We start from the raw sequence: 122,539 nt of genomic DNA on the forward strand, positions 1-122,539 counted from the left end.
CCGGTCTAAATTTGCTTGGGAGGCAGTAGGTTGCTACAGCATGAAGCAAGTTCAAGATGTCCTTCAGACAAGTTCCATTACTGGTTAGTTTTTAAAGGGGACTCCCCTGGATTTGGGATGTGCGTGTCTCTGCTAACCTGGGGAAGAGGGTTTCCCAAAGTGGTCTCTTTCTGTCTGGCTTTCTTGTTTTGAGTGGTGGCAGCAAAAGCGGCAGCTTTTCCCAGACTAGTAACCATTCACCCAGTAAGAAGAATGATACAGAGAGCAAAGAGAGCTGGGAGCTGTTGCTCTGTGCAATTCTCCGTTTGCCCTCCAGCTTCCCTTACAGAAATGCTTTGAACGCTTGGAATGTGTTTTATATAAACATTATTACTATTAGAATTGAGTCCATTCACACAACCGGGTTACCACAGCGACAAAAATGTTTCTTGGGCCAGTACAAAGGTGGTACTACCCTTTACTGGAAACACATAACAGTCCCTGACAGCAAGAGCCCTATGTCATCTCCTCATCTCCTTGGCAACATGTAGTAAAACAGAGTGTGGCATGTGATGTCATTGTGCTCTGACAGGGATGGGAAACTTTGAGCACTGTGATGTCATGGTACACGTTTTGTTTTACTAGATGTTAAAAGATGAGAAGAAACATGGGGCTTTTCCTTAGGGTTGGGCATCACACAACACATGCAGTTCTGGTTTCACCCTAAGGAACTGGGCAAAGAGGCACTTTTTCAAGTGGTGCTTCTCTTATATTCAGCAAGACAGTAACTGTCCCTCTTCACCCCAGCACAGTGTCTTTCCTAGTGGCTGCTTGCTGGTGTTCTGCATCTTTTTAGGTTGTGAACCCTTTTGGGACAGGGAGCCATTTAGAGCCCAATCCTATGCATATCTTCTCAGAAGTCCTATTAATAGTCAATGGGGCTTACTCCCAGAAAAATAATAATAATAATACAACTATTTCTATACTGCCTTTCTTGATCCTCGGATTTCTCCTTAGACTTTATTCAAGGCGGTTTACATAGGCAGGCAATTTAAATCCCTTTTAATTTAATTTAAATCCAATTTAAATTTAATTTGGATTAATTTAATTTGGATTTAATTTAAATCCAATTTAAATTTAAATTGTAAAATTAGGGATTTTTACAATTTGAAAGAAGGTTTCTATCTTTCAAGAAACCACAGCATTCAGATGTTTCTTTCTTGATCTGGTCGCACATTCTGGCCTCCATCTTCCCACGCTCAGAGCAGATGGAATAGCTCGGCTCAGCTTGTCAGCTGCTTCAAAGTCGCAAAGTCGCAAGGTGCCGGTGGCCTCAAACTGGTGACCATCGGATGTTATCTTCAGGCAAATGGAGGCTCAACCCTCTAGACCAGACCTCTATCCAAATGTAGATAGATTTGCAGCCCTAGTTATTTGATTTAGTCTAGAAACCTCTTTGCTGAAAAATGGTATTATATTTATCTAATAATAATAATAGGGAAGACTATTTTAGATTTTAGATCTAGATTTTATCCTATTTTATCTAGATTTTATCCTATTTTTTTTTTTAGATCTCTGTTTTAGATCTCTATTTTGTCCTTGCTTGGTCCTGCTCTAAACATGTGTAGAGTACATTTATTTCCTTAAAGAAAAAAAATCACTTACAGCTACAGTGACTTGTTTTTGTACCTGGCTGCTGCAGGTATAACCTGTCTGTTGTCCTTCTCCTCCCCGACCCCTGCTCTTGGTAGTGTGGCAAACCCAATAAGGACTGGTGGGATGGTTCTGATGAGTGCTTGTCTGGTTCAGTCAAGACACAAACAGGATGGATACAAGGCAGAACACAAGACCAGTGAGTGCACCACAAAAGAGTGACGATGTGCACACGAATGTGTGATGATGTGCACACGCATGAACACACCTTCATTTGAACAAGCAGCCATTTTTGGTAGGCCTTACAAAGCTACTGCCCGTTCAAACTGGACGGCATGCCCAATCCATGCCACCTTTGCAGCCGGGCAGTGTGAGATAAAGCCTTGCTCTTTCGCCATTGGAAGTGTCACGGTAATTCTGCAGGGGCCAAGTGGCCAAGGTTGTCACCCTTTTTTCCTGCCGGGGCTCCTGTGCCTTTAGCAGTGGCATGGCAGGCAGGCCAGATTCACCAAGCGAAGCTTCCATGCCCTCCATCTCACACTGTGGGTCGCACAGCAGCCCTACAAGAAAGGGGACACCCCCACTGATGGGACAGAAGCCACCCCTTCCCCGAGCCTTCAGAGCCCAGAGGGAGCCCGCCTGGTGGCCCATTTGGGTGCCAGGAGGAGGCTTGGCCCCCGGCCAGGGGGAAGGGGAGGGAGTGCTGCCGCTGCTGGCGGTGGGAACAAACGCCGGCATTGTTCCCGGGCGCGGGCACACGGGGGCTGGCCGCCCGGGGAAGGAAGGAGCTGCCTTGAAGCGCACCTTGACCTTGCTGGCGGGGGACGGATCCCTCCACTTGTCCAACACGTCTCCTGCCAGGGAGAGGCATTGAAAGCGCCAAGAGCCCGAGCGCGCCGAGGAAGGGGCCTGAAAAGGCAGCTTAGGGCCTCCTGCTGCGGCGAGCGAGGGATTAGGAGGGGCGGAGGGAGGAAAGAGTCCCGCCAAGGCCGGCAGGCAGCTTAGTGGCGGCGGAGGCGCTTCCAGGCTCTGCGCCGCGCCGCGCTGCGCCCGCCCCGTCTGCCAGGCGCTCCCGGCAGCCGCGGGGAAGCCCAGGCTCCCTTCCCCCCTCCCAGCCCCGCTTGGCTGCGTCCACCGCACGACGGAAGCACACACACCGTGTCCGGGCCAGAGATGGGGAGGTGGAGCGCAAGTGGCTCGCTTGTGGCAGCGCCGTAGCTAGAGGGGGGCAAAGCACTCCGCTCACTGCAGCATGCAAGGGACCCCTCCCCGCCTCTGGAGAGCCACTGCCTGGAATGGCTCCGAAGGGGAAGCGCCCCTTGCACGCTGCAGGGAGGCTCCCTGCAAAACCTCGTGCTTTGCACCCCTCGAGCTCCGCCACTGGTGCATGGCTGCCCACCTCGCCCCCTCATTGCCCAGTGTGAGAAGCACCTTGACTTGCTCACAGATCCTCCGGTGCCACCGCGTGTCCAGAGTCTGAGGCTGTGCACCAAAGAGAACAGCAATTAAAACGAGATAAATCGGCAAGCAAGCAACACAAGGAAGGCCCCAGCCAGTGAACTTGGCACTGAGCCTACCAAATGCAAAGCCAGCCAAGAGAGAGGTGTGTGCCTTGCAGCCCTAACCTATTCCCCTGGAGTCTCCCCTGAAGGAGAGTAATCAAAATCTAATCTTATCCATCCATCCATCCATCCATCCATCCATCCATCCATCCTTGATATAGCAGTTTAATTCTAGAGCAGTGTCTTTTTAAAACAAAAATAGTTCACAAAATGCTTTACATAGCAAAATAAATCAGAAATGGTTCCCTGTCCCCCAAAAGTTTACAATCTAAAAAAGATGCAGAAGAGACACCAGCAACAGTCATGTAGGAGGATAGGGGGTGTACCACTGATCAACACACCATAAACACTGACCAGTAGTACTAGGGCTACAAGTCACTGGTAGGACACATGCTTTGCTTATAGAAGGTCCCGGGTTCAACTCCTGACAGCCTCTCCATGTATGGCAGAGAAACATCCTGGCCTGAAAGAGCCACTGCCAGTCCGTGTTGACAGTACTGACTTAGGTGGACCAAGGGCCCGATTCCATATAAGGCTATTTCATATGTACCTATGTCACCCCACCCTGTGCACCCATCTTCCATAAGATTAAGATCATGAGATTTCATGTAATTTCATAAGAAATTACAACACCACCTGAGGGTGGTGAGGGGAGAATCAGATTTTCCCAGCAGTATGAAACAAATGCTATGGCGACAGAGGACATCTGTATCCTACCAGCAGAATAACTGAGCAAGGGGGAAGAATCCTGTTTCAAGTCAGTAAATTGATTTATGGAATCTCTTAATACAAGCAATTTTCGTTATCAGCTACAGTTAGGTCCCTCAAAAATCTAGCGGATACCAAATTAGCAGATATTAAATCATTGTCTATGGGGAAAATGGATTTAGGTTCTAGAGGATTCTCTTCACCATATATGAACCTGAACCTTGAAGTCTATGGGGAACCTTGAAATCTATGGAGTGAGGGCTTATCAACATCTCCAACATCTGATGCTTTCTCCCTGCTGGTTATCCTTTGACTCCTTGAAGGTTGCTGGCCCAATTATGAGACCTCAGAGTTCATCAGTAGGGAGGGGGTTATGAAGATTTAGAGATTACTCCAATCCTGTTCCCCATTGGCCATATACTGTATATAGGCATCTCTTCCTCTCCCCCCTGCACGGTGCCAGTGCTGCCTTCTGTTCATGACAAGGTCACTGGCTCTTCTCCTCCTGCAACCTCTCTCATCTCCTGCGTGCTTGTAGGAGCGCTGAGCCCCCACACACCAAGTGGACCAGTGCTGTATTTGCAGATAACGAGGGCAGAGTCACGGATAAGGAGAGAGAGGTGGCAATTCTGCTCCTTGCAGATAAACAAGGAGAGAACTCACTATAAATATGTAAACATCTATCAGAGATGTTTTAAATTATTCCAAAGTACAGGAGATGCCATGACAAGTTAAGACTAGGCAACAAGTTAACACTAGGCACTTAATGTACAAGTTAAGACTCGGCCAGTGGTTCTCACACACTTAGTACCGGGACCCACTTTTTAGAATGAGAATTTGTCCGGACCCACTGAAAGTGATGTCATGACCAGAAGTGACATCATCAAGCTGGAAAATTTTTAACAATCTTAGGCTGCAATCCTACCCACACTTACCCAGGAGTCAGTTCCATTGACTATCATTGTTAAAAGAATACATAGTAGCTTGTTGGGTTGGGGTAGCGCGCACCGTATCCTAACCTCCCAGGCCTCAGAGCCTTCATGGGCTGCTCAGATTTGCACCAGCTAAATAGCTGGCACAGATCCATGTAGCCCCATAGGGCAGGCTAGGATGCTATATGGAGGAAAATATCACCCTGAGGTGATCTCCAGCAGCCTCCTAACCTGCATAGGCTACTATGCAGGCCACTGTGGCCTAGTTGTACCAGCACAGGTTACGATCACACTCTAAGTGAATAACAGAAACATATTTTTATAATAAATAGAAATACTTTGTATCTAAAAAGAATGAAAGCTTTTTCAGGTATCATATGACATAGTGCCTGTGGAATTTTGGCATTAGCCTACCCAATATGGTAGAATACATAAAATGAACATAATAAATAAGTGTGGTGCCCAGGGCAGATAATCCCTGAAGCTGCAATCCTAACCACACTTTCCTGAGAGTAAGCCCCATTAAACAAAATAGGACTTACTTCTAAGTAGACCTGGTTAGGATTGTGCCCCCAAACTCAGAAGTACTTTCCATGAATTAATGCAGAGCACAATCCACTGGAAGATTCCACCGTGCTGATATGTAGCTCCTATTTGTTTCAATGGGCTTGCACAGGTAAACTTTCCACTAAATTGTGCTTCATGGGTCAGATCTGTCCATCTCCTTCTCTGCTACTCTAACTAGAGCTCAGGATTCACAGAATGGCAGCACCTTACCAAAAGGCAAGGACTTTTTGAGATGGTTGAATACAGCCCTCTGGTGGTGAATATTAGAAAGGATAAAGATAATGACAACTCTTGAAGTAGAGACTGAACACACTCAGGCCCAATCCTATCCGGCTCATTGATGGTGCTCCAACCCATTGCCAGCGGTGGGTGTTGTAAAAATGTCATAAAGCACTTTACTGCTGGTGGGAGACACCCAGCACTGGCAGAGAGGCCAGTGCTAGTTGGTGATGGGCTTCAGTGCCAGAAGGCACTTCTGAGGAGAACCAGGCAGTGAGTATCTCTGGGATGGTGTGGAGGTTTTGGGGGCAGGGGAGAGTAGGGGGAAGGTGGGGAGGGGGTAAATCTGGGTGCAGGGATGGAGGGCTGGTGGACAAACTGGGCCTAGGAGGGGGTGGGATCAGTGGCAGAGGCCACTGTTGAATCCAGTGCCCCCTCCTGAGCTGCGCTGCCCAACACGTGCCTCCTTTTTCTGTGCCTGCTAAATAGCGGGTGCAGCTCCAAGGACACCTATTGGTGAAAGCAGAGTTCTACTCAGGGTAAGAGAACCGATGTTCCCTTACCCCAAGGAAACTCTGGTAGCTGCTCTGCCCACAGGATACAGCAACAGCCATTTCAGCACTGCTGTACCTTGCTGCGGTGCCAGAGTATAGGATATGGCTGTCCCCTAAGTGGTTCTCAAATGTTTTAGCACCAGGACCCACTTTTTAAGATGACACTGTATCAGGATCTACCGAGCTTTATGAGACTTTAAAAAAAAAGACCCATACAGAGTGTTTTTCCATCAGTGAAGAACCAGATCAGCTTGAGAGCTGGTTTTCCAGATCAACACTTCTGCAGGTTAGAACCCAGCACTTCTCATTTCAGAACTGAGGCACTGTCAGAACAGTAAAACTGCAACTGGATCGGACTTGACATAGACCCAAACCGTTTTAGTACACATTGATGCACCTATGAGGGATGAGCAGTAGTTTGTGAGCTTCAAGTTTTGATGGGCGATTGTGGAATCTTGCCATGTGTGAATGAAGTACATTACTGCATATGACCAGAAGATGGCAGTACTAGCATACATGTGAGTGTGCCGTGAGTGTCAGTGTCAGCACAGATAGTTTCAGTATAATTGATATCCTCTGCTCTTGTAGTATGAGACCACTGGGTACTTGGAACACTGAGCTCTATGGCCCTTTTTGAAACTAAATAGTACAACTTAATACTATTGTACTAAATAGTACACAAATTTAAGTGTAAATTGGGTTATGCAACATTTCGCTCTTTCCCTTCCTTAGGTTCCATGATGTTCTCATCTTTTTTCCCTCTGAGTTTATCAACTTGCTTTGCTTTCTGTTTTGTGATATAAATCTAATTTATCCTAAAACATATTTAACCTAACTTCCCTCACCTATAAAATGACCTAAGGCTTTACAATAAAGAAAAAGACAGTAATCAAAATAAAATAAGCAATCAAAGGCAACAAATTCAACATCACTAAATGAAAGGGATTCCTGCAGCCCTTTTCCTCCAGCCCCTCAGCTGCAATTGCAGTTGTGCTGGAGGAAGAGGTGGGTTGCTGTAGGTTGCTGTAGTCAAATCCCATTCTTGCCATTTCTTGTGGAGAATTGGGGCAGTGGCAGGGCAAAGTGACTGAGTGGGCACCAGTTCACTTCCTTGTCCAGCCTAGTGTTTCACCTGGCTGGCCATGCCACTAAGCTGAAACTGATAAAAGGCTTTTATCACTGAGGCCACCTGGATCTCCAGGAGTGGCTCTGGATCAAGGAGCATCCTAGACTGTGAAATAAACACACACACTGCAAGTAGTGATTTATGAAAGAATGTAGGGCTGGGACATTCAGTTAATTCAGTAATTAATGAGTTGGTGTTCGGTAATGGCTAAGAGACTGACAGCCTAATCCTATCCACACTTTCCTGAGAGTAAGCCCCATTGAGATTTCCTTCTGAGTAGACATGCAAAGGATCAGTGGCGTCACTAGGATTTGCGTCACCCCATGCAGTGGGCAGGGCAACGTCCCAGGTGATGGGCATGGTGATGTACCATCACCCTGCCCCCACTGGTTTTTTGGCTGTACCTTTTGATAGAACACAGATATTTCAATGTAGGTTGTTTCATTGCATTCTGCATGAAATTATGTATTGATTGATATATAACATGATGGTGTTATTCCTCCAAACTCTGATTTTAGTGATTTTGTAAACTTGTGGAGTCTCACACACACATACCCTGTGTCAACTTTCTAACACCTTATTGCAGCAGTTCTCAAACTTTTAGCACTGGGATCCACTTTTTAGAATGACAAACTGTCCAGGACCCATTGGAAGTGATGTCATGGCCAGAAGTGACATCATCAAGCAAATTAAAATCAATAATTATAAATAATTAAATTAAAATAAAAGAGATAATTAAATAAGGGGGAGCCAGTCCTGTTCCACCAAGTGAATCTACTCTGAAGTAAGTCCTATTGTGGTCAATGGGGCTTACTCTCAGGAAAGTGTGGGTAGGATTGCAGCCTGTGAGCCCAATCCTATGCATGTCTACTCTGAAGTAAGTCCCATAGTGGTCAATGGGGTTTATTCTCAGGAAAGTGTGGGTAGGATTGCAGCCTGTGAGCCCAATCCTATGCATGTCTACTCTGAGGTAAGTCCCATAGTGGTCAATGGAGCTTACTCTGTAGCTTGCCTGCCTGCAACACTCCCCCCCAAAGAATCAGTGAGATCTTCAGCCCTCCCCAGTGCCCAGTTTAAAGTTCTTCTGTTTCAAGCTTATCAATACAAAGACCCACCTGGCTTTGCAAGTGCAAAATAGAAAACTTTCCCCTTACCAGATGAAGCCTCTTTTCTTTGTCCTTCTTGGGGGGGGGGGGCTGCCTTCTGGAGCATTTGTGGTGCTCCAGTTCCATTGGATCGGAACCCTTCTGGTGTCCTCACATTCCCCTTTGCCTGACCTGACCACCAGCCAAGGCACGCCTGCCTACTCGCGAGTAAATGTGACAATGTGGCTGAGTTTGCTTTCCATAGAGCTCAACAGATTGCAAGAGGGAGGGAGGGACTTCCTTCTCAGGTTTTTTGGGGGCTGCATTCATTGGATCAGGACCATTCTGACGTCCTTGGAGTCCCCTTTCCGATGGACTATGGCAAATACGCCTACTCGCGAGTAAATGCGCGATACAGCTCACTTTCACTTTCCATAGGGCTCCATGCATTTTTTCTTTCTGGTGTTTGGCCCTAACTTTTGAAGGAAAGGAGCCATTTCAATTCTGGTTTTTGCGTTGCGTTCCGCTGGACATTCCACATCCAAAGGTGTGTGGCATGACGGGGTAGCTCCTGAAGCCGCGATGTTAGCGCATCCTCCCCCAGGGTGCGACACACACCCCCATAGCGACGCCAGTGCTTAGGATTGGGCTGTGAGTTGAGAATTGAGACTTCTTTCATTTGAATCTTGCCTATGTCATGAATTCACTAGGTGGCCTTGGGCAAGTCACTCTCCCTCAGCTCCTCAGTGGAAATAATACTTACCTGACAGGGTTGTTGTAAGGACATTGTCAATCTCATGCAGCAATTTGCGCACTCACAAACTGCTGCATAACTTGAAGTTAATTAATAAGAACTGTTGACTGATTAATTGGGAAGTACCTTTTTAACCAGGCAGCACATTAAAACATTTGTGTGTTTTGGTAAGTTCTTGTATTTAAATACAAATGGGAGATGCTATTTTAGAACAAGCATTCCCTCTTCTCTCACACAGAGGAGTGCCTTTTAAGCCTATGCCATGCATCAAATTTATTTATTTATATTCTGCCTTTCCCATGCTAAAGCAAATGCCCACGGAAGCTTATAAAGTTCCATAGTAGAGTACAAATGAATTTATAACAACAATTGTTCTACAGGCAGCTTATAGAACTCTTTTCTTCCAGACAGAACCCTTCACAGCTGGTATCTGGGTGTGCCTTCCAAGTTTCCAGCAGGAGAGTTTCAGGTCAGCCAAGCTGTAAACAGTGACTCCTCCTGGCTCTCTTGTCTCATGACAGCTATAAGTCTTCCATCCAAAAATCAAGCAGGACCATTTCTGCTCAGCATTCTTCCAACAGCCTTCCACTCAGCTACCAGACCACACCTACTGATCAATGCTCACAGCTATGTCTTGTTTTTCAGTTATACTGCTTTATTTATATGTAAACTGATGTAAATGTCACTATTTAATTAAACTTAGGGCGCAATCCTAACAAACTTTCCAGCACTGACTTAAGGGCAAGGCATTCTCCCTTCCATGATCACAATTTTCTACCACTTGGCTCTTTTATTCCCTTTCTCTTCTCCTTTCCAACATCCTCCATAATTTCATCCTCCTCTCTTCAAATTTTGATGAACTTAATTTGGTCATGCTGAGATATCTCATCTCAGCATATTAGCATCTCTTTCTTATATTGTATTGGCAACCTTCAGTCTCGAAAGACTATGGTATCGCGCTCTGAAAGGTGGTTCTGGCACAGCGTCTAGTGTGGCTGAAAAGGCCAATCCGGGAGTGACAATCCCTTCCACACCGGGAGCAAGTGCAGTCTGTCCCTGGTCTGTCTCCCTGGCTATGGGCCTTCCTTCTTTGCCTCTTAGCCTCAGACTGTTGGCAAAGTGTCTCTTCAAACTGGGAAACGCCATGCTGCACAGCCTGCCTCCAAGCGGGCCGCTCAGAGGCCAGGGTTTCCCACTTGTTGAGGTCCATCCCTAAGGCCTTCAGATCCCTCTTGCAGATGTCCTTGTATCGCAGCTGTGGTCTACCTGTAGGGCGCTTTCCTTGCACGAGTTCTCCATAGAGGAGATCCTTTGGGATCCGGCCATCATCCATTCTCACGACATGACCAAGCCAACGCAGGCGTCTCTGTTTCAGCAGTGAATACATGCTAGGGATTCCAGCACGTTCCAGGACTGTGTTGTTTGGAACTTTGTCCTGCCAGGTGATGCCGAGGATGCGTCGGAGGCAGCGCATGTGGAAAGCGCTCAGTTTCCTCTCCTGTTGTGAGCGAAGAGTCCATGACTCGCTGCAGTACAGAAGTGTACTCAGGACACAAGCTCTGTAGACCTGGATCTTGGTATGTTCTGTCAGCTTCTTGTTGGACCAGACTCTCTTTGTGAGTCTGGAAAACGTGGTAGCTGCTTTACCGATGCGCTTGTTTAGCTCGGTATCGAGAGAATGAGTGTCGGAGATCGTTGAGCCAAGATACACAAAGTCATGGACAACCTCCAGTTCATGCTCAGAGATTGTAATGCAGGGAGGTGAGTCCACATCCTGAACCATGACCTGTGTTTTCTTCAGGCTGATTGTCAGTCCAAAACCTTGGCAGGCCTTGCTAAAACGATCCATGAGCTGCTGGAGATCTTTGGCAGAGTGGGTAGTGACAGCTGCATCGTCGGCAAAGAGGAAGTCACGCAGACATTTCAGCTGGACTTTGGATTTTGCTCTCAGTCTGGAGAGGTTGAGGAGCTTTCCGTCTGATCTGGTCCGGAGATAGATGCCTTCTGTTGCAGTTCCAAAGGCCTGCTTCAGCAGGACAGCGAAGAAAATCCCAAACAAGGTTTGGTGCAAGAACACAGCCCTGCTTCACTCCGCTTCGGATGTCAAAAGGGTCTGATGTGGAGCCATCAAAGACAACAGTGCCCTTCATGTCCTTGTGGAAAGATCTGATGATGCTGAGGAGCCTGGGTGGACATCCAATCTTGGGGAGAATCTTGAAGAGGCCGTCTCTGCTGACCAGGTCGAAAGCCTTTGTGAGATCTATGAAGGCTATAAAGAGTGGCTGTCGTTGTTCCCTGCATTTCTCCTGCAGTTGTCTAAGGGAGAATACCATATCAGTGGTGGACCTGTTGGCTCGGAATCCACACTGCGATTCTGGATAGACGCTCTCTGCAAGTACCTGGAGCCTCTTTAGTACAACTTGGGCAAACAGCTTTCCTACAACGCTAAGGAGAGAGATGCCGCGGTAGTTGTTGCAGTCACCCCTGTCACCTTTGTTCTTGTACAGCGTGATGATGTTTGCATCCCTCATGTCTTGAGGTACTCCACCTTCTCTCCAGCAGAGACAGAGGATTTCATGCAGCTCAGTGACGATGATCTCTTTGCAGCATTTTAGGACTTCAGCAGGGATGATGTCTTTTCCAGGTGCCTTGCCAAAGGCAAGGGAGTCCAGGGCCACGTGAAGTTCTACGTGAAGTTCTACGTGAAGTTCCACGTGACGTTCAGCCTAGGAAGGCAGCTCATCTAAGAGAAGGAAACTCTGACCTCAAACCTCCACTGCCTTGTGGCTACATCCAGTTCTGGAAAAGGCTTCAGGAGTCAACCTCGAGGCAAAATCAGGAGCCGGAGTCCCTTAGGCAGTTCATGGCTGAACACAGTCACGTTCTGGCAACTCCTGCGACGCCGCTGGAACCAACCGTATTGGCTTCTGCCTTTCCATTGGACCATTCCAGCGACGTGGAGAGGGGGGATTTGCTGCATGGGTAACAGCCTATCCTCCATACCTTCTTTACCCAGGCTTCGCGCACTGGAGAGGACACTCCAACTTCGCCATACGGCGTCGGCACAACACGGGAAGCAGCAGTTTACCGGTTATAAGTCTTCGCTCGATTGGCGTAGAGCGTGACGCCAGGGGCTGCTTCTGACGGTGGGAGAGATCATTGCATCTCATTGGGCAGCTACCGCCCGCCTTAAGCTGGGCAGTCCCCAGCCAGTAAGGTGTTGCCTCGCCACGGTCCGTTAACCTCATGGGGTGCGTGGGGTTTAGGGTGAAAACCGACAAGCGGATCGACAACTCTGCACCATGCAACAGAAAACAGAAAACTACTGCCCTAAAGCTGGGCACCTGGAACGTTAGGACAATGACACCTGGCTTCTCTGATGACCTGCAAGAAATAGACGACGCACGCAAAACAGCTGTCATCGACATGGAGCTGAGCAGACTGCAGATGGACATCGTCGCCCTTCAAGAGACTAGGCTGCCAGATTTCGGATCTGTCAAGGAGAGAAATTTCTCATTTTTCTGGCAGGGAAAACCACCAAACGAAACCAGGGAACATGGCGTTGGCTTTCTTATATTAGCAGGCTCAATATGCCACTACATATAGGGTCCGTTCCAAAACTCACCGCAGATATGTGAATCCGGGGCTATGAACCCCACCCTCGGGAGGCAAGGTGACCTCTGCTTCCCTTGCCTCCAGAGGGTCTTCTGAGGCAGAGGTCACACTCATCCACCCGCTGTCTGCCAGATTCAGAGTGACTGTTGGTAGTAAAAAAAACACTACTGGTTTTTTATGAAAACGAAAAGTGACAGTTTAATGCCTTAAAAGGCATAGGGAGACCCGGGGAAGCCCTATCTGTGGTTAACTGAAACAGCAGATATGGGATCCGCAGATACAGCCCCCTTGTATCTTTGTCTTATTCTTTTTTTTCTATACCACAGAGCTTTCCCCATCTTCCGCCCCTCTACGTTATCAGCCTCAAGCAGTCCATATAGCTCTCTCTTATTATTTTCTTCTTTCTTACAGTATGAGGCTCAATCTGGTGCCACATGGCTCTTCCATCTTTTCTGTCTTTTATTATCAGGCTTAATTTGGTCACTATGTACCTGTGTCTTATTTCATTTTTTCTCAAGTTATTAGGGTCAAACTGGCCACACTGAGCTTTCTTTTCTTCTTTTACATTATCAATCTCTATTTGGCAGCTAATGATCTCTCCTTTATTTTTTTTCTTTCCCACCAGTTAGTTCCCTTTAATTCCTTGTTTTCTTCCATTCATTATCAAGCTCTATTGGGCCATTTCTTGTGTCTCATTCCCCCTTTCCCCTTCCCACTGAGCTTTCCTTATTGCTGTGGTTGGTTTCCAGCAATCAGCATACAATTAGTCTGTGGAACTCCTTGCCATAGGATGTGGTGATGGCATCTGTCCTGGATGCATTTGAAAGGGGATTGGTAGATGTCTGGATGAAAAATGCATCACAGGTTACAAGCCATGATGGGTATGTGCAACCTCCTGGCTTTAGAAGTAGCTTATCTCAGAATGCCAGGTGCAAGGGTCTGTCCTGTGTGCTGCCTGAGGTATCTGGTGGGCCACTGTGAGATACAGGAGGCTGGACTAGAGAGGCCTTTGGCCTAACCCAGCAGGCCTCCTCTTAAGTCCTTATAGTGCGTTTTGTTGTAGAGGAGGCGGGAAAATAAGCCACGGACCAATCATGATTCTCCTTGACTCTTTCGGGGCAACGCCCACTTCCGCTCTGAGAGGGACGTGGAAGGTTGCTGCAACAGGAAGTCGTGATTTTGCCGCTCTAGCCCTTTTCCCAGCCTTACGGCTACCGGACGCAAGCTGTCATCTCAGTGGTTTTCACGCTGAGGGAACGCGGAGCGACTCCGCTGACTCTTGGGCGACCCTTAGCGGTCGGGGACGCTGAGCGCGGAGGCGGAGGGGCTAGGAGGCTTGCGCATGCGTGTTCCTGCCCTGAGTGTGGCCGGGTTAGCGAGTGCGCGCGCCTGTGTGGTGCTGGGGAGCAGCGTCATGTCGGGTGCGCGCACGTCGGATACGCACGGCCCGTTCTCACCGCTGTCTCCTGACTGACTGACTGAGGTAGAGGCGAAGCGAAGCAAAATGGCGGACAGGTTCTCCCGCTTCAACGAGGACAGGGACTTCCAGGTAACCGCCGCCCACCGCGGGGAGGCCCGTGCCGCCTGTGAGGCGCTGGAGCCCGCTGTCCCTCGTCCCCGAGGTGGGGGGCGGCCTCCTCGCCCCGCCCCGGCCTCCTCGCCCAGCCTCTCCCTCGGCGCCCCCTCCCGCACCGGGCGAGGCTGGTGGCGACCCAGCTGGGCTGAAGGTGCTGTTGGGGGGGGCGCCGCGCGCCGCTGCTGAACCCCGCGCGGGGAGACGGGTGAGGACAGCGAGGGCGATGCTGCCCCCGCCTCTCCCGCAGCCCCTTTGCTCGGGCTGCCGGGCCTCTGCCCCCCCCCTGGGCTGGAAGGGGGGGTGCTGGTTCTCAGCCCTGCGCCTGCGGCTCCAGGCTGCAGTCCTGTGCACGCTTTCCTGGGAGGAAGCCCCACTGACTCTGATGGGACTTGCTTGTGAGTAGACCTGCGTAGGACGCCTCTTTGGCTGCAATCCTCTCCACACTTTCCTGGGAGTAAGTCCCATTGACTGTAATGGGACTTGCTTCTGAGTAGACCTACGTAGGACTGGGCTCTGAGGCTGCAGTCCTGTCCACACCTTCTTGGGAGGAAGCCCCATTGACTATAGTAGGACTTACTTCTGTGTAGACCTGCATAGGATGCCTCTTTGGCTGCAATCCTCTCCACACTTTCCTGGGAGTAAGTCCCATTGACTGTAATGGGACTTGCTTCTGAGTAGACAGACATAGGATTGGGCTGCAAGGCTGCAGTCCTATTCACGCTTTCCTGGGAGTAAGCCCCATTGACTCTAATGGGATTCACTTCTGAGTAGACGTGCATAGGTTTGGGCTTTCGGTCCCCTTCAAGTCAAGGTTTGGGTAGGATGAAGGGGATGCTCTTTTTTTTCTTTCTTGCACTTGCCATTCTGCAGTTCAGAGCATTTGGAGTTTAGAGCCTGCACAGGGCATATGCTCTTCTTTAGAAAAAAAAAAATCTTCTCCTTTAGTTATTTCACAGATGAACTGAAAGCTGGAGAAGGGGGAGGTCACTGCTTTTAAATTCCGCACTTGGAATGGGTTAAAGGAAGGAAATGGCTGTGAAGCCAGCAGTGGTTTTCAACCTCTTTTGTGCCCTGACCCTATGATTGGATCCAAGCCCTCTCTTACACAGGCTTTGAAAGTTTTCTGTGACCCCCCAAAATGAGGTTTTGCGAGCCTATTGGGATCCTGACCTGCAGGTTGAGGAACACTGGGCTAGTCTATGTGTCACACCTGTCCCCTTACCTTTGGCCAAGTTTTTGCATATTGGGGGTGATATTTTATCTAGGAGTAGTGTCAGGGGTTGGTCATTTCAGGAACTGACTAGAATTGTGTATCTGTTGGGGGAGACACTCAAATGGGTCGAATGCTGTACTAGTTCTAATAATAGTGAGAGTTGCTGAGAAACTTGTGCTGCTGCTGCTTCATCCAGGTCTGCACCCCCTATACAAATGGGAGCATTGTCCAAAGGCCCCTGCATCATTATCAGGCCCTCTAAGATGTGCTTAAATTGGGTGGTGGGGAAAGCAGGAGGAACAGCTACAATTGCACCTTTCGGGTCAAGAGGTGGATAGAGTAGCACCTCTTCCAGCCCTCCCCATTGACCAGTAGTCAGTGTCTTAATGCTCCTGCTGTGATGTAGGGGTATTTGGGAGAAAGCCCAGCAGTCAATGATGGTAGGAAAAAGCAGCTGCTGTTGCTGTCAGAAGTCAGCAGCACCTTCCCACCTTGTGCCCCCATTACTGAATGGGGACAGGACACAGTGGTGGCAGGAGATCTTTCTGCAAAACCTAGAGGCTGCTACTGAAAATCCCCCCCCCATTTGTCAGTGGGGAAGTTTTTAATTGTCTGTGTGGAGAGCCCCAGTGAATCATGGAGGCCAGTAATAGGCTTTGTCCCATGGCCCCCTACAATCTGACTTCAGCAGCCCTAAATATGAAATCTAAGTATGGGAATGGGGCTTCTTCATATTTCCTCCTCACAGCTTAGTATAATGATAACCACTTAGTCTTGAATTTTTTTAGTGAAGGGATTGATTGTGATTTATTATGTAGAGCAGGAGCCTCCAAACCATGGCATAACAATCTCAGGTTGTAAGGCAGTGGCAAAGCCTTACTGTTCCATGCTGCAGCCTCCTATGTTTGCACCAGATATTTGCAGAAACTTGTACCAGTCAGCCACTTCTGCTGCCTAGCACCCCAAAAGGCTCTGCATCCCAATTTCCTGGGGGAAGCGGCTGCCCAGAGCAGCTTTCTGCAAAGATCAGGTGTGAAAATAGGAAGGCTTTGGTATGGAACGATAAGGTTTTGCCACTTCTTCGCCATGCCTGAAATGCAGGTTCACCAGATCCAGCCTGCCAGCCAGAGTTTGGAGACCCCTGATCTAGGAATTCCCTCTTGTATTTTGGGGAGGTGAGGTGATATAAAGGAAATCCACTTATAGTAGAAGTTATTGTGTTGGGCTGGGGAAAAAGAGGTAGTTACAAAATAATTCCTAGTGCTTGTCTCCAATACTTAAATTTTAAGATAAAGGAGAATACTTTGAAAAATACAGATGTCATTCCTTCTCCCACCAAGCCTTCAATATATGGAGAGCATGCAAAAAAATAAGGCACAATGATTCGATCACATTGGTTGACTAACAAGAGGAGGGGGCATTATCTCTCTTCACATTTAAGCATATGTGATATTCCAAAGAACACAACTCTAATTTCTTGATGCTCTGAGTCAGAAAGGACAAGGGAAGCAAACAACTTCCTTCCATACTTGGGGGTGCAGTTTGCCCTCCCCCAGGTTACCTCTACCTCTTACATGCTTGTGAATCTTCCTTGTGACTTTGTTTGTTCCTATTACTGGTCTAGAATGCATATTTGCAAAAAAAACAACCCGTGAAATTAGAAGGTGTTTACCACCTAATGAGCTTACTGCTTTTCATATGCTGTAGGGGCAGTGGTTGACTTTTCTAGTATGTGTTTGAGATGGTTAAGATCACTGGAATCACACAGTGATGGTCTGATTTGATAGGAAAATTATAGTAAAAAATGAATGTTATATAATATAGGGCAGGTGCCAATCATTCCGGTCTTGACTGAGGGTCTGGCAAATTGCCTCTTGATTGACCTTTCTTGTAGCCATAGTAAACAAACACAGGTTTGTCTGAAATATATGCCCATATGCAAAATTGTTATGTTGGCCATATGTTCTTTTCAGTGTCCTGTTGTTGAAAAATTTCAGAATTTGCTAGTTTCTAGTATCTTCGCTATAGTGTTGTAGCACTGTGGAAACATTAAATAACAATTAAAGAAATGTTAGTTTATTTTTCCTGTTTTCTGAACAAAAACAAACCCTTTTGTAGCCTGAAAAGAAAGTATTGTATTACTACTGTGAATCCCAGTATTGTAAATTTGGTTCAAGGGATGAATACCGAGTGGTGCTCAAGATCATCTTTTAAAAATATTTTCAGACTGAAGCTCCTCTTTTAGAGATGTATGAAAATAGCAGTCAATCAAGCAACTGGATTAAGAGAGATTTAGGGATCTTCTAGGTAACTGGGACAGTGCATGGAAAATGCTGTTTATTATAGTTGTAACGTAAGTTGGATGGGGGATCAGATGCAAGATATATGTATTCAAAAGTTATCTTGAAGTGCTTTCTGCAGGAAAAAGCGCGCCAGGGCTTTATTTCTGTAATTGTCTTGGATCTGAAGAAGCCATGTCTGTTTGACATAACCCTTATCCCCTTTCTTTGGGGAATTGCCTCTCTTTTTTTGCACTTCTCCCGCAGATGGAGCGAGAGTAAGCTTTTCAAAATATGGTTTCCATAAACAGTCAATTTTGAAAAATAGTAGACTGACTGGGCTTTGCTAGCAAATGAATGGTTGAAGTTTAAAGTGTACATATCATTTCCATGTTTTCTGTGACCTAGTAGACCTAGGTTAAATTTCCAATCAGCAATTAATTATGTGGTCCTCCCCAAGTCCTTGCAACTGCTGTTACTCAGACTTGAGGAGGACCACGTAATTAACTGAGTGGAAATTTAACCTAGGTCTACTAGGTCCAGCAGTCTGTTGGATGCTTGCTGTCTTTGAAAACATCAATGCTGTTTTAACTTCTGTGGCATGATGATGGTAGTGGTTAGATTTTCTTGAAATACCTTGTCTTCTGTCCTGACTCTTTCTGATTTTGGATACTGCAGTGTCTCAGTAATTCTTGTTGTGGCCTGTTCATTTGAGGTTATTTCTGCTTGTGCCTTCTTTCTAACTGATCCCCAAGATTTATGACTCTGCTTGGAGAAAGCCAAGATGAGACATTTATATAGCTATCATTGGATGTGCTGTGGGGGTAGGGGGAAATGGGAGAATATTTAACATGTGTGTGTCTATAAAACCTATGTTGTGTTTACCGCAAATTATCTGGTGTGATTTAAATATCTGTGGTTGGTTTTGGGAGTGATATGTTGCTGAATAAGAAGCGTTTTGTACCCAGTCTTAATCTTTATTTATTAAAACAAAATATCAAGAAATGTGCAACTTGTTCCAACAGAAGATGTCATGTAGATTAGCTCTGAGTCTTCTTATCTTGGAGGTTAATTTGTGGCCTGTACAGTTATGAAGTCCAGTGTACTTGCTGGGAGCCACTGCTCATTTTTATGTTCATGTATGCAATTTAAAAAAAATGATAGTGCAGGGACAGGATGGCCGAACCAAGCCTAACAAAATAATTGTTGTTCTGCAGGTCTTCAGACACATGACTGTATAAGCATTAGGTCTTGGAATTTAGCATGTACATACAGAGTATGCACCAATTCATGTTTCTATAAAGACTAAAGAACTAGCTGTGGCTTGCTGTTTAGTTTTATGTGTTAAATAATTAAAACATGGTTATTGCATAGCAGTCTCTCTCAATTTCCTGTCGACTGTTACTTCAGATTTTTTATGAAAATAAGAGTATAAAATATCAGAAAGCACAGTTGCAAATACTTAACCTTAATATAGTACTAAACAACCCTCCATTATTGCATAGCAGTCTCTCTCAATTTCCTGTCGACTGTTACTTTAGATTTTTTATGAAAATAAGAGTATAAAATATCAGAAAGCACAGTTGCAAATACTTAACCCTAATATAGTACTAAACAACCCTCCATTAGCTCCATCCCTGCTTCCACAATCTTCCTTTCTGCCCCTCCACTCCTGCGTCATCCCCCAGGGGCCGGGTATAAGAACAGGCCCTCAGTTTGGCTGTACGTGCCGTAAGAGGTGACTAAACAGCCACCGGGTAGATGGGACTGGTCAGCCTGGGAAGGCAGCTCATCTGAGAGAAGGAAAACTCTGATCCCAAACCTCCACTGCCTTGTGGCTACATCCAGTTATGGAAAAGGCTTCAGGAGTCAACCTCGAGGCAAAATCCGGAGCCGGAGTCCCTGAGGCAGTTCATGGCTGAACACAGTCACGTTCTGGCAACTCCTGCGCCGCTGCTGGAACCAACCGTATTGGCTTCTGCCTTTCCATTGGACCATTCCAGCGACGTGGAGAGGGGGGATTTGCTGCATGGGTAACAGCATATCCTCCATACCTTCTTTATCCAGGCTTCGCGCACTGGAGAGGACACTCCAACTTCGCCATACGGCGTCGGCACAACACGGGAAGCAGCAGTTTACCGGTTATAAGTCTTCGCTCGATTGGCGTAGAGCGTGACGCCAGGGGCTGCTTCCGACGGTGGGAGAGATCATTGCATCTCATTGGGCAGCTACCGCCCGCCTTAAGCTGGGCAGTCCCCAGCCAGTAAGGTGTTGCCTTGCCACGGTCCGTTAACCTCATGGGGTGCATGGGGCTTAGGGTGAAAACCGACAAGCGGATCGACAACTCTGCACCATGCAACAGAAAACAGAAAACTCCTGCCCTAAAACTGGGCACCTGGAACGTAAGGACAATGACACCCGGCTTCTCTGATGACCTGCAAGAAATAGATGACGCACGCAAAACTGCTGTCATCGATATGGAGCTGAGCAGACTGCAGATGGACATCGTCGCCCTTCAAGAGACAAGGCTGCCAGATTCCGGATCTGTCAAGGAGAGAAATTTCTCATTTTTCTGGCAGGGAAAACCACCAAACGAAACCAGGGAACATGGCGTTGGCTTTGCAGTCAGAAATACCCTGCTGGAATCCATCATCCCACCTACTGTGGGAAGTGAAAGAATTTTGTCCCTGCAGCTCCAGTCATCAGCAGGACCTGTCACACTCATCAGTGCTTATACACCGACTCTGTTGTCTCCAGCAGAAGCCAAAGACAAATTCTACGATGACCTGGCCACCACTACCAAGAAGATCCCTGTAAAAGAGCTATTGTTCATCCTCAGCTATTTCAATGCTAGAGTTGGTGCTGATCACAGTTCGTGGCCCACTTGCTTAGGTCAGTTCGGCACTGGGAAGATGAATGAAAATGGCCAATGCCTGCTAGAGTTTTGCTGTCATCACGGTCTCTGTGTCAGCAACACGTTCTTCAACACGAAGCCCCAACATAGAGTCTCTTGGAGGCACCCAAGATCAAAGCACTGGCACCAGCTCGACCTGATTCTCTCCAGACGCTCCAGTCTTCCCAGCATCAAGATCACATGCAGTTATCATGGTGCTGCCTGCGAGACTGACCACTCCCTGGTGTGCAACAGAGTGAAACTGCAAGCAAAGCGACTGTATCATACGAAAAAGGAAGGAAGACCTCGCATTGATACCAGCAAGATCCGGGATCAGAGGAAAGTGGAGGAATTTGCACGAGCACTTGAGGAATCTCTTCCAGGCCCGGCCGATGCAAACGCATCCAACAGATGGGAACATTTCAAGAATACCATTTACAACACCGCCTTGTCCATATTTGGCAAGAAGACCAACAAGACGGCAGACTGGTTTGAAGCCCACTCTGAGGAGTTGACACCAGTCATTGAGGAAAAGAGGAGAGCTCAAGCAGCATTCAAGGCCTGTCCCAGTGAGCGCAACCTGTAGGTCCTCCGAGCTGCTTGCAGCAAAGTCCAGCAGGCTGCCAGGAGATGTGCTAACGACTGCTGGCTCCAGCTCTGTTCCGAGATACAGATAGCAGCTGACACGGGCAACATCAAGGGGATGTATGATGGTATCAAGCAGGCCCTAGGTCCAACACAGAAGAGAATTGCCCCTCTGAAGTCTGCAGCAGGCGAGGTCATCCAGGATCGGGCGCAGCAGATGGAACGCTGGGGGCAGCACTACTCTGAGCTATATTCCAGAGAAAATGTAGTCACCGAAGAAGCGCTGAACAACATTGAGTGCCTGCCTGTGTTGGAGGAGCTTGACAGTGAACCAATCCTACGAGGGTCGCCCAGAAAGTAATGCACCACATTTTTTTTCTCAGCCTACAGTAATGGTACAAATGCGAAACTTTAGATATACATTATCTGAATTTTCAGGAGTGCGCACACAAATTTTTGGTTTCTTCAGACAGCAAGAAGCAGTAGTGAAGTTGCAGCAGTGTTTCGAAATGGCGTCTGTAAGTGATATACGTTACAAGCAGCGTGTTGTCATTGAATTTCTCACTGCGGAGAAATAAACTGTTGGGAACATTCACAAACGTTTATGTACAGTTTATGGAGAATCTGCGGTCGACAGAAGTACAGTTAGTCGCTGGGCACAGAGGGTGAGGCCATTAGAAGGCGGTTCGGCAGAGCTCCAAGATTTGCAGCGTTCGGAGCGGCCATCCATGGCTGTCACACCTGACAAGACGCAGCTTGCTGATGTGCTCATTCGCGAGGACCGACGCATAACAACTAGGCAGTTGGCGCTGAAGCTGTCAATCAGCAAAGGAAGTGTGGATGCAATCATCTGTGCTCTTAATTACTCAAAAGTGTGTGCACGATCGGTTCCACGCAGTCTTACGGTGGACCACAAATCTCTCAGAAAAAACATTTCTTCTGAGTTGCTGAAACGTTTTGAAGATGAGGGGGAAGCATTCTTGTCCAGGATTGTGACAGGTGATGAAACCTGGGTTCACCATTTTGAACCCGAAACAAAACGACAGTCGATGGAATGGCGTCATCCTCAATCTCCACAGAAGAAAAAATTCAAAGCAACTGCTTCCGCCAGTAAGGTCATGATCACTGTGTTTTGGGACTGTGAGGGCGTCATACTCATTGATGTGATGCCAAGAGGCAGCACCATTAATTCTGAAGCTTATGTGAAGACATTAACCAAACTCAAGAAGCGCTTCCAGCGACTTCGGCGCCATAACAACCCAGGTGAATGTTTGATTCAACATGATAACGATCATCACTAAACAGGGTTGGACTGTGTTACCCCATCCACCCTACAGCCCTGACCTAGCTCCCTCAGACTTCCACTTGTTTGGGCCATTAAAGGATGCCATTCACGGAAGACATTTTGAGGATGACAAAGGGTTGATTCGCACAGTGCAGAAATGGCTTTGTGACCAGAACAAGGAGTGGTACCGACAGGGCATACATGCCCTTGTGTCTCGCTGGAGGAAGGCCATAGAACTGGATGGAGATTACGTGGAAAAATAGGGAGTGTAGAAGAAACATCATTCTTTCTTGTGTGTAAGTTTCATTGTGTTCAATAAATAATTGTTGAAGAAAAAAAATGTGGTGCATTACTTTCTGGGCGACCCTCGTAGAAGAACTTCACGTGGCCCTGGACTCCCTTGCCTTTGGCAAGGCACCAGGAAAAGACAGCATCCCTGCTGAAGTCCTAAAATGCTGCAAAGAGATCATTGTCACTGAGCTGCATGAAATCCTCTGTCTTTGCTGGAGAGAAGGTGGAGTACCTCAAGACATGAGGGATGCAAACATCATCACGCTGTACAAGAACAAAGGCGACAGGGGTGACTGCAACAACTACCGCGGCATCTCTCTTCTTAGCGTTGTAGGAAAGCTGTTTGCCCGAGTTGCACAAAAGAGGCTTCAGGTACTTACAGAGAGCGTCTATCCAGAATCGCAGTGCGGATTCCGAGCCAACAGGTCCATCACTGATATGGTATTCTCCCTTAGACAACTGTAGGAGAAATGCAGGGAACAACGACAGCCACTCTTTATAGCCTTCATAGATCTCACGAAGGATTTCGACCTGGTCAGCAGGGACGGCCTCTTCAAGATTCTCCCCAAGATTGGATGTCCACCCAGGCTCCTCAGCATCATCATATCTTTCCACAAGGACATGAAAGGCACTGTTGTCTTCGATGGCTCCACATCAGACCCCTTTGACATCTGAAGCGGAGTGAAGCAGGGCTGTGTTCTTGCGCCAACCTTGTTTGGGATTTTCTTTGCTGTCCTGCTGAAGCATGCCTTTGGAACTGCAACAGAAGGTATCTATCTCCGGACCAGATCAGACGGAAAGCTCTTCAACCTCTCCAGACTGAGAGCAAAGTCCAAAGTTCAGCTGAAATGTCTGCGTGACTTCCTCTTTGCCGACGATGCAGCTGTCACTACCCACTCTGCCAAAGATCTCCAGCAGCTCATGGATCGTTTTAGCAAGGCCTGCCAAGATTTTGGACTGATGATCAGCCTTAAGAAAACACAGGTCATGATTCAGGATGTGGACTCACCTCCCTGCATTACAATCTCTGAGCATGAACTGGAGGTTGTCCATGACTTTGTGTACCTTGGCTCAACGATCTCCGACACTCTTTCTCTCGATACTGAGCTAAACAAACGCATCGGTAAAGCAGCTACCACGTTTTCCAGACTCACAAAGAGAATCTGGTCCAACAAGAAGCTGACGGAACATACCAAGATCCAAGTCTACAGAGCTTGTGTCCTGAGTACACTTCTGTACTGCAGCGAGTCATGAACTCTTCGCTCACAACAGGAGAGGAAACTGAACGCATTCCACATGCGCTGCCTCCGACGCATTCTCGGCATCACCTGGCAGGACAAAGTTCCAAACAACACAGTCCTGGAACGAGTTGGAATCCCTAGCATGTATGCACTGCTGAAACAGAGACGCCTGCGTTGGCTTGGTCATGTTGTGAGAATGGATGATGGCCGGATCCCAAAGGATCTCCTCTATGGAGAACTCGTGCAAGGAAAACGCCCTACAGGTAGACCACAGCTGCGATACAAGGACATCTGCAAGAGGGATCTGAAGGCCTTAGGAGTGGACCTCAACAAGTGGGAAACCCTGGCCTCTGAGCGGCCCGCTTGGAGGCAGGCTGTGCAGCATGGCCTTTCCCAGTTTGAAGAGACACTTGGCCAACAGTCTGAGGCAAAGAGGCAAAGAAGGAAGGCCCATAGCCAGGGAGACAGACCAGGGACACACTACACTTGCTCCCAGTGTGGAAGGGATTGTCACTCCCGAATTGGCCTTTTCAGCCACACTAGACGCTGTGCCAGAACCACCATCCAGAGCGTGATACCATAGTCTTTCGAGACTGAAGGTTGCCAACAACCAAGTACTAAACATTTCACGTGTATTATCTTGTTAAGCTTACAACCACCTTGTAAAGTCAGTAGGTTAGGATTGCACCCTAAATGACTCCAAAAAGGGTTCACAACCTATAAAGATGCAGAAGAATACCAGCAAACAGCCACTAGAAAAGACACTGTGCTGGTGCGAAGAGGGACAGTCACTCTTCCCCTGCTAAATATAAGAGGAACAACACTCGAAAATGTGTCTCTGGCCCAGTTAGCAGGGGATATTCAGGGGTATACCGCCTCTGAACATGGAGGCATTGCCATATACCATCATGGCTAACAGCCTGTGATCGGCTCCTCCTGTGTGGTTTTGTTTAATCCCCTTTTAATGCCATTTAAATTAGTGACCATTGCTATATAGCATGGCAGTGAATTCTGTAAATGGTGTGGTATGAAAAGTACTTTCTTTTGTTTGTCTACCTTTTGTTTTGCAAATCAATTCTAGTGGATAATTCAGCATTCTGGTATTGTGAGAGACGAGAAAAATCACTTTTCCTACACTATGAATTATGTTATAAACCTCTATCATAAATGTCCTCCCCATTTTTTTTCCTTTTTAAACCAAAAAGCCCCAAATATTTCCTTTCTCATAGGGAAGGTGCTCCAGGCCCATGACAATTTTAGTTGCCCTTTTCTGTACTGTTATTTTGCAGTGTCTCTTATGATGTGGGTGACCAGCAGGTACACAGTGTTCCAAGTGAGGATGTACTAGTAGATTTGTAGAAGGCTTGACAGTATAGGCTATTTTATTTTCAGTCCCTTTCCTAATAATGCCTTTCAACAGTTTTCTTAACATGGAATTCACCTTTTGCACAGCCGCTGCATGCTGAGTTTAGTTCCTTAAGCTATTTGCCATGACCCTGATCTGTTTTCTGGTTGGTCACTACCCTTTTAGATGTAAATTGTCCATGTATTTTTTCTCTGCTAATCATTTTTAATTATATATTAAACCATAAGACGACCCGTCCTTTTATTCTATGACTGTTACACTTACTCAGTCTGTTAAGGATGATTTCCTTGGAATATTTTTGAAAGCCCAAGTAGACAATGTCAACCGGATAACTCCTCTTCACATACATATTGACATTATCAAGAATGTCTAAAACGTTAGGGAAGCCTTGCTGATACTTTTTTAGTAAGATGTTTTATGTGCTTTATAATTTAATCTTTAATAAGGCTTTTTACTAACTTACTCAGAACGCACGTTAAGCTGTTTTGTAATTTCCTGGATTCCCCTGTCCCTTTTTAGTAATATTATGTTGCTTTCTTTGCAGTTTTGTGGTACAGAAGTTGTTTTACATAAAATACCAGCAATTTCTTATCTACGTTCTTTTAAGATGCCATCTGGATCCAGTGGATTTTTAATTTTTTTTTAATAAACCCTAGAATATCCTCTTGTTACCTTTATGACTCTGTTCTTTTGATTCCTGCCCTGAAAATCATAACTGAGGCATATCTGTCTGTCCTCCATTTTCCGTAATGAAGACAGATGCAAAGATTCTGCTTCTTTAATCTTACTATCTTTGTCCTAGCATACTTTTTCTTTCTTTGTCTAATTGTCCTTTGTTCATCTGCTGTTTGTTCCTTCTGATATTAAAATAAATTTTCATTGTTAATCTTAACTTTTTTAGGCTAGGGTGTTGTGCGCACTCTTAAACATCTTTACCTTGTTCTCCCTTAAGCCTGAAACCTCCTCTCAGAATACTTAAGTCAGCTATGTTCAATTTTTTTAATCTCATGGCACACTGACAAGGCACTAAAATTGTCAAGGCACTCCATCTGTTTTTCAACAAGTCACATTGCACTGCAGTTAGGGGGGCTCACATCCCCAAATGGCCTTATTAATAAATGACCCGCCCTCAGATTTCCGTGGCACACCTGCAGATCATTCATGGCACATTGGCTGAGAATTGCTGACTAAAGTGATGCTATCTCTTGTCCCGTTTTTCAGAGCCTTTAAAAAATTTAACTTTTGCGTTATGACCATGGGTAGCATCTGAAGTTACTCCTCCACCAGAGCAAAGAACTCTGAATGTTGCCCTACGCACATACGCGTAACTGTGTCTGTTCATATTCATGCCTTGTTACCCTTGCCTATCCTGTTCATCCTCTCCTTCTGTTATCTCCCCCATTGTTGATGTTCGGTGCAGACTCCTTGGTACACGAATCTTTTCCTTTGTTCAGGTTTTTTTTTTCCTTGGTAAAGATTGTTTTGCACTGATGGCATTAAATAATGATGGGAATGATGGGTACTTATGGAATATAACAAGCTTGTGTTACTGCTGCAAGCCTGTACCTCTATTGTAAATTGTCTGCTACTGTACAGGCAGAATGGAGACAATATGAATAATGTGTCAATATTTCTGTTGCGGATGCCCATTCTTTCTGCATAATTCATCAGAAGTGGCCAGCTTTCTGGTTGTTCATTTGATCTCTTGCAAAATTTGTTGCCTAGTTTGAAAATGTTTGTTTTTTTCTTAAAGGTTAGCCTCTCCCTTCTTTTTAAAAAACGCATGGTTTGATGTGCCTTTTGAACTTAAATCACAAAATTTACTTACCTGTTTTCATCTTTTTCCTATCAAAGTTGGTCTTTAGTAATTGGACAGAGAAGAAACAACTTCCTATGCAAGTAAAGCTTCTGGCTGGAACTTTTAGTCTTTACAGGTGACCAGTCAAGTGGATGCTGTCTGATTCATCCTTCATTAACCTACTTTACCTTGTGGCTGTGCTGAAGGTTAAATTGTTATTACTCGGACTGTGAAGTGTCCAGTCTATTTTCTGACCTGATAACCCATGGCGATCAATGTATCCTTTGTATGTACTATCTGCACATGCTTTCAATATCCTAGTCCCACTCATTCTTGTTTTCTTCTGTGAGGAAGAGTCCAAGGATTGATGGATGTGAATATGCCCCACAGGCTGTTGGGGGAACAGGGGCTTGGATGCTAGCATCAAAAAATTGTACCCATCCCCCTTATTTATCAGAAGCATGCTGTGCTGAGACTTCAGAAAAACCATTTTTCCTCCTGTATTGGAAGATGGAGGTTGTGGGAATTTGCAACCCCATTTGCTCATGTGTTTATACTTAATCCATTGACTGAATCAATTATTGTTATCCTGAGAACAACCTGTAAAGGGAGGATGAATTCCAGTATGTTTCAGACATTCTCTCTGTCTGTGTTTCATAATTCATAGGCTGCTCTCTTTCTCTGAGAGACCTTGAACCCACCCACAAGAGATAACTTCCTTCTCATGTTCCTCATTAGCAAGGAGAATCAAGGCAGATTCTTTCAGAGTTCATCTCCTTATTTTGAACTTGTTGCAGCCTTGGGAACCATCCCTGGATTGTCCAAACAGATGTGAGGCCAAAGGTTCTTTTGAAACTGTTATCTCAAGATAAGCTGTCATGTGGACAAGACTTCAGCATCCCATCTACCTTTCTGCTGCCAGAATGCCAAACGAGTGCTAGAGCAGCTAATAACTGAATTAATTGATCAGTAGCAAATGTTAACCCCTCCCCAATTTAATTACCGTGCCTTTTTTGCCCATATTAGGTTCCTTTGGTGACTCCTCCCCAACCTTTTTTTGTTTTTGGCTGGACTGTAGAAACCTTAGCTTTAGGAAGATGTTGTATACCCTCAGAACTTTATTGAGCTTTATATTAAGTCGGTATGTTGCAGGCTGCATCCCCAAATGGTGCTCTTGTGTTATACAGTTTTCTCTGTGCTTGCAAGTTTTATGCACAAATGGCTTGCAAGGGACACATCTTTATTTGAAGTGCTGCAGTGTCAGGTGTTGTTCTGCCCTATTCTTTTGATCAGGCTATGCAGGCAGAATATGAAGTAATGTCAGAAAGGAGAGGAGACTCCTCCATAGTCCTGCTGCAGCTTTAAACTTGAAACGGATTGCTCATAAAGTTTCCCCCTTTCAGATCTATAAGACTTATAATGAATATTATATTCCTGCCTGACTTGAGGCTATTGTCACTTTTTGATGCAGTGCTGTTAGACAATGGGAGGTGAGAAATTGTCTGTTTCAGATGAAGGCATTTTCCTATTATGTCTTGGTAACTCTCTTCCTCAATGTGTTAAGCCTCTCTGTAAGTGATCAAGCAGGGAAACAAAACAAATGCTGCGCAAGTGTGAATGTGACATGTTGGGCATGGGTCGTTCCCCTCCCCCACATAGGGCATTGATTTTTGTGGAGGGCAATATTGCCAGGTCAAGGAAAACCACATTCCTAGGTTAATACTGGAACATTCTAGGACAGTGGTTCTCAAACTATGGGTTTAAGAACCCACAGTTCTCAGAGAACCCACCTGGATTTTGGTGGGCTGCAGGCTGTTGCTGGCTGTGGAGCTACAAGGCATTCTGCGGCACAGCATGGCCAGCACAGTGGATTGTTTGCTGGTGCTTCCTAGAAACCTCAAGGCATTTTGGGGTGCAACATAGCTGCTGGAGCTAACAGAGTGAGTCATGGCAAAGATTCAGAAGCACTGTCCTAGGGCAGTTGTTCTTGCTTCACCTTGTGTATACACGCTAGAGATAGTGTCCTATTGCCTGAGAAACTGGCAGGTTCTCAGCAGTAGCCCCGCTCTGTTAAGAATGCCAACCATATGTTAGGACACTGTTTCTCAAACAGAGATTGCAGATGTGGCCAGACAATATGTGTATAAGGCTATATTCCCTGTTCAGTGGTTCTGATTGCAGATCTTCCCTTTTCTTCTTAGAGCTCATAGCAAATATTAATAGAGCAAATATTTATTTAAAATTTATGTCCAGCATTTGTTTTCACAGAGTACCCCACAGAAGGAAGCTAAAAACAAAATCTAAAACAGTAAAACAATTTTTTCTTAACTGATTAAAGAGTTTACAATGTCAACACAAAAAAGAGAACCAGTATTCTGGCTGCTGTTTGTTGTCTTTAGCTTATTGTTGTATCTCTAATTTTCTGAGCCACTTTTAATATTGTAATTCTAACTTGGTACTTAAATGTGTTAAACAATGGCATTCCATTAAAAATAGGACAATAGTTTCCCAACAACATAGTCTTAAGTTGCCAAAATATCAAGGGAGCCAAATAGGCTTCTGGAGCTTCACAATCCGTGTGTCACAACCCAAAAGACCCTGTTCTGTATACTCAGTGATCCCACCTATTTTGGAACAGATCCTCTGTAAAAGACCTGAGTGAATAGAATCCTTCGAGAGAAGGCAAATATTCAATATTATTCAAATATTGCTGCAAGTAATTTAAGGCTTTTAATTATTTAGGCTTGAACAGACTGGAAGTCAGTGCAGATTGTACAGTACTAGGAGTTGTACAGTTCTAGGCCTTGTCGAGATCCTAGCGGCAACATTTTGTAAATAGCTGAAATTTCAAAACACTTTGCAAAGGTGGTCTTACTTAGTACTTTGATGTGATGAAGGCAAGTGTGACATTTGGCCATGCCTGCTATCTCCAGTGTCTGTGTTTCAAGGTGTGGAGATATGACAACTCTTGTGTGCCTGATGAGCCTCTTGGATGAGCTGGAGTGGGCCTGGGAGAGTTTTTCTCGCCCTGGGGCCAGGGATAGTGCTGTTAAAGGCCTTGGATGTAGCTGGTGGGGAGGGGGTTAGTCCTCTTCCCTAGCAGGGTTTTTTTTGTGAGGATCACTGGTGAAGACCAGTTTGGGAGTGTGGCCTCCCCATTCATGAGCCATCTCCTCAGCCAACAGATTTAGATACATAAAGGCATATGCATGCTGCCTCTACAAGGCTCAGAATGCCTGTTTTCTGGTGAAAAGACTTCATTTCCGGTTTCCTCAGAGACTGGAAGTTGCATGTTTTTTACCAAAACAGCCAATCTGAGCTTCACAGAGGCAGCACGGAGACACACACTGTCTCTGTTAGGGTCTGAAAAGCCTCCAGAGGTGAGGAGAGCACAGCTCCCCCCTGCATTGGAGGCCTGGGAGGGTGAACATGGACTAATGGCAGCCATCACATATGTGGGCTGTCGCTGGTCGGAATGTTGCTAAGTGACATTCACCTGTAATTAGACCATTGAACTTCGCCCGTACTACATTATTAGATGTATTCATTGCATTTTTAATAATCTTTGATTATGGTTTTTTCTTTTACTGTGTTTTTCCTTTCCTTTTTTATTATTATAAATAAATGAAATTTTAAAAAAGTCTTGTTGCACTTTCCTTAAAACTGCTGGTATTATGCACCTTCTCAAGGAAACATTTTTTTCCATCCAACTGCCCATTCTATTTATGCCTATATCTGCCTATTTATGATCAGTTGGGAAAGGCAAGAATGCAGGAGGTTGATCAACCTCAGTCTTCCAAAAATCCTCCATTTCAGGCTGCTCAAGTTGTGAGTACTTATAGTAACAGACCAAGAGGAATTGAAGTGCACATCCTGATTCTGGAAACATAGATTTCGTGTCAAAGCAGGTGTGAACGAAGTATCTTGCAGCCTCTAGCCCAGGGATTTTTCAACCTTTTTTGTCTCACGGCACACTGGCAAGGTATTAAGATTGTCAAGGCACACCATCAGTTTTTTGACAACTGGCACCATGCTGTTGGTGGGGGCTCACATCCCCCAATGGGCATACTATTAAATGACCCTCCCCCAAACTCCCATGGCACACCTGCAGACCATTTGTGGCACACCAGTATGCCATGGCATAGTGGTTGAAAATGACTGCTCTAGCCTGCTTGATCTCATGTCTTTCTCTAGTTGCAATTTGAGCCATTGTCTTTGCTGTTTTATTGCAGCAGAACCTAATGAGCTGACTGGACTCCAATTGCATCAACTGCCAGGGCTGTTTTTTTTTTTTTTTTTTCCATTCGGGAAGTCAGAGCTTTGGCAGAACTGCTGGACATGGCAATGGAAAATTTCTCAGAGCTTTCAGGAATTCATTAAGGAGTGTGGTGGTTTCAGGGTTTAAGGTTGGAGTAAACATAAAAGGACACCACTTTAAAAGGTGCCTTTTTGGCCAGTTAGCAGTATAGCAACAACAGGTTATTGTAGACAGGTTGAAAGTGGAAGATGCATTTTCTTTCCAGTGTCCCTTTTTGTTTCTGTCTTTCACTTCTGCTTGCTAGGCATAGCAGTTATAGTTCTTGTAGATCAGGGGTGTCAAACATAAGGCCTGGGAGCGGGATGCAGTCCGCAGAAGCTTTTTACCCAGCCCTTAGGCTCTCATCTGCTGAGCAGTGCTGTGGTGTTACTGCTGAAAGGGCAGCCCTCTCCTATACCTTGAAATATGATCAAGATTTGCATATTTTCTTTTCTGTCATTTGCAGCTAATGAATTCCTAAATAAGAAAAAGTGCTTATTTTTTTGTTATGACCTGTTTAATGATGTCAGTTCTTGCCTAATGACATCACTTCTGACCCTCAGCAGGCATCATGAATGCTATTCGGTCCTCGGTATGAAACGAGTTTGGCACCCCTGTTGTAGACAGGTCTCAGAGTTACAGTCTTCTCTCAAGTCCAACTCCCTCTCCCTCCTCCCTTCTGGGAATGTAACAACTTTAGGCCCTGGATTGTTTCTGGGTAAAAAAACAGTTCTTGTTGGGAAGAAAATCATACACAAGACATGGAAGGATAGAAATAATATTAAGAGCTTGGAACCTTTTCACAACTGGCAAATTCTGGTTTATTTGAAATCATAAAAGGAAATCTTTGGCTTCAACCATTTACATGCAAGCCTAACACTTGACTTAGTAACACTGAACCTTTAATATTACATTGAACCCAGCATGTCTAGACTGTATACCAGCTATTTTCAACCTTTTTCATCTCATGACACACTATCTGTTTTTTCTTTACAATTGGCGAGGCACATCATGCTGGTTGTGGGGGTGCCCACATCCCCCAATGGACCCACTAATAAATGACCCTTCCCCATATTCCTGCAGCACTCCAATGTGTCACAATACACTGGTTGAAAATTCCTGCTGTATACCTAGACTATACTTTAGAAGTAGAAAGTGGTAGGGAATGGGTGGGTGAGAGACCTAATGGATCGTGTAGTCTGGTTCTTTCCCTGTGCTAGGAGATGGTGTGGCTGAGGAATGCCCCTGAGAAATACCATTCACATCTCTTCTTGAAAAGCTCCATATAGAAGATTGCTGTACAGCCAAGGCTTTCATGTATTTAAGCTAAACAAGTTAACCATGTGGTGCTGTGGCTCCAGAAAGGCTCATTCTGTTTTGTATAAATAGGAGCATTGTGCTCTGAAGTAGTGGTATCATTACTGTTCAGCACTATAGTAAGACAATATCTGTGCTCCTTTCAGGATGTTATAGTTTAAGAACATTGAGCAGTAACAGTCTAGAAGACAAGTCTAGACTCAAAAGTTCTAGTCCTTTAGTCAGAGGACTAAAATAGCTATGCATGCTTAATCTAGAGGGGGACGGTCAGGGGGAGAGGGAGGATTATGCTGAGAGTTTAAAATTGTGATTGTGAGAGAGATTAAATATAGTGCTGTGAGCAGTATTAACACGTCCATCTCATCTGTTCTCAATCCCTGAATTAGGTGACCGGCCAAAGAATGTTTTCCCCCATGCCATATGATGTAGAGACTTCCCACTTGGGATGAGGGGCAGGGTCCCCTATAGTGAAAAGCAATTGCATGTGGCTCCAGTGCAATGTATTTCCTAGTGAAGTGGCTAACTGTAAATGTAAACACACTAAAATGTCATAATGAGGTGAGTAAACTTTGGAGTTCCTCATACCTCTTTAAGCAAAAAAACAAATAAACCAACTAGTTTTGTTGGAGGAGAGAAGATTGTTTTAGACTAGGATGGAAAACGTTCAAATGTGCAATTTTATAATTGTCTAATAAGATGAGGTATTGGAGGTGTTAGGCAGATTCAATTAGGTTAGATCATACTAGGTGCAAAACAGATTTCAAGTGGCACTAAGGCCTATTGAGTCAGAAGAAATGACAATGTTCCCTTTGAAAATATAAAAATACAGTAATGTGGATCTGTCTCTGCTGATTGAAACAGACTGATGCCCTTTTGAATCAGAGCAGAAGTGAAAGCAAACTTAGTACAGCTGAGGGTGAGTTTGATGATGTGCTACAGACTGTTAGAAAATAGACTTTGAGGCATATCCTGCGTACGCATGGTTCTGACCTGAGGTGGTAGGCTAAATTTTGTCTCTTTGGATTCATACATAGAAAAGGTTCTTTCTGCATTGAAGTCTTCATCTTCTGAATGAGCAGGTTCTTCAGAGTTATAGGGCATATAACTAGACACACCTTTGGTCCCCAGCAAGACATGGGTAAGGTAAAATACACCCCATCAGGAAATGTACTCTAAGGCTTGGTTAAGCTTATTTGTTTTTTGCTGTCAAGTGGTGGTCCACTTTACCAATCTAGTATGCCTGATGTGGAGTGTATAAATACAGTATTTGGTGTATCTTTTTTGTGCTGTACTCTATGCCCTTGCTTGCAACTTAGAAATATTGCAAATTATATGTACAGTGTAGCAGAGTTTCATAAACTCAGAAGTATGCCCCAATTGTCAGAATTAAAGTTGGAGGCACACTTCACTCTTTCACATGCAAATAAAACATTTTGGGGTGTATCATTGAGGGCCTGTCATTGGAGAAAGTTTCATGTATTTCTGTGTGAATTATTCTGAGCAGACCTCTGATTGAAACGAGGGAAGCCCAGAGCTCTGCCTTATGCTGAGAAAGAACAGTAAGCTTTCTTGAGAGCAGATTTGGTTCTGCATTGAGAAGGACTGAATGCTCTGATAAACTCAATGCAAAGGTGTGGCAGAGTTGTCCACCCTACTAGAAACAAATTGGAAGGATCATGGTAAGATAGGTTTAAAGTGAACTTTAAGTAATATTTCCATATTACACTTTTTGTTCACCACAGCAACATGGTGACATGTAAAGTGTGAATTGAAAGGTTGCATTGTCCAGTTATATCCTTTTTTTGCTTGGAACGGAAGAGACTGTTCCAGGCCTTTGTAGCAATATAAATATCTCAGATAACAGACTGATTCAAAGGAAAGAATTTGCCTTAATAGACCCCAAAAAAGGAGAGGAAAGGTCCACCTTATAACACAGCCAACGAGCCCCTGTATCCACAGATTGGGTCCGCGGGACCCCTCACACCCCCCACATGTGTCCCCTCCAAAGGGTCCTCTGAGCGCAGCAGAGGCCACAGACGGATGTCCACAGCCTCTGCCAGGCTCAGACTGAACCCTAGAGGTAAAAAAGGTCACTTCTGGTTTCTCCACAAAACTGGATGACTTTTTTAACCTCTAGGGCTCAATCTGAGCCCGGCAGAAGCTGTGGACAGACATCTGTGGCCTTTGCCAGTCTCAGAGGACCCTCCAGAGGTGAGGGGAGCTCAGCTCCCCTTGCCTCGAGGGTGGGGGGGAGAGGTATTTGCCCATACCCATGGTTTCACTTAACTTTGGGGTGGGGTTCCATAACAGAACCCCACAGATATGGAGGCATGCCTGAATCATTGATATGTGTGTTAGGATTACACAAAAACAACATAATTGTATAACTCTGCGGTTCTCAAACTCTCAGGGTGTTTGAGGACCACAGTAAGTCCTTGCAGGGAAGGCAGCAACACAGTCCCCAGGTTTGCATCGCTAAGGGGGCTGCAGGGACTGCCATTTATTTACCAGTCCCTGCTGTAGCCTCCCAGGGGTGTGGGGAGCCCTGTGCAACCCTCCGCAGGGCTCCCCAACTTTCATAAAGTGAAAGGAGAGCGGCGTCCCAACTCCACAAAACTGGAAGTGTAGCATGATCGCTCCGCTTTCACTTTTTGAAGACTGGGGAGCCCTGGGGAGGGTTGCACAGTGCTCTCTGCACCCCTGGGAGGCTGAAGCAGGGACTGGTAAGTGAATGCAGGTCCCTGCAGCCCCCTTAGTCCACCCCTTAAGGGGCTGCCTCCCCTTACCCCTGCCCCTTAATGGGAAAGCGTCCAAGGCCCTCAGGCTGGGGCGTTGTGATACCCCGGTTTGAGAAGCTCTGGTATACCTTCTCTGTAATCCCATAAAATAACATAGCAAAGTGCTCTGAATATAATCAGAATTACCTATGTTCATGAGACTGAGTCCTATTTGATTTGCTCTATTCACTAGGTTGTTATCTTGTGAGAAACTATGTTACTTTTCACAGAGACTGTGTTTTTACAGTGGAATTCTGGTCTCTTGCTTCTTGCCTACCTCATGAATGCAGAATTGAATTGTGTATTTCTGTAAATTAATTTAATTTTTGTTTAATTTCTGGAGGTTCTTGTGGGATTGGAACTTTCTGAGGGTTCTGATTTGATTCTTTTTGTTTTGTGACAACTGCTTGTCAATTTGGAGACTACATTACTTGTTCTGGGCAGTTTCTGTCCTGTATAAATACAATACAGTATGCGTTGTACTGAGATAAGCGGCATTGAAGATGTGATACAGTGAAATAAAGAGCTGTTTCTTCAGATTAGGGATGTTTCCTAGTGCGTCTGGCAACATTGTGTTCTCCCCCCTCCCCCAAATCAGGACCTGTATGGATCAGCTATGCATGTTTCCATGTTGCGGCAGACACACAAAAATCTCATTGATTTTTCTACTGTTTAATTAGAATTCTAAAATTCTGTCCTTATGGATGAAGCTCTGCATCATTTTCCAATTTAACTAGTCAGTGTATGCAAAAGGTAAATTATTAGGAGCTCCTAAATAAATACAAATTGAAATAGGGGTTTTAAGTATTCATTTGAAACTCTTGCAGTTTGATGGATTGCTTTTGTTGTTGAACTGAAATCCTTAAATTCTGAAGTACCTTTGAAATCTAATTATGGTACATAGAGTTATCTAAAAGGAGGGTTGCCAGCTGTGGCATTCAGCAAAGCTGACTATATCCGTTTCACAGACTGGTGTCTTCCAGGAGGATTTCAGTCATATGTTGTAAGTTGCCAGAATTCAGAATCTATGCACAGATTTACTTAGTCCAATTGAATTTTTGCACTTTATTTCTTTCGAGCAGTTGACCCCCATGCCAGATCACAAACTACCTTTGAAACTATTTGAACTACAGGTATTTGAACTATTTGCCATGCACTATTGTTCCAGAAAAACCAGTGTAAAATTCCTTTGGTCTCTTGGTATTGGTTTCATGGGTCTTTGGATCCTGGCCAGTACTTTCTGCAGTGCTGTGTTGGTTCTAAATGAGCAGAGTACTTGACTACTGAAGAATCAAGCATAGCAGTGCTGCTACAGTTTTTCTTCTTCTCTTACATTATTAGAGAATATGTGCAACTAATGTGGTGTGCTCATGTGATCGAAGCAGACAAATGAAAAATAAGGTGGCCTTTCTTTGAAGAGGCTGTAGAAACATTTTTTATTTATTTTGAGATTTTAGTGGCATTTCAGCTTGTCAGACTCCAATTATTCTTTGTAAGCTGCATGGGAAGTAATATACTTGCTGAAAGAGCTTTCCAAATTTTAATATAGAAAAGAAGCAGTTGCCATGCTCTTTGCTTCTCAGCTCTTTTCGGTCACATAAAGTTGCTCTGATGTCTTTGCATTATCAGACCTTTCAAATTCCAGGGATTGGGTTGCAGATTAAAACCTTATTATCTTTGTTGGTTCAAATTTGTGCATCGGAGGGGGTGGTACTAAGACAAGGTGAGCTTTCCAGTTGAATTATGGAAAATCTAAGATTGTGGTTTTTGCTAAAATCTGGAAACCGTTTATTTGAAAATTTAAAGGTCATATTATAGAACAAGTTAAACATTTTAGATATTCAGGCATATATTTTTCTTATTCTCACTCTTGGATTTAGCACCAAAATATGGTATTAAATGCTGCTAAAATAACAGTGCAAGCCATCATCCGTTTCTTTTTCACCATAGGCAATTCATGTGGTCCATAGAGTGTTCAATGCAAAAATTACACAGAAAATTCCTTGTGGTGTTCCCATATGATAAGTGCACTGAACTACGCAGTAGAACAGATACAAGCAACATTTTTGAGGAAAATCTTAGACCTCCCTAGATGTGTGCTCTTTGCCACCTTGTGTCTTGAAATTGGCCAGTTTTTGATAGAGACATGGGCATGATTGAGAACAATCAAACTTTGTCTGAGAGTCTATTATGACAGGGACCAGAGCAGTTTACTCTATCAACTTTTGGAGGATTCATACCTTCTAGTAGGTACCCCTATCCTTGTAAAGAAAATCAGTTTGGTAGGTACTGAAGTTGATTCTTTGGGTATGTTGCCCCAACTATAGGCCTACTGAGTTATTAAGTGTAGGTTCCTGGATATCCACCTTCAGGGACTGCTAAGCATGGCGAACAAGACTTGCCTGCAGAACCTGAACCTTTAGATCCCATTGACAACAGGTCAGCCTGCTGTGTATCTTTAATTTGGTGGTTTTCAACCGCTGTGATGTGGCACACTGGTGTGCCGTGAGGCTGCCTCAGGTGTGCCGCAGGATCAGAGGAGGCAGGAAGCAGCTGCATGCCCGCATGCGGGAGAAGCGGCTGCTTTGAGCCTCCTGTGGCAGGCAGCACAAGCAAGGGAGCAGCCAGGGAAGGGGCTGGTCACACTGAAGCAGCTGAAGAGTCTGCTTGGAGCTTGCTCTTGCTACTGAGCACGACTCAGGCTGCAACCTGATCCTCACTTTCTTGGGAGTAAGCCCCGTTGGCTACTATGGGGCTTACTTCTGAGTAGACATGCATAGGGTTGGGCACTAAGAAGGTTATTGCCTGTCTGCATGCTGATTGGCCAACAAGAGAAGCCTGGAGGAGCCAGGAGGTGGGAGCTTCGGAGTGAGTGAGAAGAGGGAGCCAGAAGCAGGCACATAGCGAGCGAGTCTGCTGAGGCCCCCAACCTAAGGTTTCAGGGTCCCTGAAAGTCCCTTTTCCTTGCCAGTTTGCCTGCAACTCCCCAAAGCGACCCTCCCTGCACTTTGGGGCTTTTAGAGGAAGGGTGCTGGGCCACAATCCTATCTACACTTTCCTGGAAGTAATTGACTATAACGGGGCTTACCTCTGAGCAGGCATGCATAGGATTGGGCTTTTGGTTGCACTCTTTTTTCTCAAATACACAAGGAGGCAATTGGCACTTCTCTCTCCTCTTCTCTCCCACCCCACCCCCTTCTCCAGGAATATTTCCTCTCCAATCTCACAATCACAGTTAGCAACTCTCTTCGTGTCCCTCCCTTCACTTGTCAGCACCTTCCAAAGATGCAGAATCACTGCCGGACATTCTCTCTCTCTCTCCCCCCCCCACCCCCAGTTTAATCCTGCACTTCTTTCAATCATGTCTCCTCACTGTCCCTCACCCACATTCTCGACTATGTGATCAACCTGCCCTGTCCTTGCCAACACTTTCTGGCACTTTTGATAAGAATTTGAACACAGAATTTTTCCTCCTTTTCAGAAACCACATATACTTCCCTCTCTATGCTTCTTGTCAATTTTTTTGTCATGTAATGATTTAATTGTATTAATTTTATTAATTCAAGATTAACTGTAATGTAGTAATTTAATGTAAGTAAAAAACTGGTAGTGTACCTTGACAATTTTAGTGCCTTGTCAGTGTGCCGTGATCTGAAAAAGCTTGAAAATGACTGCTCTAATTGTTTGAGTGTCCACAAAACTGAAGGGCCTTCTTGCTTACCAGATGTAATGTTATACCTTCGGCAGTGACATATGGAAGGTTCAGGGGGATTCCTTACAGTGACAGGTGCTATTTGTGTGCACTAGGCAGAGTGAAGTTGCTTGCCCACATGATTCTGTATTGCCCATTTTATTCAGAAGCCTGCATGAAGTTTTTATATCTGGTGTTACCGAAAAAGAACGTACATTTGGGGTGCGAGATATTGAGATATATTTTGTCAGTTAGTGACCCTGGGTTTGTGGAAAAGGTAACTGCTTTTCTCAAACTAATAGTGAAGAAGACAAGACAAGATCAAGACATGGGGTATTGGGAGCTCATTAAATGTTTAATTGTTGTAACTTGTATTTTTTAATTGTTTGTGTATATATTCCAATAAAGGTTCTGATAAGATGAGCCATATATTTGATTTTGCACACTTATTGCAGGATGTGCTGAAACAATGAGATGCAATACTGCCGAAACATTTTCTATTAAGTTAATCTATTCTTGAGAAAATGGGTTGGAAACATTCCGGGTTGTTCAGATTCCCTGCAGTTTGACACTTGTGTTTAGGATTGTGAAATATTTGTCCAGCCATGGCAGGAAGTCACTTACTGAATGTTCTCTTAAAAAGTTATGATTTTTTTAGGATCTTGACATTGTCTTGTTAAAAACATTGCAGCAGCCTTAGTTGGAAACCTCCACTTAGTATACTCCAGTTGAGTGAATATTCAACAGAGATTGGTGAGTTGTTGTTTTTATCCTCCCCCCCCCATCCCCTACAGCAGTGGTTCTCAGACTGGGGTATTGCAGTGCCCCAGCCTGAGGGCTCTGGACTCTGCACCCTTAAGGGTCAGGAGCGGGGGGGGGGAGGCAATGATGCAATCCCCAGGATTGCATCACTAAGGGGGATTGCAGGGGCTGGCATGTGCTTACCAGTTCCTGCAACAGCCTCCTGAGGGTGCAGGGAGTCCTGCAGAACACTCCGCAGGGCTCCCCGAGCTTTAGAATTTGAAAGTGGAGCGATTGTGCCCCACTTCCAGTGTGCGATAGCAAACCAGAGGTGGGGCGCAATAGCTCCACCTTCATTTTCTGAAGGCTGGGGAGCACTGTGGAGGGTACATGCCAGCCGCTGCGCCCCCCCCTTAGCAATGCAATCCTGGAGATTGCGTCGTTGCCTTTCCCCTGCCCCCACTGCCTCCCCACCACCCCGCACACACTTACAGTGGTTCTCAACCTCCCTGGGAGTTGGAGAACCGCCACCCTATGGCCTCTGCTGATGCTTTGTTTCAGACTAGGGTGAAAAGCACCTGACAACTTGAGACCTGTTCTTGGGAAGCACACAAGAATTGCTGTAAACATCTGCACCGGTTTCTTGGGGTAGCACTTAGCTTCCATTATTCAAGTTTCACAGGCCCCCTCTTTTGTACGTATGCAGATTTTGTGCAGTAAGAGCAGTCTTTTTGGGAGACTTTGAATTTGCCTGTCTGTCTTTTCAGATATAACTCAGTCAAAAGCAAGAATGATTTCATTTGTTGATTCTAGCTGTTCTGCTGACTTGATAATGTCTTTTATAACCATTTGAGGGTTGGTTCAGTGTGTTCCTTTGATAGCTAAAATTGCATTCAGCATGTCTACGATATTGCTTACATTTGAAAATACAGTTGCAGGAACTGTGGAATGACCAGAATGGTAAAACTCCTTGAGGTCAAATCAGCACTTTATCATAAGAGATGCATTAGTTTTCCTTACTCAGGAAAACTGATTGGACACAGAGTCTGTTTTCATAGGTACCTGCTGAGAAGAGAGACCCTCCACTGTGTGTGTGTGTGTGTGTGTGTGTGTGTGTGTCTTGCAATGTTCCTATACTTAAAACATGTGTTGCTCAAGTGTTTCCATGGTTTTGTAATGCTCAACAAACTTTTCTTAAACACAGCCACCTGATCAGTGCCATGTGGGCCTTGCTTCCTTTCTGGATGAGGACATTAATTTGCATGCCTTCTTCACATTGAGAAAAACAATAAGCTAGTTGTCCTCTTAAGACTTTGGGAACTAGTGGGGCTTGGCTACTGACAGAGGGCAACTTTATGCGTGACCTGAACAGAAATGTAGAGGCAGCTGCTTGAATCATGATCTAGTGTGTATAGGGTTGCCAGCTCTGGCTGAAGCTATTCTGAATCCTGGAGGTGTTTTTTTCTGTCTAATGTAATATTGGAAATTGCTGGAGGCTGTGTTAAAATCTCCAGAATTGCTTGGATCACCTGGAGAGTGATGCAGATTCCTGGAGGGTTACAAACCTTGCATGTAGAGCTATATGGCCTAGGTATTAGCTACACCATAAAATATCTATTTGTCTATCCCAGTCAGAAAAGTTTGAAGTCTTGAAATACTTGTTTGGTCTTATTGAGTGGCTAGTCACCCCTGCCTTTGCTTGCCCCAAGTACTCTCCTTGATCCTGTTCTTTCATAACAGAAAGGGAGGTGGGGTGGGCATACTACCATTATTGATCTGTTTCTGTCATGCTGGTAGCAGCTGCCCTTCAGGGTCTGGTAAAGAGAAACAGTCTGTATTAAATCTGAATTCCTGATGATGTCTGCGTGAGACGACCACTGCCTTTCATCTACCCTTTAAGAGCCAACAACGTTTTAAAGCTTGAAGGAGGATGAGGGCTCATCTGTGAGGCAGATACTCAAGGCAGCTTATAGATAAAACCAATACTAATTAAAACAATACTAAAAAATGTTGTTTGAGCTCTGGACTAAGTTTCCCATTAATAAGACCAGTCATATACATGTGAACTCAATATGGTAAATGAGAGACGTTAAATGCTTTTGGAGGATAAATCTTCAAAATGGTGGTAAAGACTAGCTGGCATATAAACATATGAAATTTCTTCCTAATGAGTCCGATCATTTAACATCTATTGTCTAAACTGTCTGGCAGTAAGACTGCAAGACTCTGAATTCTCAGTACTACCTGAAGGAATAGTGGGGATCAAACCTGTATTTTCTACTTTCAAACCATGTACTTGTCACTGAGCTAGGGCCCCTTCTCAGCTCTGTAGAACAAAAAGTGCTCCAAAAGAGTGCTCTCACAGTTCACTCTTTTTTCTTCCCCCAGTCAAATGTTGAGTAAGGATAATGCTTTTCTGGAAGTGCATATCAGCTCTCCTTTTCTGGTGGATGTCAGCTGCCTGGAGACTTGATTCTCCCTCAGTTTCAACTGCCATACCCAAAGGAGATTCATGTAGTAATTGTACTCTGGAGGCATAGAGGAGGGCAGTTATTATTAAAAACAACTGGTGAATAATTATTGAAATTATGTTAACCAGTAAGCCATGCCATATGCTAATAACATGGTCAGTACTTAGACTAGGAGTTTAATAGTCTTGCTCTTTCTATCCTTTCTCCCCCCACCCCAGCTGTCTCAAGCCTCTGATGCCTCTGAATGTTAGCCTGACTTCCAAAGGAAGGTGGCAGTCTTCAAATCACAGTTCAAATTCTTGGTCACTCATTGGCATATTGGAATGCTAGTTACTTTAAATAAGTTACATTTAGGTGTAAATGCATGTACAAAAGCAGTATGTGCTGAGACACCTTTATCTGAGTGGATTGTTGTGCCATGATCATTTGTAGTTATGAGCCAGCTTCATCACATGCAAGACTAAGCATAATTGCTGAAGTACTTTAAATTCAGGATAAAGTATATTGAAAGTAAAATTTGGCATGACAGTTTAGAAGTTGAGTACTGTTGAGAACTTCACATTAGGAATATATTTTCCAGTGGTTCATGTACCATTGCATGTTTAAGTAGAACCTAAGCAAAAACAAACTCTGTGTGTATCTGTTGTAGCAGGCTAGTGTCATGAACTAAGAGACATCTTCCATTCTCTTCCACCCCGCTCTTCCAGTTTTGTAACTAAATGAGTAGGTGTCATCTTGTTGAAACCTAGCTCATAGGGTGACTGTGAATAGGCATGAATAAAAATATACGCTGAAATGAAATAGAAATTTGTTTTTCTTCAATTTTCAGTATGCAGACTTGGAAAAATCTTAAGCCTTTGAACAAGAGTTAGCAAGTATGGGAATGAAGAATCTTGTAGCAATCAGTAGGTGGGGAAGAACTGTATGAATAGTATAAGGAAGGGATACAAACTATAGTGAGCATAGATCATGCTCTCACTGTGTCACTGCAAAATACCAGCAGGTTTGTGCAGTACAGTATTCTTCCCCTTTACTAGCATGATGTTGCACTGGCATGCCCTCACATTTTCCCACCATTTTTCTGTGTGTCATAAATGCTAAAAATCTTGTTGGTCTAAAAATGAAAGCTGAGATTCTGAGGGTGCAAAATTTTACACTTATCTCAGATAGTAATTCCACAAGTGGTTGAACCAGTTCTCGTTTTTTCTCCTTCAAAATATTTCAAGAAGCATTCAGAGTGAGAATGGAAGTTTTTAAGTTCTGTGAACCTCTCTTTATCTTGGTGTATGAAGAATCAGAAGCATGTCTGACAGTACTCAGTTTTGTGGGGTTTTTTTGCTTTTTGGGAGAGAAGTTCTCTGAAAGTAATATTGTGCAATCAAATTGCTTTGAATATGTGGTGCATTTTTTGTTAATGTTAACTCTGTTCATGTTGTTGAATGACTTTATGTGTGAGTAAGTAATCTCTGAACTTATTCTGTGTCCCGTAAAGCTAGTCATTAAAATTGTTATAAAGCATGAAAGATTCTGTTTAAGTTAGAGGCCAGAGGTAGACTTATCTAAGGAACTTGAATGACCCTGGAATGATCCTCATCCTCAAAGCAGCTCTTACTCTGAAAATGAATTCTTGAACATGTGATGGCCTCATTTGAGAGAAGTGAACATTGAAAATCCTCAGAACACAGAGCAAATAACAAAAATAACAGTGATTACACATGAATGTAGGGTGACAAAGAAACCTCTTAGCAACAAATTGTGTAGAACTGTTTGTGCCTCATGGGGAAAATAATGTGTGGTTTTTTTCTTGCAGGGTAATCACTTTGATCAATATGAAGAAGGCCACTTGGAGATTGAGCAGGCATCCTTAGACAAGCCTATAGAATCGGTAAGAAATAATTTATCACTCTCTGGCCCCCAGTAGGCCAGGTAGTGCTTTTTTTAATGTGAGTGCAGCTCTACTAGTCAAATTCAAATCTTACTGTAGATGAAACAGTTCAGGGGTGGCTTTTAGTGTATTTGCATGCCTTGCATTAATGTTACAGTGAGGTTGATTGGTGACTATCTAAGAAGCATTTTTGAAAGAAAAATCTGTAATTTGCCTTAAATCAAGTCCCTAAAAGCAATGCATTATTTATAGTGACTGATGTTGCTAAATATTGAATTACACATTTAAAAATTTTTGATTTATGTCCTTAATGGAAATTAAAGAGAATCAAAAAATGTTTTACTCCTCTATTTGGATTTTCCTTGGTACAGAGAAGGAGAATGCAGAATAAAACACACAGCAGCATTAAGAAAAATTCAGTCCAAATAGATTTCACTCATGAGAGTTTAAAAGCTGCCTGTGAACATGATATAAAGACATTGGTGCATATCCTGATAAAAGGCTGCAAGTGGGAAAGGGAAGAGCTGCTTTTAGCTCACTTTTCCTTTTTAAGCATCTCAGTGTTTTTTGAACTGTCTCTCCATGCCATATGTGTGTATTCTCCCTCCCCACCTGAGACATGCAACAGCTGCAATTCCACTGCCTAAATTCTTTTTTGCAATTTTAAATTTATCTTTGTAATCTCACTGGAGCAGCAATTTAAAAAGGAATGACATGGATATCTACGAAGTTTTATGAGAAAGGGTATGAAAATGGGGAAAAATGCTTTTTCAGGGCTGGATTAAAGGATATATCCTACTCTTGAACCGCAGGATATATCCTGCTATATCCCCTGAATTATATGCCAGATCCCTTCTTATGCCTGCATAGAGGTCCCTGCCTTCTGAACTCCTGTTCTTAAACAGCCTTTGACCGGTATTTGGCTTGCCAGGCCTCTGCCTCTTGCTCCCCAGCTCCACATTGCCTTTGCAATTTTGCAGTTGTTCACTGTATGTCCACAGTCACCACATGAACCATTCTGTAATCAAGATTGGCAGCAAACGTGGTTTTTGCCACCATGAACAGTAGTTGCACAACATGGGTGTCAGTCTCTCAGGTAGCAGTGGAGGGTAGACAAGCCCTCCCTATAATTTGAACAGTATTGAGCTAATCCCACAGCAATAGACTACATACCATTCTCTTATGTTTTGTACAGACCACTGGTGTTATATACATTTTGGAAGTGTGACTGTCGACAGACTCTTAACAGTGCACAAGACAATTCCATTGGGTCCTAGAACCCTTCTTAAGGAACCTGATGATCCATGTGGATAATACTCATCGTCCCTTTCTGCACTGCCTTCAGACTCTTCTTTCAGTGAAGGAAGCAAGAGCATGTGAAACTTGATTTGGTAGTGATATCAAAATAGCAAGGCAGTTTGTGGCCTTAACTTCAGTGGTACTGGCTGTTTTTCTCACCCTTACAGCTTGAAAATCCCTTGTTCCTTACTGTTTGGTAGGGAGATAACCACTAAACCATGACTTGGCTTGTTTTCTACACTGGGTCATTCTGGGTCCATTAGCCCACACAGTGGTGAAATTAATCCAGCCCTGTTAACGCTTTGCCCAGAGATTGAGTGTAGGCTGTTTCGAGCCCCACTGTGATCATGAGCAGTTTTAAAAACAAACAAAAATCCCTTTAGCGTTAGGAAAGAATATATATTTGCTTTCCTGTGTAGTAGGTTGGTGTTTGTGTGTGCGTATTTGTGTGCGTGTTGAGATGTTCACAGAAATTTACACAACTTGGGGTGTTCGACATTTTTTCTTCCACAGCAGTTGGCCCAAATTAGCTAAGCAGCCATGACCTGGTTTGTATTTGCACGGTCTGCATTTTTAATTTCTTTTCTAGGGTTTCCTCTCTTCTCTTCCTTTCTCTCCTCTCCCCTGCCTCCCATTTCTTATTTCTCTTCTGGTCCAGTGAACACTGCATTCCGTATCTGTCTTAATGTGCTGGCATGATGCTAGAATTAGGCATGGCAGTCATTGATGACACATGAAATAATGCTGCAGAGGGGGTGGGAAGGTTGGTGGTGATGTAGCTGCATTGGATTATGTTGAATGATTCAGCCTTGTTTGCTATCTCCATCCCCCAATTGAAATGCCAAAGCAGCTTCCCTCTGTGCAAATGTCATATGGAGTAGCTTACATTAGAGTAGTATTTTGTACTAACATCTCCAGCACTGCACATGACAAATAACTCTGGTTCGCAGCCTTATGTTCACAGGACTCCATTGCTTATGGCAGAAAGGACTCTATGAATGCATGGGACTCTATCCTTTTCTGTAAGGAAGTCCTGCTTGCCCTCATACAGCTACCTTGTCTTGGTGCAATCATTGCATATAGGTGCTATGAAACAAATCTAGATGTGTAAATGTTTGATTATGGCTCACAGGAGATTGAAATAACACTTCTGCCGTAGTCTGCAGACTGAACTAAATATTTTGCAACACAATTCTATGCATGTTTTCTCAGAAACAAGCCACATTAAATTTATTGGAGCTTACTCCCAGGGAAGTGAGTTGAGGATTTCAGCATTAGTTTTATAAGCAAGTACCCTGAAGTTTAAAACAAATTCTGAGTCCAAAACTCCTCTGCCCTTTAGTGGAGACATGAAAATCACTATGCAGTCGATTTACCTTTCCCTGTGCAAATTGCTTTAACTTTGGACCACCTTTTTGCCACAACCTGGATGTTTTGTTCTTGCAGCATCTAGAATAGTCCCAGTTTACAGATGAGAAACTGAGAGGGAACTGCTGAACATCCCCTGAGCTCATCAGATGAAAAGGAGCTTGAATGCCATTCTCAGAGAAGTCAAAGTTTACTTTTAATCTTGGGACCACACTAGCTGCTTAGTTCATACCTAAACCTTTCTACCCATAATAATTGAATCAAATTGACCTTTTATGTTCTTCATCACCTTCTGTGGGAGCAAGGCTCATTGCCTGGTATTACAATACAGTGCAGATGGGGTTTACTTAGGTAAAGGGAAGCTAGGGTCACCATAAGGTAATTAATCTTAAATTAAGTTTTCTTTAGTCCACATGATTATAACTACTACTACTATTTGTGAGAGGTTTTGAGGAATTTTTTTTAATATTGCAAAAGAGAGGCAATAAGATACAGTTATCTGATCGGTTTTTAGGGAGCATTTACTTTTTTATTTTAATGGAGACAATTTCTAAGATTTAGAAAGCTTTATATAAGTGGCTGTGCCTTAACTACTTGAGGACTCAGATTACTGTGATGTACCATGGATGCATACATTTCCTTCAATTAAAATAATAATTAAAAAAACCCAACCAAATTGATACAAATCAATGAAGTAGCAAGTTCTAGCCTCTCAAAGTGCTGATTAGGTAGGTGTGCTTGTCTGTCTCTCAGCTGATCTGGACAGTGCTTGGTAGACTATCTTTTCTGCCATGATTAACAGCTGTGAGCATGCATCAGGAGAAGTGAAACATTTTTAACAGCTTAGTTTTAGAATGTGCTCTGATTGCAGTTAAAGTTTACCCATATGTTGTGGTTGTGAAATTAGAGAACATGATACTTAAAGCATTTCTACTCGCCCCCAGGAAGCAATTAAGCACAGAAAGTTACCTTTTACTGTTCAGTGTTGAAAATTGATTTTTTTCTTTCTTTCCAGCAGCAAATAAAACCCAATTTTCAGCTGGAAATGTAAAGTGGATTTACCATAAGGGCTTAACAGTAGTAAGTAAAGCCTTCTAAAACATAAGTGGATTTAAGTTTCTAAAAAGCTGTTAAGACCACTTGGATCTGGAAGCTATATAAAGCCCAAGGGAAAGCACAGATACTTGTGGAAAACCTCTCTGGGGAATGGCTTTGCTTGGGAACCCAGCTGAATTCACATGTGGCTCTGCAGCATTATCTTTTGAGGGGATGCTGACTTGTATTGCTACAACATGGAACTTGGTCGTGACTAGAAAAGGTTGGTTTTGGGAGTCTACAGATCACTGCATTGGTTAGGGAAATGATGGCATTTAGATCATTCTTCAGATGTGGTGCTGTGCCTCTAAGCTGGTTTCTGTGTGTGCTGTCAGCTTATAACAAGTCCCCGTTTATGGCAGAAAGTCCCACCCCTTTTTTTAACATTGCTGGATCCTACAGTATTGATTGAATGTGTAGCTTTAAGTTTGAAAATCATACTGAGCTCATACTGAGGGCTGAGCTTCAGGTAACTGGTGCCGATTCTTCTTGTGCCACTGATGAGGACTTGTTGATCCTTCTGCCAAAAAGTATCTCCTTCAACCATTATTTTATAGGGAGAATGGACCCTGCTATGTTGGTTCATGCTTATTAGAGTTTTGGGACTTTTGTAATCCTGGATCACCACAAGATTTGTTTAGTAACCTTAAGTGTGCCAATTGTTGTCTGTTGGTAAAATGCTGGGTGTTATGACCCTAGCTCACAACCTTGATTCTTCTTCTTCTTGATTATGAAGAAGAAATATACTTCTGTACACGCAAAGTGCTGAAAAGCAGCAGTTATTAGAAAATTCACAAACGAATGGTGAGGCAATTATTAGATCCAGTTCAAGTCAAGTTGAGAAAAGGGAACACAACTGAAGCTAGCCAAAGTGAAGGTTTTTTACACACAAAATGTAGCAGAGTCCCATGGTTGCTTAGAACAAGTCTGATTTGGAAGCTTGTTAAGGGTGAGACTGTATCACTTAGCTACTCTAGCAGTTTGCTTTTAAACAGCTTCCTGTCTGTTTTCCCTGTAGTCTTATCCTTTAGAGCTGGTTTGTGGGGCACAGCCTGAATCTTCATTTGACACAACCCTCATCAGACACATTAGAACTTGAGTCCTGATGGGGAGGAGCAGTAGAGATAGGACCCACCCATTATAGAGATTTATGGAGTTCCTCTTGGAGATGGACATTTAGCAAGTGGGAGCAGCAGTACTCTCCCATGTAGAATGTTACTTTTTTCTAGGAGAAAGTAAAGGGGTAAATTGCAGGTGTAGTTCCTACTATGCCCAAGCAGAAAAAGGGGAGTGTAAGTTCATGAACCTTCCTTCATTTTTTTCCCTGTATCTGAAGTGATGTTAACTATTATAGCCAGTCATGGGCTATATTCTGTCCTGCTGTCATGCCTCAGGACATTGTAGCTGAGAACTTGTGAGAATTCTTAGGCTATGTCTAACTTTATTGGCCTCAAACCTGTTTCCAGGTTTCTCTACAGTAACCCTGATTTGATCATAGAAATACATCCTAGAGGAAGGAAGACTGTAGCAATTTCAGAATAATTTACAAAAAAATGCCTCTTCTCTCCCTTTGATGTGCCATGAAGGCAAAACAGGCTCTCATCACAAACTGGAAGGTAGGCTGTTGCCTGCAACAACTGTACATATTTTTAATCTGTGTCTAGTGACCTTTGAGTATCACAGGCAGGCTGATGCTGGTTAAAGTTAATTCATTGCAAGTCCATATTTTGGGGGGTGGGGAGAGGAGGGGAATCAGCAATAGCTTACGTTAGCAGATCTGTGGACTCCCCTGTTTCCAAAGTACGTAACTTGACACGGCTGCCAATTTGACATTTAGCAGCAGCCTGTATGTGGCCGAGCACTATAAATAATGTGCTTTCTAGAGAAAGCAGAATGGTGTAGCACTACTCTTGGGCTTTTCTCTCTTGCCTTCATTGTGTCATCTGCAGTAAGCTCTAGGTTTTTGTTTTGGGGAATCTTTCCCCATCCTCAGCCTCTTGTTTTGCATGGGTTCACCCTCTGTAGCACCCAGTCTTCCTGCTTATGAATTCCTTGATGCACATGCAGCATCCCTTATGGAGCCACTCAAGAGATGACGGTGATAACCTGTCAGTTTTTGTTGGACAGGGGCCTTATTGGACCAATTTAACCTGGACTGCATTCACATGCCATCCTCTCTTCTCTCTTCTCTGTCCTCAAAAGTGGAATGTACTCTTCCAGATGCTGTTTATCACTGCCTTTAAAGTCTAACTGAGCTTCCTCTGGGCTCTAAATACTCATGTTTTCCAAAGAAAAGTGTAAAACTGAGAGCTTATGCATCTTTTCAAAATCACCACTTGGTTCAATTAAAGGCAGCTCAGTGATTCTTATTAATTAGTGATTTCCCTGATTGAGTAAATCAGGGTGGTTATTGTAACATAGTTGAGTGTATGAGAGGCTGTCCAGCCTTTCCTATTGGTCGATTTCACAAATGACAAAAGGCCCTCCATAGATGAAAGGATATTGCCTTCAGAAAGCTCCATTGGCAGTGGCGTTGAAGAGGAAGAGATAAGTGGGGTTGATGGAAGCTGAAGGAAAAAAAAATACTGAGCCAGATACTTTGCTACTTCAATGCCTTATATTCTGTCTGGGTGAAGTTACTTGGAAGAGCAGGCCATCTCCCTTTTTGGGATTGGGGTGCTACATACTAGAAGTTGTTGCTTTAATTTGTATATTGAAGCGCACTCAGCCTCTTGAGTGGCTTGGTAAGTGTGGTGCTACTGTGTATAACCATCCTCAGTTTTTCTCTTGCCATGCCCCCTCTAACATTTTTTTTCCTCCTCCTTCCCCTTCACTGTGTCAGTCACAGCGCTCTTAAAACTCCCAGCTGGTCTTGTATTTATTTTATGCTTCCACTCTTCTTTAATAAGTACATTACTTGCAAGCAGTGAATTGAAAACAAAGCGAACGAATTAAAAAACAAATTACCATTAGTTGGTTGGACAGTTTCTTACTTTGTGTTACATTTAACTGTTCTTTTGACAGCCCAGTTTTTAAAGCCAGGTTCGTATGGAAATGCTTTCACTCCACCTGCACCGCTTTTGGAAATAGCATAACGGCTTCATTTGTCTGTCTCTTTTTAGTGCATTCATAACACAACACAGTTAGCACAATGTCTCATCTGGGCAGCCGCTGTTTCCTTTGCAGGAGTGGGGGGTACAAATGCAGCTGTTTTCTGTCAGCATTTCTTGTCATCCAGATATTTGACATTTTTTATTAACAACTAAGTAAAGACTGCTGCACGTTACAATATTAAAAGCTGTGACAAGCAAAACAAGTATCACAGTAATTGCAAGCTGAATAATAGCAAGCTTCCTATTAACCGTTACCCTGCTAAAAACACATACACTATCCTACACTTACATATGAAGCTGCCTTAGATTGTTGGGGCATGTTGCCCAGTAGTGTCTGCTCAGCCTGGCAGCAGCTCTAAAATCTCAGGCAGAGAAATGTTTTGCAGTTCATATGTCAGAGGCGCCTGTGGCCCTGTATGTACAAAGCATGTGTTCTGCTATTGAGGTGTGGCTTATTCTTGGCTTAAATGACTGGCAGTTGTAAAAATTGACACCTCCATAAAAAGCTGGGTTTTGCATCAATGTTAATGTGAGGATTTTTATGTGTGATTTGACCACTTTCTGTCTCTGTTGGAAAGCCAACACATGGGGAGTCCAGCTGTTGGACACTGTGTTCTTTGAAACAAAGGGAGGGGTTCTTTCCCTTTCAGAAAAAGATTGGAGCCATTGTGCTCTGAAAGTCTCTTTCTTGAATTGCAATAAAACAACCCAAAAGAAAGGTCCTCTGTGTCTACTGAAGTGATTGGGGACATTGAAGAAATAGTTGATGGCAGTGAACAGGTAAGTTACCAGTTGGTGCTGCCAACTTATAAATCCAGAAATATCTATCTGCAGCAGGGAAAGTCGGATTGTGTTCTTGTTTATTCGAAACATTTAAATAAATATTTAATATAGAGACTTCCAGGCACCAACCAGCATCAGTTAAGAAGCAAAAATATACACCAATGGTTCTCGGACTTTTAGGGAGCATTCCTCCCTAAGTAAGTCTTTGTGGGGGAGGGGCGAGGGCAGCGATGCAATCCCCAGGATTGTGTCACTAAGGGGGGTGAGGGGTGCTTTTACCTACTGTAGGCAGAAGTAAGGAGCAGGAAGTGTGGGGAGTCCCATGCAACCCTCCGCAGGGCTCCCCCAGTGTAAGAATGTTGAGAAATAGTGCACATAGAGCACCTCCTGCAAACCGGGAGTGGTTTGTGTGCGCTGTTTCGCAACATTCTAACACTCAGGAGCCCTGCGAATGGCTCTGTGGTGCTCTCCACACCTCTTGCTCCTTGCTTCTGCCCATAGTAAGTAAAAGCATCCCCCTCACCCCCTTAGCAAAGCGATCCTGGGGAACGCTGCGCTACCTCTCCCTTTCCGCCACCTCTAAAAGGATGGGGGGAGCATTACACAAACCGGTGGGTCATGAACCACCAGTTTGAGAACCACTGATATACACGATATCACTGATAGCCATATATTGAAAAAGAGAGGGGAAAAAGCTACTTATTTTGTAACACTTATATCCTGCATTTCTACCTAAAAGGAACCTCCAAGCCATCTGACAGCAAGAGTACATGAATATACACTCAAGTAATTTTTTTTAAGTCATTGGTGACTGACAAAAACTCTCATGGGATCATGTTGTAAACTGTCCTCAAGCTTTAGATTTCTTGTCTAATATCAGTTTTCTATTGTTTAGCCACAATGCCTCTGTAAATTGGGTAAGAGGCACTTTTTCAAGTGGGTGTTCCTTTTTTTAGCAGGGGGAGAGTAACTGGCCAACCTCACCCCAGCAGTGTCTGTTCTAGTGGCTGTCTGCTGGTATTCATTTGCATCTTTTTAGATTGTGAGCCCTTTTGGGACAGGGAGCCATTAGTTATTTGATTTTTCTCTGTAAACCGCTTTGTGAACTTTTAGTTGAAAAGCGGTATATAAATAGTGTTAATAATAATAATAATAATAATAATTAATAATAATAAATAGTATTACCTTTCTCTGTGGTGTTACTATTCTTTTATAATACATTTTTTAAGAGAGCAAAACTTGCTGTGTCTTCCCACTCCTAAAATTGTTTTCTTTCATTATTCTAATTACAGATTCTATAAAATATGAAACACAGTGTGACATTTAAATAATGCCTTTAGGAAACAGATTTTATTTTTCATCTGTCACATATTTGCATTTTCTGTGGAAAGCCAAATTCTATGCTGCTGTGAAGGGCAACCTAAATGAAATGAAGCCCAGATTATATTCTGCAGGTTTTATCCAACCTAGGCTGCAATCCTGTGCACACTTACCTGGGAGTAAGCCCCATTGAACTCAGTAGGACTTACTTTTGAGTAGATAAGCATGGGTTTGCACTGCCAATGTGAGATGCAGTTTGATTCAGGATCCACAGAATGATACAGTCTTGTTCAAGATTAGATTACATACCCAAATGATGCAGTAGAACCAGAAAGGATGCCTTTGTAAGAATTTTAACAATAATCCCTGGTTAGAGGTGTTTGAAAATGGTATTACAGTATTTATTTTACTCAGAAGTAAGCAAATTGTGTTCAGTAAGGTTTAAACTGTAATCCTATTTTACTTACTGGAAACAAACACCTCTATCCATGGTCTGCATACAACTGCAAGCTGCACCTCAAGCGTATATAAAAGAAGATTTTGGCCCAAATATATGTCATTCATAAGCATTATCTTCCAACCTCCTCCTTCGAACTGATGAATGTTTAAAATAAGTATAGGTAAAGGTTTCGCTTGCACAGTCATGTCCGACTCTAGGGGGCAGTGCTCATCTCCGTCTCCAAGCAGGGGGAGCCAGCGTTGTTTGAAGACATCTTCCATGGTCATGTGGCCAGCATGGCTAAGCGCCACAGCACATAGAACACTGTTCCCATCAAAGTGGCACCTATTTATCTACTTGCATTACATGCTTTTGAACTGCTAGTTTAGAATAAGTGTTGTACATTCCAAAACTGAGTACATTCTGCCATCGTTGGATTAGTTTCAACTCAGGCCTTCCACTTGGCACTCTGCTATAATTTTAAATTTTACAATTTTAAAATGTTAGGTTTGGACTTAGTTCAATCTTAAATATAAATTTATTTTAAAAAGCCAAACTTTGCATTTTTGCTGGGCAAAGAGAGTCACTCCTCATAATAACAAGTCTAAAAACTAATCTGCAAACACTAGTTAGTGTGTGTTCTTTCTTCTCAGTAAGCTGTAGCACTGAATTTGAAGCTAATTTGGTTCCAGAATGCAAGAAGCAGAGTATTGAAGAGTTTCTTCTGGTTAAACAGGCATATGTCCAAAGCCTTTATCTCTTTCTTTTTTTAAGGCTTGCTTTCAGAGGTATCCAGAGCCAGACAATTTGCTTAGTCTGGACTCTGAGGGCGGAACTAACCATTATTGAAAAATATGGATGTTCCCAAATCCATGTTTGCTGAGAAAATGGGCATGCAAGAAAAAGGTATTTTCCTTGAAAACTTCAAATTCCACCCAAAGGGAGAATAACAATTTTACCTTTTTGGACTGGTTGGAGAAAAGTGGTTCTGAACATTCATAGAGCATAATTTCTTTACTCGCGCTGCCAGAACATTCCCTCACGTGCCCAAGGTTAGCAGCACAGGGCTTCCGAGCATACCTGTGCTACAATATCACTCTTGTTAATAAATGCTGCATTTAACCAGAGAAGGGAACTTTTTTATTTTCTTTCACTCTCTCATGCAGAAGCTGACAATGAATTGCTGCATCACTTCCCCTCCACTTACATTAATTTCAGTCAATTTTGTTTTTCCTTTTGAAAGATGAGACATTATGCTTGTTGTGTTTTTTCCCTACATGCACTAATGGTTCCTTGCTGTTTTAACCTTTTGCTAGGCCTGTTCCATTCTAACATCTTAGTACTTCTGTTATATGTGAATTGCATCACCCAGTCTGTGCTTGAGCTCATTTTACTTTATATTCCTTTTAATTGGTTAATATTTTAAATTTGTTTGTATTTTTTTACTAACACTGTATTTTTTAATTTAATAATTGGCTGCATGCTAGTTTATATATATTTTTATATATATATATATATGTATTTTTCTTTTTTTCAAAAACAAAAACCCAATCAAGTTTAGCCTGGATTTTGCTCTGATTGTGTTTTGGTTTCTAGTGGTGGGGGCAAGTCTGACACTTAACAACTTAACTCAGTCTTCTAAGTCTGACACACAAACAAATAAAAAAATAGACTAAACACTACGTTAGTTTTCCTTTGCACAAATCAAATGGTGCTCTCTAGGTGATGGATATGATTGTATAACTAGCTTGATTTTATGCTTTTTAAATGTCAATTTTTTATTTTATTTTCTCCCACATTGCTTTTTTTCCTGTTATGCACAAAAGTTGCCCAGCACACCATCAGAAAGTGTGATGACCCTCCCTGAAACCCTGTTCCTGTGGAAAAATCTTGCCAGCAGGTGTTTTGTTTTTTGTTTTGTTTTTTTCTTTCTTTTATTATTATATAAATATCTTTTTCCTTTTACTGGGCATATGTTGCCCATTTGTAGTTTTTTTATTTTATTTCTTTTGCATGCATATATGTAGAAGATTCTCTTGTTCATCATATGTTTCAATGTTTGTGGAAGGGAAGAATATATTATTGGAATATTTTTGGTTTGTTTCTCTGTTCTGTCTGTCAGGATAATATTGGACACCGCTTGCTACAGAAGCATGGCTGGAAGCTGGGCCAGGGCTTGGGGAAATCTCTCCAGGGTAAGTAAGAAATTCAACCATAAACATGGCAATTTTACTTTTGCATTACATCTCTAGATTAGATTCCTCCCCTCCCCTCTGCCCTCCTATTGTACCCATTGAGTTTAACATTAATCATATTGCACTAAGTGTATCACCCTGTTGATTCGGGATAGTTCACAACAATACCAACCTGTTTCTGGTTTGCAGATGAAAGCACAACCAAAGAACAGATGGTAAAGACACAAGCTGTCTCATCAGTCAGAAAATGGTTGTTTTGCCTAGGAGATGCCACTTTGAAGAATATGCTTTAAAATTTTGAAGAAAACTTGGCTAGTATGTGAAAGGCTTCTGCTGTAATTTGTTTGGTTTTTGATCATTGCCTCTTAAGATTTGAAAAGACCCTATTAGACTAGCGCACAGAGCTTTCTACTAGGATTCAAGAAACAATTTCAAATCATCCCCTTTTCCTATTGTGCCCTATGAATTGGAATTTTTCTTTCATATGAGTGCATTATGCATATGTGCAATACAAGTTCATTTTTTTCAATGAACTGTATTTTTTTCAATGAACTGTAAGGTACTGTATTTGGATAACCAGGTTCTTAATCCGTTCATTCCTAATGCAAAGTTCAGTGAGTCAGCTGTAGAGAATGGTGCAGGCAGCAGGAGAGCTCAAGGGACAAGGTCATTCTGAAAGTAGAGTGTAGGCGGTTGTTATACCTTAGAACGGGGTAGCTAAACTTTTTGGCTGAAAGGCCACATCAAATATCTGGCACAGTGTCGAAGGCCGGAAAAAAAAATTAAATATAAAATTTAAATAAATACATTAGAGATGGAACTTAGATGAATGAATAAATGAATGGGCTCAAATGTTCAGGACTTCTCCAAGCATGAACTCAGGTCAAGAAACAAAGCACACACTTAAATGGACCCCCATTCACCCACCCCAGTAGATGTGGAGTATTATCATGACTCCTAAAAGGTTTGCTCATATCCTAGCTAGTGTGTCATCGGTGCCAGCTCAAGTAAAATAAACTTGACTGATCTTGATGAAATGTGGTAGTCTTAAGTGGAATGTGTGAACAGTCCAGAAGAAATACATTAATTGTCCTATCATTCAAGGCATGCTTACGCCAGTAAGGAGAGGTCCTGATGAATTTGATTAAGATGCGAGAGTGTTTCTACATGTTCCTAAAATTGAAATGGCTCTTTTTGGCTAGCAGTGTGAATTGGAGAAAGTCATGAGAATTTTCAAGTGCATTTTGATGGATGTACACAACAGAAAGGGAACAACAGAAAGCTGTAACAACTTACAAACTGGACTTTTGGGATACTGACGTGAGGTTTTGAGGAGTGACTTTAGTTTCCAATGAGGCTGTATGGCTCTCATTTACAAAATGAGAGTTTGACTTCATTTAAACCAGAGTTTCTCAAACTTCTTGAATTTGGCCTCTTTCTGAACTCCCTGACAGCCATTTCTACTGCATGCAAGCACACATAATTTTCATATATAGCTGCATGTATGCAGCCCATTTCTGTATGCATTAGGATCTGTAGACCAAGACATTAATCCAGTATTGACATTGGAAGAGAACCAGAACAGTGCACTTCAGATTCCTTAAAACCAGTCAGAGATGAGGCAGGAGGAAGCCAGGAACTTCCACTGTTCCTGCTATGGTCAGAAACTCCCACATATTTGTTGCCTATCTGCAGCTGTCATGGTCAGTGGCGTACCTGGAGGGAGGCAAGCAGGGCAAAAGGCCTGGGCGCTGACCCCCTGGGGGCGCCTCCCCGAGCCTTGCGCCCCCCTGCTGCCCATTTGCCTTTTTTCTTTAAAGGGAGAGAAGCCAGTACCACTGCAGACTTTTGTCCCTTTAAAAAAAAAACAAACACCTCCTCCCAACGGAGGAGGGGCGCCCTGGACTGCTATGGAGAGGCAGCAAGAAGCTGCCTCTCCGACAGCAACTCAACACCGGACTGGGCCACCCCCTCTCCTCCTTTATAGGAGGAGAGGAAATGGGCGCCCTAGAGAGGCAGTACACCAAGAGTTGAGTCTCCCAGCATGCTGATGCTCTAGGACACCTGTTTCCTCTCCTCAGGAGGAGGGGAGATGGCGCCCTAGAGAGGCAGCATCGCAACTCCCAGCACGCTGCCTCTAGGGTGCTGTCTCGTCTTCTTTGGAGGATAGGAAATGGGCACTCTAGAGCATCAGTGTGCCGGGAGTTGCATCTCCCGATGTGCTGCCTCTCTCGGACCCCCCCCCCATTCCTATCCTCCCATAAAGGAGAAGGTGAGAGTGGGCGGCCCAGTCTGGTGCTCAGTCGCTGCTGGAGAGGCAGCTTTTCACTTCCTCTCCACAGCGCTCCTGGGCACCCCTCCTCAGTGTCTGAGGACATCCCTCAGAGACAGTGGGGAAGTGGTGCGCTCCCCCTCCGATTTTGGAGGAGATGCATGCCACTTCTAAGGCACCAACGGAGCCTTCAATGGAGACAGATGTCTCCATTGCAGTGGTCTGGGGCTGATACCAAAGGCCCCAAACCGCTCCAGTGGAGACCTCAGCACCACTTACAAGCTGCACGGAAGGCTCCATCGGGGCCTTGGCTGCCTCTTCCTTTCCCCCTTGTTTTCAAAGGGGGAATGGAGGACGTAGCCACGTGGAAGTAATTGTGGTGACAATGAGGCTATGGCATTTGGGCCTCTTCAGCTTAGAAAAGTCACCTGACGGGGGACATGATTGAGACATACAAAATTATGCATGGGAAGGATAAAGTGGTTAGAGAGGTGCTCTTTACACTCTCACATAACACCAGAACCAGGGGACATCCACTAAAATTGAGTGTTGGGAGAGTTAGGACAGACAAAATAAAATATTTCTTTACTCAGCGTGTGGTTGATCTGTGGAACTCCTTGCCACAGGATGTGGTGACAGCATCTGGCTTGGATGCCTTTAAAAGGGGATTGGACAAGTTTCTGGAGGAAAAATCCATTATGGGTTACAAGCCATGATGTGTATGCGCAACCTCCTGATTTTAGAAATGGGCTATGTCAGAATGCCAGATGCAAGGGAGGGTACCAGGAGGCAGGTCTCTGGTGTGCTCCCTGGGGCATTTGGTGGGCCGCTGTGAGATACAGGAAGCTGGACTAGATGGGCCTATGGCCTGATCCAGTGGGGCTGTTCTTATGGTGACGTCACCGCAATTACTTCCGGGTCAGGGGTGGAAAAGGGGGTTTGGGGGGCGGAAACAGGGTTTAGGTGGAGGAAAACGGGGAGTTGTCCCAGGCGCTGGGACCCCCAGGACAGCCAATGGTCATGGTTAACATGGCAGTTTGGTTGCCTGCAATGCTGAATTTCTACTAGGGAGGAAATGAACCTTTAATTCTGCTTGCTTCATGATCCTTTCCCTCTTTATGCACAACCCCTCCCTGGGGAGGTGTTAGCTCCCCAAAGTTTGAGAACTGCTGATTTAAACTTTTCTCTGCCGAATTTCAAACAATTGAAATTTGTCAGATTTCAGCATGGTGTGTTTTCCCCTTTTGCATTCTATAGTTTGAATTCCAAAGTTACTTATTAGCTTGAAAGTGTATACATCTTTCTGGAGGTGTGGACTGTGCTTCATTTGTCATGTAAAATATGTTGGGTCCTTGCACCAGCACTGAGCCTAGCAGGCACATTTAAAAATTCTGGCTTCATGAGGATCAGTTGAACAAAGTCCTCTTTGTCACCATGCCTAGCCTTTTGTGGTGTGTCAGAAACTATGTATACGCAGGCAAGAGTGAGCAGCACTTGTATTATTGCCAGATAGGAGATATGAGAGAGAAGTACTCTGGGCATTTAGGAGGTGAGGAGAATGTGGTACTGCTAGTAAACTACTTTTACTCTGCTGGTACTGCTGGTAAACTACTCTTTTACTACTTTTACTTTTACCCAGAGTGCATCTCTGGGACTTTCTAGCATTTCTACAAGGCTTTGAATAATTGCCCTTTGTTCTTGTGCACTCTTTGAATAGCCATTTTGTATGAGAAAGTTAGAAGAGTACTCTAGTCTCATTGTTCTCTTGTTGATCTCTCTGAATGTTCTCTCATTCACTTGTGTTTTTTCCCCCAATCCTGCCTATCCCAAAAGCCTTGGTATGAGTATGGACACCTTATGGCAATTAATAGGCTGCAATTTGGTAGCTTAGGTTTCCAATATTCCTGCAGCACTTCACCCCACTGCCTCAGCACCTAGTTGTAGGGATATATGCCCAAGTAACAAGGCATGCCTGCACTAATAAAAGTTTAGATGAAATGGGTTCAGTATACTTTAATGTACAGATATTACCTTTGATGAGACCGTACTCTGTGCCAATCTCCTCCAGTACATTGGATAGCACAGAGTTGTCTGCCATGAAAGGCAGTAGACACTTTGTCAGGTAGCTAGAAGAGAAGAAGCTCTGAGTGATGAATCAGGTCTCTTTTGCATTGCCTAAATACACACATATCAAATTGATGATCAAACCATAGTTGCTTTTTGCAGTTCTAACTCAGTGCGAGAGTGTATTTGGCAGAAATTGCTAGCACAGATGCATCCAGTGTGTCTCTTGGTAACATCTGAGACCCTCCAACTAGTGTTCCCTTGAATCTCTGAGGGTTTTTTTTTTTTTGTGCACAAAGCCATACATAGGCTGTGCAGGGCTGGCTCCAGAGCACCAAGTTGCATGGGGCTTCAGTTCCAGCTGTGCATGGCTGCACAGCTTAGAGCAGTGGTTCCCAAACAGGTTGATCGCAACCCACCAGGGGACATGGAAATCAGCAGCAACATGATGGCTACAATCGTGCTGCTGCCAGGCAGGGAAGCGTTTTTTCCACTTACCTGGGGGGTCACTGTGGCTTCCTGGAGGATCTAGGGAGCCTGTGACCCCCCTCTGCAGCCTTCTCCAAGATTTCAAAATGTAGAGAAGAAGAAAAAACCCACTTCCGGTTTTTGCCCCGAGACAGGAAGTAGGTTTTTTTCCTACATTTTGAAGCCTCAGGGAGTGCTGCAGAGGGGGTCGCAGGCTCACCAGACCCTCCAGGAAGCCATAGTGACTCCCAGATAAGTGTGAAAACCCCCTTCCTGCACAGCAGCAGCGCAATCATTGCTGCTTCTCTCCCCCCCCCCCCCCACAAAGACTTATAGTGTTTCCAAAGTCCAAATAGGACTTTGGGAACCACTGGCTTAGAGGGCAAAGTGCACCTGTTTTTCCTAACTGAAGGTGTTTTTATATGAATATTTGTGAATGTGCAGTGTACTGAATTAGTGTAGCTGATTGATCCCAGAACAAATATGTAGGATTAGAATGGGCACTACAATACCAGAAAAGTTCCACACTAGAATCATTGAGGTACTTCCAGATTAGATTAGAACCCAAGTCATTGTCTGAGATTTCTCAAATCTACAACCTGCAAAACATAGTACGAAGATGCTGGTTTGCTTTCATTTTTCATCCTCTCATCATTCAGCTCCTTAAAATTCGCTTCTCTGTCTGCAGTAGCCTCTGAAGCCAGAATGATATTTGGAGCTATGGCTTGTCAATTCAGTTGAAATACCAAACCAAAGTTGGCTCAAACCATAGTTTGCAAACCTTTTTAAAATCATGGCTTCTGATTCTGGTTGTCAGTGAAACACAAACCAGATGTCTCATGAAGCCATATTTAAGCTTCCTTATCTTTGGTTGGACAGTGTTTGACTTGGGCCCTTGTGTTGGTGCTTCTGGGGTCTGTAAATGAGCATGTCAGTGTCCTGAATTGGAAGAACTTAAGAGGACAGGAGGCCAAGGGTTTATCATGATTGACAATGCCCTTGTGGTCAAACACATGCATTTTTCCTCTGCATCAATAGCTATTTTTTCTGACATTGAAATGCAGAAAATAAAATAATTGCCACCAATGAAAACAGAAGCAGCCAAAGCAATAAAATGCATGAACTGGATCAGTCAGATGCTTACAGAAATTCACAACTTTTTCTGGAAGGCAATAAGGAACAACCTCAGACAAACTTTGTGTGTGCTTGTTCCAAAACTTCAGTAGGTAAAGTGAGGCCTTCTAATTTTAGTCAATATTATGATTTTTTAAAAAGAGAATGAACACAATGTTAAGATATCTTATCTGGTCATGATGGGAAACTTGCTTTTTTATTTTAACAGTTCTGCAGTCTGCAATTATTAGCACTGCTGTAGCTCCATGTTCATTTCCTCCACAAAGCTCAGAAGTTGTGTTGAACTGTGTTGATGGTGCTGCTGTGTGCATGATCTGGCTTTTGCACATCATTGTAAATTTTAAAAAAAATCTGCAGCATGGAGTAGGTATCTAGAGACTTCACAAATGTCCCTAGTTCTGTCCTTCTCCACTCCCTGACTATAGTTTGGATCATGCTCTCTTTTAATGCCTAATAAAGGTTTTTGAAATTGAAAGGATCATGTTCTCTGTTCTAAGCAAGGTTCTTCAGATTATCTAGAAACTGGAGCTGGAAGTTTCCCAAATTCTGCAGTTTAGGATATACCTACACTTTCTATTTAGACACTAGTGTTTACCTTCCACATTACTTGGAAGTTTTCTATACTATGTGCAGTTTAAGTGAAGATTAAGTTACTCCTATTCCCCTGTAGGTTTGTCCCATGTTGAGTGGACTACTTATGCATGTTTCTTTGCACTGAGTAGGGAAATATGAAGAGTGTCATCAGTTGAGATGTGTATTTTGCCCAGCTGCTCCTGTCCAAGAGAACTAAGGGCCAATCCTATCCAACTTTCCAAGGCTGATGCAGCAGTGCCAATGGGGCATGTGCTGCATCCTGTGGGGGGAGCAATCATAGAGGCCTCCTCAAAGTCAGGGAATGCTTGGTTCCCTTACCTTGGGGCTTCATTGCAGCTGCATTGGCACAGGAAAGTTGGATAGAATTGGACCTTAAGCTAGTTACTTTAAAGTTCAGGTCTAATTGTCTCTATACCATCATTGCGCCTGGAATGCTCAGAGCAAAAGCTGAATTCATCATCTGCTGGTCAGTATGGAAATTTTACTGAGTTGACAATATCAATAGTAAACAAAAAGTAAACTCCAGTGATACGCAGCAAGTCCTCACTTAATGTTGTTGATAGGTTCTTGAAAATTACAATTTATAATAGAGGTGTTTGTTTCCAGTGAGTAAGACAGAATTGTAGCCTAACTCTTACTTAACACAATGAGCTTACTTCAGAGTAAATTACACTGTTTTCAAACACCTTTATTTATAATTAAACCAATTTAACTGTAGGTGTGCAAAGTAACACACTTCCAAGTGACGGGTTTGTTGAGCACTTTTCTATCACGCCACAAAACATTGAGGCACCCTAGAGTGCCTTACAGACACTACCTGCAAGGCACTCTGGGGTATGACAAGTTAAAGAAAGTGAGCTGTGGGCATGGCACAAACCAGAAACTGCTTCAGTACCCTACGATATGCAGCCGCAAAGGTCTCAGCTGTGATTTGAGATCACTGACTGACTTTAAAACAAAACAGTGTTGAATGAAACAACTAAGTGAGTACTTGCTGTACATAAATAATGCTTTGATGGGCTTTAATATACAGGTCAGCCTATTTATACACAGATTTTTTAATACATGGATTTGACTCGACACGAATGTCCCCTTGCAAATGAGAAGGAATGTGCTGATCCCTGGAGAAAGGGAAAATGCATCCCTTTAAAATCAGTTTAAAAAACTGAACAGTCCTTTAACAATAGCCTCCTTAATGAGAGAGAGGGCAGCTGGCTGACAATCCATCAGTCCTCCTCTCTCCAGCGGACCCCTCCCTTCCCCCTGAGCACGTGAAAGAAAGGTGATCATTTTGCATTAGTGAAGGGAGGGGCTGAGTTAAGCGCCTTTGTAAGCGCTTGGAGGACGACTGATTGATGGTTTGTCTCCTTAATGACTCTTATCTTACATCACAAAGGTCAGCAAGGCTGTTTTTAAATCACTGGAGCAAAGAAACTTTGTTTTTTAAATTGATTTGCTATAGTGTGTTTTTTGCCATCCACTTGAGTGCTTGGAATGGAACCCACGCGAATAATGAACCTGTAGTATTGTTAGAGATGGGGTATCTTTTTAATACTGATAGTGATAAACTACTCTAGTTTTTGCAGACCCACATGGAAATGTCCACATTTCTGGTGGAAAAGGCAGGATATAAATCATTTAAATATACAAATCTGTACAGCCTTTTTTCATTTTATATGTACAGAAACTCTCTGAAGCAGATGTACTACACTTCATGATGTGACACTTTGTAACAATCAGATTGCTACAGATGTTTCAGATGTTCAACAATCTGAATTCTTGCATTTTGAAGTGGTGGTAGAAGCAAGCCAGTGAGACATTGAAGTATCCTCACTGAAGTGTTGTGGCAGTATGTTAAGGATTGAACTTCAGAACTGCTTGAAATGCAAAACTTCCTTGGTTTTTTCCTGTCCCTATCCATGTTTGGTTGACATTAAACAGAATCCCATCTTAGCTTGTCTTATGAAGGAAATAGGTACTGTAGTAGCAGCAAAGATTTTTATAACAGTCTTCTAAAAATTACTAAGTCTACAAGGCTCAGTGAATGAGGACAAGAGCAATTTTTCTCATTCTTTCCGATAGAATAGTAGGATTTTTGAATTTCTAGCATTTCATGTAAAGTGTCAAGAGAATGGAAGTGATTTAGAGGAAAGCTGCATGAATAGGAAGAAAATGAAGAAACTGACCATTTTAAATTTCAAATTGGAGCTGTGATGGCCACCTGGCATCCACAGGGCAGATGCAATCCATGAAACTATTTTGTCTGTCGGTGGACGTATCATACTTTAATCAAATTATTATTATGCTTGTAAGAGGAGGAAACCCATTTTTAAAGTGTTTGAGAGAAATCCACAGTTTGTATTCCATTTCTCTTTTTGGGTTTTTATATAGTTTGGCCGATAGCTGTGCAAAAGAACTAGTGACACACTATGTGTACTGTATTTAATACTATTATATCATGTATATTCTGGCAAAACAAAAGAGATACTATATCCCATCCCTGTTAAATGACTTTTGTAAGTGAAGGCTGAGATTCTCAGGATGCGGAATTCTGCACCCGGCACCAAATTCTGCTCTTGTGCTGTGTGATAGCAAAAGCACAGCCCTGCTTGTAACATTGTTGTGTTAGATAGAATGGGCAAAATAGTCCTAACCAGCATCACTTTCACTTTGAAATTTCTCATATGTTCAGAGATGGGCAAGTTGGGTGGGGAGCTGTGTATGGAGAGGGTGCATCTTTCCTCCATGCGTTTGTGCGCATATTTATAATGCAGAGTGTTTTCTTTGACCTCCTGTCTTACTAAGTTCATATAGGAACAGTGATTCATACTTTGCTGGAAAGCGGCATAAAGCTTTCAATGACTTAGGGCCCAATCCTGCCCAACTTTCCAGTGCTGATGCAGCTGCAACGCAGCCCAGAGGTAAGGGAATACACATTCCCATACCTTGAGGAAGAGGCCTCCATGACTGCCCCCCCCCCCGCAGAATGTAGCACATACCCTGTTGGCATCGCTGCATCAGTGCTGGAAAGTTGGATAGGATTGGGCCCTTAATCTCATTCTCACCATGTTAGTGATGACGTAGTTGCAGCAAAATTGCTGTCTAGAGAGCAAAATTGCTTGGTTTTGTAAGTAATTAATAGTTACCTGGTTCAGTGTCCCTATCCACAAGATACTGTGTTAGTTGCCAGAACAATAGTACTTGTGGTTGAGAGTTGAGAATGTGTTAAGTGTGACTGAAGCCATATTTCTAAAGAAGCCACAATTCTAAAGAGGCAGACACTTGCAAAATACTATCTATGACTGGTTAAAAGACTTGGAAAGGGATGAGGAAGTTATTTCATGTGGCTCAGTATGGTATAGAGATGGAACCCCTTCAGTGAATTTCTGTCCAGGACATGCCTTTCCCCACCCTACCTGCAGCAGGTTAAATTCATTCTCCAGAATGTGTGGTGCCTGTTATATTTTCTCTGCAATTGCCTGTTGTTGGGTAATCTGCTGCAGGGAGACCAGCTTGACTCAGTCTACACCAGCCAGTACTACCCTTTGTCCTCCAATGGTATAATTTAATTGTCAGGCCTGTATCATGGAAATTATCTTTTATTGTGTGGATTGAGTGCTTCTTTCAGTTCATCTGTCAAGGGGACTTGAGAATCTTTTGAGTATCTGCAGCATAACCAGGAATAATGTAACACACAATTTTTTAAGAAGTGAGAATACCCCAAGGTAGAAGCTCTGTGAAGTGGGCAAGAAGTCAAGTCCTGAAGAAACGTAAGTGAACTCCAGGGAAAATAAATTTGCACTGGATGCTGCTGACTGCTTCTGGGGAATATGGGGCACAATATTGTGCCTCAGTGATGTGGGATACAAGAAGAGGGCCACTCTTGTGAGGTACCTGATATGGCTGCCAGTCAGGAATTGGTGAGAACAACCACAAAATAAAGCCAGGTGTGCAGAAAGGAGTGTGGCTGGCATATGCATTTGTTTCAGGAACTCAGTGTTGGAGGACTGGAAGAAGCAAGTAAATTATTCATAGTGAAACAGACACATGCCAGTGTGGCTTTACTTTTACTAGAAGGGAGGGGGGTGGCAGCAACTGGCAGAGTGAGAGGAAATGATCACATGAATACATTCAATAAGAGAACAAAGGAAAAAATAGAACTGAAAATGAAGCCTGCTAGATAAATGAGGATTCCAGGGTATCCAAGTAATATTAGCAGTTTAGAGTTGAAATAAGGCAGAGAAATCTCTGCTCACACTGGAAAGTCACATCAATCAGTGACTTAGCAGGGATGCAGAATCTTAGCATCCTATCCCAGTTTCTGTCTGGCCTTTTATGACTTGCTTATAGCCTATCTGAATATTTGATCTGGCCTGCCTTTGGAAAAGTTCTGGCATCATTCCTGTGCAGGGGCCAAATATCTGCTGGCCTTAGTAGCCATGTAGTTGCTAGGACGTAGTTCATTCCTTTCAGCACAATTCTGTGCATGTTAGTTCAGAAATAAATTACTCTGTGTTTAGTTGGTCTTGTTCCTATGTAAATGTGCATAGGATTACAGCCTTAGTCTCTGACCTCATACTATGTCTCACTGTGAGGTCAGACACAATTTCCTGTTTCCATTTTCCACATTTGGAGCTGGAGAGATCTGCGACAGGGTGGCCTACCCCAACTCTGAGGAAAATCCCTCCGCCATCCCCAGCTGAGGTACTTTGTGTGTCTTCATTTCTTGGAATGAAAAGTCAGCCACAACCTTCCCCCTCCAACTTGAAAAGTACACATGGATCTTTCTTGTGCTTGCATTTTATCACCCCTATTTCAGAGCAGCTGCAAGGATTATCCTGCCCCTCCAGCTCCAAGGTGGGGAGAGAAGCTAGGACATCTCTTGTTACCCTCAGCAGGTAGAACACTTGCTGTGGCAAGCAAAAGTGTGAACCCCTGTTCCTGTAGCCATTTGAACGTCCTCTAGGAAGAATGCGCAGAACTTAAAAATAGCCATTGTTCTGATGCAGAGCATGTTGACTAGGTTGAACCTATTTACAGAAGCTGTGACTTTTTTCCCTCAAGAGTTACAGAAAAAATAGAGAGATTTTTTATTGAGCTAACGTTCAAAATGTAGGGAGCACAAATTTCCCAGTCTCATTTCCCTCTGGCATCCTCACCAGTTAAATGGAAACTAAAGTCCAAACAAGATGTGATATTAATCATGTAATTGACAAAAATTGTCTTTCTCCTGAGGCAAACGGCATCAAGGGGAGGCCATTTTTAAAGGGACAACTGAACCAGGGGTCTCAACATGGACTAAATCCTCATCTCTTCCCTCTGTTGCTATTTCCACTTGGAAAAACAAACATGGAGGGGTTGATACCATGATTGTTTTATTTAGTTTGGCCCTGAGTCCTTGCCTAAGCCCATTAACATGGTGAATTGGCTGTTGCTGGCAGTGAGAGAAAAATGCCTGGGAAAGAAGAGCAGAAACTTTTCCACTCCATTCTTTACCTGTGTGAGGCCATGTATGTTGCTGGGTGACTGAGATATCTGTTGCATCTGTTAACATCAGTCTTGTTAACCAGAGAAATCATAGGTCCCTTACTAATGTGTGCATGTAAATATCATGTGATTAGTCCCTCTTAGCCTGAAAGTTACTCTAGCATGATAACAAGATAGTGAGTTTTACATCTGGAAAATGAATAATCAGTTTTATGGATGTTTTGTTTCAGAACATTTAAATAATGAGCTTTCCTGTGGTTAGAGAGCAAAGGGGTGGGAGAGGTTGAAGGACACTTCAAACTTGATATGCGAAACATCTAAGCCAATCTGCTGTGTGTGTTGTGTTTTGTTTGCTATCTTGAGAAACTTTTTCTGCATTCTACAGAAGAGGTCATTGCTTCCAAGTTAGTAAGGATCTCAAGGGAACAGAGAGCCATTCTCACCCTTCTAGTGATAAGATAATGTGTTTGAGCTACAGAAAGGTAGAATTGGTGGAGCATGGTAGCTAAAACTGCGAGCTGGGAAGCCACCAGATCTGAATCTTGCCTGAACTCCCCAAAGCTTGTTCCAATTGCACGGAAGTTCCTAAGCACACTTTCTAACTGGAAAGGCGAGGTACACATTTTTAAAGTACTGTTCCACCAAAAGTACTAACAAGTAGTACTTAGCCTTTCAGTATTGTGTTCTGATGTGCTTCAAATACAGAGTTGTAAGGACTACTAAGAACGTAGGTTAGGTCACAATTCTTATCCCCAAGTGATGGTGGCTTGGAAAAGACCATCTAGTAACCTTATAGTCAAGGTACAATTCCGATCTGGTGGCTTTTCAGGTCTCTGAAGGCTACCTAAGGATTGCTCTGGGAATCCAGGGAAGGAACCAAGAGACAGGTGAAGGGGGAGGAAGGTGGGTGAAGCAACCCCCTCCCCACTGCTGAATTCTGAGGCCTCTGTTATAATGGCCAGCAACCTTCAATAAGTGAAGGGATAATCTTCATGAACAAATTGCCATCACCCCAACCTTCAATGAGTTAAGGGATACCAGCACAGAGGAGGAAGCATCAGATATTGGAGATGTTGATGATCCCTCGCTATCACCCAGCCCCATAGACCAAGTTAAGTTTCAGGTTCATAAAGTTCATATAGTATATGGCGGGGTGTCCAAACTTTTTTGCAGGCGGGCCACATCATCTCTCTGACACTGTGTGGGGGCGGGGCTGGGGGAGAGTTAATTGCATTTCAAATTGAAAAAATTTGCATAAATGAATACATTAGAGATGGGACTTATATGAATGAATGAAGGACTTGCAATAGCTCATGGCCTATAAAAGGCCTTGCACAAAGCAAGGCTGGCCTTTCCTTTGCTGCCGCTACTGCATCACAGACATGAAACAGCAAGCAGTGGAGGGAGCCCTCATCTCACAGCTCACATGAGAGATCGAACAGTTGGCTGTCACACCGAGAGCAGTTGCAACGGGCCAGCTTGGGCTCCAGCAAGTCTCTGGAGGGCCAGAGCTCATTGGAGACTGGGGGCCCCCAGTGGGCCAGATTGAGAGTCCTTGAGGGCCGCAAGTGGCCCCAGGGCTGGGGCTTTGGCATCTCTGGTATATGATGAAGAGAGTCCCATGGAACCTAACCCCATTTTTCCCATAGGCTCAATTATTCGGTATCTGCTAATTTGGGATCCACAAGGTTTTCTAGGAACCTAACCCTACTTGATAATGAGAACTGATTGTATTTATATTGTTGCTACCTCTGGATTAAAATTTTTTACATGAATTGTTTATATGGGCTGTTGTGCTCTACTTTGTTTAGCATTGTGTTTATCATAAGCAACCTTCATCAGTATTGGAGAGATTGGATATAAATTATTAAATAAAAATGAATATTCCAGAGGGGTAGCTATGTTGGTCTGCTGCAATGAAAAAATCTTGTGAACCCCATCAAATATATAGTAGTATAAGACTCTAGCCCACAAAATGTTGACCTTCAATATAGTTTTCCTATGTGGTTTGAGGATTTAACATCTGCATTGTGCACCTGGACCAGTAAACCAGCTCCAAAATGACTTGTCTTCCTGTTCTTTCTTCAGCAGGAACAAAAGTGCATGTTTGCCTAATGTCACTGATTCCAGTTAAGGTGCTGTTGAAGGACTCATGGTTTGACCTTTACCCCCAGCAGACAGTGCTGTCTCTGTGCCTCATTCTGCTGGTGTGCAGAGTGAGGCAGTAGGGATCTCCCATATGGCAGTGCCTTTCTTGTTCTTTATATGTAGTTCACAACTTTCATAATCATTTCAGTGTCTGAATGCAATTTTTTTTTTCCAATGTAGGCTTCACTTGCTTTTCTCCATTAGATGGAATGATTAACTCCAGTTCATTTAGCATACCCGGGCATGACCTGTTATTCCATCTATCTGTCTTTAGTCACGTTTATAGTAAAAAGTTAAGGGTAGCAACTGTTTCTCCTCATATGCTCTAGTCTTTGGAGGTATTTGTTTAATCCTTCCCTAGCTCAACTCCCCATATGACTGAAACAAAGAAACTGAAGCCAGATCTGAGAGCTTCTAAATGATGATGGAACCTAAAATTATTACTACCACATACCACTTCTGTAGTTCTTTTAGTCTATCAAGTGTGTCTGCTGCCCTTGCACCAGCTATGTGAAATAGGTTGTTAATTTTACCACTGAAGCACAGCCTCCCTGGCCCTCCAAAGGCCTTCTGAAGCAACCTTTAAACCCCACTTTGGTTTTCAACCAAAAACTGAGAGTGGGGTTTGAAGGCCTTCAGAGAACCACGGAGGCAGCGCATGGCCTCCCCTGAAGCCCCCAGATGGTGGGGGGTGGCACTTGGCCAGGAGGGGTGGCACAATATGATCCTGGTCCCGGGCAGCACAGGGCCCAGGATTGCCAGTGAGCTGGAGAACTGAGACTTGCTTGCTTGAAGTCACTCAAAAGGTGAGATCTGTCCAAGACCCTGCCTCTGGTTTCTGCTGTCAGCTAAAATGCTCTACAACTGAACAATCACGATTTGCATCTGTGTGTATGTATTATCCATAAAAAGCAGAATTTTCCTGTAGCAAAATACAGCATGGAAGCAATCTGGTAAGGCTTGGCAGCTACCTTTTTGAGTCTAACATCTATTCCTAACACTGTCTCTGAGATTCCTTTCTTCTTCCCACTTCCCCAATCTAATCAAAGGTTAGGCTGCAACACCCTACATTAAGATCTGTTCATTTGGTTTTCCCATGCCCATGGTGTTTGGGACAATAACTGGGTAAATCTCAGATCATTTTTGGATTGAGATATCAATATTTGGTCACTGATTTTACAGTGCTACTCAGGGCTTCCATACAGAATGTCCTGTAGATCTGGTCAGGGTTTGGTAGGCCTCTAACCGACAACATAGTACCCAAACCCTAATTTATGCAAATGAAATGTGAGAACTTGGAGGAACTGACACCTGCTGGGATTGACCCAGAGGCAACCATGCAGCATACTTCCTTTCCTCACCTCCACATGTCTTCCTAGATTATCTGATTTATCTAGATTATCTGTCAGCTGTTTTAAAATCTTAAGGCTGGTGCTGTATGAGGAATGCAACTTGTTCTGGTTTGAATGTTACACATTTGCTTCAATCATGGATGCGTGTGAAACTTTTGGCAGGGGTGGGAGAGGAAGTATTTATGGTATTAGAGCAGCAACACAATTAGAAGAGCAGTGTTTAAAAAAACCAAATCAGTAACTGTCTTGCCTGTCACCTTAAATGTGGAGACTGGCTTTTGCTGGCTGATGACTTCCTGCCCTGCCCTGCCCTGAGAATTGGCTACCCCAACCCATGCCAAGGCATTTTTGCTAGGTAAGACTACCCCCTAGGGTCAAGGAGACATAGCAAGCATGACTAAAGGGGTGAACTGTCACTAACATGACAGTTATCATAAAGTGTTTTTGTAACAAAAACAATTCTCTTTGTGTTTTGTTGAAGGGGAGGTAGTGTTGGTTTGTTGGCACTATAGTTCAGGGTTCATTTTGAACCAGGGCCTGTGCTTACTGGCCTTATCATATATTTGTATTGTTTATTGTGCTGAAGGGAGACAGCCTCACCCAGTCCCAAATAACTGATAGGAGCTGGGAAGCACCTGATTTGAACCAAGGAATTGGACTATAAACGTTTTAGATGATCCTGAAGGAGAAAGGGTACAACTCTGAAATGAGTGTGTAGTGGGACAGAAGAAGGCATACACTAGCTGTATGGTGGAACAGAGAGAGGGATACAGTTATTCCAATGTACAGACTCTGAGGAAAGAACAGGGAAGGGTGGTGTATTTCTGCACTGCATGTTCAAAGAAGGTATAGAATCCAACAAATGAGAAAAGTTGGCTCAGGCTCCTTTGCAAAATCAGAATTATCCAAAGCAGGCAACTATCAGGAAAGTGACTGGATAACAATAAGGGAAACTTGAAGAGAACATGTGGATTGCTGAGAACCTGAGATGATGTTTTGTTCATGTACTTCCTGACTTCTGCACAGCTGACTTCTGGATGCCTGTATTGCTGCTTGCACACAGGCACTGTATGTCGCTCACTGGTGCTTCTGCATAGGTGCAATGGCGCTAGGCCAGCAAGAACCAGCTGTACTGTCCTGTGACTGAAATCCTATGCATGCGTACTTGGGGGTAAGCTCCATTAAACACAGCGGAACTTACTTCTGAATAGACATGCATAGGTTTGTGCTGTATGCCCGTTTCAGCCTCTTAGTCACTCATAGATAAGTCGAAGGCAAGGTTGGAGCCAAAGTCCATACATTTCCTTTGATCTGTGGATAAGTTGAGTCCGTGGAGGCAATTCCAGCAGAGCCATGCCATTGAGAGGGCAATCTAGGTGCACTCTTGGACCAGTGCAAGTCTTGTGCACTTGTCTGGAGGTGTTGCTAAAGTGCACTGCAGGAGTTGGGAGGTCTAATCCAGCCCTTCTATGCCAGCTGAAGGATCAGTTCTCGTCGACCAAGTCAGGCTGGTGTGGGAGTCTGGGGAGGGTGGGGGAAGTTTGGAATGGGAGTGTTCTGTGGCAGGGAAGAACACAGGTAGTAGGCGAAGGACTTGGGTTGGATCCTAACTCCCCTTGCAGGTGACTTGGCCCTTACACCAGGCCACTTGGATCTGTGCCATCTCTTTAATTCCCCTTACTCAAAGTTGTGTTGCATGTGGTGATGACTTCTACCTTGAATGGCTTTGAAAGGGCATTGGTCAAATTTGTGAAGGACAGGTCTGTCAGTGACCACTAGTCATGATGGCTAATGAACTACCGCCAGATTCAGCTGCAGCATACCTGTGAATATCAGCAGGGTAGCAGTGGTGGGGTAGAGTTATACCTTTCTTCTCTGCTTGACGACTTTCCAGAAGCAGCTTGTGGGCCATTGTGGACTACGTGGACCTGTGGCCTGATCGAGAAGGGTTTTTGTCACATTTTTATGCACTTCGGTGGACCCTAACAAAGGCTAGCATGAAGAATAGATTGTACTCCTACTACAGATCTCTTGTCTTTGGTTGATATGACAAGGGCTGTGTGTACTATCTGCACCATTTCAGAAAATATTATGCCATGAAAAAGCTCGAATAATTACGTTTCTATCTTATTTGCAGAATTTTTTTTGCTTCGACTAGCCCAGAGAATAATTGAAAGCAGGGCTGGCAGCAGGGGAGCTGGGAAACTTATCAGACTTTTTAGGATGCCCAGTGTGACATGTGGCATCCCTTACACACTCAGCACACATTGTTGAACCACTTTCAGGGCAAGGAAACAGTGGAATAAGGGAGAGGATCAGACAGCAGCCAATAGTAGCAGCTACTAGTAGGCCAACCTTCTGCCCAACCAGTAGTTGTTAACTGTTGCTGCAGCCTCATCCTCTCCCTTACTCTACTGAAAATTAGAAACTTCGGGATTGGCAAGTGTGGAGAATGTATTTTCAGTTTGTCACAATTTTTGCAGTCAAGGATTGTAAAAGAATGTAGAATGGATGATGGTAGTTAGATCTGTAGAAGCGCTTGGACAGTAAGAAGAACTTGGACAGCAAAGGAAGCTCACACTGGCAGGAGTTCAAAGTCAAAGGGTTTAGATGGTGGTGGTGATTTTGCAGGTAGTTGATGGGTGTCTAACAAATTATGTGATCTATTTGAAAATTTCTGCTTTTGAGTATTCTGAAGATAGTGGTCAAAATGCAGTCAGATTACCAGATTGGTAGTAGTAAGCAGACTGTCACAATCCCATTTTGTGACAGTCTGATCTAGAATTTACTGTCACTGGCAGCACAAGCTGTTTGGTTTCTTAACTGTCAAGTCTTTCAGTTCATTGATTAACATGGAATAAGGGGGTGCTTGCAATGACTGTCTTGTTGAATTGTTTGCTTGACTACCAGTAATACATTTGCAAAATCTCTCCTCGGGAAGCAGTAGGAGCTCACTTTAAAAATGGAACATAGTTTTCTTGGAGTTGAATGTTCTCCCTCTCGTGTGATAGCTTTGCTCCAATGTTCAAGGTGGTTAGTCTTCTGAGTTTGCAGACTTCGAAATCTTTTGATTGCCTCATAAGTCTAAGAAATTCTGGAATCCGTACTTTAAGAAGTATTCTCCAGCTGGACAGCCAAAAATTCTTCAGTGAAATTCTGTGCAAAAAAAGTACTTAATTTATGTTTCATTATGCAATGTACTTCATTTAGTGATGGGTTTTAGAAATTGGCAATATTTTGCTTTATTTTTGAGGTTTGGAGTCGGAAAGGAGCCTCTGAGGCATGAGGTCAGGGGAGTGTATAGGTTCTGTGACAGAGGTGTTGACAGGAACATATCCTCATGTCCAGTCTGGCTGTAAACACTTTAAAAGGAAACTGCAAATGAGCTGTGCTTGTTCTCTGCAACAGTCAGTATTAGAAACATGTTTTTGTCTTGGAGACAGCCCAGATTATTAGTTAATAAGTGACAGTTAATTTGATTTGATAACACAGGCCAACACACATTTTGCTTTCTAAAATGCTACACCAATTCCTAGATATATTTGGGGTGCCGATTCCAAAAATGGCATCCATTTTGCCCTATCATGTCTAGTTTTGGAGACAGAGCATAGCCTCATTAGTGAATGGTTCAAGCAGCTTCCTCATGAGGAAGCCATGGTGTAGCCTTCCTCATGAGGAAGCTGCTTGAACCATTCACTAATGAGGCTATACTATATCTCCAAAACTAGACGTGATAGGGCAAAACGGATGCCATTTTTGGAATCAGCACCCCAAATTCATATCAAACCACCAAAAAATTTCTGACCCTCAATTTTGTAGGCCTGTGTAATTGAAACAGTCTTTTAACACTTCCCCTGTAATGCACCATTTTTTCAGATCTAAATTTCCAACCCCCACCCGATTCCTATAAAATAGTTTGTTCTTCTAGAGGCAACATATATAGAATAAATTATGTGGGCAATGTGGTTAGACACACCTCCCCCCACCTTGCTGCACCCTTGATCTGTTTCTGGTTCCTTATGACTCTTCCTTTAGAGAAAAAAAAATCAGGAAATCCAACCACAGATCTTCTGTATCTTATTTAATATGATTTGAATGCCTAGTTCTCCCTGAGGCAGAAATGAGTGCCTGGACTATCACTTGTATCTGCAATTGTGAGTGATTGAATGCTTCTACATAAAAATAAAATCTACCCATAGAAGACTTGGGAAGAAGAGCCTGGTTTTCTCCGTCAATAGATGTCAATAGGTAGAACTTCATGTGCGGGTGTGTGTTTCATTGTGTGAGCCTCCACCTGCAATCAAGAATGTTGTACTCCATGCACATGTTTACTGCCTCAATAAGAACTAGGCATCTGCTATCAGAATTTTGGGAAATAGTGCATGAGACTATTCCATGCTCCTGGAATATAGCTCAACCCTAGCTCACAGTTCCTTGATCCAATTTCTTTTAAAATTTTCAAGTGCCATCAAAGATCTGAGGCAACATCTCAGAACATCAGTAAAAAATGAGCCAGTGTTGCTTGTTCACCATTTCCAGAAAAAGTAGAAGGGTGGAGGAAATCTCAGCTGCCACTGTCATTCCTTCCCCTTCCCGTCCCCCCATCTGCCTGCTGCGTAGGGCCTGTTTTCTGCCCCTGACGGTTTCTGCCTAACAAATGGTGTTTCTTTTTTACAGCATAATGATCCGGGACTTGTTGTGGTGATGGTAAACTTAGTGGTAATTTTTAATTTTCAGACTGAATTTACTCCTTTTTTGTCATCAGAGCACCAAATATGTTAGGCTTACTTTTCTCTGTTGTAGCTTTCATCCTTTCTGCTTGGTCTTTTCATTTCCCTTTTTTTCCTTTCTGTTTCTTCATGCACTCTTTCGTGTCTGATCCTTGTTCATTGAGGGTTTAATGGTCAGAAGGGATGTTTGTGTTAGAACTGCCAAAATTTGTGGAAAATCACTTCAAATATCAAATTTCTAATATTGTCCCGAGTTGATTTCCCCCTCTTCCCTTCCCCCAAACACATGGTGGATGTTAGCAGTTGCTACAGCAATTTTCATAGTTAATTGAAAACTGAAAACTTTGACTGCCTTAGAAAGCAAAAGTACTGATTCATCCTTCATATTATGAGGGTGTTTGCCACAGTCATAAACTTGGCTGCAGTAGTCACAGCTCTTGAAGAAACCAAACCAAACCTCAAAATTGGGAGGGGGGTGGGTGGTATTTTTTAATAGCCTATCATGTCTTTGGTCCTTTTGCTCAAAACTGCAGTCACTGCTTCTTATACCATTGGGCATAAGATCCCTCTTTCCCCCCTCCTCCTGAAAGTGTGAGTGTATACATATATCAATATAAAAGTTGCATTAGAAAAAATTGCTACCAGGCATTGATGGTCAGTGTTTCTAGATTTGTATCTCCCAGCCTAGGTGCTAAATTCTAAACTCCATTGAAAATCTTTATAAGATTTGACTGGGAGCCAGATTAAACCTCCCCTTCCCACTTAAATTTGTCTGGGATTGGTATATCTTCATTCTGATGGCACTTAAAGTGCAAAAGAGCTTTTCAAGTATGTGTTTTCTACCTTCACAATAGTTGTGTGGGAGATCACAATTATTTCCATTTCACAGATAAGGGGCAGATGCAAGACCACACAAGTCCTTTGACAAAAGTGAGACTTGAACCCTGATCTCCAAATGAGATTCTGTTCAGTGGATTACAGTAGCTCTCAAAATGCTAGAGAACTGGAAACAGTTGATAGCTAGCTTCTTGAGACATGGGTTCTTAAAGAAATACTACTTGTGGTACAGACTGATTTTAATAATCCAGTCTCCTTATTTTGGCCCAATTCCAGCTTGGACATCTTTTGCCCCAAGGGTATAATGTATGTGTATTTGTGTGTTTAACAAAGAGAAAAATTGTTGACACCAGTCCCCCCAAGACTGATAATAAGGGAAGTAAACGTTCTGTTTTTTCACTCAAGGTATGCACCGGATAAGGTAAGTCACTCCTTTTTTCCAGTGGCCTTACATCACAACTCACAGCGCATGTTGTGATGTAAAAATAAACAACACCCAAAGGCTGTGGTAGTCAAAGTGCTCGTCTGCCCCATTTTGCTTTGTTTGGCTGGTTATGAGTGGATTAAAAATACGTACGGAATCTTCAGCATAGTTTGATTAGTTTCAAAGTCAGTTTTCTTCGCAACTAGTCCTTTTCACAGCTTACAAGTAAAGATTACTACAGCCAGAGTGGCAGAATCTAGGAAGCCGGTGCTGGGGCTGGCAGGGACTTGCAGCTTAGCCTTATGGAGGGAAAGAGTTCTAGTTTTTCGGTGACAATGTTTCAGTGTTTTGAAGTAGCTGCATGCAAACCTGGTCTTGCTGGGCTTTAATGCTTGTATTTTAATAATTGTGACATTTCTGATCATCAACCAATGTGGTTCAAGAATGCCTATTCAAGTTTCTCCATCTGGATCTGTCTTTTGTGGGCTGAGAGACTGTCTTCCCCATTCCCAAAATTCTTTTATCTTCTGGTGTGAGGGTGTATTAACTGACTTAAAATATTTGTGGTGCAAGCTTTAGGTAGCTGGGGATAAAACAAGGGCAGGTCTGACACCCAAGATGTGTCAACTTGTGGTTGTAAGCTGTGAGAATGGCTTGTGTTTGGTTCTCTGTAGCTTACTGGTCTCTGCACTCCAAGGCAAGATCTCTAACCAACCCAAACCCAATGTGTACAGCAAAACCTACCAAAAACTAATCCTTCTCACCCCTCACCTGATTGGTCTGCTTCTCTTGCAGGTAGGACAGATCCCATCCCTATTGTTGTCAAGTATGATGTCATGGGCATGGGACGGATGGAAATGGAGGTAAGTGAGCCTTCAAGAGTATGCTTTGTGCCAGGCAAGGTTGAACATGTGGGCACACATATGCTTGGATATTTGAGTTGTAGAGGTAATTTAGTCAGTAAAAATGCAGTACCTATGCAGACCTTCAGGAAATTTAATCCTTTTAGGATCTTGAAGATACTGGCAATAGGAAGATAGGCCTTTTTTTCTTGATTTTTAAAAAAGGGGCTGTGAAGGCTTCAGTCAAGAAAGTAGTACTATCAGTTAAAGCTTTAATTGCAAATTTAAAAATCGTGCCAGTTGGGCATCTTGCTACTCTAGTGGGTCAGAATAATTTTGTGCTCTTAAAGGTAGAAAACTGCATCACACCCATGCTGTTGCTCAGCTGTTGACTTCTGCAGTTGTGCCAAATTTAAACAGTCTTGCTAAATTTAAAATTGATCTCTGAAGAATTTCACATATTTTGCATTTTGTGCCCACTGGAAAGGTAGTAGTGGATTCTCTGCTTTGCAGATGGACCCAAACAATATAGCACAAATCCAGAAAATGGTATTTCCTGTGCTGTTCAAGATTAAATTTTGAAGTTTATTTTTAAAAGTTATATGCCTCCTTTTCCTCCAATTGCTGGGGTGCCCAAGGTTGTTCAGGAATAAAATTGCAACAGGAATTGAAATAAAAAACATCAATATAAAAAACTACTTTAAGCTAACAGTGGTAACAATAAAAATGTCTAACATGATGATTCTCAAACTTTTAAGCACTAGGAGCCACTTTTTAGAATGACGGTCTGTCAGGATCCACTTGAAGTAATGTCATTAACCTGGAAGTGATGTAATGGCCAGAACTGACATTAAGCAGAAAAATTTAACATTCTCCATATGACAAAATCAAGTAATTAAAAGTTTACAATAAGTATAAGTTTAATTTCTTTTTAAATAAAGAACATTCCTAACCCTCCCAAGCAGGCTGCTGATCTGTTTAAAAAAATTCTGCAAGCATTCTAAAGGCTGCAATACTATCCACACTTACCCCAGGAATAAGCCCCTTTGACTGTCATTGTTCAAAGCTTATACATAGTAGGCTTTGAACAATATGTCATAGTAAGCTTTAATATGTCTCCAAATGCAGACACATACCATGGTAGCATCAAGTCTATTACATTAAAAGAAATCACATGGGGGAGTTAACATGGCAGGCTGAACTTTCCAGCTTGGGAAAGTACCAGGAGACTTAAACCCAGCTGCTGTTGACAGCTTGCAGCTGAGGACTTCCCTGGATTAAAAGGGATAACAAGATTACCTACAACTCTTCGGAGTTTGCTCTTTTGGGGGGGAGGTATCTCTGGCGAAGTCTAGGGAACCCCTCTTTAGTTTGAGTGACAGAAGAGAAGGAGCGACATCTTACTCAGGTCTTCAGTGGTGAGACAAAGCCTGACCGTTCTCTCAGAATTTATTACTTTCGCTTTTGGCAAGTCTTGGAGAAAGATTTATAGAAGTTGTTTGGACATTCAAGATAAGACTGCCAGTTAAAGGAATTTCAGACAATTTTAATGAGTTGGAAGGAATGGAACGTGGGGAACATGAGCAAGCGTTGTGACAAAGAGATGTGTTTCAAAATCTTCTAATGGCCAAATGGCCTCCAAGTACTCTATTAGGATGTTTTCCTACTGATTAATGATTTTTTATTGACTTTAATTATTACAATATCTAGGATGTTTATATTTTACTTTTATGTGATATGTCATAGCTTATGAAACTCGAATTGAATGAACTTTAGAATGGAAGAACTTTATTTTAAAACCATAGAGTTTTTGAATTGTTCGAATTAGAAGTGATATCTGCTGGTGAAAACTGGAATGGAGAGCCAGTATTATGGAGTAAGCAAAAGAACAAACAAAACAGCCAAGATTACCAATACAGGCTCTGAAGAGAGAACTTAGTGTGGAATTTCTGGAACACCCATTTCAGCAGTTTCAGGTTAAAATTAAATTTAAAAATAGACTCAGTTGGACAAGAGCTTAAAGACCTGAAATTGGAATTGAGACAAGATATAGCTCAGCTGGAAGGATCTGTCAAACATATTAAACAAGAGACACAGGAGATCCAGAACAGAGTCAATATCATTGATTGTAGAATGAAAGTCCTGAGTTCAGAACAAGAGAAAACATTGGATATGATATCTCTGATGGAATAAGCAAATAAAGAAAAAATATTGAGATTAAGAGCCGGAGAAGCTGGAGAAGATTTGAGACAGCGAATGGTACAGGTCCTAGCTCGGTATTTACTAACAGATGAATAAATCATTGACTGAGAAGTTGACCAGGTTTATAGACAACAAAGAACCTACCAGCTGGATATGGTTCAAAAGGCAAGAGACTTTATGCAGAGATTTAAAGATGAACAGGCGGACTTAGGAGGACAAGAGGGAAAATTAGAAGATATACAGCAGGACCAATGTCAGGAGAAAGAGTTTTGATGGATAATGGATAAACTTACAATTTTTATTAAAGATAAGTCACTAAAAACTTTTATGGACAATTGGAAACCATTCATGGACTTCCTGTGTACCAAGGGGAAAATGGGCCAGATAACCTCTGGATTTGATGAGTAGATAGGGGAATTAATTTTCATGTTTTTCTCATTTTTCTTTTTGCGTGGAAAATGCATTTTTAATAAGTTTAGACTGTTTAAGATTTGATAATTAATTTTTTGTATGATTTTGTAGTAGAATAAAGAAATGTAGTTCGAGATAATGGGCCAAATAATATATGGATTTGATGAGTAGATAGCAGATTTAACTTTTATGTTTTTCTCATTCTTCTTTTTGTGTTGAATATGTATATTTTAACGTGTAGATTGTTTGAGATTTGATATCTAATCTTTTGCATGATTTTGTAGTAGAACAAAAAAATGTAGTTTGAGATTTCTGCACTTGCCACACAACTTGTAACATCTTTATTTTTTAGTTTTTTTTCTTTTGTATTTGTATTTAATAAAATAAAAACATAGAGAAAAAATAAGAAAAAAGTCTATTACATTAAAAATAAAATACACATTGAAATGAACAGGGACCCTCCTGAAACTGGCTTGCAACCCACCTGGTCTAACATATCTAGTCTAACATATCTTCATAAACAAAATAATTAAAAGAAAAAACCGGCAGAAATGTAGAGGAAACCTATAAGTACTAATTAAACGTGTTGAGTTACTGTATAACTTACAAATGATTAAAGGGTTAAAGCATCGTTATGGATAAAGGCTTACATATAGAGGCATTCTAGGGTAGAGAGATAACTAAAAGAAACCTCAGAGGGCTGTAAAAACACGAACTATTTGGAGAGAGTAGAATTGTCTTAAAACGTAAACTCTGTGTCATCTATTTATAATTGCTATTGGATTCAGGAAAAACCTAAGGGTATGTTTTTTCTCTGCCATTCTTAATTTAAGAATTCATTTATTTTCACTAGATATCAAAACTTATTGCCAACTAGTTTCAAAGGCTTAGTTCAATGGTTTTCAAACTGGGGCGTCGTAGCGCCCCAGCCTGAAGGCTCTAGACTCTTTCCCGTTAAGGGGCGGAGGCAAGGAGGAGGCAGCGATGCAGTCCCCAGGATCATGTCGCTTACGGGGCTGCAGGGACTGATGCATTCACCAGTCCCTGTAGCAGCCGTCCTGGGGTGTGGGGAGCCCCGTGAGTGTTTGCAGGGCTCCCCAGCTTGTTAGAAGTGAAAGTGGAGCGATTGCGCTCCACTTCCGCAAAACCGGAAGTGGAGTGCGATCGTTCCACTTTCACTTCTAATGAGCTGGGGAGCCTTGCAAATGGTCGCGCAGGGCTCCCTGTACCCCAGGGCAGCTGCTGCAGGGACTGGTGAATGCATCCCAGTCCCTGCAGCCCCCCTGAGTGACGCGATGCTTGGGATCGCGTTGCTGCCTTCCCCCCACCCCCGCAAGGACTTACAGCAATGCAAACTCTCCTAGAGAGTTTGAAAACCGCAGGCTTAGTTTAAAGCATTGGACAAATGCATGAAGATTGGGTCAGTTGCCTATTAGCTGTGGTAGGTAAGAATTCATCTGCGGAATCTAGAACAGCATATCTCTGATTTACCAGCAGCTAGGGAAAAACAAAATGCTACTGCTTTCATGTCTAGCTGGTGTGCTTTCTAGGGCATCTGACTAGCTAATGTTGGAGAGATTGCTATCTTAGGTAGACCTTTTGATCTGAACCAGCAAAGAAAGTTCTATGAAAAATTTCAGCATATTTTAATGTCAGTACTTAGCCCATTTCTTAACACATTTCAGAGTGATGGCAAATATTGAGTTCCATGGGTGCAAAGTGATCATTTTATGTCATAAAGCTATGCCCAACTGGCTTGGATCATAAATAACTAGTTTAACCATATTTTCCAACACCCAGTCCTAAATAGTGATTCTAGATTACAGGTATTACCATATCAGTATTGTTGCAAACAGATTTTTCTGCTTTGGTTGTTTAGCTTGATTATGCTGAAGATGCCACGGAACGGAGGCGGGTCTTGGAAGTGGAGAAGGAAGATACTGAAGAACTGAGACAGAAATACAAGGTATTCAAATTAACTTCTTCAGCAGCTACTGGTATTTTTGTCCAGTATGGCAATCTGCTCATATCTGTGCAGTCCCATTTGATCAAGTATAAGACACAGACTGTATAAACCAGAGAGTGACAGAACAGAGACCATGGCCTACCAGCAAACTGCTGTCCAGTCTCTAGTGAACCCCCATCCCCAGTGTCTGCTGGTCACCAGATTGTTGCAATGAATGCTGAACTAGCACCAGCATTCATCTGTTTCCTATTTTTGCCTATGAACATAAGTGCATACTCAGAATTGCTTACCAGAGATTGTTCCCTTAAACCTGCGGTTTTCAAACTCTCCGGGAGTTTGAAACATCAGTAAGTCCTTGCCAGGGAGGGAAAGGAGGCAGTGGGGGTAGGGGGAAGGCAGAGACGCGATCCCCAGGATCGCATCATTCAGGGGGGCTACAGGGACTGGGATGTACTCACCAGTCCCTGGAGCAGCCTTCCCGGGGTGCAGGGAGCCCTCTGCGAGCATCAGCAGGGTTCCCCAGGCTTCCAAAAGTGAAAGTGCAGCAATCGCTCTCCACTTCCCGTTTTGCGGAGGTGGAGCACAGTTGCTCCACTTTCACTTTTGAAGACATTGGGAACCCTGCAGACGCTTGCGCAAGGCTCCTTGCACCCCACATAGGCTTCTGCATGGACTGGTGAGTACATCCCAGTTCCTGCTGCCCCTGAGCGACGCAGTCCTGGGGATTGCATCGCTGCCTTCTCCCCTGTCCCCACCCCTTAAGGGAGCAAGGGTCCTCAGAGTTTGAATACCACTGCCTTAAATTGTTAAAATATCCTGAGCATGCACTGCTTTGTAAATTTATAATACGTCAGTGAACCACTGGACTTCGAGTAAAACAGAAGAGAAACAATGCAAAATATGAGCGGGTCTACTCCTGGGTTGTGTGTCCTTTTGTCTTGAACAGTTTGCTAGGCATTCCTCCTTTAGTCCCTGATCAGTCCTCACTTCAAAGGAAAACTTTTCCGAACCACAGTTCATTAACTTACCATTGCCACCTGTTCTCCTGTAACTCTTACTTGCTACTAATTTGTCACTCCAAGAACTCTTCCCCACCTTCTCTCACAGCCATAAATATAGATTGTAAGTTCCCGAAGCTTGTTTTGGATCACCTTTGTGCAGAGGCTAGCCTGCTGATGCAAGTGTTAAGAAGTAACAGCAGTAATGTTAAATAGGTTTATCCTGAAAGGAAGCTAGATGACCTTCACTGGCAGTTTTTTTGTGCATGTTAGCTTTTTTAGAAGGTTTGAAGTAGGCTTGACATCTCTTGCTGTTGCAGGATTATGTGGACAAAGAAAAAGCAATTGCCAAGGCCCTTGAAGACCTGCGAGCCAACTTTTACTGTGAACTCTGTGATAAGCAGTACCAGAAACATCAGGAGTTTGACAACCACATAAATTCCTATGACCACGCCCACAAACAGGTAAAGGGGCAGCCCGTCATTCATGTCTTGATCATCTCCTTGGTATGTTTGTGTAATTTGAAGTGCCTCTCCTTCATATTGCTTTACCTGCCTTATTCCCACCCATCCCTTGCCACTAGCAACAATGGCATCTTGGTGCTACTTGATCCAGTTGGTCTCATTTGCTGATAGTAACTGAACTCCAACATAAAATGAAAAGATTTGGTCCTGACTGGAAGGAGTTTAGTTGGTCTTAATGCATGCTTATTTTGTATTTGAATCTTGGATTGAGGGAGAGGGTAGCTAGAAAATAGGAGGGCGTTAGAATTTTGGAAGTTGCCACACTTATAAACTGTGTGTGTTGAAAAGACAAGCCAACCACACAAGTAAAGGTCTCTAAAAATGTTTCTGAAATCCTACAAAGCGGAAGGCAAATATGGTATTGGAAAGTTCTTGATTTCCACAAGACGGTTCTTTGGGCTGAATGGAAAGAGCTTGTTCTTGGGTTGATGAAGTCATTTTGGGCTTTCTGGCAACTGACTAAAACTGATTTGGTAGAGTGCTCTTCTTCTGCTGGCAGGTTTCTTTTTGTTTATTTGTTTTGACCCAACAGATGCAGATAAAGTTTTAAAGGAGAAATGTTGGGTCACAAGTCTTGTTTTCAAACAATATCCTCTGACTTGAAAATGCTTCTACCTATAATCAAATGTGAGAGGGTCAGTTGCTTCATGTTGAGTAGTCTGAACTCTGCGCACACTTTGAAGCACTCAAATCTTTATTTGACTCATGTTCTGTGGTCTGTATTGGTCTGTAAATAGGTTTCAGGACTGAGCTTTGACTTAAATTAAGCTGTGCATATATGGAGCAAGAGGGGAAAGGGAGTAGTGAGAATGGCTTGCCTAAAGCCACTCAGTGAGATTATGGCTGATTTTAAGTTTGAACTGGAGACTGCCAGTGCTAGTTACATGTAGGGAGAGCAGTGTGCAACATCAAAGCAAAGCTCTTCCCTGTTCACAGTGAAATTTAGGTTTGGATTCAAAGTATATTAATGTATTTAATGCATATGCATTCATTTTGCAGATTTTTGTGGAGTGCCTTCCCTAAGGAAGTCTACTTAAACCATAATTTGTATTACTTTCACCACATGATAAAAACTTGGCTCCTTTAGAGAACGATGCATCTGCTGTTAAATTTGTTGCTGACTTTTTGAATTTTTACAACTGTTGCTTTTGGTTATGGTTGGTTTATGGTTTTTTGTGATTTGAAATGTTAGTCTTAATTTTGCATTGGTTTTAACATTTGATAACCACCTTATGTCTCTGTTATGAGAGACAGAATATAATTATTTTAATAAGTATAATATATTCTGCCTCTTCTGGTGGCTGTTGCTGGTGTCTGCTTCTTTTTAGATTGTGAGCCCTTTTTGGTCAGGGAGCCATTTTGTTGAAAAGCTAAAAAGTTCTTTATACTATAATAGTATCAATATTCTTTATAACAATAGCATCAGCTGGGGTTCCATTCTTGGAACACTTTCCATTAATGAAACCTGCAGATAAGCAAATCTGCAGGTTGGAGCTTACCTGACCTCTGAATGTGATTGGAATTGCCTTCTGGTCACATTCAGAGGCTTTCTGAAGCCCAGTATGGTCTCTCTAGGTCTCAGAAAGTGGAGGTGTTGGAGAGGCACTTCTGGTTTTCGGAAAAACCAGAAGTACCCTCTTGACACCTCCAGGGCCTTTCTTAGGCACAGAGATACTGTGTGCGGCCATCCCAGACCTCAGAAAGCCCCCTGGATATGACAGGAGGGTGCTACTTGTTGTGTCCAGGAGCTCAGGTCGGCTGTCCACTGCAGGTTTGGTAACTGCAGTGAAATAAATTGGTGCTGAACCCATAGCGTGGACTTGTACTGACCTTTTCAGTTCTGGTAGGATCTGTGTTCTGTTCTCCACATTTTGGAAGGTGATTGAGATTGAAGAGGATTTGGAAAAAGTTAGAAGAAATAATGCACTTTTAATAACACGTGCACTGGTACTGGAGGGTACCCGCCCCCTGGCACGCCCCCCTCCCCGGAATGCCTCCCCCATGCCCACAGCCACACCCCCGCCTCCCATTCCACAGCCTGACAGTCCAGGAGACCACCGAGCTGCGGAACCCAGGTGACCACTGCGCGCTAGCCCAGCTCCGGACGGCCCTGGGCTAGCTCCAGCGGGAGCTCAGCAGTGAGCCCCACAAATGTGCCTTACGGCACGTTTGCAACTATGGTCCACAGCACGGAGCCATGCCATGGACCACAGGATTGGGCTCTAGGATATGCCTGCTTCATCACACCCATCTGGTTGGGGTCTCTGAGCGAATTAGAGCACCCCTTCATCTAGTATCTTAAGTATTTGGTCTTGGGGTGCGTCTTCCTTCTGCTTGCCTTCACTTATCCAGGTCCTTCCTAATCCTCTGCTGCCCCTTTTAGATTTTTTTTAAGAAAATGACAACCTAATTAAAAGTTGTTTAAGCTATTTGTGCTTTCTTTGTGCTCCAACCACACTCCTTCCAATTCAGTTATGCCCCATGTTAAGCTTTTATCCTATTTTTCCTAGTCCTCCATGTTACCTGCACCAACTCCTTTCCAGTCCAGTTGATCTTTCCCGTAACATAATGTCCTCAGCCCCACAATCTTAACATCCTCCTTTTGAATGACTGTCTACCTTATGACTTTGCCATTGAGAAACTCCAGAGGAGGACAGGTAAGGATAGAACAAAAACAATGATTTTCCCTCTAGAGGCAGGGATTGAACTGTGGAAAGGGCATCCTCAACTACTCTGTGCTAGCTGTCGAGAAGAATTTGAAATCTCCTTACTTGGGAGTTTTAAAATTGTGTGTGTGGGTTGGGCAGGTACAGAGGGATTCTGTTAGATAGGACAGTCTTGCATTGAGGTCTACAGGTAGACCACAGCCGCGATACAAGGACATCTGCAAGAGGGATCTGAAGGCGTTAGGAGTGGACCTCAACAAGTGGGAAACCCTGGCCTCTGAGCGGCCCGCTTGGAGGCAGGCTGTGCAGCATGGCCTTTCCCAGTTTGAAGAGACACTTGGCCAACAGACTGAGGCAAAGAGCCAAAGAAGGAAGGCCCATAGCCAGGGAGACAGACCAGGGACAGACTGCACTTGCTCCCAGTGTGGAAGGGATTGTCACTCCCGAATTGGCCTTTTCAGCCACACTAGACGCTGTTCCAGAACCACCATTCAGAGCGCGATACCATAGTCTTTCGAGACTGAAGGTTGCCAACAACAATAGCATTGAGGCCATACATTGGAGCTGTTTGGTTGCTCTAGTTGTCTGATTGCACAGGATCAGACTAGGAACTAAATTTTGAAGCAGTCTGTATTTGTGTTGTCTGTCTGGGATAATGGGGCTCAGAAATGAACATCAGTTTGTATCTTTCATTCTTCCTTGTAATGCTTTTCCTCTGGAATGAGCTCAGGTTGTGGGGTAGGATGGACCCTCTATGCAATATCTTTTTTCCGTCTCTCTCAAACCCATTCCTGCTCTCATGGTATAAACTTGCAGTGTTTTTCAAAGTGTGGGTTGCAAGCCCATTTCATAAAAACATAAGAACAGCCCCACTGGATCAGGCCATAGGCCCATGTAGTCCAGCTTCCTGTATCTCACAGTGGGCCACCAAATGCCCCAGGAAGCACACCAGATAACAAGAGACCTGCATCCTGGTGCCCTCCCTTGCACTGGCATTCTGACATAGCCCATTTCTAAAATCAGGAGGTTGCACATACACATCATGGCTTGTAACCCATAATGGATTTTTCCTCCAGAAACTTGTCCAATCCCCTTTTAAAGGCATCCAGGCCAGATGCCGTCACCACATCCTGCAGCAAGGAGTTCCACAGACCGACCACATGCTGAGTAAAGAAATATTTTCTTTTGTCTGTCCTAACCCTCCCAACACTCAATTTTAGTAGATGTCCCCTGGTTCTGGTGTTATTTGAGAGTGTAAAGAGCATCTCTCTATCCACTTTATCTTTCCCATGCATAATTTTGTATGTCTTAATCATGTCCACCCTCAGGCATCTCTTTTCTAGGCTGAATAGGCCCAAATGCCATAGCCTTTCCTCATAAGGAAGGTGCCCCAGCCCAGTAATCATCTTAGTCGCTCTCTTCCCCATTCATTTCAATATTTATTTTTAATGTATTAGAATTGATGGTATGTGAATGCATTTGGGAAAATGTTAGAGATCTGTACTTTTAACAGGCTAATATGTATATGCTGATATGTATGTATATGCTAATATGTATATGCATATATATGTATATGTATGGCTAATATGTATATGTATATCATTGACAATGATAGTCATTGGGTCTTGCTCTTGGGTAAGTGTGAATAGGATTGCAGTCCAGGATCGCTAAAAAATTTTCCTGCTTGGTGATGTCACTTCCGGCCATGACATCACTTCCAGGTTAATGACGTTACTTCTGGTGGGTCCTGACAGATTGTCGTTCTAAAAAGTGGGTCCCAATGCAAAAATGTTTGAGAACCACTGTAATATAGAATACTGTCTTATGTTCCAGGAAGGACCTCATGATTATTACAAAGCAGGGACACTAGGTAAGTTATTACTTGCCTTTCCACTTAATTCTAGACCCCCTTGTCCACCTGCAGAAAATGCAACTCTTAACCAAGAAACTTCTGGTATGTCTTGATTTGATAAGTTCAGTCAGTGCTAGAGTGCAAACACTCTCCAAAGTGAACTTGAAAAGTCGCAAGCCTTCGTTCAGTCTTTCTGGCAATAATTTCTGACATTTTTGTCTAAATATTGGAGATGCATCCTGTCTCTAGTTGGGTATAAGTCATCATAAAGAATACTTAAGAGTGCAGATTATTGAGGAGAGCATCACATAAAAGTAAGGATTTAGAGCACAAGGTCTGCAAGATGACAGCACTGTGAAACAGCCAAAGAACTGGTCATCTTGCAGAAAATGAGATGAAGTGATATGCAGGTAACAGTCGTCAAAGATGAGGTTAAATAAGGAAGGTTTGGAGGGTGGTTTGGGGTGGAGCTTTGGTTTAAGATGTGTTCAAAGTGGATGTTGAAGCAAGTTTTCTCTTTACTTGAACCATTTGTGCTCATTAAATCATGAAGTTAGGATTCCTGATATTTCAGGGGCTAAGCTCTTTCATTCTTTTCAACACTTATGCTTAGAGCAGTGGTTCTCAAGCACTTTGGACTGGGACCCACTTTTCATGGTGACAATCTGTCCGGGACCCACTGGAAGTGATGTCGTTAATCTGGGAGTTATGCCATGCCCGGAAGTGACATCATCAAGCAGGAAGTGACATCACTGTGGTGCCAATGCTGAAAGTGATGTCATTAAGCAGGAAGTGACATTTCCAGGCTCTCACCTAGGGACTCATAAACTTCAAATGACAAGAGAAAAAATTCTAACACAGAAGCTTTTCCCAATTCTCTGTCTCATGCTACCAAGCATTCCACCTATAAAATTCAATATACTTCTTGTAATGAGGTGTGTTTGAAGGGTGTGCTTGCTTCCACCTAGTGTTGAGCATGGCATTGATATGTTTTGAATATGCCCATCAGTGTTCATGGCACCTTACAAACTAACTAACCTGAAGCCTCCTACAGACCCAGCAAAACCAGACTTGTCTGCGCACCTATAAGACAGGAGTCTTCCATTTCACTTAGCCCTGCAGATCACCCACATGCTCACCCCGGTTCCCCCACTCCATCTCACCTAGCCATCAGATCACCCACATGCTCAGTTCACTCACTCCAGTTCCCCCATCCCATCTCTCCTAGCCCTCAGATCACCCACATACTCACTGCAGTTCCCCCACCCCTCCCTCTCCTGGGTGTCTCAGTGCATTAGTTTCTGTATTTGCTGCACATCAAAACTTTCACCAAGTGAATCCTTCATTATGGGAGGGAAAATCCTTTTCTGAGCCCTGTATCCTCCCTTCCCTAACTTTGTGCAAGAATCTTTTCAAAGGAGCCCATCTGAGGCATGAGGGGGAGGGTCAACTTCAAACTCCCACCTGAAATTCAAGAGACAGGCTCTGCCAATACAGCCACGCTCACTGGATAGATGAAACAGGTGCCGCCTCATTCTTTTGCGCATGCTGCTGTTTTACACCTAGAGAGAGAGAAACTTCTCCCATCCAGAACTGATTGATACAGGCTTGGAAAATGGTGGTGCCCATTGCTAGATTCCAAGATGGTGCCACCCAGCTCATTTTGCCAGTATCCAAGGTGGCGTCACCCAGCTTTTTGTGACCCACCCAAAAATGTGTCGTGACGCACAGTTTGAGAACCACTGGGTTACAGCATATCTGAAACAATTAAGTGGTTTCTTTTTCCTTTAATTTTTTTTTTGGGGGGGTTGTCATTAGTGTGTTAAATTCTTCCAGGGAAGCCTAAAGACTTCCGATTGATATGGGATGTTGTACTTAGTTATGATCGCAGTGCGAAAATGTACATTATGCCTCCTGGCATTCTAAATGTATCAGCAAGTTGTTAAAAGATGTTGGCTGCAGGACAGTTTCACTTTACTGTTGGGAAACAGATGTTTTTTTAATCTAAGAAAGAGCTCTTAATGGCTTCCAGTGTCAGAGTTACTACGTATGTAATCTACCTTTGACTCAATATCATTTTGTACAGTCAAAGAAGATAGGAAAGACCTGTTGCAACATTTCTTACCTTTCTATCTCATTCCATTTGGACAAGGTGTAAATGGCTGTTGATTGAGCATGGCTTATATCAGGGGTGGCCAAACATTTTGGCAGGAGAGCCACATCATCTCTCTGACATTGAGACGGGGGCCAGGGAAAAAATGAATTAATTTACATTTAAAATTTGAATAAATTTACATAAATGAATTTATTAAAGATTAATCTTATATGAATGAATGAAGGTCTTGCAGTAGCTCAAGGCCTATATAAGGCCTTGCACAAAGCAAGGCTAGCCTTTCCTTCACTGCCGCTGTTGCATCACAAGCGTGAAACAGCAAGCAGTGGAGGGATCCCACAGCTCAGGTAAGAGGTTGAACAGTTGTCATGCTGAGAAAAGTTGCATCAGGCCAGAATGGGCTCCATCAAGTCTCCAGAGGGCCAGAGGCTCACTGGAAACTGGGAGCTCCCTGAGGGCAGGATTGGGAGCCCCCGAGGGCTGCAAGCGGCCCCATGGCTGGGGTTTGGGCACCCCTGGCTTATATGATGGTGTGTCTGGAAGCTTTATCAGAAGAATGATGTAGGAGCTGCCAGTAAGGTTCCTATCTTAGCCTGTTGCACTAGGCTTGCCTCCCTTGCGGAACTCCTTGTGTTTCACTTGTGTTTAAGCTATGCAGAATTAGTGCAGTTGTGTACATGCCCTTTGTTATGAACTGTTAAATTTTCCAAAGGGCATGCAGTCTGAAGGACAAGATGAGAATCCTGGAAAAGGCACCTCATGAACAAAGTGCTAGAGTGCTATATTTATGGATATTTGTGAACATGCGCAGACTAGTCAACTTGAACGCTCACTGTGCTTTCCAAGCATCCAGAATTCTTTCAGGAGGCTGAATTTTGTGGATATGTGTAGCCATTTTCTTTTCAGTTCCACAGACTGCCTGAAGAAAGTATCTTTGAAACCTTCTAGAGCCTTGTAACAAAGGAAATGGCACTGTCACTCCTTCCATTGAACAGGGACCAGACCTGACTCTCTGATGGGTGAGGCAAGGACCTTCCCAATCTGTTCTTTCAACTTCCTTGCAAGCAGCAGCCATGAGAACTTTCCCTGAGTGTGGCTGCTTGGACCCTTGACTTTCAGAAGGATGCTCACCTGTTTGCCTGCTATGGTACACTGCACATTGACAAGTGAGTCTCCTCACTGCGCTCCTCCTGGGTATCTTCCAAAGTGAACGTATGCTACCAGCTGCTAAAACAACCTTTATCTTTGGTTACTATCCAAACTGTCTTCCACACTTTTGGCCTTCTCTTAAGGAGTTTCTCTTGCAAAACTCTGCAAAGCTGACACTTGAGCTATACCATCCTTTTTTGCTAACCATTGCTTGCCATATCCAAACGCATTCAGCTTCGAGGTAGAGCTGTTCTGCTTAGTCTTTTCCAAGATTGATGTCGGCTCCCATCTCCAGACATATTAACTTACTAGCCTTCTAATTGTGGGACTGTGCTGAGACCACAGAGAAGAAAGATTGTTCATTTACATGTAACAGATGTTTTTCAAGTGTTCTTCGATCTGTTCGGTCACTCGACCACCTTTGCTGCTGAGGTTGAGGACCTTAACTTTATTACTGTCAGTTTTCATTACCCACTAGTGGATAGCAAATTCACAGATAAGGAACCATTGACCCTATGGGATCAATGGGGTTAGGTACAAGGGATACCCTGGGGAGGGAGGAGTACCATCAAAAGAATCCAGCGGAGACCCTCAGGAAGCCGGTAGAGTGTAGCAAAAAGTGCCAAAATATCTCTGAATGCTGCAGAGACCAGCCAGAGGCTGCAGGGATCTTCAGAATGGCACCTGCAACCAGCGCAGACCCCTTTAAAATGATCAGTGGAAGTTTCTGATGACCATTTTAAAGGTGTCTACACTGATCACTGGCACCATTTTGAAGGTCTCTGCAACCTCCTGCGGGTCTCTGCATAGCAGATAATGAGAACAGAATCATGGAAAACGAGAAAAGGTAGCAATTCTGTTCCTCATGGATAAGTGACTTTGTAGATAGCAAATTCACATATAAAGGGTTACTGACTATGTTTGTGGCTGTTTACACGGAACTAAATAATAAAGCATCTGCCTTGCTCACTGGAGCAGGCACAGAGGGGCTGGACTGTGCTCAGCAGGAGGAGAAATAATTAAATGGTTCTAGAAGGTTTTGAAGCACTTTGCATAGGCACAGAATTAAATTGTGGGTCCTGGTGAGTTGCAGATAAGCAGCATCTTCATCTTCTTAGGAATGTATCAGCCTTCAGATACCCAGAACCCATTGCACAAAGCAGTGCAATGTTCGCAACACTGGTGGATAAAGCAGTTAGCAGAATGCCGTGGAGAAATGCCAAAGCTGCTTTGGTTTGTTGTTTTAAGTCAGTGGTTTCCAAACTCTGTAGGAGAGTTTGAACCACAGTAAGTTCTTGCAGGGGCAGGGGAGGAGGCTAAGGGGGCTGCAGGGACTGGGGTGCATTCACCAGTCCCTGCAGCAACCTCCCTGGGATGCGGGGAGCCCTGCGCAAGTGTCTGCAGGGCTCCCTGGGGCTTAAAAAGTGAAAGAGGATAGATCGCGTTCTATTTCCGCAAAACCAGAAGTGGAATGCGATCCCTACGTTTTCACTTTTCAAGCTGTGGGGAGCCCTGCAGACACTTGCACAGGGCTCCCCGCACCCCCTACAGGCTGCTGCAGAGACTGGTGAGTGCATCCCTGTCCCTGCAGCCCGGTTAGCAACACCATCCTGGGGATTGCTTTGTGACCTCCCCCCTGGCTCCGCCCCTTAAGGGGGAAGTGGTCAGAGCTCTCTGGCTGGGGCCTCGCGTCACCCCAGTTTGAAAAGCCCTGGTTTAAGTAGTTAAGGTGTCTCTGTAGCCACTTTGTGCCGATATTGGGAGAATTATTTAACCAAATGTCACATTTGAAATGTGTCATTTCATGGCTAGAAAACTGGGATAGTGTTATTTAAAAAAATTTTTTTGACCTGCTAAGGTACAGAAATATGATATATAGTGAATATTGAAGAGCTGATGTTTTGTAGTGGCCAGAGTATTAGATTTAGGTATGAGCAAAGATTCAAATTTCCACTCATCGGTGAAACTGAGGACACAATCCTTTGCATGTCTACTCATTAGTAAGTCCCATTGTGTTCAGTTGGGCTTACTCCTAGGAAAGTGTGTATAGGATTGCAGCCTAAGTGACCCTGGGCAACTTGGCCTCTCTCAGCATAATTTGACAGGTGGGCACAAAGTCACTATAATTGTGTGGATTGGAATTAAAGCCATTAAAGCCTGCATACAGACTTTGTGGCCTCCCTGTACATCACTGGGCAGTGATTATACGAAAGAACATCATGCTTGACACCTTGAGCTGCTTGGAGAACAGTCCTGGTTATCAATGAAGCAACTATTTAGCTGCTGCTGGTTGCAGCATGGAATGGAAAGCCTTCACTGTCACTCCCAAACAAGTAATCTAGGGATGCAGGATTCAGCCCACAAGCTCGGGTTGAAGGCCCCTTTTCTAGATAAACACGAAGATGTGAATTATTGTGCACACAGATCTGCCTCAGTGGCAGTCCTGGCCACTGTGGTGCCCGGGGGCACGTCCGAAGGTGCCATTCCCATTATAAGGGCTTTAAAATGTCACTTCCTGTTTTCAGTCAAAAACCAGAAGTGATGTTTGAAGGCTTTCTCATAGCCGGGAAGGCCATGGCCTGTCCAGCCCTCAGAACACCTCCTGGGGAGGCAGTGGGCATGGGCAACCCTTGAGGCGACATAGCTAGGGAGGCAGTGCTGCCCCCCAGCCATGCCACCTGGGGTCACTTGTATCCATGCCCCCCCCCGGTACGCCAAAGATCTACCTGCCTTTCAAAATCTGTTAAATTCAGTAATACAATATGTGTACATAACACTAGACCAGCCATTTTCAACCAGTGTGCCATGAATGGTCCGCAGGCGTGCCACAGGAATTTGGGGGAAAGTCATTTATCAGCAGGGCCTATGGGGAATGTGAGCTCTCTGCCAGCGTCGTGGTGTCCCTTGTCAATTGTCAAAGACCTGATGGTGTTCCTTGACAATTTTAGTGCCTCGTCAGTGTGCCATGAGATGAAAAAGGTTGAAAATCACTGCACTAGACCTGTTCAGTTCAGGATGATTAATCTAAAGTGCTTCTTCATGAGTTCTGTGGCATAATAAGTGCAAATTGAGAATGGCCTCTCCAGATCTGTTTGCACTGGGGGAAGAAATCAGTGTTTCCTGTGTTTTGCCAGGCCCTGTTGCATGGAGACTTTTGGACTTCCAAGTTTTGTCCTTCAGAGTACAACAGAAACAGATCTGTGATTGCACTGTGCAAGTGCTGAAATTTGTACTGGCAGCAGAATTCAGCATCCTGCAACATTACAATGAGAAGAGAGGCTTGAATGTGTGAACAACGCCTGGTGGGATTTCAGAAATAGCATATGAAGGGTTAGTGCTTCAGTATTCTTGCTATTTTTTCTCCATGACTGACAGAAACAACATGAATGTAAGTTGCTGTAAATGGCTTTTCACAGAGCAGAGTTTGGTGCAAACTTTAGGAGCAGCTTTTTCAGTTGAAAATAGGCTACTGACAACATCCAACTTTTACATGCATCGTAAACGTGTGCCCTGATGAGGGAACTAATTTTGTAGCTTACGTACCGTAAGCCTTCTAACTTGGAACACAAAGTGAGTCTCCCCGAAAGCCCACTTCTCTTATCCAGTATAACAAAGGCAGCCCTATAATTATGCCACAGTTCATGCCAAACCTCTACAGATGAGCAGAACTTGAAGCGCTTTCAACTCTCCAGTTTGTCTAAGCACTACACAGAAAGCATCCTCATGGCCCATCATTAAAAGTATGCTATAATTTTCTTTAATGGTAGAGCTCTGAGAATAGTTACCTGGGCGGATTCCATGTCTGTCATGCAGTTGGGTCTTCCTACTAGAACCTTACAGCTGCAGAGGGATCTGCATATTTTGATGCTGACTTTCCATGCTGTTGCTTCTCTTCATTCCTGGGAAGATGCCACTTTCCGTGTGTGTGTAGTGGACCAAGTAATGAACTTCCTGAAAGCATCTCACTCTCATGCTACAGGTCCAGAGGAGCTTTCCTTGAAACTGGGATTGAACAGGGTTTGACCCATATGGAAGTTCTTTTGTTATTGCATTGGGAAAGAGTATATCTTCTGATTTGGGACCTTATCTATAACACAGAATCAAACTAGATTCATTAGTCCTCCTAAGAAGTTTCAGAACTCTAGTTTTGGAGTGGTCTGATTTCTAAGTTTTAGAGCAGTTCTTTGATTGCCATCTCCCTCTTTGCTTATTTTAAGGGTGTCCTTAAATCCTCTTTCCAACAGTTGATTCTCCTGCCGTCTTGGCAGACTTTTTTGTTTGAAGTTTTTTTTAATACCTCTCTATTCTGTTCAAGACAGTTTATAGAACCATAAAATACGTAACTGTAGAAAATAGAAACTATAAGCCCCCCGGCATCTGTGGATCCAGGGGCACCCTGCCCATGGATCCAGGGGCTCATTTGCATTGCTTACTGGGACAAAGTGTTTCTTGCTTGTACAGGTCACTTTAAGCTTGTAAGTTTATGGCACATGCATTCAGGCTGCTGGCAGCCTAAATGCTTGAAGAGCATTGAAAAACAAGGAAGCCTGCATGCACATGCTTTAAGCTTGCAAGCTTACTGCAACCTGTAAAAGCTTTCTTTTACACTTCACCTTGGTAGGCTTTTAAGCAACACTAATGGCCGGGGTGTGTGTGTGTGCAGAGATAGGGTTCCCACATATCTTCCATATCCACAAGATAGGGCCTGGAAGGGATCCCCTCCCAGATACGTGGGGATGCCTGCACTGTACTAAACAAAAAACAGTGTAAATCTACAGTAGCAGCTTGCAATATTCCAAATCCTTGATTAAATTAAAACTTGCAACAAGATGGGAAACATGGTGACTGCTCCATATTTCCTCTGGGGAATCCTGTTAATTCACAAACAGTTTTCTCAAAACAGTCTGCAGAACTGTGTGCACCTAGAGATAACTGGAATTGCATTCAAGCCGCCCACGGTCCCTTAGCCGCCCTGGGTCCCTTTAGGGAGAAGGGCGGGATATAAATAAAGTTTATTATTATTATGTCTGAGAGAACAAGGAAGGATTCAAAAATGGAAGTACTAATCTGGGGATTGTAAAGCATGGCTTTCCAAAGGCTAGAACAATCTAGATCTGCTAAAGACCATGTCAGGGAATGTAAAAACCCTCCAAGAAATCAAAAGCCAAATGATAATTATACCGTCATAATTATTTGACTTGGTTTTTTGGGGGGAGGGGAGAGAAGTGTGAGATATGAAAACACTGTTGGTGTCTGGAAGACAGAGAAGAAGTCATGAGAGAGAAGTTTCAATCTGCTTCCTAAAAACCAGGAGGAAATTAACCCCATACACGTTCTGGGGCAGCACATTCTAGAGATGTGCTACTGCAGAGAAAGCCCATCTCCTTTAGATGTCAATGTAACTTCCAACAAAAGGAAGGTGTTAAGAACAGGTCCCTCTTGAAGATCTCCATGTAGAGGAAGGTTCGTGGGCGAGACCTTCTCTTAGATAGTACACTGAACACAGGACTATTTATAGCTAAGCTGTAATAGTGCAAAGTTCAGTTGACAGTCATGAACATTTGGGAGCCTCATTATTTCATATGTATCATTCTCTGTAGGTATGGCTACAGAATTGAATAACTTCTGTCTGGTTACTTTGCCTCCTAAGCATTTATTGTGCCATCTTAATATGTACTGAAAGCTGTTAGTATTTTAAATTGAATTGTTCTTCTTGAAGAAAGAGTATCTTGCATTGCTTTTAAACAGATCTCATCCCCACCCCATCTAGCAGTGGCATAGCTAAAGGGGTGCAGGGGGCAGCAAATGCACCAGGCTACACGGGGGGTACAACATGTGGGCTACAAATTGTAGTCCGCACTTTGTAGCCCCTCCCATCCTGTAGCCCAATGCCTACGCGCTCCAGTCAGGCTGCTGCAGGCAAACAGAGGAGCGAGGAGCTTAAGGGGAGGGCAACAGTCAACTCTTGCACTCCTCACTGCCGCACCATACATTGGGCTGCAGGAGCGCAGAGGTGTTGGCCTCGTAGCTGAGAAGGTAGTGGCAGCAGCTGGGGATGGTGTATGCTGCTGCTGCTTGCTCACCGCGACCGCCCCAGCAGCATGAGGAGGGGGGAACAGTTCAGCCTGTACTGCACACACAGGAGACAGGCGAGACTAAAGTGTTGCCCCCCGCCCCCTCCCCCAGCCAGCAGCAGAGATGGAACTGCACCACCACCACCTGCCGGGGGGGGGGGGGCATGTGCTGCTGCTGCTGCTGCGGCAGCTGCTGCTTGCTGCAGGTCCTTGCGCTGTGTGCGTGCTTTGCTAGCGCTTGGGCTGGTGACTGAGGCTGGGCTGCAGGCACCACAGAGCAGAGGAGCAACTAGAAGCAGTCCTTTCACCATGCTACGCACCCCCCTTCCTGCAATCAAGCCAGAGTCTGCTGTGTGCACAGTGAGGGGCTCACAGTTCGGCTGTAGGAGAGAGGGGCTTGTGGTGATGGGACTGCTTGTTGCTCCTCTGCTCTGCGGTGCCTACAGTTCAGTCTCAGTTGCAACCCCAGTGCTAGCAAAGTGCGCACACAGCTCTGGGATCGCGACAAGCAGCAGCAGCACACAAACCTGTGGGGGGGGGTCCAACAGTTTAGCCCCTCACTGCGCCTGCAACTCACCAGAGCTGCAATCCTCGCCACACTTTCCTGGGAGTAAGCCCCACTGACTATAATGGAACTTACTTCTGAGTAGTCAGGCATGCGATTGGGCTCTTAAATTTTCTCTGTCACCTCTTCTCATACAGTTATCTAAGGCTGCAATCCTATCCACCCTTTCCTGGGAGTAAGCCCCAATTGACTATAAAGGGACTTACTTCTGAGTAGATACATAATGGTATTGGCTGGCTGTGATGGGTTGCCTGCGCCTGCATAGGAACCTGAAGTAGGGAGCAGCAAGGCAAGAAGTGCCTGGCTAGCAGAGAGCACCGAGCGGAAGGCACGTAGCGCCCAAAGCAGGCCTGACCTGGCCTGGCCATCATCATCTCATCATTTCTTCAGAATTCATTGATCCCTATTTCATTCCAGAAGCTATAGGTAAGCGGCTGGCTGGTATGATCATCTCAGCCCCCTGCACCTCTCAAACTGGATATACACACTTTCCTGGAAATAAGCCTCATTAAACACAATGGGACTTAGGTCTGAGTAGACAGGCATAGGAATGGGCTCTAAATTAGATATGCCTTTTAGATTTGTGGTTACTTACAGAAGTAAATAAGGCTGAAATCTTATTCACATTTACCTGGTAGTAGGTTCCATTGACTATAATGGGACTTATTTTTGAGTAGACATGCATAGGATTGGGCTCTGAGGGCCCAGTCTTGTCCAACTTAACAGCTCCGATGTAGCCATAATGCAGCCCTGTGGTAAATTAATTAAATTTGATGTCATTGCTGGGGAAGGGGGCTCTGGGTTCTTCTTTGCACCGGGTAGTAACTGGGCTAGCTACGCCACTGCCATCTAGAATCATGCAGAGGTCTATTGCATGCTGTTTTGTGTGTGGTGAAGTACCTCTGTTATCCCAGGTGGTGTATCTGTTTGAGAGTCCTTCCTTTTAGCTTGAATGGTCCAGTTCCATGCCCACTAGGATAAGCCTGCAAGTATGGGAACCATTTATGTTAGTAATGGCTTTTTTCTTTTTTTCTCTCTTTCCACCTTTATGTGTATTGTCTCTCTCCCCCTTCTCTCCCTGTGATATGATACTGTCAGCAGATGTAATGAAAGCAAATTGTGGAGGCCAGATCATAAGAGTGAGTTTTTTTCTTTTAGTGTCCATAGCACTAACTTCCTGTCTGTGAATGTGTAGCTGTACATTCTGCTCTTTTTTCCATTCTAAGTACAGTGAAACCATAACCACAATTAATTATGTCTTTGATTTGGAGACTCCCATCTTCCTTCTCGTCCCCCATCAGATCATTCACTTCATATGAGATAATAGGAGGTTTGAGTCTACTGTGGCAGAGAACCCTGAACTCCCCGCCTACCAAAATCACAGCTTCCAAATGATCTTTAGATTTGGATTCACATAAGTCTAAAGGAACTACAAATGTATTTTTTTGTCATTTATTTGACTGCAGGACCTGAAAAAAATTCTGCATAGATTTGTTCCTCTTGTTGTTAAGGGGGCATGAGAACCTGTATAATACCTGGAGGAGGGATTGAAACCCCACATTCTGAGCAAAGTAGCAACAGTTGTTGCTCTCTCTTGTACGTGACACGTTTGTACATTTAATTGAAGTGTGTTCTATTGTTGTGATTTCTCCTCATCCCAAAGGCTCTGAACCTGACCCTTGTATTAAAGTTAAATCACAACTGTTCAGAACTCCTGACAGCTATCGCATTTCTTAACAAGAAACCATGTTTCCAAGACAATACGCATTTTTCAATTCTGCAAAGGCACAGAAGGTCAGAATTCAAGGTGTAATGTGGTCTTTTACATCTTGAGGAATTTCCATTTATTTTTTAAAATGCATGTTTCTGTCAAGACTGATGGTAGGCTTGAAAGTGTGTGAAATTTCTAAAGTCAGGAGGAGGTGCAACTGAATATGATTGCCACTGTTTAGCAATAGAGCTTATAAGAACATAAGAACATAAGAACAGCCCCACTGGATCAGGCCATAGGCCCATCTAGTCCAGCTTCCTGTATCTCACAGCGGCCCACCAAATGCCCCAGGGAGCACACCAGATAACAAGAGACCTCGTCCTGGTGCTCTCCCCTACATCTGGCATTCTGACTTAACCCATTCCTAAAATCAGGAGGTTGCGCATACACATCATGGCTTGTACCCCATAATGGATTTTTCCTCCAGAAACTCGTCCAATCCCCTTTTAAAGGCGTCTAGGCTAGACGCCAGCACCACATCCTGTGGCAAGGAGTTCCACAGACTGACCACGCGCTGAGTAAAGAAATATTTTCTTTTGTCTGTCCTAACCCGCCCAACACTCAATTTTAGTGGATGTCCCCTGGTTCTGGTATTATGTGAGAGTGTAAAGAGCATCTCCCTATCCACTCTGTCCATCCCCTGCATAATTTTGTATGTCTCAATCATGTCCCCCCTCAAGCGTCTCTTTTCTAGGCTGAAGAGGCCCAAACGCCGTAGCCTTTCCTCATAAGGAAGGTGCCCCAGCCCCGTAATCAGCTTAGTCGCTCTCTTTTGCACCTTCTCCATTTCCACTATGTCTTTTTTGAGATGCGGCGACCAGAACTGGACACAATACTCCAGGTGTGGCCTTACCATCGATTTGTACAACGGCATTATAATATTAGCCGTTTTGTTCTCAATACCCTTCCTAATGATCCCAAGCATAGAATTGGCCTTCTTCACTGCCGCCGCACATTGGGTCGACACTTTCATCGACCTGTCCACCACCACCCCAAGATCTCTCTCCTGATCTGTCACAGACAGCTCAGAACCCATCAGCCTATATCTAAAGTTTTGATTTTTTGCCCCAGTGTGCATGACTTTACACTTACTGACATTGAAGCGCATCTGCCATTTTGCTGCCCATTCTGCCAGTCTGGAGAGATCCTTCTGGAGCTCCTCACAATCACTTCTGGTCTTTACCACTCGGAAAAGTTTGGTGTCGTCTGCAAACTTAGCCACTTCACTGCTCAACCCTGTCTCCAGGTCATTTATGAAGAGGTTGAAAAGCACCGGTCCCAGGACAGATCCTTGGGGCACACCGCTTTTCACCTCTCTCCATTGTGAAAATTGCCCATTGACACCCACTCTCTGCTTCCTGGCCTCCAACCAGTTCTCAATCCACGAGAGGACCTGTCCTCTAACTCCCTGACTGTGGAGTTTTTTCAGTAGCCTTTGGTGAGGGACCGTGTCAAATGCCTTCTGAAAGTCCAGATATATAATGTCCACGGGTTCTCCCACATCCACATGCCTGTTGACCTTTTCAAAGAATTCTATAAGGTTCGTGAGGCAAGACTTACCCTTACAGAAGCCATGCTGACTCTCCCTCAGCAAGGCCTGTTCGTCTATGTGTTTTGAGATCCTATCTTTGATGAGGCATTCCACCATCTTACCCGGTATGGATGTTAGGCTGACCGGCCTATAGTTTCCCGGGTCCCCCCTCTTTCCCTTTTTAAAAATAGGCGTGACATTTGCTATCCTCCAATCTTCTGGTACCGTGGCTGTTTTGAGGGACAAGTTGCATACCTTAGTCAAGAGATCTGCAACTTCATTCTTCAATTCCTTAATAACCCTTGGGTGTATGCCATCAGGGCCCGGTGACTTATTGATCTTTAATTTATCAATGAGGTCTGAAACATCTTCTCTTTTAACCTCTATCTGACTTAACTCCTCGGTTAGGAGGGGCCGTTCGGGCAGCGGTATCTGCCCGAGGTCTTCTGCCGTGAAGACAGATGCAAAGAACTCATTTAATTTCTCTGCCATCTCTAAGTCTCCTTTTATCTCCCCTTTCCCTCCCTCACCATCCAGAGGGCCAACCGCTTCTCTGGCGGGTTTCCTGCTTCTAACATATTTGAAGAAGCTTTTATTATTCCCCTTAATGTTGCTGGCCATGCGTTCCTCATAGTCTCGCTTGGCCTCCCCTATCACCTTCTTACATTTCTTTTGCCACAGTTTATGTTCCTTTTTATTCTCTTCATTAGGGCAAGACTTCCATTTACGGAAGGAAGCTTCCTTGCCCTTCGCAGCCTCTCTAACTTGGCTGGTTAGCCATGCGGGCACTCTCCTGGATTTAGTGGAACCCTTCTTTCTTTGCGGTATACACCTCTGCTGGGCCTCTATTACTGTTGTTTTAAGCAGCCTCCATGCACTCTGGAGAGACTGGACTCTTTTTCCCCTCCCTTTCAACCTCCTCCTAACCAGCCTCCTCATTTGAGGGAAGTCCGCCCGTCGGAAGTCAAGGGTTTTTGTTAGAGATTTGCCTGGTATTCTTCCCCCAACGTGCACGTCAAAACGGATCGCAGCATGATCACTGTTCCCCAATGGCTCAGTAACGTTTACATCTCTAACCAGGTCCTGCGTACCGCACAAAATTAAATCCAGAGTCACCTGTCCTCTGGTGGGCTCCTTGACTAGCTGATCTAAGCCACAGTCATTTAGCACGTCAAGAAATCCGGTTTCCTTATCGTGACCAGAACACAAATTGACCCAGTCAATATGAGGATAATTGAAGTCCCCCATGATTACAACCCTGTCCCTCCTTGTCACCTCCCTGATCTGTTTCCTCATTTCAAGGTCCCCATCAGATTTCTGGTCTGGAGGACGATAGCACGCCCCCAGTATTACATTGCTGCACAAGCCTGGTAATTTAACCCACAGAGATTCTACGGTGGAGTTGGACCCACCTTCAATCTCTACTGTGCTGGATTCTATCCCTTCCTTAACATAAAGGGCCACCCCACCTCCAACACGCCCCTGCCTGTCCCTCCTGTAGAGTTTATAGCCCGGGATTGCGGTATCCCACTGATTCTCCGCATTCCACCAGGTTTCCGTTATGCCCACTATGTCAATAAGTGCCCTTCAGTGCCCTTGATTGCTTTTTACCCCTTTTCATGACTACAGAAGCTGAATAAATTTTGCAAAATCAGCATGTGTTGCATAAGTTTGTGTTGGGCTGTTGAGGTTGAAGAATACAGTAGTGACTTGTTCACTCACCGAGTCTGTTGTCAATTTGGATTTGGATTCATCTCACCCACATCCCAGATTAGATCATTGTTACAGTGAGTATCATATTTTAAAATAGACATAAACATTCTTGAATGACTTTCATTGCCTCATGGAGCGTTCATGTTAAGCAGCTGCTTGAAACAGAAGTGTCTTAGGCAGTGTGTCCTCCCAAACCAGTGTTTGATCCAGGTTACACAAAATTATTTAACTCTGCTGACCTGTTTGATTTCTGCATATGTTCAGCTATGTGACAAAATCAAGATCTTCATCTGATTGCAAATAACTCTTTAGCTATTCTGTGTCTTTTTCCTAGTGACCAACTCAGTAGATACTACTTGTCCACAGTAAAACATTCTACTGCATAGACCATGAGTGGGCAGCAATCAGACTATGGTTCATCACTGAACCCCTTTTTATTGTTCTGCACTGCAGCCAGCAATTTCGGCAAGCCTCAGCTTACCAGCAGTTTTCATGCCCAGTCTTCACACAGCCTCTCGCTGGTCAGCCACTTCCCCCTGGAAATCTGGGTTCAGAGCTTTCTGGGGCAATTTCCCAGGGAAGCGGCTGACTAGTGCATGGCTGTGTGAAGATTGGGCACAAAAACTGCTGGTTGCAGCACAGAATAGTAAGGCTTTGCTACCACTGCGTCCACATTTAGCAGCCCATGGTTTATGGCCACTTGAACATCCCTCCCTGCCTTTTGATTTGGTTAGGTGAACTTGGATGCCTGGGCTTGCCAATCCCAGCAGGTGAGCTGGCTAGGACTTCTTGTACTTGGGGAAGACAATGAATTTGAAGAACAGTCTGTCAGCTTGGTCATGTGGGGTTTCTGCTATGGCACTGATTTCAGAGGGTTTTAGAGAAGCATCTGAGGACAATAGTTGCTTCCTCCAAATGGCTTAGCAGGCTTTTTAGCATGCTGAGATTTCAGAACTCTACAAGCATCCAAAACAGGAAAAAAAATCAGAGGTTTTCACCATATTCAGTAACATTTTCCAACTTTCAGTGAATTTAAGAATGTTGGGACAGCATTATAGTGTCTTGCTAATTGGAAAGCTCTCTGAAAATTAATTATCTGAACCCTGCTAACAAAGAAAATCCTGTTCACTTAAGATGAATGCAATCCATTATGCAGTGGTACACTGGTTCCCAGCTTGTGATCCATGAGGCCTAGGAAGTGGTCCACAGAGTCTCAGGGGAAAAGATTTCCTTCAACCACTTCCAGTGTCTTGCCAAGCAAGTGCTCCCCCATGGACCACCAGAGAGGGTAGAGATTGAGACTGCTGGCACCAAGCACTGAAGTGTTGGTTGTGGCTGTGGGCTGTAGGCGGAGAACGGTCCACCCTCAGCCAGCAACAGAAGCAGTAACCCACAAAACTATTTACTATTTACTATAAATAGTAAACCTAAAAAATATCTTATTACAAATTGAATTGTATTTTTTGTGTGCAGGGTGTGGGGGGTTTGCATGTGGTTCACAACAATTCCCATCTTTGCTCCAGTGTCTGAGGGCTCCTTAAAGGTTGAGAATAACTGTTCTAGATGGTGGGAAATTTCCCATGCTGTAATTCTGACCTGCCATATACCCTTCATAAAGCAACAGAGCATTTTCCCCCCTGGTTTCTTTCAGAGTTTGCTTGCTTCTTTGAATGCAATTGTGCCTGTTGTAGTCAACCCTGCAAATAGGCTGGACGAGAGAATCTGACTGAACTGATGGGCAGGTGTCTTGGTTGTACCTTCTGAGATTGTGGCAACCCTTTCTTGTTGGTTGAGCAGCCCAAATGACTGCCACTTAATGGAGATTCAGAAAGGGAGAATTAATGCAATCTTTGTCACCTGTGATCATGTACAAAAAGCAGTTAATATCTGTATCATTAAAAATACATGGGTGGGTAATATTACAGCTGAAAGTAAACTACTAACAATAGTGAGAATGCAAAAACTACATCTTAAGTGTTGAGGTGTGTGTGGGGCTCCATTGCTGTGCCACTAAATGTAATCATAACCAGCACTGCCCCAAGTTTTGTTATCCCTTGAAATCTTACTGTGAGATGTTAACAAATTCAGGTCTGCAGCCTCTTGGTCCAGTTTTCTTCTGAAAGCTTTGTTTGTCTGCCTCCAGTTTGAAGCATTTAGGCAGGCCCCTGTATCCGCAGATTGATTTATCTGCAGATCAGGTCCGGGCCCCCCAGCTCTGCTCCTTCTCACCTCCAGAGGGGCCTCTGAGCTCAGCAGAGGCTGAGGACGTCCGCCCCTGGCCTCTGCCGAGTTCAGACTGAGCTTTCAAGCTAAAAAAACAGCAACACAACTTCTGGTTTCACATTGAAACCAGAAGTGACATTTTTAATGGATAACTCAGGAAGTCTTATAAGGAAGCCTGGGCATTATATATAAGGCACTAAAAATGTCACTTACATTTTCTCCTGCTGAGCTCAGAGACCCCTCCAGAGGTGAGGATAGCTGAATTTACCTCCAGAAGCGGAGGTGGCCCCCCTAGACCACGGGGGTGGGCGTTTGCCCATATCCACAGTTTCAGGTATCTGTGGGGGTAGGGTTCCAGAACGGAACTCCTGCGGATAAGGGGGCATGCCTGTACTTATGCCTTCCTTAATGTTGTGGGGCTCTATTTCTGAGAAAGCATGGTTAGGTTTAACCTGTGAATTTCATGCCACTGTGATTGGTGATCACAGGCCTACAAAATTGAGGGTCAGAAAAGTTTTTCCCAAACTTTATGGTAGTTTGATATGAATTTGGGGTGCTGATTCCAAAAATGGCATCCGTTTTGCCCTATCACGTCTAGTTTTGGAGACACGGCATAGCATCTTTAGTGAATGGTTCAAGCAGCTTCCTCATGAGGAAGCCATGGTGTAGCCTTCCTCAAGAGGAAGCTGCTTGAACCATTCACTAAAGATGCTATGCCGTGTCTCCAAAACTAGACATGATAGGGCAAAACGGATGCCATTTTTGGAATCCGCACCCCAAATGTACTCAGGAATTGGTGTAACGTTTAAGGAAGCAAAATGTGTGTTGGCCTGTGTTATTTAGGGAGATGGTTATGTTCCTCCCTCTTGTTCTTGTATGTTCTCACATCTTAGTGTTTGGTTTGTCTTCTGTTTGATGATGTCCTGATGACCAGCACTATGATACTTCAGAACAGAAAAGGCTATTGTTTTGGAACTTGTAATGAAATGTAGGCTCTTGCGGCAGTCCTTCTTATGAGTGAGTGAGTCCATAGGTCCATCATTCTGGCGCAGTGTTGTCTAATCAGATGGCTTGCTGTTCTTATGAGGTTTGGACAGAAATCTTTCCCTGGCCCTGCTTTCCAAGATCTTTTAACTGGAGATGCCAGGAATGAAACTTGGGGCAATCTGCATGCAAAGTACATGCTCTGCCATTGAGCTATAGGAATTTGCTTTGATTGTCTAGTAGTTGGACATGAAATGGATTAGAAAAAGGACTAGCACACAGTTGTGTGAAAATCAGTGGTCTTATTAGGGGGACAGGGGGCAATTGCCTTGGGCTGCACTCTTCTGGGGGGGCAGCCTGGCACCCTTGCACTGCCACTACTGCAATCGCTGTCGTCTTGTTTTGCTGCCCTACACCCTTTCTCGGGGGGGGGTGTTGCAGTTGTGGTCTAAGGCTGCTCACCAGCTGTTCCTTGATCTGCTGGCCTCCCAGTTGCCCTCCAAAGACAAGGAGCGAGGGTGTGACCAGCAACCAGCCTCAGACCGTGACCGCTGTTTTCAATTCCAGCAAAAAAAGCAGTGTTTTAAAATGCCGCTTGAGCCAAATATGGTGATTGCAGTCTGTGACTAATCACTGGCCACCCCCTTGCTCCGCTGCTCTCCCAGTCACATCACACACACACACCCCCAAAGCTAAGTGGCCATTTGCTGGCCACCCCCTTGCTCCGCTGCTCTCCTGGTCACCCCTCCCAAAGCTGAAGAGCAAGGGGGCAACTGGCAAGATTGCAATTGCTGCTTTCTGCTTTTTTATTTTTTAGAAACCGCAGGGGTATGACATCATACCTGGAAGTAACATCACATTCCGGGTATGACATCATGGAGACAGCATTTCAAGCTTTGCCCTGGACTCCAGGGTGGCTAGCTACGCCACTGATGAAAGTGCACAGAACTCCATCTGATTCTCTCTCTCACTTTGCTGCAGAGGCTGAAGGAGCTGAAGCAGAGAGAGTTTGCTCGTAATGTCTCATCAAGATCCCGCAAGGATGAGAGGAAGCAGGAGAAAGCCCTTCGGCGTCTGCATGAGCTAGCTGAGCAGAGAAAACAATCTGAATGGTGAGTGATCTACTTTTGTCATGAAGGGCAGACTTTTGCCACTTGACATTAGTCAATGTACTTTTAACTGATAGTTAACAATGTTTAAAGCTAATATAAATAATTTTAACTATAATCTCCCAATTGAAATTGTTTTGATGTGTTTATTCTGATCTGATCTTATTACCACTGCCTGCAACATGTCTTGTATTGTTCTATATTATGTTTGGTGTTCTAAAGTGGCCTACAAAAGTTCAGGTGGGTTTGACAACAAAAATATGATACCAGAATAAACCAACTCACATTTCAATGTGCAGCACCGCTCCTTTTGTCAAGGACGTGGACTGTGAACTGGAAAAAGCAGTGTTGTTTGGGTCTTCACAGTATGGGATTTGATTGCTGGCAGCTCTAGGCCACCTCTGGCCAGCCTTGTCATCAGGAAGAGACCAATAGGAGGGCATGCAAAGCATGTGTGCAGCAGGGAGAGAGTTCTGACACTTACATCCTGCAGGTCCTAGTGACTGTGGTAACTTGTCTAGAAGACAAGGGGCAAGGTTGAGTAGGTATGGGTGGAGGAGGGTTGGGGGAGGTGAAAAGATGAAGACATATCCAGTGGCTTTAACCAGAATTTTGTTCTTTCTCTCTTTTTTGTTATCCCCTTTCCTATTTCCTAGTGCTCCAGGAAGCGGGCCAATGTTCAGAACCACTACAGTGGCTGTAGATGAAGAAGGGGGAGAGGATGAGATGGACCTGGCAGCTCCTAGTACATGTTCCTCCTTCTCACCAGCATCTAGTCAGGCCACCAGTATGACCGTCGACAAGGGCATTGTTTCTGCCAGTGGGCAAGCCAGTAGCAACGCTGGTCTTGGGCAGGTTCCTGTCCAGGTGCCACAAGCCATCAGCTTTGGGGTTAATCCTCTTCAAAAGATAGGAGTGTCATTCTCCTTTGCCAAGAAGGCTCCTGTGAAGCTTGAGTCGATTGCCTCTGTCTTCAAAGACCATGTGGATGAGTCTGGTTCTCCTGAAGAAGTCAAAGCTGATGAGCGAGCCCATTCAGATTCAGGACTTTTAGGAAAAATTGGAGAGGTAGAGGGAACGAACAGCCCTGACAATAAGGTAGATGAGGAGGAGCAGCAGCTTGAGAAAGATGGGGCAGGTCTGAGCACCACACTGTCAAAGCTGAAGAAGATGAAACGAGAGGATGGACCAGTGGCCATGGAGCCAGAATATTACCACTACATTCCCCCAGCCCACTGCAAAGTGAAACCCAACTTTCAGTTTCTGCTGTTCATGAAGGCCACAGAGCAAGTAGAAGCAGAAGCTCTGAGCAAGAAAGCAGCACGTGAAAGAAAGCGGAGCAACTCGCCCAAACCCAAAGCATCAAAAAACAGCGAGAAGGTGTCAACAGCAGAGTCTGCTACCCATCAAAAGGAACCAAGTCCTGCCAGCAAAAGCAGCAAAATTGAAGACAAGGAAATTCCAGAAGAGACAGGCAGGCAGGAAGGCAAGCAGCCCAGAGAAAGCAAACCAGCAGTGTCAGATACTGCTAAAGAGCTTCCCCAGGCTGCAGCAAGCAGCAAAGAAACCACAGACGGTCCTAAGCATTTGATGGGACCCTTCTTCCCAGTGCTGAGTAAAGACGAGAGCACCACCCTACAGTGGCCCTCCGAACTGCTGATCCTCACCAAAGCAGAGCCCTCCATTTCATACAGCTGCAACCCCTTGTATTTTGACTTTAAGCTGTCTCGCAACAAAGATGCAAGAGCAAAGGGGACTGAGAAGCAGAAAGCCACAGCCAGTCTTTCCAAGGAGAAAACACAACCTGCCGAAGGTGAGGATGCAGCCAAGAACAAAGAGATGGACCTTCTTGCTGGCAGTTCCTCCACAGTGACAGAAGCAAAGTCCCAGCCAGCATGCAGCAAGCAGGAGTCCCACCCTCTTAATGCTGGGAAAGGGGAAAGCCTCGAAGACAGCAGCAAAGGCAGCCTTGTTAGTCGCAAAGACAAAGTGGGGAAATCTCACAAACACAAGAAGAAGAAGAAGCACAAGAAGGCCACCAAGCATAAACGTCGGCGCAAGGGTGAGGCGGAGGAGAAAGGCAGGGAGGGGGACCTTGCGGAAGAGAAGTCCAAGAAACGAAAGAAGCACAAACGCAAGAAAAGCAAGCCTTTCTTCCCCACAGAGGCTGAGCGGGTGCAGGGGACCGAAGACAGTGGCCACCCCAGAAAGAGGAAGTGGTGCTCTCAGGACTCCCAGCGGAAGTCTGTCTCTACTGAAGAAGGCAGCAGCAGCAAGAAAGATGACAGTGGCACCTCCTCCCAAGAGCACAGCAGCAAAAAACACAAGGGGGACCCACAGCAGGCCGCCTCTGCCACCAAGAGGCGGCCTTCTGCCCCAGCTTCAGGGCACCCTGGCCACAGGGGCCGGCAAAGCAGCGGTGGCTACGAGAGCGACGAGGACTCCTGCCACAAGCACTTCAGGCAGAAGTCAGCATCGCGGTACAGTGATGATTACGATTCTGGCAGTGACTGTTCACGGAGCCGCTCCCGATCAGGAAGGAGGCATTCCTCTCGAAGGTCATCTCAAAGGTCCTATTCCACAAGTTCATATGCATCCTCAGACAACAGCCGGTACAGCCGGCGACGGAGCTACTCGGAAGATAGCTATAGTGACTACAGTGACCACTCACGGAGTCGCACAAAGCACTCCCACGACTCGGATGATTCCGACTACGCCAGTTCCAAGCGCAGGTCCAAACGGCACAACTACTCTTCTTCAGAAGATGACTACAGTCTGAGCAGGAGCCGTTCTCGCAGCCGAAGCAGGAGTCGAACCCATGCCAGGGGGAGGTCAAGGACAAGAAACCGGGGCAGGACGCGCAGCAGCAGCTGCAGTCGCAGCCGCAGCAAACGGAGGAGCCGCAGCCGCACAGGGCACAGCTGGAAACGGAGTCGGAGCTACAGCCGGGAGCGGAGCCGGAGCACAAGAAGCCTTTCGCAGAGGTCTCTTTCAAGGAAGGGCTCCCGAGGCCACGAGAGCCCTGGTGAGAGGAGATCGGGACGTCGGGACTTCATACGGTCCAAGATCTACCGCTCTCAGTCCCCTCAGTACTTCCGAGCCAGGCAAGGTGAGGGGCCCCTGAGAAAAGAAGTGCGAGGTGATGAAGCTACAGGGCCCAGCAGTCTTTCCCACAACAGCGGCAGCTCCACGTTGGGAAGCAGCTGTACTTCAGAGGAAAAGAATTCTGCCACCGCCAAGCTCCTTTTGGAAAAGATTCAGTCCAGGAAGGTGGAGAAGAAACCTGGTGGTAGTGAAGAGTCCCCTGCAGGGCCCCACAAGGCTGGCATAAAGCTGAAAGATCCCCCTCAAGGCTACTTCGGCCCAAAGCTTCCACCCTCACTAGGCAACAAAACCGTCCTCCCTTTAATTGGAAAGCTTCCCACAGTCCGGAAGCCAAGTGCCAAGCAGTTTGAAGAACCTGGCTTAGAAAGAGGAGAGGAAGTGGAACTGTCGGAAGCAGACGAAGCAACCCGTGATGTTGGAGAGAGTGTCCTGGCAAGCCAGCTTCAGGTGGAGGAACCCATCGTGACAGCGGCACAGGACAACCTCCCAGCAGATCAGAAACCAGAAGAAGTGGCCACAGAGATGGCCCCTGCACCACTCGAGCCACCGGGGCTCCCAGAGCACTATGGATCTGGTGAGCTGGTTGTGCCGCACGGTTTCCTCTCTGACCCCAGTGAGGGTGATGCTTTAGAGCCTTTGGACAGTGAGAGCCAGCCTGTTTCCATAGAAGGCAGGATTGTGCCTTTGGCATCAGATGTTGAGCCCTTCCCTGGCTATGTGCCACAGAGTGGGGAGGCGAGCATCAGTGGGGAGCAGGAAGGCACTGAGGACTCTTCCCTGGCACCGTTGGAGAGCCAGCCCATCACATTCACTCCAGAAGAGATGGAGAAATACAGCAAACTCCAGCAGGCAGCTCAACAGCATATCCAGCAGCAGCTCCTAGCCAAGCAGGTCAAGGCTTTTCCTGCATCAGCAGCCCTGGCTCCTGCTGCAGCACCTGCCCTGCAGCCCATCCACATTCAACAACCTGCCGCAGCCGCAGCCACCTCTATCACCACCGTGCAGCATGCCATCTTGCAGCATCATGCGGCAGCAGCTGCCGCAGCCATTGGCATCCACCCTCACCCTCACCCTCAGCCTCTTGCTCAAGTGCATCACATCCCCCAGCACCACTTGACACCCATCTCCTTGTCCCACTTAACCCACTCAATCATCCCAGGGCACCCAGCCACTTTCCTGGCCAGCCATCCCATCCATATCATCCCTGCCTCTGCTATCCACCCAGGTCCCTTCACTTTCCATCCTGTCCCCCACGCTGCCCTCTACCCAACCCTTCTAGCACCTCGACCAGCAACTGCTGCAGCCGCCACAGCACTGCACCTCCATCCTCTCCTGCACCCCATTTTCTCAGGACAGGACTTGCAGCATCCTCCTAGCCATGGCACATGAAGGAGTGTAAAAGGGGCAGCCTCTATCAGTGTGGAGGAGGCAGGGGTGTGAGTGTGTATGTGTGTCTGTCTGTCTGTGTACAGTCTCTCTTGCTCTCTGAATGGCACTGACTGACACAGGAACAGCCAAAGAAGGGAAGGGTTGGGCAGGGATGGAAAGGCTAACTCAGATGAGCAGCTCTGAGGGAGAGGGGAAAGCTGTGTTGCTGGAGGGGTTTTCAGGGGGCTCCTGCAGCTAAAGGTGATATGTTCACCTCCTGAATGGATGTGAAGTTCTCTGGCAGAAGCACGCCCTTTCCTTTAATTTCTGATTCTTATGTTCGTAATTGTCCTTCCATTCTGAAAATGGGAATTGGTCACGCTTAAATTGCCTTCAATATCTGTTTGAATACTAGGCATGAAAGTAGCAGTGTGGGTTCACTTTGAAGCTCAACCTGAGCAAAACAGCCAAGAGATGTTCAGCACGGGGACCATCCCTGTGTTCCTGCCTGCTCCCATTTGACAGCCGCATGCAGCAGCCTACTGATTGTCACAAACAGGGCAGTTGCTTGCCAGTTTCCAATGTCAGACTGGCTTGGCAGAGCTGTCCTTGCACACACATGCTCGCACACACTCCAGAATGCTGCTGAAGGAGAAAACAGAGAGCAATTCCTTTTTCAGTCCTTGAAGCAATATGGTGGACTGGAGTCTTGTGAACGTCCTGAACATGACTCTGTAATGTGTACTCTTTCCTCTGTAATATTGACAGTTCTTTATTAACTTATGATTTTTTCCAGAAGAAAAGTTTAAAAAATTGCACTGATCTCTGTACAAGTCGAAATGCTGCTTTTTGTAGCTCCTCTGACAAATGTTCCATATTGGTAGTATACCGCAATAACACTTTTTTACGGCCCATTCTTTGAGTGGTACTCGTTCCAGTGGCTTTGATTATATATACATTTTGATGTAGTTGGAAAGAAAACTCTTGTCAAAGGTTCAAGGCTTCTAGTTGCAGCTAGGGTGCAAGACGACTTCAAGCATGTATATTTTATTGAGCTCATTTTTTTGGTGGAGTTTTTATGTACTATAAATGAAAACAAAAAATAGACTTTTCAATTTACAGGAGAAAATGTGACAAGATTTGGAATAAGCAAGGAGCAGCAATCTGGACCTTGTGTATTATAGCTAATGAATGCCATCCTGTGCAATGACATCGCTTGTAGCATCTTTGAAGAAGGGAGGTAATGGGGCAGCAGAAGTGTTCACTGCATGTTGCAGTTAACAGCGAGGCCATTAAGTTTGTGAGAGATGGCCAGTTGGCTTATTGAGCAGGAAGCCATTTTGCAGTCAGAGGAAAAGGTGGGTCCTACAGAAATACCCACAGCCTGACCATTTTTCCTGTGGTTCAGCTACTTGTTTTTAAGTCTCTTCTGCATCATAGCTTCTAGGTAGGATTGAGTATAAGTTTTTGAGTGAGTGAAGACTCCTTGTTTTGAAATATGTGCCTTTTTATGTTTTGAAAAGGTTTTGCGTGGTGTGTGCTGTTCTGAATTCTTCCCTTTTTCTGGAATTTTTCTTCCAAAGGGAGAGGTTGCTCATCTTCACAGCCCCTTGTTAACATAGGTACTGTTAGTCCTGGAGAGAGGATTTGCAACACTGCTACTCCCTAGGGTAGGACTTCAACCAACAAACAAAAAAGGGAGGGGGTTGCTGTCAGTTTACCTTGAGGTCTCCGTTGACACCAGCATGTGCACAACGAGAAGCCAGCTTCCTGCAAAGTGATGGCTGTTTGTGATCTGCAAGCAGAGTTTGAAGGCACTGTTAGCTGTTACTTCCACTCCAAAATTTTGAAAATAATCACGATTACCTGCTGCCCTGAAATGATCCAGCCTCTAAGCTTCCTTACACTTTGCTACAAAGAGACTAGCACAGGAAATGCTGCTCCAACAAACTCTCTTGGTAGCCATTGTAAATATTCAACAAAATAACAGTATTAATTTCTCAGTGCTTCATTTCCTTGAGGTTCAGACTGCAAATGCAGCACCCTAGTCCAGGAGAAGACTGGACTTCCACAAAGAGTGCTTACAACAGAAAGAACACATTTACTTCAGTATCATCAGACTATATTTAACTTTGTCACATAAAAGTATATATATATAAATATATATATGCTGTAAAAATGAGGAAAATAAACTTTCTAATAAACTAGTAATTTGGGGGAAAGTGTGTTTGTGCGTATTTGTTTTCCGACTGCATCAGACCCAAATTTTAATTGTCATTGTAAGGTTTCTCCCCTCCTGCTTTTTTAAGGCAGATCTTTTATGTACTACTTACACAGAATACAATTCTGCCCTCCCCAGTGTTGACACTGTGTTGCTGTGGCACGGTCTCTAAGAGATGGGGTGCAGAGGGTACACCATACCTGGGCCTGAAGTTAAAAAAAGGGGGCCAAGAGCAAAAAAAGTGGGGTTGGGAGCCAAATTCACTTTTGAAGGGTGAAGGGGCCCAAAAGAAACTCTACACCCTGATAAAATTAATCTCATTGGCACTGCTCTGTGGCATCCCCAGCCCCACCCCTGACTTGTTGGGTGCTAACATAAGAAGAGCCCCACTGGATCAGGCCAAAGGCCCATCTAGTCCAGCTTCCTGTATCTCACAGTGGCCCACCAAGTGCTTCAGGGAGCATGCAAGACAATAGACACAACCTGCATCCTGGTGCCCCCCCCCCCGCATTTGGCATTCTGAGGTGACCCACTTCTAAAATCAGGAGGTTGCATACAGCTGTCATGACTTGTAACCCGTGATGAACTTTTCCTCCAGAAATTTGTCCAATTCCCTTTTAAAGGCATTTAGGTGAGATGCCATCACCACTTCCTTTGGCAAGGAGTTCCACAGACTAATTACACACTGGGTAAAAGAAATAATTTATTTTGTCTGTCATAACTCAGGAGAGTTATGTAACACTCCATTTTAGTGGATGGCCCCTGGTTCTGGTTTTATGCGAGAGGGGAAAGAGCATCTCTATCCATCCCCTGCTAATTTTGTATGTCTCAGTCAGGCCCCCCCCTCAGGTGCCTCTTTTCTGGACTTAAGAGCCCCAAATGTTGTAGCCTTTCCTCTTAAGGAGGTGCCCCAGCCCAGTAATCATTTTGGTCACTCTCTTCTGCACCTTTTCCATTTCCATTATATCCTTTTTGAAATGTGGTGACCGGAACGGGACATAGTATTCCAGAGGTGGCATTACCATTGATTTGTACAACGGCATTATAATATTAGCCATCTTATTCTCAATACCTTTTCTAATCATCAAGTGTGAAGGCTCGGGGGTTGGCCCAGATGGGTAGGCCCCAGCCAACATCAGTTTCTGCTACACATACCCGGCAGCGTTTCACATGTGGTTTCAGGCCATCAGCCATACCACTAGTCAGAAAATGCCTCCCTTTCCTCATCCTTTGAAAATTCCCTGGTGGGACCCCATTTTTCCTCAGTTTACCTCTAGTCTTGCTTCAGGCTTATGGATTATGTTACCATGAAGAGGAGCTTCAAGTGAACAAACTTGCTTTAAGATTTTTGAACGCTGTTCTCATGATCTGCACAGTTGTGTGTGCTGTGTAGGAAGCAAAGCTCAGAAGCCATTCTAGCTGGGCTACTCCCTACACCAGTAAGGACAATAAGACCCAAATCCTAACCAACTTTCCAGCTCAGGCATAGCTGTCCCAATGGGACGTGTAGTGCATCTTACAGTTGGGTGGCACTCACGAAGCCCTCGAAGTAAGGGAATGTTTGTTCCCTTAACTCCAAACTGCATTACCTTTATGTCAGTGGTGGAAAGTGGGTTATGACCACCCTAAAAGTAATTGGTCTACCTAGACTCTAAGGCAGGGGTGTCCAAAGTTTTTGGCAGGAGAGCCACATAATCTCCGACATTGTGTTGGGGACTGGGGGGGGGGGAAAGGTAATTTACATTTAAAATTTGAATACATTTACATAAGTTTACATAAATGAATATATTAAAGATGAACTTATATGAATGAATGAAAGTCTTGCAATAGCTCAAGGCCTATACAAGGCCTTGCACAAAGCAAGGCTGGCCTCTCCTTTGCTGCCGCTACTGCATCATAGACGTGAAACAGCAAGCAGTGGAGGAAGCCCTCATCCCACAGCTCACATGAGAGGTCAAACAGTCACCCTCATGCTGAGAGCAGTTGTGTCGGGCCATTGCGGGCTCCAGCTAGTCTCCGGAGGGCCAGAGGCTCATTGGAGACTGGGGGCTCCCTGAGTGCCTCATTGGGAGTCCTCAAGGGCCGTAAGTGGCCCTAGGGCCAGGGTTTGGGCACTCCTGCTCTAAGGGAAGAACCGATCTCCTATGCCAGGACGCATAAGTGGCATAATCACAACTCTTCGCTTGTTTTTGATAAAACCCATGCTAGTTTCCCCTCAACTCATGGAGGAAATAACTGTATTGATAAAGGTTGCTTCACATACACAAGGCAGGATATTTGGGGAGGGGGCCCTAATGTACTATTCCACTGGAAGTAAAACCAGCAGTAAACCCCTTGCGCCTGGTTTGCCCTATAACCCTAAATCTTTTATTTCAAATGTAAAAGGGGATGTTGAGACATCCTTACTGGGTCACCTTGGGCCAATCCCTGTCTTTCAGCCCCACCTATCTCACAGGCTTGTTGTGGGGACAAAATGAGGGGAGGGACTACATACACCACCCTAAGCTCCTTGGAGGAAGGGTGGTATAAACGTGAACAAAAAAATCTTTAACGTGGCAGAATTGGACCCAGGTATTGAAACTTCAGTTCTAGAATCAAGATTTTTTGATCGCACGTTTATAACTACAATTTTACACAAAAGAAAACCCAGTACAATATTTTCCCTACAGTAGTTGGGATAAGATGATTCCCAGAGTGGTTTTTTCTTAGTATATTACTTCCTATATTCCCTTTTGTATTTATTTATAATTTATATAATTGTTTTCAGCCTTTATCATGAGGAATTTTGTCAGATGCCTCATGATGACAGCTTCAGGTCTGATGCATTGCTCTTAAATAGATTCTGATGGTGATCTTGGTCATTGCTTTTCTACAAGAAACATGGTGCAGTGACTGTAACAAGTCTTAACAATTGTTATTTTATCACTCTTAATTACTATAGTGTAATAATAACACTTCATACTGTATTATAGTGTTCTTGGTATCCAAAGGACTTACTTGCACATCTCGGCAATTTATTATTTTATTGATTTATTTACTACATTTATACCCCACCTTTCTCCCAGAAGGGTTGGCAATCCTTAGGCATTAGAAAAAGCTGAGGCTAAGCAAAAAGTGGTTGAATTGGGGTTTGAACGGAAGGTTTCTCAGCTCACGCTCAACTATGCACTAGCTTTTTCTTTTGATTGAATTAAACTTACTTTGATGTAAATCAGTTTGGGGTCTGGGTGTTTTCTACAAGGCAGTATTTGAGGTTTGGTTTTGTGGTGAAAGGGAAAGCTAGAGAGCATTTCAAGCTGACATAATTAAGGTCCAAGCAGAGACACCACATGCTTGTTTTCCTGTCACGCTGTTTTGGTGCTAGTTTGTTGGAGGATTTGTGGGAAAGCCCTGCACTAGGCTCCCCATACCACCACCCACCTACTTCCAATGGCTTATTGGGTGCTGCCCCCTATACTGACAGTTCAAGGGTCAATCTAACAAGGTAAGAGTGAGAGCCCTCACCATTGGCCAGTCTATGCCATGGCAAACGCAAGCGCAGCTAAGGTTTGGTTATTTTTTATTTATTCCTAATACAGTACTCCTAGCCTGCCTTCCCCCAGGGACATGGCAAAGGATGTGAATCTCTCACTGGCTAAGCCCCAATCCTATCCAACTTTCCAGCACTGATGCAGCTGCAATGCAGCCCTGAGGTAAGGGAAGAAATGTTCCCTAACATTGAGGAGGCATCTGTGACTGCCTCCCCACCACAGGATGCAGTGCACACCCCATTGGCATGGCTGCACCAGCAGTGGAAAATGGGATAGGATTGGGCCCTAATGCTGTCTATGGTGCAGTATTAATATGGGGGAAATTAAAATATTATTTGGAGAGACTTATTTCAGCTCTTAGCTGAGTATGGAGACATTTCTGAAGGTAGTGACATGGAAAGGCCCACCTAGGAGTAACCACCTTGGCAAATAATGGGATTCTGACACTGTGTATGTGTGGGGGGATGGGTGTTGCTATAATATGCTGGTGTAGGATTTGCTTTTGGGTGCAGAAGTTGACATCCAGGAACCCTCTCTTCTTAACGTTAACGTTTTGCCTTAAGACTGCAAAAATTAGACTTGAAAGTGTGTGCGCAATGCCTGCTAAAATCTCAATCTGGGATAAACGATACATGTGTGGAAAAACATCCAGTGGTCTGCAGTAAGGTTGCAGTGCTGGGGCAATGTTCATCTCTGGAGGTGAAAGCAAATCCTCTTCATTCAATGCAAAAAGAAAAATTTATTATGCACACCACATTACAGACACTTCCTGAGATGACCTGGGAAGGATTCTGTTTGAGAGCAATGAGGCAGCCTGAGATTAGCTGGTCAGTGAAACAGTGGCAGGTTTTTATGGACTATCGGGTCCCTCTTGATTTCATTTTCTTTGTATGTGGAAAAAGTCGATGCCCTTAAGAATGTACCAAGTGATTTTCTTTATTCCTACATGACCAATCCCAACCTAATAGTATCTGAGATTAGATCAGGGGTGCCCAAACCCAGGCCTGGGGGGCTATTTGTGACCCTCAGGGACCCCCAATCCAGCCCTCTGGGAGCCCCTGGTCTCCAATGAGCCTCTGGCTCACCAGAGACTTGCTGGAGCCCGCACTGGCCCAACACAACTGTTCTCAGTGCAAGGGCCAGATGTGCAATCTTTCATGCGAGCTGCATGAGTTTTCTGTCCGTTGCTTGCTATTTTATGTCTGTGAAGCAGCAGTGGCAGTGAAGGAAAGGCCAGCCTTGCTTTGTGCAAGGCCCTTTATAGGCCTTGAGCTATAGCAAGACCTTCATTAATTTGTGTAAGTTCTCTAATATATTCATTTATGTAAATTTATTCAAATTTTAAATGTAAATTAATTCTTTTTTTTCCCTGGCCCCCAACACAGTGGCTGAGAGATGATGTGGCCCTCCTGCCAAAAAGTTTGGACACCCCTGGACTTTCCTGGTAAAAGCTTCCAGGCAGTGTCTCTCACTGTGCATGTTTATGAAATCTGCACCAACAGATCACATCAAAGAAACATGCAGCTAGTATAATAATAATAATAACTTTATTTATACCCCGCCGTTCTCCCCAAAGGGACCCAAGGCGGCTTACAATAGGTTAAAAGCAGATTAAAATATAATTTAACAAACAGAAAAAAACATATTCACACATTGACAGATATCATAAAAAACAGTAGTCAGATAAAAAGTCAGGTAAAAAGAACATAGAGCAGCAGATCATAAAGGAATCAGGCCTGTAAAAACATACTAAAAGATGTAGAAAAGATGTTAAAAAGGCCATGAACTCAGAAGGCTTGTTTAAATGGAAGGGTCTTCAGGCCTCGCCGAAAAGTCTCAAGAGAGGGAGCCATTCTCAAGTCAAGGGGAAGGGAATTCCATAACGTTGGTGCCACTACTGAGAAGGCCCTATTTCTTGCCGCCGCCCCACATACCTCCTTAGGCGGCGGCACTTGTAAAAAGGCCTTCTCTGATGACCTAAGAGGACGAGCCGGATTGTACGGAAGTAGGTGATCTCTAAGATACCCTGGCCCAGAGCAGTATGGGACTTTAAAGGTCAAAACCAGCACCTTGAATTGGACGCGGACACAAATGGGCAGCCAATGGAGCCCCTGGAGAAGCGGGCTGATAGAGTCAAACCGCCTGCCTCCAGTAACCACACGGGCCACCACATTGTGCACTAATTGCAGTTTCCAAACCGTCTTCAGGGGCAGCCCCACATAAAGCGCATTACAATAATATAACCTCGATGTCACCGTGGCATGGATCACCGTGGCCAGGTATGCACGATCCAAGTACGGCTGCAGCTGGCGCACCAGCCGAAGCTGAGCAAAGGCCCCCCTAGCCACAGCCGCCACCTGGGAATCCAGGAGCAGCTGCGAGTCCAGGTGGACCCCCAAGCTGCGGACCTGCTCCTTCAGAGGGAGTGCAACCCTATTCAGCGCAAGCCGATAGTCCAATACCTGTATCGAGGATTTCGGAACCAGGAGAGCCTCTGTCTTATCCGGATTTAATTTCAGCTTATTAGCCCCCATCCAGATCCTCACTGCTTCCAGACAGTGCTCCAGGCCCTCAACCGCCACCCTGGAGTCTGGAGGAAAGGAGAGATAGAGCTGGGTGTCATCAGCATATTGATGACACCCCACTCCAAACCCCCAGATGACCTCTCCCAGTGGTTTCATGTAGATATTAAATAGCATGGGGGACAGAATTGAACCCTGTGGCACCAGGGTTCAAAGGCCAGGGTGTCGAACAGGCATCCCCCAGCACCACCATCTGGGACCAACCCTCCAAGTAGGAGCGGAACCACCGCAAAACAATGCCTCCAACTCCCAACTCGGCCAATTGGCCCAGAAGGATACCATGGTCAATGGTATCGAAAGCTGCTGAGAGGTCCAGCAAGACCAACAGGGGCGCACTCCCCCTGTCTAGTCTCTGGCGAAGGTCATCCACCAAGGCGACCAAGGCAGTTTCCGTCCCAAAGCCCGGTCTGAAAGGATCCAGATAATCCGCTTCATCTAAGACCCTCTGGAGTTGGGCTGCCACCACCTGCTCAATTACCTTGCCCAGAAATGGGATGTTGGAGACTGGCCGGTAGTTATCTAACACAGTGGAATCCAGGGAGGGCTTCTTCAGGAGGGGGCGAACCACCGCCCGTTTCAAAGTGAGTGGCAACGTCCCTTCCATCAAGGAAGAGTTGACCACCCTCCCTGTCCACTCAGCCAGTCCACCCCAGGTAGCTCTTATCAGCCAAGCTGGGCAAGGGTCAAACAGGCAGGCAGACGGCCTCACACTCCAAAGGAGTCTGTCCACATCCTCAGGCTGTATAAGCTGAAAAGAATCCCACAACACTGGACAAGCAGTTGCCAAGGGGACATCGTCAGACATTGTCAATGTGGCATCCAAGTCGTGACAAATATGATCAATTTTATCTGCAAAATGTTGTGCAAACACGTCACAGCTGCTGACCGTGTATTCCTCCTGGTCTACTGGAGGGGCCTGATGAAGGAGCCCCCGCACCACACGGAACAGTTCTGCCAGACGGCTATCAGTAGTCGCAATGGTAGCAGAGAAGAACGATTTCTTCGTTCTTCAGGCTCTGTAATGAGCTCTACTCTGTGTCCGATTGGATTCATCCCGAGTTTTCTGCCACCGTCGCTCTAGACGCCTGCCCTGCCGCTTCATCATTCGCAGCTCCTCAGTGAACCAAGGAGCCGCTCCGAGTCTGCGACATGGCAGAGGTCGCTCCGGAGCAATCTCATCCACTGCCCTGGTCATTTCCCCATTCGAGAGGTCAACCAGGGCCTTAGATGAGATGCCAGTCTCGGCAGTGGGAAAATCCCCCAGAGCCCTCAGGAAACCTTCAGGATCCATTAGTCTCCGGGGGCGGACCATGGAAAATGATCCCCCGCCTCTGCGGAGGTAGGAAGTCGCAACAAGCCTAAACCTTACTAGGAAGTGATCTGTCCATGACAATGGAGTGATCTTGATCTCCTCTACATCCAGATCACTGCCCCCATGCCCAGCTGTGAACACCAGGT

The 122,539-nt window shown here is 44.3% G+C and overlaps 1 protein-coding gene across 7 annotated transcripts; it reads left to right on the plus strand.

Annotated features, from left to right (window-relative positions):
• The first annotated feature begins 14,152 nt into the window (after positions 1-14,152).
• On the plus strand, positions 14,153-114,960 carry GPATCH8 (G-patch domain containing 8). 7 transcript variants are annotated; one of them, XM_066628174.1, is made up of 11 exons: positions 44,386-44,460; positions 46,273-46,307; positions 51,247-51,264; positions 56,000-56,072; positions 76,269-76,310; positions 77,564-77,579; positions 78,378-78,445; positions 82,917-83,003; positions 84,322-84,465; positions 108,148-108,278; positions 108,932-114,960. In XM_066628174.1, the coding sequence occupies exons 7-11, from the start codon at positions 78,419-78,421 to the stop codon at positions 112,767-112,769; spliced, it is 4,227 nt and encodes a 1,408-aa protein (XP_066484271.1). In that variant the 5' UTR covers positions 44,386-44,460; positions 46,273-46,307; positions 51,247-51,264; positions 56,000-56,072; positions 76,269-76,310; positions 77,564-77,579; positions 78,378-78,418; the 3' UTR covers positions 112,770-114,960. The 7 variants fall into 7 exon arrangements, with proteins under 7 accessions (XP_066484264.1, XP_066484267.1, XP_066484271.1 ...); XM_066628168.1 differs by having other exon boundaries at positions 77,564-78,445; XM_066628173.1 differs by lacking the exon at positions 76,269-76,310.
• Positions 114,961-122,539: the final 7,579 nt, after the last annotated feature.

The sequence above is a fragment of the Tiliqua scincoides genome, chromosome 5 (genome assembly GCF_035046505.1).
Source record: "Tiliqua scincoides isolate rTilSci1 chromosome 5, rTilSci1.hap2, whole genome shotgun sequence".
Lineage (NCBI taxonomy): Eukaryota > Metazoa > Chordata > Lepidosauria > Squamata > Scincidae > Tiliqua > Tiliqua scincoides.

What these genes read in the sequence shown, in the direction of transcription:
- GPATCH8 (XM_066628167.1), top strand. Translation starts at nt 14,259, where the DNA reads ATGGCGGACAGGTTCTCCCGCTTCAACGAGGACAGGGACTTCCAG. An exon ending in CTTGGGGAAATCTCTCCAGG is followed by an intron (nt 56,073 to 78,377) that starts GTAAGTAAGAAA and finishes CTTCTCTTGCAG; the next exon opens with GTAGGACAGATCCCATCCCT. An exon ending in ATGACCACGCCCACAAACAG is followed by an intron (nt 84,466 to 108,147) that starts GTAAAGGGGCAG and finishes ACTTTGCTGCAG; the next exon opens with AGGCTGAAGGAGCTGAAGCA.